Source organism: Pecten maximus, chromosome 14, assembly GCF_902652985.1.
Source record: "Pecten maximus chromosome 14, xPecMax1.1, whole genome shotgun sequence".
In the NCBI taxonomy this organism is placed as follows: Eukaryota; Metazoa; Mollusca; class Bivalvia; order Pectinida; family Pectinidae; genus Pecten; species Pecten maximus.
In genome coordinates this window covers 29,727,531-29,871,709 of record NC_047028.1, presented here as the reverse complement: position 1 = coordinate 29,871,709, position 144,179 = coordinate 29,727,531, and the positions used below count along the sequence as shown (strand labels likewise).

Sequence of the window (144,179 nt, the reverse complement as noted above, 5' to 3'; positions counted from 1 at the left end):
TCTGGTCAGTAGCGATTTCGCCCAGTCTTTGGTAATGATAATTTCTCCTATATGTTCACTGAGTAATGAACAGTCAGACTTTGAAACAAGTCCCTGAGCTTGGTTTGGTTTGGTTTATTTTGTTTAACGTCCTATTAACAGCTAAGGTCATTTAAGGACGGCCTCCCGTGCGTGCGACATGCAAGCGTGTGGTGAGTGCGTATGTGTGTTTTGGGAAGCTGCGGTATTTTCGTGTTAAGTCTCCTTGTGATAGGCCGGAACTTTTGCCGATTTATAGTGCTAACTCAATGAAGCATACTGCCGAAGACACCCAGCAGCACACCCCACCCGGTCACATTATACTGACAACGGGCGAACCAGTCGTCCCACTCCAAATATGCTGAGCGCTAAGCAGGAGTAGGAACTACCATTTTTAAAGACTTTGGTATGTCTCGGCTAGGGGACAGAACCCAAAGCCTTTCCTCACAGGGGCGAACGCTCGACTAAAGGCCAAAAGTGAGGCATTGTCAAGGGAGACATTTGGAAGAAGAAAGTTATTCAGAAAGAAGAGAAAAGATAAGATCCCAAATTTAGTCGCCTCTTACGATCATGCAATGGGGGCAGCAGGTACAATTCTTACACCCTACCTGCAGGGCCTAATGCCATTACAATAGTTGTATTAATAGCGCCACCATTTTCTCTAAGAGATTTAACATATCACTGCATCTTCGTGTCAAGTTCGTGTCCGAGCATACAGGGCCTGCCCTTTTTATTTGTCTCAATTGCTTTCACCTCAATAAAAAATTTTCGTTTCCTTGACGATACCGATGCAAGATATTTCGTTTTCATGCCGCGCACAGTTCTCACATTTAAAGCAGGGAACTCAACTTTTAATTTTTTTTTACAGTGGACGACGGTCCGTTCATAGCACAATATTTCCCTATATCCGCCCTCTCTTTTGGCGAATATATTGCATTGGCGCTCCTCTTTTTCCCAGATGGTGGAGATTCAGTTTTATCTTTTTCAATTCCTTCAAAGTTTCTTTCCCTTATAAATCGGTTAGATCACCGTCAGTATCAGACAGCACGGGGTCTGCCTTGGTCAAATAACACAGATTACTCATATTTCTTCTATGTTCAAGACAATTAACACTAGGAAACTCTATGTTCAAGACAATTAACACTAAAAAACTAGTTTCAAACCAAAATGACAAGTTACCGTATACAATATATCAGGTGAGTCAATTTAGATGTACATTTAGATAATACAGGGTAAGTCAGGGAATTATTACAACAGGTAAGGTATAGAATTATATACGCATGACTGATTGGATAGGTGGACAAACCTATAATAAATGAAATCGCCCTTGTCTACTTATATTTGCTCGTGAAATCCATTGCATTATGTGTCATACTTTTATGGCTATACATGTATTGCGAGAAGTTGTTGATTAGCTATTCGTATTTGCCTATTTGGGCCGACAGTTGCCAGGCAGTAAAGAATAATACGCACCACTCGTTACTCTCGGGAGTTATCAGAGCAACAGGAGATATCAAAAGATGGTCTGAACGGAAACTTGCTGAAAGTGAAATCTTCGCGTGTTTTAATCGGCGGTGTTAACATTTGACGGGTTAAATTTTGGCGATCCATATACGGACCCGGTCCGCCAAATCGCCAAGTAAAACCCCGCCAAAATGTTCCGCTCTACGGCTTTTAACAGGTCCGAGCACCGAGACAAGTTAAATAAAAATAATTCAAGAGGATCAGTCATATTTTTCTGTTGCGTGGTTGTTTTTCTCTGATTGTGTCTTGCCTGTCTGGTATTATGTCTGTCCATTTGAAAGTAATAAGTAAAATTATTATAATAAACAAAATCTGATTTATTAACCCTTTTTTAGACCAAACATCTTCATGTCCATGGTAAAATCCAAACATTTGAAGTTAAACTGAAACGGATGCTGAATCACTTTAAGGTGACTGAGAACGGGAAAAAGATCATTTTGTATGTTGGATCAATTGATCTGTGTTATCGAATATATCTATGGCTAACAACATAACTTATTGATGTAAATGAAGAATTAGTAAAACGAATCCAAATGTTTCATGCCAACACAGATTCCGAAACAAAAAAATAAAATCATACAGCAATTTGTCACCAATGACATTATCTACAGTGGCCTTTGGGATAGGCGTCAATATCATAGACATTGATATAGTCGTTCATTGAGGTCTGCCTTCAACAGCTCTCGATTATTGGCAAGAAATTGGGAGGTGTGCACCAGATGAACAAAATTATTTCAATACTTTTCATTCTCAATTGATAACGTGTGGAAGTAAGAAGTACATGAAGAATGTAAAGAAGAACTTTCTTAGAAATACTGATATCGGATTTCAACATCCAATATCAAAGATGGTTGTCTGTTGCCATTAACATGTATCGAAATTCAAACAATCTCCTACCGATGCTTTTCCATTTTGACCATCACATTCCGATTTTTTTTTTAATTGTTAATCTTGCATCAAGTTAAATCTACATTTTCACTTCGCGGTTTTGTTTTTTTCTGCATCAGAGGCAGGAGCAGTGTGTGTTATCCTTTAATCAAACCATATTTCATGCAAATCATATCAATAAAAAAGGATTTGGTTTGGTTTGGTTTATTTTGTTTAACGTCCTAAATAAATCAAAGGGCCAAAGGCCCTGAGAAACGTCAGGGTCTGAGGTCATATTATAAGAAATTAAAATTGGCATTTTATAGTCAGACAGTTACATTTGTATCGGATGAAATGTCTTCATCTGGCCCTGGTATTCCTATTCTATATATATTCAAGAAAACATGTATAACATATATATCAGCTGACAACTTTACAATAGCCGAGTATAGTTGTTTCCCCATTTATTTAATGCTTGTGGAATATTATTGATATACTCCTGAATCAGTAAAGCTGCTTGTAAACTTTGAAAAAAGAATCAACTGAACGACAAATCGGTCTATTAACAGAACATGTTGTTCAAGTAACTACAACTAAAGATAAAATCCAAGATGTACACAGCCGAAGTTTTTTTAAATTTTATTTATACTATAAGTTATTAATAAGGCCTATCAAGCATCTATTTCATGACCTGTAGTAACACTCCGATAGAAAACTGCGGTCGCGTTGTCCGACGAGACATATCTAGTTTTGACACCGACGCCAGTACATCATGTATTCATGATCAGTCACGGATCATAATCATTAGATTCTTTTCAAACAACAAATAATAACCTTATTTAGAATCAAATAAAATCCTCACGAAAAACGGCAATGTAGTTTTTTACAACTTGCCCTCAATTCCTGGTCATACCTCACATACAAATGAATATGAAATTGCGAACGGTCGTTGGTTTAGTTACAGTAGACATAACCGCCTTTTTGGCTGACTAGTGATGAGTCACGTGACAGCTGATGTTATCTCGTGGAATGCTCGGGTGCATTTGACTACGTAAATAGGATTGGTTTTAAGCTATGTTCCTGCATATGAACTCAGGATGAACAGATTTGGATAGTTTCTCTGTGAATGCATGTAAACAAATTTCCACGACGATCAAACTGATTTTTCTACTTTCGTTTTCAAAGCAGTTTCGAGACAGAACTACGTAATCCTACGCCAAAAAAATTGCATATACTGACGAGGAAAAAGGTTGATATTTATCCTCTAAAATAGTCTAGAACACCAAACATTCACATTTCATTTTAAATAATTGCAGTAAACACGGTTTACATCACTTAAATTGAGTCAATAATTGCTATCAAAATAGGATCTATATTAGGCTGCGGATATATATCATTTGTATGACAGAAAAGAAGAATAGTTAGCCGGAACAGATCTGTCAGTAACAACATTTTCCCACCACGCCTATAACGGCAGGTGCCAAAGGCTTTGGTTTGGTTTGGTTTATTTTGATTTACGTCCTATTAACAGCTAAGGTCATTTAAGGACGGCCTCCCGTGCGTGCGACATGCATGCGTGTGGTGAGTGTGTATGTGTGTTTTGGGAAGCTGCGGTATGTTCGTGTTAAGTCTCCTTGTGATAGGCCGGAACTTTTGCCGAATTAAAGTGCTACATCATGACAAAAGGTATGAATAATCCAATTATCATGATATGAATGTTTTAAAATCAGCGCAGAGGATTTGATAACAGCCTCCTTTATAATCATCATAAATTTGCCAACAGAAGTTTTTGTATTTTAGTTTACGTATGGTGTTCAAATATATTTATATAATTTATTTGTGAATATATCTTTATTCAGTGTTAATACGTCTTCTGTGGGAAGTTATTGGGGAAAATCTCGCTAAAATGCTTGGGTACCGTTCACCGAAAGCCTTGCTTGCCTGCCTTAATGCAAACGATCATCACAAGTCATGGCAAATGGTGGAAATAATATTGCAAGGAACAGGTACATATTTGTGAAATTGCTCAATTACCGTGTTTTCTAATGAATATATTATTTAAAAAATAAAAATTAAAAAAAAAATAAAAATTAAATTAAATTAAATTTAAATCATGAATGCCAAATGAATTTATTACAGCTATGTAGTGCCATGTAATGGTCAATAGTTGTATAATACAGGTGATGAATTACTGATTCCTTATGTGAGGAAAGCCATAGAAGATGACGAAGTACCGACACCTGCTGGGTTCTACAAGTGGTGTGAAGACGTTACAGACCCAAATTACAGGTATTTTAAAATTTAAATCTTAAGTTCATTTATAACGGGAATGTTGTCGTTTCCTTTAACATATCAAAGTATACTCAGTCTTACTATGTTTTTGTTTCCCCGCAGATTTCTTCTTGAAGCCATATTGACATATGCACTGGCATTATTTCTGTTTCGTGTTGGCACCAGAAGGAACAATGCGGAACTCATGTTGGCATCAAGAGTGAAGTTCTCGCCTTTGTATTTCGGTCTTGGCAAAACAAATTACCAACAGATTGAGGTAAATAGCATAGTGGACCATAGCAATGTGTATAATGATATTGAGTAATTATATTAGCATCTTTAACTGTATATTAATTGTGTTGAAAAATATAACAATATATATAATATATTTTACAATGCAGATTTTGGATTTGATAATGAGGCTGCGGGCACCACAGGAGGTATCTCAATTCATTGAGGACCACGAGTCCTTATCAATGTCTGGGCACCCAAGCAAGGGCGAATCCTATGACTTCGTGCTGGAAGCGCAAAACAAGCGCGCAAAGATGTGGATGCCACCAGGTGCCCCTAAGCTGAAATACTGGAACCGAAGTTGCAGAAATTTAGATAAATTTGAAAAGGTATATAAAGAAAACAAAAAACAAGTATTTAGTGAAGTTTTATAATCGTTTGGTTGAATGAATGTTACCGGTGGTATGGGCACTTACACACACATTTTTTCAACAGTACTTTAGTTTTAAAATAAAAACCTGCACAATGGTCGTGCATCCAATAGCCGCATCTTTTATGGTCGCACCCAACCCAAAAGCCATTGTCGTCCTTCGAGAGGCAGATGTTACACTGCTCCGGAAGGGGCGTTTCTGCTGCTGCCGTCTGTGTCGCATTGGCATTACTCATCCGCATCTTTTTGGCGGGAGAACGGTTGTGTGTCGTTACCTGCGATCGCTTGCGTCGCGGGGTAAATTTGTTTTGGGTTTCCTCCTCGTCTGTTGTATTATTATCATCGACAGGGCGTTGGGAAGGAAAACTGGAAATAATGCCAGATAAACTGGAATTTGATGGTGGTTCAGGGGGTGGGGTAACTGGTGCCTCTACTTTCTCATTTGCGGCACCTTCACATGGTGAGAGTTCCCCGTTGATTTTGTCGACTATCTGAATAATAGCAAACAGTTTTGTGAAGAACATAGAAAGTGCGTTCAATCCCTATATACACATATATTACATATAAAATATAGTATATAAATATTGGTTTAGTACCAATAATTAACTGTAGTAATCTGGGAGTTTGACATCGAAGCATCCTCCATGCTTTCCGGAGCGAAGCGACAACACTATTATTAACATTCATCTGTGACGTCATATGTTAAGATCGTATTACGTCACGAGAGAATTCGCATTTATATGTATGTAATGAACTGTATTTCGTTAACAAAGGTATATATGAAAAGCTGACATAATGCAACTTTACATTCCGATCGATTATCAGTACGAAAGTATGAAAATGTTAATGTACCTCATTGAAAGAAGGCGTGTGCCACTCATATGTTCTGCCATGTTCCGTTTTCAGAATTATTAGCACCTCGCATGACGTTGTTTGATTTAACTCTTGTGCCTGAAATAAATTTCGTTTATTAAAGATTCGCAACAACCTGACTTCGATGCTTGGTTTGAAAGATGAATCTAATGACCCATCGATCATCTTTCACACCAATCTCCACACAAAAGTGCAACAGTGGCGGGCAAAGATACGGGAATCGGAGTACCTTCTTTGTCCAACCAGTTCATTGTTGCACACCAGCATTTGCGATAAGGCCCTAGACAAAGACCTCATCAACTTATCATCGAAGTGTAAACAAAATAGGCAACACTTTGTAGATGAAGTTGTAAAGGATAAGGATGTACACATAGTCAAATCACTGGAGCCTGTATTTGTGTTGCCAAATGATAGAAAGACCTTTGACGCCATTGAAAATAAGACGAAGTCGGAAATACAGCAAATGATCCAAATCGAACTTCGCAATGTTCAAGATCTAGATAGTGGATCAGGTAAAAAGAAGATTTGGTTTGATTTGGATATTTTTGTGTACCTTCCATTTATTTACAGCCAATGTAATTTAAGGACGTACCAACTTTTGGGAGGTTATAAGAAAATTAATACTTATATATATATATCACATCCAACATGATACACGTTACAGTTTTCAACTTCATCATCCTGTTGTTCGTAAAATTCAACGAAAATACGATCCCGTTATTTGGTATCGTTACAATAATATATAAAGTTACATCAATGTGTACATGTACCCATGTGAAGAACAACAACGGATATGGCAAAAAGATATCCGGACCGGCACAAAACCCTTACTGGTGAAATTTTTTAAGGACTTGGTTCTCCTGAAAGAGCATTTGGCAAGCGAAAATGAAGATAACAGCGACGATGGTGTGTGTATAAGAAAATAAAACAAGAGGCCCAATGGGCCTGTATCGCTCACCTGGCTCTACACCAACTTTGACGTTGAGCGAGGTCATTTCTACACATACTATGCTGATTACCTCATTTTTCAAATATCAGTGTATGCTTGCTTTTTCATATCAATACATTTTCTAGTCCTTCATTCCAGCATAATATATGTCTAATATCAGGTTTCAGAGACTCTTGGCTATCGCAAAATTATTGTTAACAGATTTAAGCCGATTTCACCCCTGTGACCATGAATGAAGGTCAAGGTCATTTATTCGCGACAAGAATGACGCGCCTGCCCCCCTGCCTCTCTTGTGCGTATTCCACGGCCCTTAGGGTCATCGCAGCAATGGCCCCAGATCTTTGTGCGTTGGCTGCAATCAGATGGAACATCAGGTAATTCCGGCACCTCGCATACTGATTTCGCGTCACTGCAGCTTCACAACTGGCGGCCATATTTAGGTAACGTTCCGCTTCCCTTGCTTCATTTGAGGCTATGGCTTTCGCCACATCTACAGGGTCGATTTTTTTCGTTCAGATCGTTGACCGACCTCTCTACAGCTCTTTTTCTCGATAATTTACCAAGGGTGTTGCACCACCTGGTAATTGCATCCACCAGGTCGTTTACAGTATCGGCCTTGTAGCTCGGAGGCTTGGTGGCCTTCAGGAAGGAACATAATTCCTTCAACGAGCCTAGGTGTGATTTAACAGTACCTGGCTGCATTGTATCTCTGACTCCCTGAAGCCAGTACTTCGATACGTTAGATTCGGTTAATGAACCTAGAGCCAGAATAGGGCTGTTATCCGTAGATTGCCATATGGCAAGGGCTTGTTTTACATGCTGTATGGCAGTTGCAGCGTTCTTGCCCCTTTCTAGGCTTGTGAGCCGTTCCCGGAATGTTACAAGCAGTGGGACGTCCTGATAGTTTACTTGATTGGTGGATGGTTTCGGCACATTCGAATTGAGGGCGTTTTCAAATTCCTCCCTAAGTTTGATCTCCTCCGTCGATGGTTCTTGCCTTGAGCTGGAGGGCTCTGGCACTACAACTTCAGGAGTCTCCCCCGCCCTGTCCTTGAAACGTTTTGCCAATTCGGATACTTTTCCCAAAAATGCTTGCCCAATCTCCGGATGCACTCTTTTTAAGTGCATATCCATCCGGGTCACTATGGCAGGACAGTCGTGAACAGGACATTACTTGTAGTGCCCAGATTTCGTTTGCCCCGTCTTTTTGTGCCTCCTCGTCGCCGTCGCCCCCTTCCTTATCTACTTCCGACTCGGAATCGGATGGCTCGCCATCTTTCTTAGGATCATAATCTTGGTCCCTGTCGTCATCGTAATCACTTGCATCCGATTGGGCGTCCACCAGCACCCTATGCCACTCCTTATGCCTTTTAATAAACCCGCTTATTTTTGCTCTGATGGCATGGTCTAAGCCACGCCTTTGTGCATGCCCAGGCTCTAAAACACTTGGTGCCTCCGCCCCAACTTTCTCAGAGAGCGGTGTAATGTGCACAATAACATTATCGAATTGCCTTGGATTAACCTCTGGAGAGGAAGGTGGGACTATGTCCTCGGACTCCACGTGGTCCTGTACCCGTTCTGACACACTTGGAACCTGGGCCTTTTCTTCCTCATGACTTAAGTCTGGGGATACATGACCCCTTAATCTCCTCATTGGCCTTGCCCTTTTCTGTATAGGAGAGGACTTCACTGCCTTTCCCTTCCCCTTTTTAGAAGGCCCTTTGCACTTTCCCCTTTTTAGAAGGCCCTTTGCACTTTCCCATCACTGCACAATACCAGTGGATGAGATTATCACTCACAAATGTACTACTTGAATAACTATTTTTCCCAATCAATATTAATAATAATTATAATAGAGGGAGGACGTATTTCCGTTAGCAAACGCAAAAACACGAATGAGTTATGAACTTAATCAGACCATACCACGTGGAAGTGTTCGTTAACAATTTTTTTCTCACTACTTCCGGTTTTTAACAATTTAGTTGGGGCACCAAATTTAACGCCTCATGTGCCCACATTGCAGCGCTGCTCCGAATTCGTTACAAAATTGCGATATCTCGCGGTTAGCTTGAAATGTGGTCAATATTGCCTGATTGTAATAAATAGATGAAGAAAAACATTTTCGTAAATGAAATGATGTCTATTTATAATTCTAAGTAATTGTTTTGACCTAACCACCAATGATTACAATTCTGTAACGAATTTGCAATTGGAAATCAATAGGGCTAGGATTAAATACGTGACATATCATGTTTCTTTTGAAAACAATTTAATGAAAGCATTAAAGGATTTGTTATTCGCTAGTAAAATGCTCATTTTGGAATTTTTTGACCTAACCCTGAACATGTGCAATTATGTAACGAATTGAATTAAATCATTGCACATGCTCAGGGTTAGATTTTTTAACATGAATAACTGTGTTTTTTATGTTTAAAACACGATAGAAGACTCATATTTAATGTCTGCTGTCGTTTTCTATGTAATGTTAACTCGATTTCGCTCAACACTCGTGAGTGTTGCATGGTCGCAAGAGGCGACTAAATTTGGGACCTTTTACAACTCGTGGAAAAGGCCGATTTTCACCTACAAAATACATGCGCTTAGCTAATATGACATAATTTATCATGTTGAAATGTCACACCATGGCAAGATACAATTATTTAACGAATTAGAACCGTTTCATTATGGCATGGTGCTGCGGTTTTTAGAGTAAAATATGATTAACAGGGAAAATGGCTACATATTGCATGAACAACCACGTAAAACATTTCAGTTAAATCATTCAAGATGATTTTCACCCATATTACACAGTTATTGATGTTAAAATATCTAACCCTGAGCATGTGCAATTATGTAACGAATTCGAATTCGTTTTCTTTTAGAGATATTTTCCTTTCAACTTAAAATATCTAAATAACATATTATACAAATGTATATTATGATATCATATAACACCACTACACTGTCTCAGCTTTCCAAAGCACATTTTATTTTTCCGATAGCTCAACGGGAACCCATTTTAATCTCCAAATGAATGTGTGCATATCACTTTTTTGCATGTAGGTATTCCCTTTAGGAGTCTCCTTTTTGCAGGTAGGTATACCCTTCAGAAGTAAAGGGTATTCATTAGTATCAAGATGGCCCATCCAGTAGCAATAGTAATGTATGATTCCAATCTGGATTTCACCAATGCTAGCCATTTCTGCTCTGAAAATGAATTTCACTACCTGGAGGATATTATTATTGGGGGGTATGGAACCCTTCTGATGTACCGTCAGGACGAAGTCCAGCAGCTGATGATGTACAATCTTCAGAATGGTCTTATGTACACCATCTACTCGGCACTCGTTCCGCCTAACATGTAGAATGGTTACTAACTTTCATTTCTGCTTGTAAAACAGTCTTCTCCAGTGCGTGCGGAATGGTTAATAACGTTCATTTTTGATTGTAAAACAGTCTTTAAATAAAAGCACTTTTTATTTATAATTCTGAATGATTGTTTTGACCTAACCTCCAAAAGGGAAATAACTTAAATACTGCAAGGAAAACAACGTGAAATATTGGATAAAGCTTAATTTGTTTCTATTTAAGGACAAATACACAGTATTGCACATTATCAGGGCTAGGCTTTTATTTAATGTTTTATGTTGTTTTCTTTGCAATACAACAATGCGCAAACGTGCAACATAATCATTTAATCTAAATGGCATCGAAAAATAGGGTAAAACTTCTATAGGAAAGTGGAAAGGACGCGAAAATGTTCGAAATTACTTATTGATGATGTGTTGAGAAGAAATTTGCGTGATATTGGTTCTCAAATTTGTAAAACTACTTTTAGGGAAAAGTAAGACAAAAATTCAATTCGTTACATAATTGCATGTCACGGCGGTTAGGAAAAATATTGGATAAATATACATTAAGTCATTATAATATTCAAGATTATATTAAATCATTGTTTTATTTCACATATACGTGTCTATAACACACCACTTTACCCAAACCCTATTGATTTGCAATTATGTAACGAAAGTTTGAATTCGTTACATAATTGCATTTGACCGCGGTTGGGAGTGAAATAGTCTGAATATCGCAATGAAAACAAAATCAAACATTAAATAAAAGTTATCTGTCGTGTTTAAACATAAAAATAAAAATAAACATTTATTTATTATTTATTAACGTTGAAAAATCTAACCCTGACCGTGTGCAATTATGAGCGTGTATATGTATATGTGTCTTGGGAGGCTGCGGTATGTTCGTGTTAAGGTATCACGACTGTTACCACAACAAGAAGTATGTGATGTCTTTGTTTTGAAGCGGTACTATTCAAAACTGCAAAAGGGATAACAAGTACAAGAAGGGAAAGTTGGTTCGAACATGTCCAACCATACGAATGTTCTCTGCAAAGATGTGGTTGAGTACATTGGTACTTACCGTGGGTGCAGCACAATGGGAAACACGAAGCACACTTCGCAGCCATATGTCCGCACTACGTCTGAACAGAGAAGGGCAATTACTGAGGGCACACTCCATAGTAAGAAACCCATCAACATTCTGAGAGATGTTAATAAAGTTGACCCAGAAAACCCTGTTTCATTGAAGGTCGTTCAAAATGGCACCCAATATGAATTGGAAACAGAGACCAGTGCACCATTCTTTACAACAGAATAGTGCTGATATGTGCAAACCCTCATCAATCTTCTGCTGTCAAGCAACTTCATAAGGTCTGTCATTGCCAACACTGATGATAAACCATCAAATGCTGTCCGATATACAAATGACCAAACGGAAATGATGAGAAACTGCATAATGAATGGTAGTGTCATTAGCCTGGATCGGACCATTAACCTTTGGGCATGCTACGTTACAATTTTCAATTTGGAAAGAAAAGGTCGGTAAATATCCTAATGTTTCCCAGTCTCTCCATATATTGTGTGCAAGGCATTTGCAAGAAAATGGCATGAACAATCTTACCAAACATAATGTACCAGAGGATTCAACAAATGCACTGGAACAGATACTGTTTGGTTCAAAAGGTATCTTCAAGAAAAACAACAGAAAATCATCGATGACTAATCCGCTATCGGAGGTAGGGAATTACTTCCAATACTTTATCGAAAAGGTCCCCTAGCCGAGACATACCAGCGTCTTTAAAAATGGTAGTTGCTACTACTGCTTAGCGCTCAGCATATTTGGAGTTGGATTACTGGTTCGCCCGTTGTTCGTATAATGTGACGGGGTAGGGTGTCCTGCTGGGTGTCTTCGGCAGTATGCTTCCGTGAAGTAGCACTATAAATCGGCAAAAGTTCCGGCCTATCACAAGGAGATTTAACACGAACATACCGCAGCCTCCCGAAACACATACGCTTGGTTTATTTTGTTTAACGTCCTATTAACAGCTAAGGTCAACATACGCACACACCACAGGCATATCGCACTGGAGGCCGTCCTTAAATGACCTTACCAATATCCAGCCCTATTACCCAGGCTAGCGACCCTTGTGACATTTCAACCGAAGGTCTGTATAAGTCTGAAATTTTTGTTCGACGAATTATGCCAAAACTTGTCAAGAAAGAGTGGGACTGTCACCAAGAAGATAAAATGAGACGTTCACATCTCTCACGGCCACGATATGTCATCAGCAGAGGGTGCTAGCAAAGCATATGATCCACAATCTCCGGACAGCAGATATCTATTATGACCTTTCGAAACAAAAGGGGGCAAGAATCGGTGTCTGGAGAAAAATAAACGATCTGTATGAGGTATTCATATTTTAAATTACTAACGGTTTGGTTTGGTTTATTTTGTTTAACGTCCTATTAACAGCCAAGGTCATTTAAGGACGGCCTCCCGTGCGTGCGACATGCATGCGTGTGGTGAGTCCGTATGTGTGTTTTGGGAGGCTGCGGTATATTCGTGTTAAGTCTCCTTGTGATAGGCCGGAACTTTTGCCGATTTATAGTGCTACCTCACTGAAGCATACTGCCGAAGTAATTAGTAACGGACAGCTGTGCATGACTAAATTGATCTCGCTTGCGATGATGCCTTGAAACGATTTTGTTTTAACATTATATGTTAAGCGACATTGATCATTGTATATGTATGTAATTATGTGTTTATATAAAATTGGCCTTTTATATTTTGATTCCGATTTTCAAAACGCCATCCATTGTATGTTATGCCTCTTTTGCAAATATTTTCAGGCGACACAGCTGGAATAGAACTACTGGACGTAGACAAAGCATGATAACGGCAGCAGGACAACAGTCTGCGATACGAATGCTGCTCCTGCAAGGCCCAGCCAAGGCTAGTGTCTTCGGACTGAAGGACATTGGGAACGATGGTGGCCTAATTGATAGCCATTTGACCAAGTAGTTATTTTTATTTTTGTCACATATACTTTTAACTTTAATCAAAAACTTCGGGATTCCTATGTTAACTTCATTTTTTCAGAGAAAATCCACATTACTATTATTTTTATTTCTTTTTATAACTTTTAGTCAGAAGCAAGAAAATGTGCGGAGATTTTGTCTGGATCATTCGAGTGGCAACGCAAGCTCCGTATATGGTCCGATACTCTTCAAGCACTGGATTTCTCGATGATATAATAAACATGGTGACAATTTATAGGTAATTATTCGTAAATAAGATCAAATAAAAATAACAGTAATGAGATATTGTACACAATTTTTTACTTCCCGATCCAATATCACAAGACAATCCGATCAGGAAAGGCGTGCCCAATGTTGGTAAAAACGTCCCTCATGATAGACCATAGGGTGTACGTGGCCAGGTGGAGCTTTGGTCGGCAGTCGAAACTGGTTTTCACTACCGATTAAGACAGGAAGCTGCCCGCCAGATGATATGTCATCAGCAGATGGTGCTAGCAAAGCACATGGTCCACAATCCCCGGACAGCAGATATCTATTATGACCTTTCGAAACAGAAGGGGGCAAGAATCGGTGTCTGGAGAAAAATAAACGATCTGTATGAGGTATTGATTATTTAAATTACTAACGGACATCTGTGCATGACTAAATTTATCTTGCTTGCAACGATGTCTCGAAACGAGATTGTTGAAACATTATATTTTCAAGCCTAAATCATTGTTTATGTATGTAATTATGTGTTAATATGAAATTGCCCTTTTATATTTTGATTCCGATTTTCAAGACGCCATCAATTGTATGTTATGCCTCTTTTGCAAATATTTTCAGGCGACACAGCTGGAATAGAACTACTGGACGTAGACAAAGCATAATAACGGCAGCAGGACAACAGTCTGCGATACGAATGCTGCTCCTGCAAGGCCCTGCCAAGCCCACAAATCCTCGGACTAAAAGATAACGGCAACGATGTTTGCCTCATTTAGTCTTTTGACCAAGTTGAGGAAGAGAAGTCGTCATTTTTATTTTTGCCACATATACTTTCAACTTTGATCAACATTTTCGCGATTCCTATGTTAACTTTTGTGTAAAGTTTGTCTGGATCATTCGAGTGACAATGTAAGCTCCTTACATGGACCGATACTTTTCAAATACTGCGAATTTCCATAAATATTTGCAGGCAACACAGCCGGAACAGAATAACCGGACGGAGATAACGCGAAATCACGGCAGCAGGAATTGGAATGTGATAAATCACATGGACCTGATGATTTGTTAAATTGACGTTTAAAAAATCTGGCGACGAATTAGTTCTACCAACTTTATCTACAATGTTTAATCATACACTAGAATCTTGTTATTTTGCTTCTTTTTTGTATTTTGTTTAACGTCCTATTAACAGCTAAGGTCATTTAAGGACGGCCTTCCGTGCGTGCGACATGCATGCGTGTGGTGAGTGCGTATGTGTGTTTTGGGAGGCTGCGGTATGTTCGTGTTACGTCTTCTTGTGAAAGGCCGGAACTTTTGTCGATTTATAGTGCTACCTCACTGAAGCATACTGCCGAAGACACCCAGCAGCACACCCCACCCGGTCACATTATACTGACAACGGGCGAACCAGTCGTCCCACTCCAAATATGCTGAGCGGTAAGCATGAGTAGCAACTACCATTTTTAAAGACTCTGGTATGTCTCGGCTAGAGGACAGAACCCAAAGCCTTCCTCACAGGGGCGAACGCTCAACTAAAGGCCAAAAGTGAGGCGTTGTCAAGGGAGACATTAGGAAGAAGAAAGTTGTTCAGAAAAAAAGAGAAAAGATAAGATCCCAAATTTAGTCGCCTCTTACGATCATACAATGGGGGCAGCAGGTACAATTCTTACGCCCTACATGCAGGGCAGTTGATTAAGACTAGCAGGGATGGGCGTTATGGGGAGAATTTGGGATTGAGGGGAGTGGAGGTAAGGATGTATGGCAGGTCCGGGGGGAGGATATGGGAGGTAGTCGGATTAGCAATGATTGGGGAGGGATTTCGGCCAGGGGTGGTTATTTTACAAATTGGGGGGAACGACAGATTCACGGGGCGAGGGGTGGAAACAGTTTATGGCGGCATTCAGGATGGTTTTGGATAAGTTGGATAGGTGGGGAGTGGGCCGTGTTGCGGTTATGAGGGTATTCCCTCGCACCCGGTTCCGGGCAGTGACTGGGGTGGAATATGGGGCGCGCCGGGCACGTGTCAACTTTGCCATGTCCCTAGAGCTCAGGGTTTGGTTTGGTTTGGTTTGGTTTATTTTGTTTAACGTCCTATTAACAGCTAAGGTCATTCAAGGACGGCCTCCCGTGCGTGCGACATGCATGCGTGTGGTGAGTGCGTATGTGTGTTTTGGGAGGCTGCGGTATGTTCGTGTTAGGTCTCCTTGTGATAGGCTGGAACTTTTGCCGATTTATAGTGCTACCTCACTGAAGCATACTGCCGATGACACCCAACAGCACACCCCACCCGGTCACATTATACTGCAACGGGCGAACCAGTCGTCCCACTCCCAATATGCTGAGCGCTAAGCAGGAGTAGCAACTAGTCTCCTTGTGATAGGCCGGAACTTATGCCGATTTATAGTGCTACCTCACATCAGCATACTGCCGAAGACACCCAGCAGGACACCCCACCCGGTCACATTATACTGACAACGGACGAAACCTACAATTGCACAATGACAATCGATAGATTAGGTACTGCTTCTACTTCTTGCAATTTAATTCAAGCTGCCGCACTTGACTTATTATTTATACTAGCACAATGAGATTTTAACACCACCTAAGTATAAATCAGCCAAATTGTTAAGAGACGGTTCCTGTGGCAGTTAGGGTTGACGGCAACTGTCTGTTTAATACTATGTCAATGGCAATTCAGGGTAACGAGAAGCTGTCGACTGACATCCGTGTAAGAATTTGTCTTGAACTTGTCAAAACCGCTCGTTTTACGAAAACAAACGCGACAGACTTATGTTTCGGCCTACCACAATTGGACTTAACACGAACATACCGCAGCCTCCCAAAACACACATACGCTTTCAACACACGCTTCCATGTCGCACGCACGGGAGGCCGTCCTTAAATGACCTTAGCTGTTAATAAGACGTTAAAACAAAATAAACCAAACCAAACCAAACAAGTCACGAGGTGTCAAAAGAACCAAAGACGCGTTTGCGATAATTTGAACAGGTATCAACCCCTATAGACGTGGTTTCTGGACACCTAATCATGATCACCAAGGTGTTTGTCACCTATCGACGAAACAGCTACCAAAGGTAGGTCCATCCAGTTAGATGTCCATCCACAGGTAAGTTTCTTAGCACTGAACAGATACTTGATCTTCTTTTATATTCCAAAGTAGATGAGTCAGTATCAATTCCACACGGTTTGAAGGAGAATGTATTTTTTGTGATAAGAGACCTGACTCAACGCAAAAGAATCGTACATATGTTGATTATTGTGGTGTGTGGCAAAGATCTTTGAAAACAGTTCTGTACATCTGGCAATCAGGTAAGCTGCAGACAATCGTTGTAAAGAACAACGTATACTTTAAAGATGTGAAAGGACAGTTTGGTTTGGTCTGGTTTAATTAGTTTAACGTCCTATTAACAGCTAAGGTCATTTAATGACGGCCTCCCGTGCGTGCGACATGCATGCGTGTGGTGAGTGCGTATGTGTTTTGGGAGGCTGCGGTATGTTCGTGTTAAGTCTCCTTGTGATAGGCCGGAACTTTTGCCGATTTATAGTGCTACCTCACTGAAGCATACTGCCGAAGACACCCAGCAGGACACCCCACCCGGTCACATTATACTGACAACGGGCGAACCAGTCGTCCCACTCCAAATATGCTGAGCGCTAAGCAGGAGCAGCAACTACCATTTTAAAGACTCTGGTATGTCTCGGCCAGGGGACAGAACCCAAAGCCTTCCTCACAGCGGCGAACGCTCAACTAAAGGGCAAATGTGAGGCATTGTCAAGGGAGACATTAGGAAGAAGAAAGTTGTTCAGAAAGAAGAGAAAAGAACACGGTTTGAAGGAGAATGTATTTTCTTGTGATTGAGAGACCTGACTCAACGCAAAAGAATCGTACATATGTTGATGATTGTGGTGTGTGGCAAAGAGGGGAAAACTCTTTGAAAACAGTTCTGTACATCTGGCAATCAGTAAGCTGCGACGATCGTTCTAAAGAACAACGTATAACGACTGCTACCACAACAAGAATTATGTTATGTCTTTGTTTTGAAGCGGTACTATTCGAAAATGCAAAAGGGATAACAAGTACAAGTTGGTTCGAACATGTCCCCAACCATACGAATGTTCTCTGCAAAGATGTGGTCGAGTACATTGGTACTTACCGTGGGTGCAGCACACAGGGAAACGCGAAGTATATGTCCGCACTACATCTGAACAGAGAAGGGCAATTACTGAGGGCACACTCCATAGTAAGAAACCCATTAACATTCTGAGAGATGTTAATAAAGTTGACCCAGAAAATCCTGTTTCATTTAAGGTCGTTCAAAATGGCATCTAATATAAATGGGAAACAGAGACCAGTGCACCATTCTTTACAACAGAATAGTGCTGATATGTGCAAACCCTCATCAATCTTCTGCTGTCAAGCAACTTCATAAGGTCTGTCATTGCCAACACTGATGATAAACCATCAAATGCTGTCCGATATACAAATGACCAAACGGAAATGATGAGAAACTGCATAATGAATGGTAGTGTCATTAGCCTGGATCGGACCATTAACCTTTGGGCATGCTACGTTACAATTTTCAATTTGGAAAGAAAAGGTCGGTAAATATCCTAATGTTTCCCAGTCTCTCCATATATTGTGTGCAAGGCATTTGCAAGAAAATGGCATGAACAATCTTACCAAACATAATGTACCAGAGGATTCAACAAATGCACTGGAACAGATACTGTTTGGTTCAAAAGGTATCTTCAAGAAAAACAACAGAAAATCATCGATGACTAATCCGCTATCGGAGGTAGGGAATTACTTCCAATACTTTATCGAAAAGGTCCCCTAGCCGAGACATACCAGCGTCTTTAAAAATGGTAGTTGCTACTACTGCTTAGCGCTCAGCATATTTGGAGTTGGATTACTGGTTCGCCCGTTGTTCGTATAATGTGACGGGGTAGGGTGTCCTGCTGGGTGTCTTCGGCAGTATGCTTCCGTGAAGTAGCACTATAAATCGGCAAAAGTTCCGGCCTATCACAAGGAGATTTAACACGAACATACCGCAGCCTCCCGAAACACATACGCTTGGTTTATTTTGTTTAACGTCCTATTAACAGCTAAGGTCAACATACGCACACACCACAGGCATATCGCACTGGAGGCCGTCCTTAAATGACCTTACCAATATCCAGCCCTATTACCCAGGCTAGCGACCCTTGTGACATTTCAACCGAAGGTCTGTATAAGTCTGAAATTTTTGTTCGACGAATTATGCCAAAACTTGTCAAGAAAGAGTGGGACTGTCACCAAGAAGATAAAATGAGACGTTCACATCTCTCACGGCCACGATATGTCATCAGCAGAGGGTGCTAGCAAAGCATATGATCCACAATCTCCGGACAGCAGATATCTATTATGACCTTTCGAAACAAAAGGGGGCAAGAATCGGTGTCTGGAGAAAAATAAACGATCTGTATGAGGTATTCATATTTTAAATTACTAACGGTTTGGTTTGGTTTATTTTGTTTAACGTCCTATTAACAGCCAAGGTCATTTAAGGACGGCCTCCCGTGCGTGCGACATGCATGCGTGTGGTGAGTCCGTATGTGTGTTTTGGGAGGCTGCGGTATATTCGTGTTAAGTCTCCTTGTGATAGGCCGGAACTTTTGCCGATTTATAGTGCTACCTCACTGAAGCATACTGCCGAAGTAATTAGTAACGGACAGCTGTGCATGACTAAATTGATCTCGCTTGCGATGATGCCTTGAAACGATTTTGTTTTAACATTATATGTTAAGCGACATTGATCATTGTATATGTATGTAATTATGTGTTTATATAAAATTGGCCTTTTATATTTTGATTCCGATTTTCAAAACGCCATCCATTGTATGTTATGCCTCTTTTGCAAATATTTTCAGGCGACACAGCTGGAATAGAACTACTGGACGTAGACAAAGCATGATAACGGCAGCAGGACAACAGTCTGCGATACGAATGCTGCTCCTGCAAGGCCCAGCCAAGGCTAGTGTCTTCGGACTGAAGGACATTGGGAACGATGGTGGCCTAATTGATAGCCATTTGACCAAGTAGTTATTTTTATTTTTGTCACATATACTTTTAACTTTAATCAAAAACTTCGGGATTCCTATGTTAACTTCATTTTTTCAGAGAAAATCCACATTACTATTATTTTTATTTCTTTTTATAACTTTTAGTCAGAAGCAAGAAAATGTGCGGAGATTTTGTCTGGATCATTCGAGTGGCAACGCAAGCTCCGTATATGGTCCGATACTCTTCAAGCACTGGATTTCTCGATGATATAATAAACATGGTGACAATTTATAGGTAATTATTCGTAAATAAGATCAAATAAAAATAACAGTAATGAGATATTGTACACAATTTTTTACTTCCCGATCCAATATCACAAGACAATCCGATCAGGAAAGGCGTGCCCAATGTTGGTAAAAACGTCCCTCATGATAGACCATAGGGTGTACGTGGCCAGGTGGAGCTTTGGTCGGCAGTCGAAACTGGTTTTCACTACCGATTAAGACAGGAAGCTGCCCGCCAGATGATATGTCATCAGCAGATGGTGCTAGCAAAGCACATGGTCCACAATCCCCGGACAGCAGATATCTATTATGACCTTTCGAAACAGAAGGGGGCAAGAATCGGTGTCTGGAGAAAAATAAACGATCTGTATGAGGTATTGATTATTTAAATTACTAACGGACATCTGTGCATGACTAAATTTATCTTGCTTGCAACGATGTCTCGAAACGAGATTGTTGAAACATTATATTTTCAAGCCTAAATCATTGTTTATGTATGTAATTATGTGTTAATATGAAATTGCCCTTTTATATTTTGATTCCGATTTTCAAGACGCCATCAATTGTATGTTATGCCTCTTTTGCAAATATTTTCAGGCGACACAGCTGGAATAGAACTACTGGACGTAGACAAAGCATAATAACGGCAGCAGGACAACAGTCTGCGATACGAATGCTGCTCCTGCAAGGCCCTGCCAAGCCCACAAATCCTCGGACTAAAAGATAACGGCAACGATGTTTGCCTCATTTAGTCTTTTGACCAAGTTGAGGAAGAGAAGTCGTCATTTTTATTTTTGCCACATATACTTTCAACTTTGATCAACATTTTCGCGATTCCTATGTTAACTTTTGTGTAAAGTTTGTCTGGATCATTCGAGTGACAATGTAAGCTCCTTACATGGACCGATACTTTTCAAATACTGCGGATTTCCATAAATATTTGCAGGCAACACGGCAGCAGGAATTGGAATGTGATAAATCACATGGACCTGATGATTTGTTAAATTGACGTTTAAAATAATCTGGCGACGAATTAGTTCTACTAACTTTATCTACAATGTTTAATCATACACTAGAATCTTGTTATTTTGCTTCTTTTTTGTTTTTTGTTTAACGTCCTATTAACAGATAAGGTCATTCAAGGACGGCCTCCCGTGCGTGCGACATGCATGCGTGTGGTGAATGCGTATGTGTGTTTTGGGAGGCTGCGGTATGTTCGTGTTAAGTCTCCTTGTGATAGGCTGGAACTTTTGCCGATTTATAGTGCTACCTCACTGAAGCATACTGCCGATGACACCCAGCAGCACACCCCACCCGGTCACATTATACTGACAACGGGCGAACCAGTCGTCCCACTCCCAATATGCTGAGCGCTAAGCAGGAGTAGCAACTAGTCTCCTTGTGATAGGCCGGAACTTATGCCGATTTATAGTGCTACCTCACATCAGCATACTGCCGAAGACACCCAGCAGGACACCCCACCCGGTCATATTATACTGACAACGGACGAAACCTACAATTGCACAATGACAATCGATAGATTAGGTACTGCTTCTACTTCTTGCAACTTAGTTCAAGCTGCCGCACTTGACTTATTATTTATACTAGCACAATGAGATTTTAACGCCACCAAAGTATAAATCAGCCAAATTGTTAAGAGACGGTTCCTGTGGCAGTTAGGGTTGACGGCAACTGTCTGTTTAATACTATGTCAATGGCAATTCAGGGTAACGACAAGTTGTCGACTGACATCCGTGTAAGAATTTGTCTTGAACTTGTCAAAACCGCTCGTTTTACGAAAACAAACGCGACAGACTTATGTTCCGGCCTACCACAATGGGACTTAACACGAACATACTGCAGCCTCCCAAACACACATACGCTTTCAACACACGCTTCCATGTCGCACGCACGGGAGGCCGTCCTTAAATGACCTTAGCTGTTAATAGGACGTTAAAACAAAATAAACCAAACCAAGCCAAACCAGTCACGAGGTGTCAAAAGAACCAAAGACGCGTTTGCGATAATTTGAACTTGTATCAACCCCTATAAACGTGGTTTCTGGACACCTAATCATGATCACCAAGGTGTTTGTCACCTATCGACGAAACACCTACCAAAGGTAGGTCCATCCACAGGTAAGTTTCTTAGCACAGAACAGATACTTGAACTTCTTTTATATTCCAAAGTAGATGAGTCAGTATCAATTCCACACGGTTTGAAGGAGAATGTATTTTCTTGTGATTGAGAGACCTGACTCAACGCAAAAGAATCGTACATATGTTGATGATTGTGGTGTGTGGCAAAGAGGGGAAAACTCTTTGAAAACAGTTCTGTACATCTGGCAATCAGGTAAGCTGCAGACAATCGTTCTAAAGAACAACGTATAATTTAAAGATGTGAAAGGACAGTTTGGTTTGGTTTGGTTTAATTAGTTAAACGTCCTATTAACAGCTAAGGTCATTTAAGGACAGCCTCCCGTGTGTGCAACATGCATGCGTGTAGTGAGTGCGTATGTGTGTTTTGGGAAGTCTCCTTGTGATCATGCAATGGGGGCAGCAGGTACAATTCTTACGCCCTACCTGCAGGGCAGCATCAAATGTCAGATATACAGTTGGCAAAACGGAAATGACGAGAAACTGCTTAATGAATGGCGGTGTCATTAGTCTGGATAGGACCTTTAACCTTTGGGCATGCTACGTTACTAATTTCAATTTGGAAAGAAAAGGTCGGTAAATATCCTAATGTTTCCCAGTCTCTCCCTATATTGTGTGCAAGGCATTTGCAAGAAAATGCCATGAACAATCTTACCAAACATAATGTACCAGAGGATTCAAGAAATGCACTGGAACAGATACTGTTTGGTTCAAAGGGTATCTTCAAGAAAAACAACAGAAAATCATCGATGACTATTCTGCTATCGGAGGTAGGGAATTACTTCCAATACTTTATTGAAAAGGTCCCCTAGCCGAGACATACCAGCGTCTTTAAAAATGGTAGTTGCTACTACTGCTTAGCGCTCAGCATATTTGGAGTTGGATTACTGGTTCGCCCGTTGTTCGTATAATGTGACGGGGTAGGGTGTCCTGCTGGGTGTCCTGCTGGGTGTCTTCGGCAGTATTGTTCAGTGAAGTAGCACTATAAATCGGCAAAAGTTCCGGCCTATCACAAGGAGACTTAACACGAACATACCGCAGCCTCCCGATACACGCATACGCTTGGTTTCGTTTATTTTGTTTAACGTCCTATTAACAGCTAAGGTCAACATACGCACACACCACAGGCATGCATATCGCACGCACTGGAGGCCGTCCTTAAATGACCTTAGCTGTTGACGTTAAGCAAATAAAACCAAACCAAAAGTATTTGAGCGTCGTTCAGACGCCCAATACATATTGTATCGAAAAACATTACCAATATCCAGCCCTATTACTCAGGATAGCGACCCTTGTGACATTTCAACCGAAGGTCTGTATAAGTCTGAAATTTTTGTTCGACGAATTATGCCAAAACTTGTCAAGAAAGAGTGGGACTGTCACCAAGAAGATAAAAAGAGACGTTCACATCTCTCACGGCCACGATATGTCATCAACAGAGGGTGCTAGCAAAGCATATGATCCACAATCTCCGGACAGCAGATATCTATTATGACCTTTCGAAACAGAAGGGGGCAAGAATCGGTGTCTGGAGAAAAATAAACGATCTGTATGAGGTATTCATATTTTAAATTACTAACGGACATCTGTGCATGATTAAATTGATCTCGCTTGCGATGGTGCCTTGAAACGATTTTGTTTTAACATTATATGTTAAGCGACATTGATCATTGTATATGTATGTAATTATGTGTTTATATAAAATTGGCCTTTTATATTTTGATTCCGATTTTCAAGACGCCATCAATTGTATGTTATGGCTCTTTTGCAAATATTTTCAGGCGACACAGCTGGAATAGAACTACTGGACGTAGACAAAGCATAATAACGGCAGCAGGACAACAGTCTGCGATACGAATGCTGCTCCTGCAAGGCCCTGCCAAGGCTAGCATCTTCGGCCTGAAAGACATTGGCAACGACGGTGGGTAGGATTGATAACCATTTGACCAAGTAGTTATTTTTATTTTTGTCACGTATACTTTTAACTTTAATCAAAAACTTCGCGATTCCTATGTTAACTTCATTTTTTTTCAGAAAAAATCCACATTACTATTATTTTTATTTCTTTTTATAACTTTTAGTCTGAAGCAAGGAACTTGTGCGGAAATTTTGTCTGGAACATTCGAGTGGCAACGCAAGCTCCGTATATGGTCGGATACTCTTCAAGCACTGGATTTCTCGATGATATAATACACATGGTGACAATTTATAGGTAATTATTCGTAAATAAGATCAAATAAAAATAACAGTAATGAGATATTGTACACAATTTTTTACTTCCAGATCCAATTGATGTTTATAACAGATCCAATAACACAAGACAATCCGATCAGGAAAGGCGTGCCCAATGTTGGTAAAGACGTCCCTCATGATAGACCATAGGGTGTACGTGGCCAGGTGGAGCTTTGGTCGGCAGTCGAAACTGGTTTTCACTACCGATTAAGACAGGAAGCTGCCCGCCATATGATATGTCATCAGCAGAGGGTGCTAGCCAAGCACATGGTCCACAATCCCCGGACAGCAGATATCTATTATGACCTTTCGAAACAGAAGGGGGCAAGAATCGGTGTTTGGTTTGGTTTGGTTTATTTTGTTTAACGTCCTATTAACAGCTAAGGTCACATAAGGATGGCCTCCCGTGCGTGCGGCATGCATGCGTGTGTTTTTGGAGGCTGCGGTATTTTCGTGTTAAGTCTCCTTGTGAGAGCAAGAATCGGTGTCTGGAGAAAAATAAACGATCTGTATGAGGTATTCATATTTTAAATTACTAACGGACATCTGTGCATGATTAAATTGATCTCGCTTGCGATGATGTTTTGAAACGATTTTGTTTTAACATTATATGTTAAGAGACCTTTATCATTGTATACTATGTAATTGAGACCTTTATCATTGTACATTATGTAATTATGTGTTTATATAAAATTGGCCTTATATATTTTGATTCCGATTTTCAAAACGCCATCCATTGTATGTTATGCCTCTTTTGCAAATATTTCCAGGAGACAAAGCCGGAATAGAGTTACTGGACGTAGACAAAGCATAACAACGGCAGCAGGCCAAGAGTCTGCGATACGAATGCTGCTCATGCAAGGCCCTGCCAAGGCTAGCATCTTCGGCCTGAAAGACATTGGCAACGACGGTGGCCTAATTGATAGCCATTTGACAAAGTAGTTATATTTATTTTTGTCACATATACTTTTAACTTTAATCAAAAATTTCGCGATTCCTATGTCAACTTCATTTTTTTTTTCAGAAAAAAATCCACATTACTATTATCTTCATTTCTTTTTATAACTTTTAGTCTGAAGCAAGGAACTTGTGCGGAGATTTTGTCTGGATCATTCCGTATATGGTCTGATACTCTTCAAACACTGCGGATTTCTCGATGATATAATACACAAGTTGACAATTTATAGGTAATTATTCGTAGATAAGATTTACTAAAAATAACTGTAATGAGATATTGTACACAATTTTTGACTTCCAGATCCAATTGATTTTTAACTGATCTAATATCACAAGACGATCCGATCAGAAAAGGCGTCCCTCATGATAGACCATAGGGTGTACGTGGCCAGGTGGAGCTTTGGTCGGCATCGAAGCTGGTTTTCACTACGATTTTAAGACAAGCTCCCAGCCCGCGAAAAATGGTAAACAAGAAATCATGTTTGTTCTGGAATGTCTGTTCATCATACTATGCCAAAGTTTGTCAAGTAAGAGTCGGACTGTCACCAAGGAGATAAAAGAAACGTTCACATCTTTCACGGCCACGATATGTTATCAGCAGAGGATGCTAACGAAGCATATGGTCGGTCGCCAATCCCCGGACAGCAGATATCTATTATGACCTATCGAACAGAAGGAGGCAAGAATCGGTGTCAGGAGATTGATCAAGGATCTGTATGAGGTATTCATTTTTTTTAAATTACTAACGGACATCTGTGCATGAATACAGTTGTCTCGCTTGCGACGATGTCGGTAAACAAGTTGGTTTGAACATTGTATGTTAAAGACCTATTATTTTAAATGTATGCAATTATGTGATTATATGAAATTGCCCTTTTATACTTTGATTCCACCTTTCAGCTTATTGACTTACAATTTTCTATTAGTCATAGTAGGTCGCATATATTTGTTTTTTTTATCTGAAATAAATTAAGTGTATTGGTTATTGAATACTTAGGACTTAGTTACTTTACTGCATTACACCCTAATGTTACACTTCTCGACTTAACATACAATTTTTGTATTGTATTAAATCATAATTTTAGTGTAATTAGTGCTTTGATTAAGAATTGTTTATTATAAATTATGGCAGCTAGGCATCCCGCGGGGTTTGTGTAGAAAACTGATGGGAGTAAAAAATGAAGTATGTGACAATTGTGATAAATGGTTCCATTATAAGTGTAAACATTCGAAAGAAAATGCCATTCGCAATCTTGCCAAACATGATGTACCAGAGGCTTCGAGGAATGCGCTGGTTCATAGACTGTTTGGTTCAAAAGGTATCTTAGCATCAGAGGATAGTGTCTTTTCAAGAAAAACAACAGGAAATCCTCGATGACTATTCTGATATCGGAGGTAGGTACTTTGTTATCAATATCCAGCCCTAGTACCCAGAATAGCGACCCTTGAGACATTTCCGTTATACTGCAACCTGCATATTGCACATTTCTCACGGCCACGAGGTCATCAGCAGAGGGTGCTAGCGAATCATATGGTCCACAATCCCCGGACAGAAGACATTCATTATGACCTTTCGAAACAGGAGGCAAGAATCGGTGTCTGGAGAAAGATAAACTATCTGTATGAGGTACTCATACTTTAAATTACTAACGGACATCTGTGCGTGAATAAATTTGTCTCGCTTGCGACGATGTCTCGATACGAGTTTGTTGAAACATTATATGTTAAATACCTTAATTATTGTAACGTATGTAATTATGTGTTTATATAAAATTGTCTTTATATTTTGATTCCAATTTTCAAGACCCCATCCATTGTATGTTATGCCTCTTTTGCAAATATTTGCAAGCGACAAAGCCGGAAACGAATCATCGGTCGCAGACAAAGTGAAACACGGCAGCAGGACAACAGTCTGCGATACGAATGCTGCTCCTGCAAAGGCCACAAATCCTCGGACTAAAAGATATCAGCAACGATGTTGGCCTCATTTAGTCTTTTGACCAAGTAATTATTTCTTTACTCAATGAGAGGAAGAGAAGTCGTTACTTCTATTTTTGTCGCATATACTTTCAACTTTGATCAACATTTTCGCGATTCCTATGTTAACTTTCGTGTAGAGTTTGTCTGGATCATTCGAGTGACAATTTAAGCTCCTTATATGGACAGATACTTTTCAAATATTGCGGATTTCCATAAATATTTGCAGGCAACACAGCCGGAACAGAATAACCGGACGGAGATAACGCAAAATCACGGCAGCAGGAACCGAAATGTGATAAATCACATGGACCTGATGATTTGTTAATTTGATGTAAAAAATTTGGCGAGGAATTAGTTTGACCAACTTTATCTATAATGTTTAATCATACACTAGAATCTTGTTATTTTGCTTCTATTTGGTCGCCAGCCATAGATTATTCCTGTCCATAAGAAAGGCGTTTTCATTAACCTACAGATTGTAATATCTTTAGAGGTATTAGTTTAATTTTGGTTTGGTTTGGTTTAATTTGTTTAACGTCCTATTAACAGCTAAGGTCGTTTAAGGACGGCCTCCCGTGCGTGCGACATGCATGCGTGTAGCGAGTGCGTATGTGTGTTTTGGGAGGCTGCGGTATGTTCGTGTTAAGTCTCCTTGTGATAGGCCGGATCTTTTGCCGATTTAGAGTGCTACCTCACTGAAGCATACTGCCGAAGACACCCAGCAGCACACCCCACCCGGCCACATTATACTGACAACGGGCGAACCAGCTTTCCACTCCTTGTATGCTAAGCAGGAGCAGCAACTACCATTTGTAAAGACTCTGGTATGTCTCGGCCAGGGGACAGAACGCAAAGCCTTCCTCACAGGGGCGAACGCTCAACTAAAGGCCAAAAGTGAGGCAGTGTCAAGGGAGACATTAGGAAGAAGAAAGTTGTTAAGAAAGAAGAGAAAAGATAAGATCCCAAATTTAATCGGCTCTTACGATCATGCAATGGGGGCAGCAGGTACAATTCTTACGCCCTACCTGCAGGGCAGTATGTCTCGGCTAGGGGACAGAACCCAAAACCTTCCTCACAGCGGCGAACGCTCAACTAAAGGCCAAAAGTGAGGCATTGTCAAGGGAGACATTAGGAAGAAGAAAGTTGTTAAGAAAGAATAGATAGATAAGATCCAAAATTTTGTCGCCTCTTACGATCATGCAATGGGGGCAGCAGGTACAATTCTTACGACCTACCTGCAGGGCAGTGGAGGTAAGGTTGTATGGCAGGTCCGGGAGGAGGATATGGGATGTAGTCGGATTAGTGGACACAATGATTGGGGAGGGATTTCGGCCAGGGGTGGTTATTTTACAAATTGGGGGGAACGACATAGATTCATGGGGGGAGGGGTGGAAACAGTTTATGGCGGCATTCAGGATGGTTTTGGATAAGTTGGATAGGTGGGTGGTGGGCCGTGTTGCGGTTATGAAGGTATTCCCTCGCACCCGGTTCCGGGCAGTGACTGGGGTGGAATATGGGGCGCGCCGGGCGCGTATCAACTTTGCCATGTCCCTAGAGCCGATTTATAGTGCTACTTCACTAAAGCATGCTGCTGAAGACACCCAGCAGCACAACCCACCCGGTCACATTATACTGACAACGGGCGAACCAGTCGTTCCACTCCAAATATGCTGAGCGCCAAGCAGGAGTAGCAACTACCATTTTAAAAGACTGGTATGTCTCGGCTAGGGGACAGAGCCCAAAGCCTTCCTCACAGCGGCGAACGCTCAACTAAAGGCCAAAAGTGAGGTATTGTCAAGGGAGACATTAGGAAGAAGAAAGTTATCAAGAAAGAAGAGAAAAGATAAGATCCAAAGTTTAGTCGCCTCTTACGATCATCCAATGGGGGCAGCTTGTACAATTCTTACGCCCTACCTGCAGGGCAGCTGCCGAAGACACCCCATCAGGTCACATTATACTGACAACGGACGAAACCTACAATTGCACAAATCAGCCAAATTGTTAAAGAGACGGTTCCTGTGGCGGTTAGGGTTGACGGCAACTGTTTGTTTAATACTTTGTCAATGGCAATTCCGCCATATCAACCCCTATAGACGTGGTTTCTGGACACCTAATCATGATCACCAAGGTGTTTGTCACCTATCGACGAAACACCTACCAAAGGTAGGTCCATCCAGTTAGATGTCCAGTCACAGGTAAGTAAGAATCATTTACCAGGTAAGTTTCTTAGCACAGAACAGATACTTGATCTTCTTTTAGATTCCAAAGTAGATGAGTCAGTATCAATTCCACACGGTTTGAAGGAGAACGTATTTTTTTTTGTGATTGAGAGACCTGACTCAACGCAAAAGAATCGTACATATGTTGATGATTGTGGTGTGTGGCAAAGATCTTTGAAAACAGTTCTGTACATCTGGCAATCAGGTAAGCTGCAGACAATCGTTCTAAAGAACAACGTATAATTTAAAGATGTGAAAGGACTGTTTGGTTTGGTTTGGTTTATTTAGTTCAACGTCCTGCTAACAGCTAAGGTCATTTAAGGACGGCCTCCCGTGCGTGCGACATACATGCGTGTGGTGAGTGTGTATATGTGTTTTGGGAGGCTGCGGTATGTTCTTGTTAAGGTATCACGACTGTAACCACAACAAGAATAATGTGATGTCTTTGTTTTGAAGCGGTACTATTCAAAACTGCAAAAGGGAAAACAAGTACAAGGGAAAGTTGGTTCGAACATGTCCAACCATACGAATGTTCTCTGCAAAGATGTGGTTGAGTACATTGGTACTTACCGTGGGTGCAGCACAATGGGAAACGCGAAGCACACTTCGCAGCCATATGTCCGCACTACGTCTGAACAGAGAAGGGCAATTACTGAGGGCACACTCCATAGTAAGAAACTCATTAACATTCTGAGAGATGTTAATAAAGTTGACCCAGAAAACCCTGTTTCATTGAAGGTTTGGTTTGGTTTATTTTGTTTAACGTCCTATTAACAGCCAAGGTCATTTAAGTACGGCCTCCCGTGCATACGACATATATGCGCGTGGTGAGTGCGTATGTGTGTTTTGGGAGGTTTGGTTTGGTTTATTTTGTTTAACGTCCTATTAACAGCTAAGGTCATTTAAGGACGGCCTCCCGTGCGTTGGACATGCATGCGTGTGGTGAGTGCGTATGTGTGTTTTGGGAGGCTGCGGTATGTTCGTTCATTGAAGGTCGTTCAAAATGGCACCTAATATGAATTGGAAACAGAGACCAGTGCACCATTCTTTACAACAGAATAGTGCTGATATGTGCAAACCCTCATCAATCTTCTGCGGTCAAGCAACTTCATAAGGTCCGCCATTGCCAACAATGAACATAAACCATCAAATGTTGGGTTTGGTTCGGTTTATTTTGTTTAACGTCCTATTAACAGCTCATGTCATTTAAGGACGGCTGCCCTGCAGGTAGGGCGTAAGAATTGTACCTGCTGCCCCCATTGCATGATCACAAGGAGACTTAACACGAACATACCGCAGCCTCCCGAAACACACATACGCTTGGTTTGGTTTACTTTGTTTAACGTCCTATTAACAGCTAAGGTCAGCATACGCACACACCACAGGCATGCATATCGCACGCACTGGATGCCATCCTTAAATGACCTTAGCTGTTGACGTTAACCAAACAAGAGGCCCAGAGGGCCTGTATCGCTCAACTGGATTTCATGAGATATGAAACAAGAATGATGATTAAGTATATTTGTCACTGGTATTGCTGTCAATATATCATAGGCATTTTAAATGGGTACGTGAGGATTTGATGTCAAAAAATGCATTAATCCATGAAATAAAATTAACTTTTGGCACAACCCCATAGGGATGCTACCACACAAATGTGAGTGATATCCATTGCTTAATTTCAGAAAAGAAGTTGTTTAAACCAATTGACCCCGCCTTCTGCACCCAAGGGGGAGTGGGGGTCAGTTCCTTCCTTTATAAAATTTTGAATCCCTACCCAAAAGGATGCTACCAGGCAAATATGAGCGATATATCTTGCTTAGTTTCAGAGAAGAAGTTGTTCATATCAATTCAGCCAAATTGACCCCTCTTGGCCCCGCCCCTCAGGCCCCCGGGGGGTCAGCCTCACCATTTGTACAATTTTGAATGTCCACCCAATAGTTTGATGCTACCAGGCAAATATGAGCAATATCCATTGCTTGGTTTCAGAGAAGAAGTCGCTAATATCAATATAGCCCAATTGACCACATTTGGCCCCACCCCTCAGGCCCCCGGGGGGTCAGCTCCATCATTTGTACAATTTTGAATCCCTACTCCATAGGGATGCTACCAGGTTAATATGAGTGATATCCATTGCTTAGTTTCAGAGCAGAAGCCGTTTATATCAATTCTGTAAAACTGACCCCTTTTGGCCCCGCCCCTCAGACCCCAGGGGGTCAGCCCCGTCATTTGTACAGTTTCAAATTCCTACCCCAAGGTGATGCTACCAGTAAAATATGAGAGATATCCATTGTTTGGTTCCAGAGAAGAAGTCGTTTATATGAATATTGCCCGATTGACCACATTTGGCCCCGCCCCTCAGGCCCCTGGGGGGGTCAGTCCCATCATTTGTACAATTTTAAATCCCAACCCCATAGTGATGCTACCAGGCAAATATGAGTGACAGGCATTGCTCGGTTTCAGAGAAGAAGTCGTTTATATCAATATAGCCAAATTGACCACATTCGGCCCCACCCCTCAGGCCCCTGGGGGGTCAACCCCATCATTTGTACAATTTTGAATCCCCACCCCATAATGATGCTACCAGGTAAATATGAGCGATAGCCATTGCTTGGTTTCAGAGAAGAAGTCGTTTATATCAATATAGCCAGATTGACCACATTTGGCCCCGCCCCTCAGGCCCCTGGGGGGTCAGCCCCATCATTTGTACAATTTTGAATCCCCACCCCATAGTGATGCTACCAGGCAAATATGAGTGATAGCCATTGCTTGGTTTCAGAGAAGTCGTTTATATCAATATCGCAAAAATGACCCCTTTTGGCCCCGCCCCAGAGGCCCCCAGGGGGTCAGTCCCATCATTTGTACAATTCTGAGTCCCCTACCCATAGGGATGCTTCTGACCAAATTTGGTCAAATTCTGATGTGTGGTTATGAAGAAGAAGTCAATTGTTGACGGACGGACGACGGACGCAACGGTATGGCATAAGCTCACCTTGGTCCTTTGGACCAGGTGAGCTAATAAAACCAAACCAAAAGTATTTGAGCGTCGTTTCAGACGCCCAATACATATTGTATCGAAAAACATTACCAATATCCAGCCCTATTACCCAGGCTAGCGACCCTTGTGACATTTCCGTTATATATTGCGAGCAAGCTTTTTATTTTGTCGTCATCGGCCATCTTCCTACACGACAGTCAAAAAGGGGAAATAAAACAATCAACCGAAGGTCTGTATAAGTCTGAAATTTGTGTTATGCCAAAGCTTGTCAAGAAAGAGTGGGACTGTCACCAAGAAGATAAAAAGAGACGTTCACATCTCTCACGGCCACGATATGTCATCAGCAGAGGGTGCTAGCAAAGCATATGATCCACAATCCCCGGACATCAGATATCTATTATGACCTTTCGAAACAGAAGGGGGCAAGAATCGGTGTCTGGAGAAAAATAAACGATCTGTATGAGGTATTCATATTTTAAATTACTAACGGACATCTGTGCATGACTAAATTGATCTCGCTTGCGATGATGTCTTGAAACGATTTTGTTTTAACATTATAATAATGTTAAGAGACCTTTATCATTGTATACTATGTAATTGAGACCTTTATCATTGTACATTATGTAATTATGTGTTTATATAAAATTGGCCTTATATATTTTGATTCCGATTTTCAAAACGCCATCCATTGTATGTTATGCCTCTTTTGCAAATATTTCCAGGAGACAAAGCCGGAATAGAGTTACTGGACGTAGACAAAGCATAACAACGGCAGCAGGCCAAGAGTCTGCGATACGAAAGCTGCTCATGCAAGGCCCTGCCAAGGCTAGCATCTTCGGCCTGAAAGACATTGGCAACGACGGTGGCCTAATTGATAGCCATTTGACAAAGTAGTTATATTTATTTTTGTCACATATACTTTTAACTTTAATCAAAAATTTCGCGATTCCTATGTTAACTTTATTTTTTTTTTCAGAAAAAAATCCACATTACTATTATCTTCATTTCTTTTTATAACTTTTAGTCTGAAGCAAGGAACTTGTGCGGAGATTTTGTCTGGATCATTCCGTATATGGTCTGATACTCTTCAAACACTGCGGATTTCTCGACGATATAATACACATGTTGACAATTTATAGGTAATTATTCGTAAATAAGATTTACTAAAAATAACTGTAATGAGATATTGTACACAATTTTTGACTTCCAGATCCAATTGATTTTTAACTGATCTAATATCACAAGACGATCCGATCAGAAAAGGCGTCCCTCATGATAGACCATAGGGTGTACGTGGCCAGGTGGAGCTTTGGTCGGCATCGAAGCTGGTTTTCACTACGATTTTAAGACAAGCTCCCAGCCCGCGAAAAATGGTAAACAAGAAATCATGTTTGTTCTGGAATGTCTGTTCATCATACTATGCCAAAGTTTGTCAAGTAAGAGTCGGACTGTCACCAAGGAGATAAAAGAAACGTTCACATCTCTCACGGCCACGATATGTTATCAGCAGAGGGTGCTAGCGAAGCATATGATCGCCAATCCCCGGACAGCAGATATCTATTATGACCTATCGAAACAGAAGGAGGCAAGAATCGGTGTCAGGAGATTGATCAAGGATCTGTATGAGGTATTCATTTTTTTTAAATTACTAACGGACTGTGCATGAATAAAGTTGTCTCGCTTGCGACGATGTCGGTAAACAAGTTGGTTTGAACATTGTATGTTAAAGACCTTATTATTTTAAATGTATGCAATTATGTGATTATATGAAATTGCCCTTTTATATTTTGATTCCACCTTTCAACTTATTGACTTACAATTTTGTATTAGTCATAGTAGGTCGCATATATTTGTTTTTTTATCTGAAATAAATTAAGTGTATTGGTTATTGAATACTTAGGACTTAGTTACTTTACTGTATTACACCCTAATGTTACACTTCTCGACTTAACATACAATTTTTGTATTGTATTAAATCATAATTTTAGTGTAATTAGTGCTTTGATTAAGAATTGTTTATTATAAATTATGGCAGCTAGGCATCCCGCGGGGTTTGTGTAGAAAACTGATGGGAGTAAAAAATGAAGTATGTGACAATTGTGATAAATGGTTCCATTATAAGTGTAAACATTCGAAAGAAAATGCCATTCGCAATCTTGCCAAACATGATGTACCAGAGGCTTCGAGGAATGCGCTGGTTCATAGACTGTTTGGTTCAAAAGGTATCTTAGCATCAAAGGATAGTGTCGTTTCAAGAAAAACAACAGGAAATCCTCGATGACTATTCTGATATCGGAGGTAGGTACTTTTTTTTATCAATATCCAGCCCTAGTACCCAGAATAGCGACCCTTGTGACATTTCCGTTATACTGCAACCTGCATATTGCACATTTCTCACGGCCACGAGGTCATCAGCAGGGGGTTTGGTTTGGTTTGGTTTATTTTGTTTAACGTCCTATTAACAGCTAAGGTCATTTAAGGACGGCTCTCGTGCGTGCGACATGCATGCGTGTGGTGAGTGCGTATGTGTTTTTGGGAGGCTGCGGTATGTTCGTGTTAAGTCTCCTTGTGATAGGCCGGAACTTTTGCCGATTTATAGTGCTACCTCACTGGAACATACTGCCGTAGACACCCAGCAGCACAACCCACCCGGTCACATTATACTGACAACGGGCGAACCAGTCGTTCCACTCCAAATATGCTGAGCGCTAAGCAGGAGTAGCAACTACCATTTTTAAGACTCTGGTCTGTCTCGGCTAGGGGACAGAACCCAAAGCCTTCCTCACAGCGGCGAACGCTCAACTAAAGGCCAAAAGAGAGGCATTGTCAAGGGAGACATTAGGAAGTAGAAAGTTGTTTAGAAAGAAGATTAAAGATAATATCCCAAATTTAGTCGCCTCTTACGATCATGCCAAAGGGGGCAGCAGGTACAATTCTTACGCACTACCTGCAGGACAGGGACGACGACGAGCGAAGCACGATGGCAATAGGTCATCATGACCCCTGACAAAAATATGAATATCCAATAACAAGCATTCTGCGAGTATTGCTTAATATATAACCAATGCATGTCTCCTACCGGTGCCCTCAAGTTAAAACTTTAGCCAAATTTGAGTATAAAAGTTCAGCCAAAACTGAAACAATTATTTTATGAAAATAAGATCATTCCAAACAATGTGTACATTCAACTCTATTGGGTTGAATAAACAATGTTTCCGGCCCCTACAAGATATTCAGATATTCTTTTGGTACAATTTGTATGTCTACTGTACAGAGTAAAAGAATCTAAAGTGAATTCAAAGTTAAATGTGTAATAACAGCCTTGGATTGAAATATAAACATGATTCTGCATAGCACAGCATAGTATTAATATCATTATTAAGTCAATGGAGAGCCATTACAAAACTTTAACCTCAAGAATACAGAGAAAACAATTAAGTCCATAATATTGCAAAAAAATCTTTTTTAATTTTTTAACTGTACAAAAGTAATGCCACACACCCAAAGAATCTTTATGCGAAGAATCAGCATCCTAATATCATTATGAACCGGACGGACGGAGGACGCAGGCAAAACCTATAGTCCCAAATATAGTTTGATATAAATAAAAGTTGCTGACGTGACAAGAATGAAATATCTACACCAGTCAAACTTTTCATTACGTAGAATGGCAAAAGCTACTGGTGGTTCTGTCGCATGGATTAACGTTGTATGTTTAATGTAGAATACATACGTATACCCAGGACAACCAATGAATGGTTCTACATGTACGTGACGTTTTGATGACTACGGCGATATGCACACGGTCGCCTTCGTCAAACAACTGGCCAGGGCTGCACGTGCACACAAAAATCTCAATCGTGTGCGGGTTGTCTTCGAAACACGTTCGATCGATTTCGGCATTGCGGCAGTGTATCTACTATACATGAAATGTAATTGGACCGAAATGACTTATACCAGGTCATATACGTGTGTTTTGAAGACAACTCGTCCACGTTTTACACGCTTGCTAACCAATCGCAACATCTCGGGGAAATTTCCGGCAACACGCGGGTATTATATACACCCATCGTGGAGATTAAGTCAGGGATGAGGTTTAGCCCTATAGTTATTAATATAACTGTGGGTACGACAGACATAGTTGAGCCTGTGTTCCACTATTAAGGGATACTATACGGTGCCTATATATATAGTCCGATATATAAATCAAGGCCAAAGATTATGCACGGAAATCTCATAATGTAAGAGGCACGTCGACCAAGATTGTTTCCATGTTTTAATTGATTGGTTTAATGAAGGTTAATATTATATACACTGTACCAGCAATGTTTCGCCTTTGTTTACACGTTTGTATATTATTTATGTAATAGTGGTGATATTATTGCAAAAATACAACAAATCCACGGGGTTGTGGTCGAGGTTTTATTCCAGTATTCATCGTAAAATACGGACACTGTAACAAATAATGAAACAATAATAAATACACTATCAAGCTAACCATACATTCACAACTCGCATACACAAAGGGAAATAACTCTTATACTGACAAAATGACTGAAACAATACGTTACGCTATTACAATTACAAAACTACACTTCTACAAAGATCCATAATTAAAAGACAAGTAAAGAATATATCTATCCTTACATTTTAAATAGATATATTATACAATAGTAATATTAATAATAATAATACCTGAGTATGGCTCAAAGCTCCAAATATCCAGGTACGGAGAACACCCGTGAATTACACGTATCTCTACTGGTATTATTAACAAAAGCGAATAGATCAGGTCACAGACAAGTTGGTAAAATTCCTGTCCAGTCAGAAGGAAAATGTATGTCTGACTCTAACAAAGAATATATTCCCGCCAATAAAACAACCAATGAAATAACAGAGACACTATTTGACGTTACATCACACAGACTGACCACTCGGACACTACAATTACGGAGTACAACACAAACAAAACGAACGCACACAAAACGTATACATAACTACAATAATACGGACGATACTATAACGGACGAATTAAGTTACGGACGCGTTACATATTACGTTGACGGACGGGAAACTCCTATAAAATAAAACTATCAAACACACTAAAATATGTCCCTGCTACATCCTCCCCTGCTTTGTGAAAAGTCGTCCTCGACACTGATTGCAGAAGAAAGATGCTGAAACAAATGAAAACTATGTTAGAATAAAAATAGATCAAATTAAAACACATTTATTGTCCAGAAATGATGTTCAGTAGGGTTGAAGCGACATCATCTTCTTTTCCCTTCAAGACACTGGACCTTGCGACAGACTCCAGATATTGAGCTCGCACCTTCCAATCAGGCTGAGGCTGCTGTCTGAACTGATATGCATCACTCCTCATCCAAGATGGTTTTCTTCTGTCTCTCTGAGACCTTCGTGGAACAGATGGAACGTCCTCTTGGATTTCACTGTCACTGTCCAGGTCTTCTCCAGTACCTCCCGTCGCAGTAGATGAGTCATCTTGAAGAGCGTCCTCTTCTCCCTCCTCATCAACCTGCTCAGACTCATCTTGATGGTCAATTCTGGGTCCGGATGTGACGTCATCAACTTCACATTCCAAAACTACCATCATCTCGTCTGTTGCTGATGTCTCAGCTACACTCTCGCTGTCCTCGTCTTGCACAACAGGTGTAGTCTGAGGTTTCCTTGTTTTGCGGGGTCTTGGTACTGGTATAGGTTTTTCTGGTCGTCCAGGTAGAAAGCTAATGGGCAGAAGTAAATTACGATGAAGCGTCTTCGACCTTCCCTCTCCATCTTCCCTCTTAACTTCATACACTTGCACATCTGGGTTAGGCTGAGAAGTGACTACATATGGATATTCCTCCCACTTGTCAGAGAGTTTGTTTGTGCTCTGTGTCCCATTACCAAGAATAGACTCACTCCCTTCTTAAAACTTGTTTCTAATTTAACTGACAAGATGTACTTCCAAGCTGAGAGCTCTGTTTGCTTTATACAGAAAACAATGACACCAATGTTTGGCAAAATATTTGGGCTCACCCCTGTGGGTCGCCTTAATATTATTTATTAAAATTAACATAAAAACTTATCAATACATCTATGAAAAGCAAAGGTGAGCGGCAAAAATACGCTTATTTATTAAAATTAACATAAAAACGTATCAATACATCTATGAAAAGCAAAGGTGAGCGGCAAAAATACGCCTGCCACTATAACATCAAACATGTATTGAACATATATAGTCTTTAACATATTTACATACATCATTTAAGTTGAAAAATTGCATACATATATATGAAAGTTAACAACAAAATTATAAACTCTTTGTAACTGATAACATGATATTCATAAAGCTTTAATTGTTGAAGGGAGGGGGGGAGGTTTTCGCTTCCAAATCAGTATTTTTTTTATCAATTTTCCATAAATGTCTTCAATGTTTTCTAAAGATGGCGTCAGTGAAATTTTTTTGTGATGAAGATGTTGGCCTAATGACCAATCAGATTTGACCTCTGACCACTGACCCTATGTAGTGCCCTTATAAGGGAAAGTGGGCGGAGCCCAAGTTATGCACCCGAAAAGATTATTAATTGGTGACGTGAGCAAAAATGTGTTTGTAAACAAACTTTAATGTTTTCCTTCATAAGCGACAATCTTCACGAGTACTCGATCACCAACTGTAAGAATAGCACCTCTAACTTTGGAGTCATACACATCCTTTTGTCTCGTCTTCTTCCGTTTCGAGAACGCTGAGGCAAGTTCATACGCTTTGGAAAGTCTATCCTTCAGAGAGTCAACATACGTGGTAAAAGACCGTGATGAATATGTGGTGTTGTCAACTCCAAAGGCTAGATCTACAGGCAATCTCGGATTTCGTCCGAACATAAGGAAGTACGGTGTATAGCCAGTCGACTCCTGCCGAGTACAGTTGTATGCATGCACTACGGGATTGACGTGGGACTTCCAGTTGGTTTTCTTATCTTCAGACAAAGTACCTAACATGCCCAGAAGCGTACGATTAAACCTTTCACAGAGCCCGTTTCCCATAGGATGGTACGGTGTGGTGTTTGACTTCTCCATTCCAGTAATGGTACAAAGTTCTCTCATAAGTCTACTCATGAAGTTTGGGCCTTGATCTGAATGGATTCTTTTGGGAAGTCCATAATGAACAACAAAGTTGTTAAAGAATACTTCCGCTGTTGTCTTTGCTGTCATGTTCTTGGTGGGAATAGCAATAGCATATCTCGTGAAATGGTCTGTAATGACGAGTATGTACTGTTGTCCTCCTTTTGACGTTTCCAAACCAAGAAAATCCATGCAGACAAGTTCAAGAGGCTGAGATGTATGGATGCTGACCAAAGCCCCTATTTGGTTTGCTGGTGTCTTAAGTAAACATCTTTCACATCTCTTGATATAGTCTTCAACATCTCGGGTCATGCCGATCCAAAAGAACCTGTCCTGGATGAAAGATAATGTCCTATCACGACCCTGATGTCCCATATCATCATGTACCATGGCAAGTATAGTGGAAACCTTGGTCTGAGGTACAACCAGCTGGTATGTCGGTTTCCCCTCTCTCATGGTCTCTCTACACAGGATGTCATCTCGAAGGCACAATTTCTCAAAGTTCTTCAAAAAAATAGAATATGCAGCTGATGGTAGTAACTCATCTCGTTTTGGCTTCTGTCCTGATTGTACCCGAGAAATCCAAAATCCTATGGTAGAGTCACTCTTTTGCGCTTCTCTAATATCCGGCATCTTGGATAGTGATGGAACTTCTGGTATATCATCCAACACCTGTGTTGACATGGAAAGACTATCAAGCAATGGTGAAGCAATGGCTCCTTGACTAATGGCTTTGATGACATCATTCGTGATGACTCCTGTCTCCTCCCCCTCACGAAGAGATGGGTGTCGCGACAAGCTGTCAGCATCAGCGTTGCTACTCCCTGGTCTATACTGGATGTCGAAATGATATTCTCCAAGAGCAGCAACCCATCGCTGAGAAGTGGCATCAAGCTTGGCTGAAGTCAACACGTAGGTCAAGGGGTTTTTGTCGGTGATTGCTGTGAACTGACGTCGGCTAAGGTAATCGCTGAACTTTTCAGTCACTGCCCACTTCAACGCCAGAAATTCAAGCTTATGTGCAGGATATCTCTTCTCTGACTTTGATAAGCCCCGACTTGCATAGGCGATGACCCTCTTAGCTCCATTCTGCTCCTGGTATAAAACAGCACCAAGTCCTAACAAGGAGGCATCTGTATGGATTTCAAAAGATTGGTCAAAGTCAGGATATCCTACAATGGGTGGTCCAGTTAAGCAGTTCCTTAGTTTCTGGAAAGCATCTTCCTGCTCAGATTCCCACACCCATGGCTGAACAGCTTTATCTTTCTTCCTGAATCCTTTTGGTTTAACTGGAGTGGGCATTAACATACTCAAAGGTTTGGCGACACGGCTGAAATTCTGGATGAACCGACGGTAATATCCAACAAAACCGAGAAATTGACGCACTTCCTCTGGTGTTGTAGGGCGTGGCCAATTCAAAACCTTCTCAATCTTATCTGGATCTGGCTCTATTCCAGCTTCTGAGACGACATGACCAACATATTTCACTTTCCTCTTAAAGAGTGAACATTTGTTTGGTGCTAACTTGAGACCTGCATCCGAAATCTTCTGGAATACTTGATCCAAGTGCTGAATATGTTCCTCATAACTCTTAGAAAATATGATGACATCATCAATATATACAAAGCAAATCTTGCAATGTAAGTCTCCCATCACTTGTTCCATCAGTCGTTGATATGTAGCCGGGGCATTCGCAAGTCCAAAAGGCATCCTGGTATATTCGTAAAAACCCAATGGTCCAACTGTAAAGGCTGTTCTTTCTTTATGCTCTTCCTGGATCTCTACTTGGTGGTACCCAGACTTCATATCAATAACAGAGAATCTGTTTCCAGCTAAAGAGTCTAACATCTCATCAACCTTTGATAGAGCATAGGCGTCTTTGATGGTCTTCTGATTCAACTGACGAAAGTCCACACACATACGAAGAGCACCGTTCTTCTTCCGTACCAACACCACATTCGAAGTCCATGGTGAATGCGAACGTTGAATAATGCCAGCAGCCAACAATTGCTGAAGGTGGTTCCGTACTTCCTCGAACATGGATGGAACTATTCGCCGACACCTCTGCTTGAATGGAGTGTTGTCATCTAAATCTATGCGATGTTTTACCTCATCCGTGCGACCAATGTCAATGTCACTTGTTGCAAATCGTGACCTAAATTTCTCTAACAGCTGTCTCACTCTTCTATTCTGGTCAGGAGTAAGGTTGTCAGAGCAAACATCTACTTGGTCCAGGATATCTTCAGATACATCAGTAGTCTCCTGTTGTACATATTCCACAGTGACTGGGTGTAATTCACATATCAAAGCCTTAGGCTGGATAGTGACAGTCCGAGTAGAAAGGTTACTGATGTGTACTTGCACTGAAGATCTCTGGTCTTGATGGTATGGAATGATGGATGGAGTTATGTCCAAGTCATCAGGTATTGCAGAGCCAGAAGTAGCCTGTAACAATGCACAAACTCTTGGGTAAGGTATACTCTTATCCTGATATCCATCTAGTATTACAGTTGAGTTGGGCATTATAGTCACAGGTCTTCCTTCTGCACATCTCACAATAGAAAGTCTGTTATGGTTCCTCTGGAGTTTCTGTTCCCTGAGTACCATACATCTGAAAGCTAGATATAATGGAGTCACAAGCTTGGCTTTCTGTAGAAAAGAAATACCACATTCCTCCTTAACAGCAGTCATAAGTACATCTAAGATGTTAGTTCCAATGAGTATTGGTACAGTAGTATTGTAGGGGGTAGTAGGGACGACAAGGAATAATCCTTTCAATGCTGAACACTCATCTGTGATCCCAGTACCAAGGAGTGAAATATCAGCCTCTATAATTCCTTTGTAAGGCAATAGCTGTCCATCGGCACACTCAATCTTCAATATCATATCAAGAGGACGTAATTCCAGATGTTGAAGATGCTGTTCATAAAAGTCTTGGCTTACAGTAGAAACAGTAGAGCCAGTGTCGACAAGTGCCTTCACATTGTTACCCTCAATGATGACAGATGGTTCGGTGGCTGTGCCAACTTAACCAGCAGGTTGCCGTGTCCCCCGAGCTTGTCGACCTATCGTCTCCCCCTCCCCCGACGAAGGTCCGTTCCTGTTTAAAGGATCTCTTCTAAGATGATCTAACCTCACTCTGCACCCAATGGCTCTATATGTCCACTCTGCCCACAACGATAGCACACAGGTTCATCAACAACATCCTGTCCAGGGCTGGGCTGCCATTGTTTCTGGTTAGGGTTGACATTCTGTCTGAATGGTTGCTGGTATGACTGTTGTGGATTCTGTTGCTGTTTAGAATGCTGCTGTTGCTTGGGTTGCTGATGATGTTGTTTCTGCTTGCTACCTTTCTCTGAATACCAACTCTTGATATTGTTGACATCTGTGGCCAGCTGTTGAATCATTCCATTTAGTTCCTCTATCTCAGATCCAACAGATGGAGTAACAGCCATAGCAGACTTGGCCGACATCTGTTTCTTTGAAGTATGGTCTTCTGGTGATGACTTCCTATCAGCATGGTCCCTCTCAACTCTTCTGATGGCTACACGTAGTTCATCAAAACCATCAATCTGCTCGTATAGGTATCCAGTTGTATCCTTCAACTTTGCTTTCAAGCCATTCCAAAATACAGTCCGTAACATTGAATCTTTCTTGCTGTCCTCTAGCTGGATGCATTCAAAAGCTTTGATAAGCATGTCTTCTACACGGCAACTCCAGGTTGACACATCCTCATCGGTTCCTTGTCTGGCACTGTAAAATTTCGCTAACAACATCTCTGACTGTTCAACAACACCATACACACTGTCTATCTTCGCCAAAATCTGTGTAACTGTAGCATCAGCTGGCATATGGGATCTAACTCGTAAAGCTTCCCCTTTTAGTGAACTCCTTACAGCCTGGGAAACCGTCTGTGATGAATGACCTTCTTTGATGATACATTCCACTTCACTTCACCAAACATCATAAGGCACATCCTTGGTCTGGTTACCAGAGAAAGTGGTGATCTTTGGAAAGTAAGCATGTGACACAGCAGTGACATGTCCTAGGGAAGTACCTAACATCACATTCTCCTTAATATCCTCAGTACCATCTTCTTGAGCTGCTGCATGATCCTTCATCCAACTCTGAAAATCCTGAAGTGTGTCCAGCTTAGGCTTCACCTTCATCGCACTAAAATGACTAACCAAAAGTTCAATCTCCTCATTTGTCATGTCCTCCGCCATGGTGTAAGTCCAAGAATTCACAATTACGGAGTACAACACAAACGAAACGAACGCACACAAAACGTATACAGTGGACCCTCGATAATCCGAACACCTTCGTTCCCAGTCCAAACCGTCCGGATTACGAGTTTTCCGGACTACTGAATTTCGTCTACCAGGTCTAAAAATTGTCGTGAAAGAGTTATCTCCCTTGATTATATACAATCCGGGACATTTCATAAACACGTCTAATTGTCAGACTTTTTAACAATAAATATACTTATGTTTCTGATATGATTCTTGTTTTGTTTTGTAGAAAGTAAAAAATAAACTATGTTTTTAAAAGAACATGTAAAGTGAAAGTTGTTTTATTTATAGCGCGCATATGTGACCTACAAACAACACACATGTGTCACTTCCTGGAGGTTCACAAACAAGTAGAAATTACAAACGTTAAATACCTTAAATAAAAGACCCGGATTTTACAACTTACCGCCAGTCCATGTTTTTTTATGATTTGTACGTACCAGAAACCCCAAGCTATCTATTTCAAAGTACGGGACACGTATACATAACTACAATAATACGGACGAATTAAGTTACGGACGCGTAACATATTACGTTGACGGACGGGTAACTCCTATAAAATAAAACTATCAAACACACTAAAATATGTCCCTGCTACATCTATGAGTGCATCTAACGAGCTTTACAGTGTAATTGAAGACTTTGGCCAAATTTCTCAATAAACCTTTACTGCTTGTTAACAAAATATCATGTGCGACTAAGAGCTTCTCAATAAACTAACTAAGCTTATATTAATAACATTTACTTACACTCATTCGTAACAGAATTGGACTAATGCTCATGCAAAGGGGAGGTAACTTTTTTTTGTCACCTTACCTTATACCTAAAGCGTCATTCTCAAGCGCCTTTTTATAGCGTTAAATTAGCACATGAAAGCGTATACCTTTCAAACATTCGATTGACCGATGATACAGATATGATATTGAGACTATGTTAATGTTAATGAGAAAAATCTTAGAGAAAATGGCGGTAAGATGAGGTCCAAAATTGAAAATGCCAGTGCCTTTTTATCAATGCTGGTATTATGAGGTCTTGGTGTTGAGGTAGCATGGTGTTGACTGCTTTGTGCAGGCGTTCTGGAGTTACTGTTTGACCTTGACCTTGATCTCCTGACTGACACTGACCTAGATCTAGGCCTATAACTTGATCTCGATCCTGACCTTACTTGTGACACACATGATTTGTGCACAGAAGCATGGACTCTCTTACTTGTCAAATGTTTAAATGCGGAAAGGGCTTTTCTTGCCACAGTTGGGAGTCTCGATCTGGCAGGTGACCGTGACTTCGACCTGCTGTATGACCTTGACCTTGACCTAATACTTGATCGTGATCTTGACCTAACAAAACTAGAACGATCTGAAGATCTGTTGTTCTGTGACATGTAATACTTTTGTGAGGTATCATGCACTCTCCTGCTTGTCAAGGTTGAGAACCTTGACCTGTCAGGTGACCGCGACATTGACATGCTGTATGACCTAGACGTGTGGGTTGATTTTGATCTAGACCTCACGCCTGATCTTGATCTTGACCGTGACCTTGACCTAATGTAAGAAATGGACTGATATCTTGATCCTGACGTTTGCGACTTTGCTTTAAATGGTGATCTGGGTTCAGATCTTGATCCACTGCGTGATCCTGGACTCGGAGTTTCTCTAAATTTCCCTGGGGCATTTGGTAATGGTGCAGCATCTAGAAAAATAATATGTATTAACGTGTCATATAACAAAAATGTAATCAACCTATTGCAAAGTTTCAATTAGGGAAAATAGGTCATTTCTGTATTCATAGTCCTAGTAAACACTTACAAATTTAATTGTGTTAATAGCGTTGGATATACAACAAGGCATCACAAACGATACAAATCCCCTCGCGTGCTAACACATAAACTCTGACGCAAAATGGGAGGGGGGGGGGGGGGGGGGGGTTATTGCAGGACATTGAAATAACATCAGTTGTCATTTGCACTGAACTGCAATAGACATGGATTGGCTTATAATCAGGCATGGGCCCATTTCCAGATAAATATTGTATATATTGTTATGCATTAATTAGTATCTGGTTACGCATGCTGGACCAATATATGAAGTTTGGTCAGAATCCGTTCAAAAATGAAGTCGCAAGAGCGCTGACAAAAAGTGAACATACGTACGTACTTAGGTACTTACGTACGAACGGAACGCTATATCCCCTCCCCGATTTTCGTCGCGAGGGGATAATAAACAGCAACATGTTAAAAAGATGGCTTATCAGGCTTTTGGTGTTATTTTTAAATAATGTGATACAACTGGTTTGTAGAGTGTTTGATGAATTATATAACTATGTGTTCTTACTTGATTTACATGCTTGACTTGTATCTCCTGTTCTTTGTTCTTTACTGGTCTTTTCCGTCGTCACAGTCTTTTCCGTCGTCATAGTCTTTTCCGTATCACATTTATCTTGAGTAAAACAAGAAGCTACGATATATCACCATGTTGAGAAAAGTTGAACTGTTGTTTAAATTTACTGTGTATAACAGTACTTTGTATAGGGCAGAGGCAATCTGTCTATCAATCAACAAGTTTGAAAACATCACTTGTCCTGTAAAGCTTTGAATACATTTTGATTGTAACATCCTTCAGGCTGAAAAATTGCATCAATTTATGTAACTTGAATATACATTTAGCCATGTACATTGCTTCTGCATTTCACCTACTAACCTGTTATAAAATCATCAAACGTTTTCTTTTTTCTTTGACGTTTTATTTCCATTTCATCCTCTGATGATTCGATTGTCGTTGTTATGGAGTAATCCTCACAGTCCTGGCGACAATCTGATATATCATCAAAATCAAAATAATGGTATGAGTGATATATGAATGGTTCAATAAAATCATTATCAATCACCTTGCTAACCTAACCACCATGATCAACAAATTGAATATATGTTGTCACATTACACATTTTCATTTATTTATTGACTTCAAATTTCACAGGACCTGAAGTGCTGATTAAACTTATTTTCCAAAAATAATATTGATAGGTTTAATAACATTGTTAATAACATTACTGAAAGGACAGTGAACCGCTTCCCAAAATACTGAACAAATTGTTATAGCTCAACATAAACGTAAATCATCTAATTATTAATATTAAATATGACCCAACTTCTCAATTTTCAAAAGCTAAAACATGGTCACAAGGAGGTTAATATCTGAAAATAATGACCAGATGTTTCTATTTTTAGAACATTGAGTTATTATTGTGTTAATCTTTTTGACATCATAATGTCCAGATTCAAATTTGTAACAAATTCCCTTTCTAATATAAAAATTAAAGACCTTTGATCCAGTCAATATGGTGCCTTGTACCGACCTGGTAGAAACTAAATAATTTATCTCGGGCTTCGCCCTCTGGTAATATTTGATTCTACCTGGATGTTGATATAACAATATATTTACCTCACCAAAGACCAATATTTGATAATGGTCCTGGTCACATTATTTCTACTTTTTATTGACATGTAACACATAATAATACTAGGTTAAACATTCTTTTTTATTACCTGATGCAAATTTTGTTTTGATGATTTCAAAGTTGCGCCAGCTGTCTGCCGGCTGCCTTCTTTCTCTCATCGCCTTGGCCGCATTGGCACAGTGGCCACCGAAGATTGTTTCCGGATATCCATTGAGATGGAACACCACCTTCTTCTTCTTGGTCACCTTCCATCCATACCGCTCTTACCCAAGCTGCCATTCTAAAATGGAAAAACAAAACAATCTGCACAACAATGATCAGATGTACATAGATGCTATAATTTAAGGTAATCAATAAAATTTAATTGAACAATTCATAAAAATGAACAAAGTATGATTTTAGACAGAACAGCTGTGTGTTAACCTGCATGCGTAATATCTGTCGCACATTCAACATCTATGACTGATTTTCATTAGTTCTACAATACATGCATTGTAGAGTTTTGAGGAACTTATAAATGTATGTTATTAATGATTGGTATAGTTTTGCATTGTGCATTGTATATCGTATATTTTCCAGTGCTAGGCAAAACAAACAGATGCATGCAATATTGATAGATATTGGAAATGATTAATAACTAATTATATGATATTACCAGTGACGTCTTTCCATGCCATGCAACAAAGGCAACAAAATATATCCGTGTCGGTATGGTAGACAGACAACTTTTCTGCTGATTTCTCTGCGTTCTACAAGTCTCCTCCGTTTGTTAACATTCCGAAAGTCTTTGATATATGCAATGTTTATGAGCTTTGAATTACAAGGCTCTGAAAAAAAGTTCTCAGTGTGTCTATTTGGGACAATGTCACACACAAACTGTTCATTACTGACATCTCTCACAAAAGCAGAGTCTTCATTTTTTAAAAGCAGACAGCCATTTCTTTCTGCAGCAGAAATGCATAGGCTATCTACCTTTTTTTCATTGTGTACTCCTGTGTACTCCAACACTACTTGTATGATGGGATTATTGGCATTCCTAACTAACCGTTTAATTACCTGCAGATGGTTTTCATAGGGAAATGCTGAAATGGCATTTAAAGAACATCCAAAATGTTGCACGTCATCTACCAAGTGTAGCAAACTGTGCACATTATATACAATGAAAAACTCAGAATAAACGTCTTTGCTATTCTGTACGAAATATTTCATAAGTTCCTTTGCGTAATCGGTGTAGGCCTTCCTCTTATCATCATTGGAATCCAAAAGAATTGACACGGCTACAGTCAATGACAGAAAGTGGATGTATGAAGAGTTGGAAAGAACTTTGCGGAGGACAATAGGTCCTGTATATAACAAAAACTGTCGAAATTCTGTTGCTTTCCACCTCTCAAGTTGTGCTAATGATCTTGGCTGTCTGGCAAATTCTGAGGGCATTTTCCCAGAAAATGACAAAAGTTGTGTTGAGATTTCCTGCATCTGTCTTTGCGATAACTTGCAAACAGTTGGACCTTGTTTAAAAAACCACAAAATTCTTTTAACCACTCCAAGACACACTAAGTGCGTATAGTCCAAAGCAAATCCTATAACACACTTTATTCCAGAAGCTAGCAGAGGTGATATACCAATCTGATGATCCTTATATACCCGATTTGAAAATTCTTCGTTTGAACGTTGAGGGGAACTTTCAACTTCGTGAAAAGTTATTCTATTATTTTCCATGCACCTCTAATTGTACATCTTTCACAAGCATAATAGCCAGTATGACCCTTTATGCATTTGAGAAATGCTCTAGCCGGTGCATCACACACAAATGCTTTGATGTCAACTTTGAAAAGTGTCTGTTCATAATCAATTCCATTTCTTTTAATGTCATCATATTCCTGCAAAAAATCCTCCAGGTACTGCTCAAGTGAATTAGGTTTAGTATCGCCGTAAAATAGTGCTACCAAAAAAGGACTGTTATCATCAAAAGTACAAATGATTGGCCAAAATTGAGTTCCTGATGATTTAAATAAAGAGATACAATCTATGTTTACTAGCAAGTCTAATTTGGTGCAATCTGTATTGCCAGATACTTGAGACAGCACCTTCACCACACCATTTGTTATACCAAGATAAATGTACTTCCCACCACATTTATTCTCTACGTGAATATCATGGGGCGTCTGTAACAAAGTTCTTGCATCTTTTGGAAGAGCATGACCCTCATTTCTAAATATTTCAAGGAGTTCATTCAAGGCAGTTCTTGTGCATTTATTCCGTGTCGCCCATGTAGCTATCTTTTCACCTAAACCCCTTCCATCAGCACGAAACGAAATGAAACGAGGAAACAAGCTCAAGGTAATGAAAAGTCCATTCAGGCAATCCAACACGAGCTTAGGAAGCAACACATGGAAAATGTTGATTTTGGCAAGTGATTTCATTATGGCAAAGAAAGATTGTGAAGAGCTCCTCGGCAAAGTAGAAGATCTTCAGTGTCGCTCAATGAAAAACAACTTGGTGTTTACCGGGCTTAGAGAGCAATATAACGAAGATACTGAAGAGAAGCTGAGAAACTTCATATCGACTGAACTAGGGCTAAAACCTAACATAGAGTTTGGAAATGTTCATCGATTCAAAAAGAGGATAAAGGGGCGCACTCGCCCGATTGTGGCAAGGTTTATATACTATGCCGACAGGCAAGCTGTAAAAGAAAGGGGTTATCTTCTGCGTGGAACTCGTTATGGCATAAGCGAGCAGTTTCCTGCTGCTGTAGAGGAGCGACGAAAATTTCTGTACCCCATCTTGAAGCACTACAAGTCAAAAAATTGTAATGCCAAGTTAGTCCGTGATAGACTCTATATCAACAGGGAATTATATACTGGATCAGGGGAGGAACTAGTAACAGGCGACAGAAAAAATGTTCCTAGATGGACCCGTGGGTCCTACAGTGACGCTGTGATGACTGCACCACCCAGCGTACCCGACAACACCCCACGTAGGAATCCATTGAAACGAGCCCGCATCTCATCCTCGCCTATGGAAGCCATTCTTGGACCACGGAACGTTGGTAGTGATATCAAAACTGTTAACCAACTACCAAACCAACTACCAAACCAACTACCAAAGTATGTTAAGGGAGTATGTTAAGGGAGTTAGCAATGGACATGTTATCCAGGTGACGGCGGACGTTCATAGTTCAGAAACTTACGAAAGGCGATTCGCGAATGCAAAACAAGAACAGTGTGGTAGGAACGATTTCGCGAATCAGAGAACCCGTCCAATCCATGATGATGGAATAGTGACAATCTCGGAAACCAGACCAGGGTATAAACGGCGGAATCTACATGATATCAGCTATTAGGATTGTGTGGAGGGAATCTCCATAATATCATGGAAGTTAGTGATCTAAATAATTATCGGCCTATTGCAGTTACATCTATCTTTATTAAAATGTTAGAAAAGATTATTTTTAAATACACATATAATTATATTTCAAGTCATCATATGCTAAGTGAACATCAGTCAGGTTTCCGACCCACTGACTCAACAGTAAATCAACTAACGGATATATACAATACTATAAGTAGTAATTTAGACCAAGGTAAGGATTTACGCTTTGTTTTCTGTGACATAAGTAAAGCTTTTGATCGAGTATGGCATTTAGGTCTGTTACAAAAATTAAAAACTTATGGAATTAAAGGTAGACTATATGATTGGTTCAAGGCTTACTTATCTGACAGAAAACAAAGGGTTGTCATTGAAGGATATAAATCTAGCACTAAACCTATATCAGCAGGAGTCCCTCAGGGATCTGTCCTTGGTCCCTTTCTATTTCTTCTTTTCATTAATGACATCACCAATAATATAACCTCTAATATAAAACTCTTTGCTGACGACACCTCCCTCTATGTTATAGTACACAATAATAATGACCTAGATACACCTACTAAAATGCTTAATGATGATTTAGTTTCAATATCTGAATGGGCTGATAAATGGCAAATTCTCTTCAATCCTAATAAAACAATATCTATTAATTTCAGTCGTAGGTTGAACATTGACCACCCTCATCTTTTTTTTAACAATAACCCAATTGTACAAAATGATAACCACAACCACTTAGGTCTAACCTTTAATAGTAAAGGTACGTGGGCGGATCATATTTCTAATATCTATCATAAAGCTAACTCTAGGCTAAGTATACTTCGTGTTCTAAAAAATTTAGTTGATAGGAAAACTTTAAAAACTTTATATACTTCATATATACGACCAGTTTTAGAATACTCTGATGTTGTGTGGGACAATTGTTCTCAAACTGAATCTGACCTTCTTGAATCTGTCCAACTTGAAGCTATGCGCATTATAACGGGTCTCAGAAGAGGTACTTCTCATCACATTCTATACAATGAAACACAACTCGAGTCTTTAAGTACAAGAAGACGAAACCATAAACTAATGCTTATGTTTAAAATTATTAATAATTACACTCCATCATATCTTTTCAATATAATACAACCATTTCTAAATGTAAACAATATATATACCTTCAGAAATAACAGAATCTTTAATGTACCTCAAGCACGAACTAATAGCTATATGAAAAGCTTCTTTCCAGCAACTATGACTATGTGGAATGCACTTGATAGTTCCCTAAGGGACTCTGTCTCAATTTCTTCCTTTAAACGTAAACTAAAAACAACTATTGATATTACTGTATCTGATTTTTTTATTAATTCTGTTCCGAGAAAACTTAATATAATCTTATGCCAGCTTAGAAATTTTAAAAGTGATCTTAATTATGATAGGTTCCAAGATCACCTGATTGATAATGCTTCCTGTCCATGTGGTGCTCCTAAAGAGGATACAGTGCATTTTTTCTTTCAATGTTCTTTATATTCCAATTCAAGACATCATATTACATCCATTTATAATTTGTTAGGTTATGTAAATCTTCACTGTTTAGTATCTGGTATCATCAATGCACCTGATCATTTGAATAATTCTATTCTTTATTATGTTAATCTATATATTAAATCTTCAAAGCGGTTTTCTATGTATACATAATAAACTACATGTAGTAAAAATTCTGTCATTATGCATATAAAATTTGCAGCAAGTTTCTTATCCTTATATTTTAATACTGTAACATTAAACCATTCTAGTACAAATGTGTGAATGAATGTGTGAGTGAGTTCTTAGTGTGTACAAATATGTATCTGTATTACATACTAGTTTTCATTTTTGGGTCTGGCATTGATATGTTATGGTTCCACTTAACTATTGACCAATTCTATTTTGGAGAATTATTCCATTAATTGTAATTATTTCTATTTTGATATAACTAATAATACTATACTACCGTCTATTCAGTAACCAATAGTGCTTTTTCTAGCAATATATCATTAATTTTAGTATCTAAATATGGAACATAACATCTTTCTGCCAGGTCCAACCGGAATATCTTCAGAAGAAGACTTATATAGGCCTAGCCTGTTGTCTTATTCTTTTGACAATACTGTATTTTATATGTGTATTGTTAATAAAATATTTTGAAATGAAAAATATCATGGAACATTTGTAGAGGTATTGCTGGTAAACTCGAGTCGCAAGACTTTGTTAATATTATAACTAAACATGATATTATTTGTTTATATGAATGTTGGGTGGAAGAAAATGAGGTGATAGAACTGGAAGGGTATGAATGTTTTGCTTTCCCTCGTATGCATGGTAAAGGTGGTGGGATTGTTATATTTATTAGATCTTCTATTTCCAATAACTGTAGTATTGTTGATAATACTTATGACAATATAGTGCTAATCAAACTAGCACGTGCGGTAACTAATGATGACACTGATGTGTATATATTTTCTTGCTATTTCCCTCCAATCAATAGCACTTTTTATGAAAAATGTGATAATGACCTGTTCGTGACTTTGGAAGAAATGGTTGCTTTGTATAAAGGTATTGGTAAAATATTTGTTTTCGGTGATTTTAATAGTAGGACTTCCTGTAGGGATGATTTTATCCGAGATGACACTATAGGGCATGATCCGGTGAATGTTATGTCAAATATATCGTGTTACGCTCCAGATGTAAATAATTTCAACCGCGACAGTTCGGACAAAGTACTTAATCAGTTTGGCAGACAGCTTTTATCTTTATGTAAATCGACTAGCTTACGAATAGAAAACGGAAGGCATAAAGACGATCCCAATGGAAGTATTACATTTTATAATCATATAGGATCAAGTCTGATTGACTATGTAATGACGTTTGATGATAGCTATGATAACATTGTCTGTTTTGAGAGTGGAGTTTTTAATGGGTTTTTTTCTGATCATGCACCAGTATGTATTTCTTTACGAACTCAGGAGGTCAGCACTGAGTCAGAGAACAAAAACTTAGAACATAAGTATGAATATTTCCTTAAAGGTAAGGAAGTACTTATACCGTGTTTAGTCGAATTATTTAATAATAGTTTTAAGTCTGGAAAGTATCCGAAATCTTGGTCTGTTGGCAATATAGTTCCGGTCTTTAAAAAAGGCGACAGAAATGATACAAATAACTATCGAGGCATCACATTAATTAGTTGCTTAGGTAAACTTTTTACATCAATTTTAAATAAACGCCTTATAGATTTTGATATGATATATTCGATGATTAGTGACGCTCAGTTTGGCTTTAAGAGAAATATGTCAACAGTTGATGCTATATTTGCTCTTCAGACGGTAATCAGTAAGACGCTTGGAAACAAAAAGAAATTATATTGTTGTTTTATAGATTATAAAAAAGCATTTGATTTTGTAAACAGGCAAAATTTATGGTTTAAACTCATCAAAGAAGGCGTGACTGGGAAAATGTTGAATATTATACGGTCTTTGTACAATGATGTGAAATGTTGTGTGAAATATAATAACATCACGACAAAATTTTTCAGTTGTAAAAATGGATTATTCCAAGGGGGAAGTTTGTCTCCGATTATGTTTTCCTTATATGTAAATGACTGTGAAATGAATTGTTTAACTAATGAATGCCCCTCTATCGAATTACAAACATTAAACCTATTTTTATTAATGTATGCTGATGATATGGTATTGTTAGCTGAAACACCCGAGGGCTTGCAACAAATGTTAGATGCATTGCTAAATTACACCAATGAATGGGGTTTAACAGTAAATACAGATAAAACCAAAGTGTTAGTTTTTAGAAACGGGGGGAAATTAAGGTCAAATGACAAATGGTTTTGCAATGGTCACGAATTAGATAACGTTGATAACTTTAATTACTTGGGTGTCTTGTTAAATTACAACGGAAAATTCAGAAAAACACAAGAAAAACTAGCCAAACAAGGTAAAAAAAAAAGCACTTTTCGCTGTAGCCAATGTATGTAGGAAAAATTATTTCAATGTTGAAACACAGCTTCACGTCTTCGATACATATGTTGCCAGTATTTTAAACTATGGTTGCGAAGTATGGGGAATGCACAAAGCACCCGATATAGAAAAATTACACTTGAAATTCTGTAAAAATTTATTAGGAGTCAAGAAGTGCACACCAGATTGTATGATATATAATGAATTAGGAAGAATACCAATGAGTAATATTCGCAAGTTGAGAATTATCAAATATTGGTTTAAATTTTAAAAAATCAGACAATTGTATATTACAAGCCTGTTATCAAGAAACGTTATATAATGAGGGTGGGTTATGTAAATATGTCAGAAATGAATTATTCCGAATGGGATTAGGATATATGTGGTATCAGGACAGTATGAGTGATAGAGATTTCGATATTGTTAAATTTAAGATACATGATATATTTCAACAAGAGTGCAGAGAAAAGATTGAATCTTCTTCGAAGTGTGCATTGTATATGCATTCGAGTGATAATTTTTGTTTACAAAAATATTTAGCAATGCCTATAGATTCAAAACATTTAAAAGAAATAATTAAAATAAGGATGTCATCACATAAGTTAAAAGTAGAGGTTGGACGTTATAATAATATATCACGTAACCTTAGAAAATGTAATGTTTGTAATAATGGAGATATAGAAGATGAGTTTCATTTTATAATCAAATGCCAATGCTTTAAAGAGTTGAGAAGTAAGTTCATAAAAAAATATTATTTTACTAGACCAAACATGTATAAATTTATAAAACTATTGTGCACTGATAACATAAAAGATATGGCCAATTTGGCGAAATTCATTTCCTTAAGTAATAAGAAACGAGACCGCCTGTTACAATGTTAGGCTGAATATTGAATAGTGTTGTATGTATTTTCGAAATCACTTAGTATTGAGCAATTTGCTAATATATATGTAATTAATATATAAATGTCTAGAATATATAACTACAACATGTTTGTAATCCCCTATGTACTTCTGTAATTTCCATGGCAGAATTTGTAATTTGTGAAAACAATGTACTTAATTATTGAAGTGTGAGAGATATTCATCTACACTATTCTAGATGTAACCGACCGGTGTTCATGTGTGTGGATCAGTGTGAGTGTGTGGGTATAGGTGTGTATGTGCTGTAGTGTACATGTGTGGATTGGTGTGTGTGTGTGAGTTTGTATGTGGATCAGTGTGAGTGGGTGGGTATGTGTGGATCAGTGTGGGTGTTGTATTTGTGAGGACTGTGAGGACTTGTTGTACATGTAATTTATATACTGATAAACCATGTGGTTTAAAGTAATAAAGAACTTGAATATGATTAAAGCACGTAAAGTAAGAAATACACTGTACAGTCATGCAAGCTAGCAATCATTATAATATATAATAAGTCCTGTCAATTTCAACAGTTTTCGATTCTAAACTCTTTTAAGTGATTTTATGAAGCAATTTTCATGTACTTTCAGGCAATTTTCAGGTATTTTTTTCATGTGTATTTTTCCTTTTAATTTATGCTTCATTACATTTATAGTTATCTCTATAGTCTAATAAAAGTCTACAATGATATAGTTGTCAGAATGAAAAAAAATTGCATCCACAATAAAAAGATGTTATAATTTACTGTACGTATCATCTTCGCTAGCCAAGGCTTCTGATTACGTTACACTCCACGAACCCTTGGCGGATATAGTCGTCAGTTCTGGCCCTCTAGCGGAGATTCGAAATTACCACCCTTTATTCATGAAATTTTCGACCAATCAAAATGAGCGTTACCAATGTACTTCATCGGTGATGTTTACAGACACACATGAAGGCTTGTGTCAATTTCGATGAGATGTGTGATCAATGACTTATATAAATTGATCAAACACTGTGAATGTTTCCCCAATGATTGTACGTCTCTGTATATAGGTAAAATGCAATGACATAGTCGACAATGTACCTCTGTACTGGGTGCCGCAGTTTTTGTTTAATGCGAAACCAAGCCTGAATGTAAAATGCGATTTGATTGGTTGCCCTGGGATTCCAGGGCGCGACGGTTTGAACACGACTATATCCGCCAAGGGTTCGTGGAGTGTAACGTAATCAGAAGCCTTGGCTAGCGAAGATGTGTACGCATAAACTTTGTTTTTTTTTTTAGATTTCCAATGTTCTCAGTAATATTTTAACTAGCGATCATACAAATCTAACTTTTCATAAGTGCTTTTAATCACAAAATATGCAGTTTATCTGTGAAATTTATATCCATAAATTCACTTTATGCCCATAATACAAGTCGATCGTTTGGTACCAAATTAAGGGACGTAATTAATCCTTGTCAATAAATGCAACCCGGTCGGAAACAGCTGACGTACGCGTCATATACAACATGTATGCACTGCATACTGTACAATTAACAAAAGTAAATAACAAGTCATCTTCAAATTGTTGTTGATTTGTTCATCATGTTGAAAATGCCATGCTCAACACATACACGTACATGAATACACGAGTTTTGTTTACGTTGTTACTAGGCCTAGTGCATTCTGGTTATCTGGTCTGTTCGAATAGTTCTAAAATTAGCCAAACAATTTCGGATTTGAACAGTAAGATCAGCATAATAAGGCTTCCTTCAATTGTACTGCATCCTGCTTCTGACTCTGGCAACAAGTTGGACAGTTCGAGATTTGTCTACGCCTATCGACAAAGGCTTATATTATAGCCTAATCACGGATATATGATAGACAACCATGTAGCTAGGAATGGGAACCTCGCGTTAGGCCTACTGCAATGTATACTAGTCATCGACGCTTCACACTTGCAAACTTACAACAAACATCACACTGAAATAATGACACATAAGCTTTACATAATGATAATTCAAAATATTCAAACTTACTTGAACACTTCCGTGATTAAATTGCACCAACTGTTTACGACGTCTTGACCTTTCGTAATGGCCGCTTGCAAATCATAATCCCGCGAAAAGGCACCGGTCAGAGATAAAGAGGTAAAAGCGTGGGTGCGGAGGCCGGAGGATGGAGCAAGTGTTAAGTAACCGGACACTACACAAATTAAGAAAACCAGAGCCACGCGGGCTCTGCGGGCTAGCGACCTCGACCGCCTACCATGGATTTTTCTAACACAATTACAGATTTATATTCGCTCGTTCCTTAAAGTTTCAACTATTTAGTTACGTAATTTCAGACAATATACAATTCGGTTGTGTAAAACTAAGACTAGTCGTGATCGATAGTTTTTTGTCAGATATGATAATCAATTGCTTCAATGCTATTTTTTTTAATAATGTCTGATAGACGTTGGAAAAACGTTGCCGATGTCACGACCAAAAGCTAACGTTTAATCGACATTGATACGACGTCATAACACCGACATTGTTTCAACGTCTTGATTTCCACGTCTGATCGACGTTGAAAAGAGGTTGTCAACGTCGCGACCACAAATCAACCTATAACCAACGTTGATACAACGTCATATGCCCACTGGGTAGCTTTTGTCGTTATTCATGAACAAATAATAGAATTTATTTTGTTGCAGTATCTAATTTTAAATGTGACAGTGTTAATACATGATATGAGTGGTAGTGTAATATTAAATTTACTGAACGAGTTTAAATATTTAAATGGCTATAGTTACATTACATTCTACATAATTTAACAGGTTTGATAAGCTCCATTTCCCAGTGACACGAGTGTTTGATTCTACTTATCATATAAACAGCTTAAGATACTGTTGAACTTAACTAATGCAGGAAACGATTCAATATCATCTATATTATCTACGTAACACCAACCATAGGAAAAACGGTTGACAAATGATTGTAAACCGGGTGTCAAATACGAAATATAGAGGACGATAGGACTTCTTTGGGATGAAATAAGTTTGTATCCACTTTCAAATTTATCAGGTTAAATCAGAAGTTCAAACATATTTAGCTTCTATTAGCATTGTAAAAAAATATTCAAAAGTTTATTCTTTGGATTGTTGGTGAAACTTTTTTGAAATTATATTGCGTAATGATCTAATGTCGAGATCAGGGGTACATACAGATATTATTAAAAATTCAATATAAAAATGACACCATTCGATGTACCATATAAACACCGAGAGCCAGGGGTGCCATCTTTACAGAATGTAGCGTAAATCGCAGACGACGTCCCCTACCCCGATCTTAAACTGTCACACCAAATAGGGAGTAAGGGAGACAACCGTTAGTATATAAGACAGATTATCTCCCCTTGTGTTTGTTGAGTGTGTTGTTGGGAGACTGCTACATCCGCGTTTGTGTCCTTGTAATAGAGTGGAACTTGTGATCTTTTAAAATGATGCTAATTGAAGTAAAAGATGTTTGTATTGTTGCTTTTTATCAAAAGTATATTCTTTCATAACAAAGTTTATCAAAATAATGATTTAGGCTAAGCTTAATCTTCAGCTAAACTTTATCTTGAAGAGAAGTTTTTTTTTTCTTGGACATCTTCTTCACCATCATCGGAGACCCACGCTTACACACAGGGACCCGAGAATTTGTAGTAGTGGCCAATGTGTATTTGTACCTATCTTAGTTTGTATAACACAGGGACCTGAGTGGTCAAGGTGTATGTGTACCTATCTTAGTTTGTAGAACACAGGAACCTGAGTGGCCAATGTGTATTTGTACCTATCTTAGTTTGTATAACACAGGGACCTGAGTGGTGTAGAACACAGGAACCTGAGTGGCCAATGTGTATTTGTACCTATCTTAGTTTGTATAACACAGGGACCTGAGTGGTCAAGGTGTATGTGTACCTATCTTAGTTTGTATAACACAGGGACCTGAGTGGTCAAGGTGTATGTGTACCTATCTTAGTTTGTATAACACAGGGACCTGAGTGGCCAATGTGTATTTGTACCTATCTTAGTTTGTAGAACACAGGGACCTGAGTGGTCAAGGTGTATGTGTACCTATCTTAGTTTGTATAACACAGGGACCTGAGTGATCAAGGTGTATGTGTACCTATCTTAGTTTGTATAACACAGGGACCTGAGTGGTCAAGGTGTATGTGTACCTATCTTAATGTGTAGCACAGGGACCTGAGTGGTCAAGGTGTATGTGTACCTATCTTAATGTGTAGCACAGGGACCTGAGTGGTCAAGGTGTATGTGTACCTATCTTAATGTGTAGCACAGGGACCTGCTAATTTGTTGTCGTCTAGGTGTAAGTGTACATATCCTAGTGTGTATAGCACAGGGACCTGGATATTTGTTGTAGGGGTCAAGGTATGTGTACCTATCCTAGTATGTATATCACAGGGACCTTTCCTAGTTTTTTTTTTTTAGTTTTTTCATATTTTTTGTCGATATTTTCCCCCAAGACATTAAGTGTAACAATCAAATTCCTTGTATGGGATTGGATGTTCAAGGACGAAAAGCTCAACACAAACACTGACAGATGAAACATAACTCCCTTAAAGGCCCGTGATTTTTTTTCCGATTTTTAGCCCACCATCATCAGATGGTGGGCTATTCAAATCGCCTTGCGTCCGTGGTTCGTGGTCCGTCCGTCCGTCCGTCTCTCAGTCCCTCCGTCCGTAAACAATTCTTGTTATCGCTATTTCTGAGAAAGTGCTGAAGAGATCTTTCTTAAATTTCATATGTAGGTTCCCCTTGGTCTGTTGTTATGCATATTGCATTTTGGGACCGATCAGAAAACAAAATGGCCGACAGGCAGCCATCTTGGATTTTGACAATTGAAGTTTGTTATCGCTTTTTCTGAGAAAGTACTGAAGGGATCTTTCTCAAATTTCATATGTAGGTTACCCTTGGTATGTAGTAGTGCATATTGCATTTTGGGACCGATCGGAAAACAACATGGCCGACAGGCAGCCATCTTGGATTTTGACAATTGAAGTTTGTTATCACTATTTCTGAGAAAGTACTGAAGGGATCTTTCTCAAGTTTCATATGTAGGTTGCCCTTGGTCCATAGTTATGAATATGTTATTTACGGACCAGTCGGAAAACAACATGGCCGACAGGCAGCCATCTTGGATTTTGACAATTGAAGTTTGTTATCGCTATTTCTCATAAAGAACTAAAGAGATCTTTCTGAAATTTGATATATAGGTTGCCCTTGGTCCCTTGTCATGCATATTTCATTTTGGGACCAGTCAGATAACAACATGGCCAACAGACAGCCATCTTGGATTTTGACAACTGAAGTTTGTTATCGCTATTTTTCATAAAGAACTGAAGGGATCTTTCTGAAATTTGATATATAGATTGCCCTTGGTCCCTATTTATGCATATTTCATTTTGGGACCAGATTAATAACAACATGGCCAACAGACAGCCATTTCTTATTTTGACAACTGAAGTTTGTTATCGCTATTTTTCAGAAAGAACTGAAGGGATCTTTCTCAAATTCGATATATCGGTTGCCGTTAGTCCCTAGTTATGCATATTTCATTTTGGGACTAGTCGGATAACAACATGGCCAACAGACAGCCATCTTGGATTTTGACAACTGAAGTTTGTTATTGCTATTTTACAAAAGGTACTGAATGGATCTTTCTCAAATTTCATATGTAGGTTCCCCTTGGTCTGTCGTATTGCATTGTTGGACCAATCTGAAAACATTGTCGACAGACAGCCATTATCGCTAAATCTCAAATTTATATATAAGTTCCCCTTGTTTGAAAAGTACTGGAGGGATGTTTCTCAATTTAAACAGATTAGTAAGAGGAAGGGGAAATAGAAAAAAAGATCAATCTGACATGGAACCTATCAAGATCATTCAATGGTGGGCGCCAAGATCCCTCTGGGATCTCTTGTTTTTTCCGGCATAGCCGTATAATATTCTTTTGTCCCCGGAAAAGACGCGACTAGTGGTGTCACTGGTCAAGATGAAGTATGTGATTGGTCAATGTAGCGGTAAATTCAAAATGCAGATATGCAGTTAAAAACGGAACAAAGTTAAGATTGAATGCAAGCTGAATAAGTGGATGCATCTTTTCAAATGACACATTAATAAGATTATATTCCTGATTGTAATGCAGTCGTATTCAGGCGCGTAGCTGCAAATACGCAGTTGCGTACACATCAGTTAAAAAAAAACACAAAAAAACACACACAAAAAACAACAACAAAAAACAAAACAAAGAAAGAAAAAAACTCTGTTATTTATATGAGCTTATCTATACACAAACTATGAATGCTGTCCCTAGGTGATGGTTCTAGTCAAACCCACTAATTGATATAACTAGTCATTACGTGGTAGGGAACGCAATCAATTGGTCGGTTAAATACGTATTTGCTTTTTTGCAGTTAGACGTACATGTAAAACCATTTCAGGTAAAAGTAGATTTCAATTGATTCCACGAGGGAAAGGGGTATCTGAAAGTTCTTTTACACATGTCAGACAATCTAACAGCTATATTCAGATACGTGCTGAATGTAAACTATATAGCATTGTTAGATCTCCTACCCCTTAAAATGTATTATCTTATATAAGATATGTTATCACGATAATATGCCGAAACACAATACAACGTAGAATTATAATTTAACTCATTCCATTATAACAATTATGCACAACGAGAAAAACTTTTTTTTTTTTTTTTTTTTTTCAAATATTTGTGTGTGTGTGTATTTCAAAACAAATTGCATGAAACTTGTAGAAAAAATAATCTGATACTTTCTCAATTAAGAAAAGTAAAATAAGCGCCTATATCATCTATTGTTAAACGTACATGTAGTGAATGAGCGAATAGTGAAAATTGGAGATATCTCATTTACATATTTAAATTGCTCATTTAAATATGATTTGAAATTTGGGCATAGTAACATTTAAAATTTTTCTGGGGTCTGATCTAGCCCACCATCCTCCTTTGGTGCCATTCCTATAAAGGACTACTTACAACCGGGAATTATAAAACATTAACCAAAAGAACAGGTCCGGAGTTATATACATGTATGCGCATAGAGTACAAAGTTCACTATTGGAATTTTCCTCACTACATGACAGTTGGTAAGATGCAGAAATGAATCAATACTTTTAAGGAAATCGTTTGCTTTCAAACGTCAGGTGAACGTTACTATACGTACTGTATGCTTAGGAATGTTATTGAAAATAATGAAACACAGCTCTCTGAACGCAGATAGACACAGAAATCTAATTTTCAAATGTACAGATTTTTATATTATATATGTACCCTTTGTCTGATCTTCAATGAAATTAGTAAATTAATGTATTTTTAAATCATTAGGTTTGCACACCAACGCTGTCACGAATGTTTTGCCTTATATATCAAGGCTGCTAAATAGTGGGATTAACGTCTCCAAACGAGACCAAGCATGGTTTTCCTGGCTTGCCTGGGTGTCACATGAACACAGTTCCCTGGTAGTTAAGCTTCTGAACTCTGACCCCTACATGTATCTAAGAGTGTCCTAGGCTCGGCTATAACCGGGACAAGGACATTAATCCTCGTCAATCAGCCCCTATCTGAGTATAATGATAACTTAACTCTAGAAACACATGTCGTGCTATGTTATGACCACCGGTACAGTTGAAAGATTCATTTATATTAAATTCAATTCGACTTTACTGGAACTTTTATAACTACAACTGTATTTTTATATATAAATGTATTTTACCTACACATACCGTCATGAAAACATCACTCATTATCGCAATGATCATCCCAAAACGTCGTGTTACGGTAACGCGACTTAAATACAAGGTTGATCTCAGGTTTTTGGTCTTGATTTCTTTCTTTTACAGCCCATCCCACAGGAAAGGTATTGTGTGCCCAATGGACTATGGTTATGTACGTATGGTTATTGAACACATATTCGGACATTATGTAAACGTGTTCCAAGCGTGCACAATAAGGTAAAGTCAACACAAATTATCATTCTAAATGCTGTATAATGCTCGTCGTTTCAAGAAAACAGGACAACGTAACTATTCGGACATCGTTAAATGACGGACTCCAATTGTCCAAACACTTAACTGTATATCATAATATGGTACTCATTCACCCCTCATTTCATTTCTCTGCATACACATACAAAATAACTTGGCTACGCGCATGATATTATCACCAAAATGATTCAAACTGATATCCTTTTGTTATCTGTGCTGAAACACATTAGTTCGTTCATTTATTTCACCAGCAGTTTTATATTATAAACACCAGCATTTAAACTATGCCGTTTATCTTTTTTAAAGATATTTCTCGTTTGTCGATATTTTCCCTAGGACATTAAGTGTAACGATCAAATTCTTAATATGGAATTGAATGTTCATGGACGAAAAAAAACCTCAACACAAACACTGACAGATGAAATATAACTCCCTTAAAGGCCCGTGATTTTTTTCCGATTTTTTATTTTTTTTTGCATTGAAGTGTTGATTGTTTACGTTACGATGTGATATTTCTGTAATTCATTATTGTTATAAATCCAATCGGTAGCCTACTGCTGAATGTGTAAATGACAAAAACTATTATGTAATACACATTAAACACGTTTGTACACACACACACACCCACATACATACATGTGTAAACATGTCCAATTACACTTGTGGGTATAGAAGTAGTGGGTAGCCCGCAGGTAAAGATATGATCATGATACTGATAACAGAAAATTGTTAAGTTGCTATGATAGCTGGCTGACCGGGGATGTGCAAACATGGCAGAAGACCTGTTATTTCTCTAACAAAACTTTTTTTGTGTTTTCTTTATGATAAAAATGGTATTTGATTTGTTCCAAATATCATGTGTCTCAAACAATAGCGTGTCGAGTTGCTTCAGTGCATATTCTTTTGTCTGAACATGCCAGTCGGGCGGATCTAGGCTGCGTCATAACACAGTATGAAATACAGGTCCACATGCAACGCCTGTATAGACGGCCATTGTATTCTAGCCTATCTAGATCATGTGACCGATTCTTTTGAACCACAAGTTTAAGCGGCTATTGGATGTAATCAAGCTGAAAGTTACCCCTTACGTTATTACCAACGGCCGTTATAACACATTCGTTCCACGTAAGGATTTCTACTATTGAAACCGCCTAAAACATTTCGGACTAAACAGGTGAGCTAATGATTATCAATTATCAATTATCAAATATACCAGCCGACAAAAAAGCTTGTAACTTATTTCTTTCACGATGACCTGTTGTAAACGATACATGACCCAATGGTATCAGCTTGTCTCGACAAAATTTATTATATATATATTGTGTTTGTATTCTATATTTCAATATTCATATTCTATTCATATTCTACATTTCATATTTGTATTCTATAAATACACATTTGTACTCTATAACCGATATATGTGTATTATGATATATTATTTGTGTTATGAAATTTTACATTCATGTTGTATCCTGGCCGAAATCGCCTTTTCGATATATTATTTTTTTTTATAAAAATAGGAAGTGAAAATAATTTGAAATCATTGCATGTACATGTACTTAGGGTCATAAACAAGTGTAAATGATTTTAATCCAGTTTTTTGTTATGAAATACTATGGGGTCCTCAGTTAAACTGAAGATTGGAGATATGTCTGTGTTCCCAAGTTAAACTACTGTATTTGACTGTCCCGCTTTGCCAGACCGCTGTATAGTGAGCCGTAAACGTTCCCATCATCAATAGACGATTTTTCTACAAATAATGCTTCATTACTCAGAAAACTATTGTATATATTACCACCAGAGCAAGGTTTAGTAATACATGTTAGAGAAGAATTTCCTTCGTTTTAAATGTGACACATATTTTTACAAGCACAGTCATAGTGTATCCGATATGTCGTACACAACACTGCTACAATAGGTTGTTATCACGACATTAGTTGTTAAAGTATAGAGATTAAATTTCCTGTCGTCTTCACGTTGAGTTCAACACAATGACTTTATCGGTTGTATTTACTCCATTCTTACCCTCTTTTAAGATAAAATAGTAATCTGCAACGTAAATCGGTCAATCCGATATGTCACGCTCAGAATGTGGCTTTGAACGTCAAAAGTTAGTGACCCTTAGGTGTAATCGTTTGTGTCCTGGGTTTACCGGCAGGTTAACCTTAGAATCTCCTTAAAGTAAAGCAGTTTCAATTTATTTATTTTTTTATGTTTTTTTTTTATATATATTTTTTCTAATTTTTGAATGCAATTACAGAATATATGTTGATATAAATCACATTTTTATTATTTATAAATATTTATTATTATATATTTGCTTTATTACTTTTATTTTTTTCGATTTTCACACCAAAAGTTTCCTAATGTATACCCGCAGTTAAAGCATATATTATATTGGTCAATGTTGAAATTGTGTAATATATATATAAATGAAATCTTGTCAAAGTTCTTGACACATTCTGGTCCACAATTTTCTGGTGCGTACTGTGGTTAAGATTTTATAAATGGTGTTATCTGAACAGAGTGGGCGTGTTCTATGAACGAGTGGGGCTGTTCTCTGAACGGGGTGGGGGTGTTCTCTGAACGGGGTGGGGTTGTTCTCTGTACGGGGTGGGGGTGTTCTCTGACCGAGTGGGGTGTTCTCTGAACGGGGTGGGGGTGTTCTCTGAACGGGTTGGGGGTGTTCTCTGAACGGGGTGGGGATGTTCTCTGAACGGGGTGGGGATGTTCTCTGAACGGGGTGGGGGTGTTCTCTGAACGAGGTGGGGGTGTTCTCTGAACGGGGCGGGGATGTTCTCTGAACGGGGTGGGGGTGTTCTCTGACCGAGTGGGGTGTTCTCTGAACGGGGCGGGGATGTTCTCTGAACGGGGTGGGGGTGTTCTCTGACCGAGTGGGGTGTTCTCTGAACGGGGCGGGGATGTTCTCTGAACGGGTTGGGGGTGTTCTCTGAACGGGGTGGGGATGTTCTCTGAACGGGGTGGGGGTGTTCTCTGAACGGGGCGGGGATGTTCTCTGAACGGGGTGGGGGTGTTCTCTGAACGGGGTGGGGATGTTCTCTGAACGGGGTGGGGGTGTTCTCTGAACGGGGCGGGGATGTTCTCTGACCGAGTGGGGTGTTCTCTGAACGGGGTGGGGGTGTTCTCTGAACGGGGTGGGGGTGTTCTCTGAACGGGGTAGGGGTGTTCTCTGAACGGAGTGGGGTGTTCTCTGAACGGGGCGGGGATGTTCTCTGAACGGGGTGGGGGTGTTCTCTGACCGAGTGGGGTGTTCTCTGAACGGGGCGGGGATGTTCTCTGAACGGGGTGGGGGTGTTCTCTGAACGGGGTAGGGGTGTTCTCTGAACGGGGTGGGGATGTTCTCTGAACGGGGTGGGGGTGTTCTCTGACCGAGTGGGGTGTTCTTCGAACGGGGTGGGGATGTTCTCTGAACGGGGTGGGGGTGTTCTCTGACCGAGTGGGGTGTTCTCTGAACGGGGTGGGGATTGTTCTCTAAACGGGGTGAAGGTGTTCTCTGAACGGGGTGGGGGTGTTCTCTAACGGGGCTGGAGTGTTCTATGAACGAGTGGGGGTGTTCTCTTAACGGGATGGGATTGTTCTCTAAACGGGGTGGAGATGTTCTCTGAACGGGGTGGGGGTGTTCTCTGAACGGGGTGGGGGTGTTCTCTGAACGGGGTGGGGGTGTTCTCTGGCCGGGTTGGGGGTGTTCTCTGAACGGGTTGGGGTGCTCTCTTAACGGGGTGGGGGTGTTCTCTGACCGTGAGTTCCCAGCGATACGTTAGGGGTATTGGTTACAATAGATAATTGATGATGTAACTATGTAATAATTAACAACCTTCTGATGGTGGTGATATATTCTTAAAAAAAATGTCAGCATCTTGAGGTGGGACGCCGCCAACGCCGGGATGACTCCATATCCCCTCCCCACCCATCCCCATACATGGAATACGATTGTTTAGCAAAAACGCACAAAACTACCTTCCGTTCTTAAGACTTTGGAAGATGTGAAGTTAGATATATATAGCGTTGTCTATCTCCAATCTCAGTTTACAATGGAAAAAACTATTTAATAAATAATAAATATCCCAAAGAAATGTAAGGAGTGACGTCATAAAGCATACACAAGGCATAAGGAAAAAGAGAGTATTTGTAGTAAGCATCTCGGCGGGAAGTATCAAAACACGATCTACCTTGCCTGGGGTAAAAAAAAATAATACAATTTTCCAGCGCTATTAAAAAAATATATAACAACTTATATTAATCAACTAAAAAATATATGCATTACAACCCCTGTCCTTCAAAACGGTACATTTAATAACTCTCTTTGGTCGAATAGAAGCGCGCTAGGGGTCTGATTGTGGGAGAACCCGGATAAATTCTGATTGTGGGAGAACCCGGATAAATTCCACGTTATCGGACAGGTGACCTATATATACAAGTACATACATACTTACTGTCGATCGGAGACAATATTCAGATATGTACATGTATTCAATATGGTCCACTTGGTTATGATAAGGCAGTTTTCGTGTTTATTCCTTTAATAAGCGGAGGTTGGCATGTCATTTCAGTGGTCCGTACAGTGTCCATTTTTAATAAAAACCGCCTTAAATCTGATCTAAAGAAATTTCATCATCTTCTGGAGGTTTTAAACATGTACATGTACGGTGGCATGCCAGTGGAACACACTTGGGTTTCCCTTCGTATGACCTTTTGTTTGCGTTTAAATCCCATACATGTATCCTTGGCGTTACTGAAGTTTTTACACGCAATGTGCATACTTTCACAACTCCGGATCTTGCAACTGCATAAGTAATGCAGCTCACGTAACTCCCATTAACCTAAGTTTAAAAAGACGATTACCTGTGGTTAAAAAAGGCGAGGGACAATAATTACATCAAGGAAGAGCAAAAATTAAATGATTATACAAAACCACAGATGAACTACATATTTGGATACGTAAACATCACGTTAGAGCAAAAATAAAAGGATTATTTGAATATGATTTTAGTAATAGATACAGTATGTGTCAACAACGGATACATACATATGTATGAAATAGTTATTTCTTCCTTTTGGAGTCGTCAGTAATATTAGAATACAGAAATCCGGAAACTATGAAAATCTAAAGTGAACTTTACAAATGTTTAAATTTACATCTCAGACAAAAAGTAATCATGATCGATTGAAAACAAGATAAACTGTTGTATATTTTATACATTGCTTTATGTTACATGCTTTACATTATTTCACCCTCAAAAAGTTCAAACGACCTGCATTTTTATCCTTTCATTCAGGTTGAGCATTCAGTCGTTCTCCGACTCAATCTTTTGTAACTTCCAGTTTTATTAGGGTCCATAAATAAGACGCCGTTACGATGTAAAATGTTTATTAAACAATTATGCAACTTGTTAAGAAGGAAAATTTGGGATACTAGAAAAAGGTGGAAAAGGTATATTATGCTGTTTAATTTTACTGTATATAGAAATTTTGCTAATACCCTGTACTTTACTTATTGCAGTTAGGAGTGATGTCGCTGGAATTCTCTCCCAGATGCTTGAGAATGGACTACAAAAACAATCACCAAAAGCTCTGTGTTTGAAGTCATTAGGAGTTTTCAATGCATCTTTGTGTCGGATGTGTAAATCCAAGTGCCTACTTTCAAGATTAAACATGTAAAAAACCACTGTTTTATATCCAAGAAGGTATTTGGAGTTGTTAAAGGAACTTGCTAGTGTCTACAAGTTATTTTCATGACATACATTAAGAAAATGTTGCGCTCGCTGAGTCGTAGTATTTTGCTTAGAAGATATCCCAAAACGAGGTTAATGCTCTTCTTGATGCTTGGAACGAGTTTTATGATATATGGGTACATAAAATATTTACAAGAACCACTCTATGTGTTCGTTCACAATGACATTCATAGCCAATGTATATTGCCTGACATTGACATCAATGACCCGACCATAAACAGATTTTACAACTGGCATCCTCAACCGCTTGAGTGTGATTCGACATCATCCTTAACCATTGTGGACAAGAACGGGCTCTTAAGATTCAACGAAAGTGTGTACATGCCGTCAAAAAATGGAAAACTGGATTGTGTCTACAGCATAATTAATCTTGTGACCGATTTCAAAGTAAAATTTGAAACCGAAATAATTTTTTCTGGTCCTGTGGACGTTCCAGCAGATGTCTTTATTGTACGATGTCGAAATCCGTCCGGGAAAGTCGTTTATGAAAATCTTCATCAGAAAATTGATAGGAAATCTAAAGAAAAAATAATACAAATGAAAGAAGAAACCGACGAAGATCTCAGTATTTTTATGTTGGGCATTGATTCTGTTTCGCGTTTAGGAGCAACTCGGAAACTTCCAAAAACTGTGAAGTATCTAACGGAAACACTAGGTGGTAATATTCTCAAGGGGTACAATAAGGTTGGGGACAATACCTTCCCCAATTTGATAGCGATGCTTTGTGGGAAACACCATCACGAATTCAAATTTGACTATCATTATGAGTTTGCAGACATGTATCCTTTTATCTGGAAGGAGTTTGAGAAACAAGGCTATGTCACCATGCATAGCGAAGATTGGCCCGAGATAGCTACTTTTGATCATACAGTACCATTAGGATTCTCTAAACCTCCAACCACTCATTACAGCAGACCTTTTTGGCTGGCCATGCGTAAAATTCAGCCAATGCAATATATGATAGACCAGGTCTTCATGTATTTTGAATCTAAGGCGGTGAAAATGAAAACGTCATCTGGTATGTGTTACGGCAATCGACCAAACCATATGCTGGTTGTGGACTTCTTCAAAAAATTCGTGCATGCATACAAAGGAAAACAAAGATTTGCATTTGCTTGGCTGAATGAGTTAGCACACAATTATATAAATTTTCTAGAATATGGCGACAACGACTTCATGGAGCTCCTTAAATGGTTTCATGAAGAAGGGCACTTGAACAAAACTGTTCTGATTTTGTACAGTGACCACGGTTCAAGGCTGGATGAAATAAGGAACACATACGTAGGGCGTATTGAGGACAGAATGCCTTTCATGTCTATAGTGCTACCGGAAGTGTTGAAAAAGAAATATCCAACAATTGTTGAAAACTTACAAGCAAATGAGCATAAACTTACAACGGCGTTCAATATACACGAGACAATTCGTGACATTTTATATAAAAGATATGATGATTTTTCAAGTGGTAAAACAGAAAGTAGTAGGACACCACAACCTTTAAGCATCTTTAAAACCCTCCCTAAAATGCAGTCATGCGCAGATGCAAAAATTCCTGAACATTATTGTGCTTGTTACACCTCGCAGCCTATTAATAAGTCATCACCGGTTGTAACATCTATTGCAAAACACTTATTGCAATATATTAATACATTTTTATTACCGGTACGCGACAAATGTGCCAAGTTGACTTTGGACGCTGTAATAGAAGCCAGAACAGTCCAAAATAGCCTGGAACGACAAGTTGAAAAAGAAACAAAATTTACTTTGCTTAATTGGATATTGTCGCCCGAAGAACAGTACGATCAGAAATACCTTATTGTGATAAGAACCATACCAGGAAACGCGACGTTTGAGAGCACAGTGAAACAGACAGAAAAAGGTGTGTTTAAAATATTAGACGAGATATCTCGTACAAATCGCCACGGCGCGCAGTCCAAGTGTTTGAGTGAGAGACATTTTAAAAACTTTTGTTTTTGTACCGTGCCCTGAAAATACCTCTCATCAAAAATGAATGCTCAACTTTTTGAACAAAACAATATCAATTTCGAAATATATCTTGTTAAAGAGAGCCATACATCCGATATTTGTATGTAAATGTGTGTTTAATGCAGTTACTGCCATGTCTTAGCATTTACTTGACCATTCCGTCCACGGGATCATTTAGTCTACATTTAAGGAAATAAACTCGTGAAATGTTACTGTTTAATTGGTAATTTTCGCGGGACTTATTTCGCTATATTTGCGACCATTTAGTATAGTGCAAATACATACACTAATGAATAAATGTGATTACTGCAGAATGTTTACAAGAGGGTGTTGTGCGAAATTTATTGACCGTTTCTTTGTCGCAACGAAGTAAACCGCGAAAAAAGCAGCCCCGTGAAATTTAAAAACCGACAGTATCGAACTTGAAAGTGACGCATATGCTGATATCGCGAGGAACATGCAACGCAATGTCTAGACAGATGTAATTAGTAAGAACAGTAATTAAACCCCAGTCACAAAGTGTAAAATAAAAGTATATTTATATATACAGCTACATATGTGTATCAAAAAGAATACATCTCAGATTCGGCATGAGAACAGTTTTATGAATTCAAACCACGTTTGTTCTTGTAATCATGTATGTTTCCCCATATTGTTCGAGATTCGATGTCGCAAGCAATGTTACATTATACGCATGTAAAAAATTTCAAAAGAAGTAGTGCTCAGGAACTGAAATTTAACAACCAAATCAAAATTTAATCAAAGACTGTTCATGTGTCAGAGACCATTAGCGGCCGACGGTGTATGTCGGGCATTCGGTGACTGGAACTCTCGGCAGTGCCATGTTAAATAAAATATGACATGAGACAGTTTATTTGAGTTATTACCGTTTAATCTGTCAAAAAAACAATGAGTATTTAATTGAACAATGCATTTCATACCGATGTTAAAAACATTGTAATGTAGTTGAAACTAATATTAGAAACAAAGATATATTTGCCTACGAACAAAAGAAATATTTTATATAAGAGTCCTCGATTTGCGTTCCTTAAAGTTATTTACCAGTACAAAAGTTGTTGACACACATCCATCTATCAGATTGCAAAATCAAATGCGGCTTTCTTAAAATAAGAGTCGGAAAGGTGAAAACAGAACCACTAGCAATATCCCAGTGCACTAAACAAAAAAAAAGAAAGAAAAAAGACGAAAATATCATTTTGAAATCATGATGTGTACTATAGATATTCCCATAGTTTTTAGTGTTTTTAACGGTGGACGTCTATCATGGATATGGTAAACTGGCAAAGTTTTTGATGTCACGTTAACTGTTACCTGTTAACACCGCAGGTAAGGGAACCAAGGGTGATATACCCTACAAGTGGACAACTTATAATGGTGAAAATTGAATAGCCACGACCTTAACATAGCTTAGTGGGAGGATATCCTTGTTTATTACGTTGTAAGCAAAGCTAGAGAAAAGCGGCTGATATTGAAGTGTCGGAAGTATATGCATTCGGTATTGTTAATACATGTAATAGTAAAAGATAACCGATTATTGATATATCTTCAGATAAAATTTAATGATTTGGAAATACCTTGTAACAGTTAATTCTGTGACAGGCATTTTCGATAAAATAACACAACTAGCACATTTAAACATAAATTTAGTTATCGCAACATTATTTGTCAGATAATGAAGGTATACAAATAATTACGTTTTATCTTCCAGGACTAGCCATTAAGATAAAGTAGTCGACAAAGAAAATGGTGGTTACAGTTGATAAGATTTATACATGGGCTTACACTGTAATTCTAGACCAGACTCTTCAATTTCAATCCAATATAGTTGTATCGTTGCCTGGAGCAAAAACTCTTATAATAACATAATTAGGATGTTTCTCATTTTCGACAGTGGGACTGATAATATGCAAAGTTGAAATATCAATGTTCTAACAGAACAACTCTTTAATGTGTGTGTGGTATAGAATAACTTTGCACAATGTATATTCTATCAGTTCCACTTGCACCATACAGATAATCACCATAGCGACAGCAAGCCTTACATGATTGTGATTAGAATGCATGTTCAAAAGATAATTTGAGCCCTGTACTGAACCTAGCAAGGGCTAAGGTATACTACGATGACGTGTTTTTGCTGGTAATTATTCATTGTGATAAATAGGTGAACTAAATACAACAAGGGCGCGCGCGAACAAATGTGTGTATCGTCGGCACAAGTTTCATGCCAGATCATGCTATGCCAATTTCGCATGACATCTCGAGTCAAGGTTGATCGATGGCAAACAGGACGTCATCTGAAAAAAGATGGACATCAGCTGATCAAACATCAAGGTTAAATGGTTTAACAAAATTGATCGGAAACCGACGAGACAAAGCGGGTCTATATATAAAACTCACTGTTCAACAGTCAACTATTCGAAATTATAATGCAAGCTTTTATACCATATTGAATATCGCCATAAAAGGTAAAAGTTTCAATCAATAGTGAATACAAGTAATAAATTACCAGTTCCGTTACTCTCTCCTTCACCAACCATATAAATTAATCTCTGTCTTTAAAATGAACCAGATTGACAAAAAATGCTAAATGTATATACTATCTCTAGCTATTGTTTTGTCTGTTTTGATTTTAATTCTATTTCCCAAAATGTACGCGGTTGCTTTTATATTCTCATAAAGTGACGTCATCAAACTTAATTTTGTAAAATACATCTATTTACGCGTTTCAAATAAAACCTACTGTCGCAAATGACTTTGAAACATAGCAGTCTCATAAAACACAACCACAACAGCAAGCCTAATTATGGCAATGATAAATTCCATTTACACAAATGGAATTCATGGTTAATGTATATATATATACCATGTAACTGAAGGATACACTGCGCGATGGTGGCTGCGATGGCCGAGTGGTTAAGGTGTCCCGACACTTCATCACTAGCCCTCCACCTCTGTGTTGCGAGTTCGAAACCTACGTGGGGCAGTTGCAAGGTACTGACCATAGGCCGGTGGGTTTTTTTCCGGGCACTCCGCCTTTCTCCACCTCCAAAACCAGGCACGTCCTTAAATGACCCTGGCTGTTAATAGGACGTTAAACAGAATAAACCAAACACTGCGCGACAGGTAGTAGTACATGTAGTAGTTTTCTGAAAGAGTCTGTTTAGGGGTCTTCTTTTTCTTTTTTTACGCAGTCCTTAATTAATCATGTTTTGGGGACATTTCATCAGAATTGGCGAAGAAAGTTAAAGGACGCACATGGGACTAAGGAGGGAGTCCTGTGTGAAGTGAAGTACACTTAATATATGATTCCTGGCGAGTTCTGGTCGGTGTATAGAGTGTCCTAGTAAATATATGATCCCTGGCGAGTTCTGGTCGGTGTATAGAGTGTCCTAGTAAATATATGATCCCTGGCGAGTTCTGGTCGGTGTATAGAGTGTCCTAGTAAATATATGATCCCTGGCGAGTTCTGGTCGGTGTATAGAGTGTCCTAGTAAATATATGATCCCTGGCGAGTTCTGGTCGGTGTATTGAGTGTCCTAGTAAATATATGATCCCTGGCGAGTTCTGGTCGGTGTATTGAGTGTCCTAGTAAATATATGATCCCTGGCGAGTTCTGGTCGGTGTATAGAGTGTCCTAGTAAATATATGATCCCTGGCGAGTTCTGGTCGGTGTATTGAGTGTCCTAGTAAATATATGATCCCTGGCGAGTTCTGGTCGGTGTATAGAGTGTCCTAGTAAATATATGATCCCTGGCGAGTTCTGGTCGGTGTATTGAGTGTCCTAGTAAATATATGATCCCTGGCGAGTTCTGGTCGGTGTATTGAGTGTCCTAGTAAATATATGATCCCTGGCGAGTTCTGGTCGGTGTATAGAGTGTCCTAGTAAATACAGTGGACCACCGACAACTGTGAGAAGGAATAAGAAGGGGACATAATTTATGTTCTATAAAGGTTGCAACTGGGATAACAAGTATGATTTGAGTTCTCAAAAGTAGCAAAAGTCCGTCACTTCCACAGGGGCTTCAACATTAGCCGCATCCGAGGAAAACATGCAGTGCCATATTCACTAAATATAACAGTAATACAGCTGACACGATCTCATACACGCTACTATCTCAACGTATTTACTACAGCTAATAAGTTATACGATATCACGTTTGTAATCCCGCCGGGACCTTTTACGGCCAGTCCTTGACGTTATCGACCTAGTTAGATAATTCAACATAGCGTATCTATGAGCGTGTCCTAGTCAATGTTTAATCTCAGATAAACGTTTATATTTCACCAATGGCTTGCTGAACAAAGCATGTGCGTCGCCTGTCCGTTCTTTATAGCCCATATATAAATTCAACATCTTTAGATTTTCTCGGTCGGATACAAACGTATTAAGCCATACATATTGATGTGTCATCGTAACGTTTATGTTTACAGAGTTGTAAATATGCTTCAGCTTGCCTGGTTAGGATCGGAGGTCTAATCCATTAAGGCACAACGATAATTGCACATTGCATTTATATACATTTTAAAAGAGAAAGGTATTGTATAGGCATAACCTTTTGTCGGAATCCCATTGAAACTTATTGATTTAATGAAATACATTGAAATGAAATGAAATATATATATTGTAATTTCCTGTGTGCTAACCATGAGCTATACGATTTAAAATATTAAGAAGAGGCCCAGATGGCCTGAATCGCTCGCATTATAAGTAGGAATTATGGCCAAATTACTATTTCCAATGTTTACCGTATTTATGATAATGGTGCTTTTGCGAATGGTATTTCTAACAGAAATGTACCAGGTATACTGTTTTGTATAAATGCATTGCCCTAGTTAGTTAATGGTACCACAAATTACATTTGTTAGCGTTTTTGCTAAATCAGAAATAGCCAATGCGAAAACCATTATAATACAGCAAAGTGAAACGTGATATGAAGCCTATTGTTGATCCTATATAGTACACATACTGTACCTGGTCACATTTTATATTTCGCAATGATGACCTTCAAAATAGGCCAAGATTACTTGCTTGCTGAATCTTTGTAGCAGTCAAGCCTTGTTACCTGCTGGAAAAAAGATATCTTATAGTTTTCCAGAAGAAGCTTATAGTTGACGAACAGACGACCACTCATGCATGATAAGCTGATTGGCGTATCTTCCATGTGAGGTAAATACATCAATATGTTAATACATGTTTATAACTTAAACCACGTGTCCTCGCATAATATTTAATTAATGACGAGTTAATTTGTTCTCATCAATGACACATTGAATGGTCGTCTGTTTGAGGATAACAGAATATTCGGTCCTGGCCCCTTATCATACCTAAACGTACCAATGAGCAATGAAACCCGACTTTATCGACCACTGACTTTAACGGTACCCTGAACATCCGACCATATCCACCAGTGTTTTGTAGTCGCCCGTCTTGTCGAGTGGACGATAACGGTTTGGTTTGGTTTATTGCAGTTTAACTCCTGTCAACAGCTAAGGTCATTTAAGGACGACCTCCCGTGCGTGCGGCATGCATTCGTAAGGTAGCGTGTGTGTATTTTGGGTGCTGTGGTCTGTTTGTGTTAAGTCTCCTTGTGATAGTTCGGAACTTTTGCCGATTTAAAGTGCTACCTCACTAAAGCATACTGCCGAAGACACCCAGCAGTACACTAATCCAGGTCACATTGTACTGACAATGGCAACCAGTCGTTCAAAATGCTGAGCGATAATCAGGAGAAGCAACTGCCATTATTAAAGACTCTGGTATGTCTCGGCCAGGACCCAAAGCCTTCCTCACAGGCGTAATGTGAGGCATTGTCAAGGGAGACACAAGAAAAAAAGTTGTTAAAAAGAAGAGAAAAGATAAGATCCCAAATTAAATGGCCTCTTACGATCACTTACGCCCTACCTGCAAGGCAAGGAGGATAACGGTGTGCTGTGTGACAAACTGAATGGTTTCCGTTAAGGGAGATTTAAAATTGATCATGTATCATCTTTGACATTCATCTCTGAGAACAGGGGAAATGTAAACTCTCTACTTACACAGCCTTTATATAGATGTCAGAAAGACGTCTGACAATGTGGATAGAGCATTATTATACCAGGGCCCAGTTATTCAAAAGGTGGTTAGCTTAATCACTTGATTAGTGAAAATCTCATTTCTCCTTTACTTCAAAATTTATGTGTGCATATTCCTTGAAATAGACAGGTAGGAAGAGACCGAGGAGTGTTATAGTTTGATGAAATTTTGTCAGGTTAGTTTTACCAGAAATTATTTAATCAGGATTTTACAATTGTTGTTAAACCATGATTAGCCTAATCATACTTTGAACAACTGGGCCCAGGGATATGCAATTACAGTATGTAGTATGTATTTTCTATTTATAAAGATGTTAGATATTATGTTCGGACAGACGGACTACAGTATGTACCGATTGGTTTAATGTTAAGTTTGATTTGAAACAGGGGTGTTTATCGTCACCGCTTTTGTTTGACCTGTGCATCAACTTTTCTTATTAGCTTTAATGTCGGTTTAGACATGGATGGTAATACATTCTTTGCCTTAATATATCAAGATGATCTGGTTAAAACATCTGGAAGTGAGAGAGCTTGAAGTTACTTCTCCATATTCTTCCCACATGGAGTACTACCAATGCGATGAGTATTAACCCCTTCGCACGAAAAAGAACTCGCATGACTGAAATGTCCTTTGTAAGTGGCGAGATAGAAAATCAGTTATGTAAACTGTATCGAAATATATCGATATTTTACATTATCTAACATCTAGATTATAACAAGACGGCTAAATATACGGCTTGTTGAGCTAGAACATCATCAGGTTTACTAATTGTTAAATGTAAGGCTACGGAAAGACTTCCTTATAATATGCTCTAAATTATATAATTCCTCTCTGTGGCCTAGTCGTTTTATTCTGTCAGTATGATAGGGGTCGAGAATGTTTTTAATTGTGGTTCTGCCATTTGGGGTACTAGACAGTTTAGCTGTATCTTGCAATTTGCAGTTCAGATGAAAGCATGTCGGTTTTATTCAGTGGTTTAGTTATAGGTATGCAACCAATGCTGTAGTACAGGGTGACATGGGTTGGACACCAGTTATGATTATACAGTGGTCAACTGTTTTTCGTCAATAGGGTCGATTAGTTAATGACAAACACCATGACGTGTTAAATAAGCACATACTTTCATTGCCTTATAATAGAAACACAAGTGGTTGTAAAAATAGCCAATATGTTGCATGCGAGATATTACGAACTCAAGATTTATTGAGATACTTAAATGGTCCTTTGAACACCAAGGAATGTTTAGTACGGGGTGAACAAAGAGATAAGGAAAAGTTAGTAGAGGCATGGAAACAGGATTATATAGAGTGAATTGTAGACATGTCGGACAGGAAGGTAACAAGCTGAGCGATTTTAAACGTTTAAGGAAGATAATGAGATGGAAATATGTACATATGACGATAATTAGGTATAATGTATAGTAAAATTGGACTTTTCGCTTGCACGCAAATGTATAGTAAATGTATAGTAAATTTGGACTTTTGAGTTTCAAATGATCTTTTATCGTTTTATGTGAATATATGTCGTATCTCATAATTCAAAAAACTGATTGATGGCCATTAGAAGGACATTATTGGGCATGTGTGGGTTTTTTGTACTATATTTTTCAATGAATATATTTTACTATATTTCTTTTAATGAATATATTTCACTATATTTTTTTTAATGAATATATGTTACTATATTTTTTAATGAATATAAATTGTCTCATAATTCAAACTGATGAATGGACATCACATGCGTGCCAGTGGATATGTTTTTAACTATATTTTACAACATGTACGTGTTTACTTGTATTTTGGTAATTGCATTCTAATATGTGACACTTTAATAAACAAATTGAATTTGAATCCGATTGTGAATATCCATCATAGTTCACAAGCCCGACAAAACCTAAACGTACATCATTCCCAGCCACCAAAGTCAGACGGTTCTGATAATGAGTCGGGGTCGAATGGCCCGAGCTGATCACGATCCAGTTTGGCAATCTGTGCTAGGGGTTATTATATTATATATCTTCACTTTTTTCATATTTGAACAAAACAGATCCTAGCTTTATGGAAATGATAAGTCACATTATGAGAGATATAGAGTGTAAATCATTTTGAGTCTCCCATATGCGAGTCCCAAACATCACCGAGTGACGCGTCCGGACAATAAGGTAGCTGTGAGAGGTAAACATGTACATTGACCGATTCGATCCGGGGGTAATGTATCGGGTTTAGACGGTCTTTAATAAATGGAAAAAAAAACACACTATTGTCATGGTTTATTGCTTTTTTATGCACAAGGATAAACACAAAAGAATAAAAGTTGACAACGTAGGTTATAGATCACAAAATACGATCCATCTTGTATTTTGTCTTTCACGGTTATGTAAATCTAAAGTTTGTTCATAGCTGCCCTCGTCAATTTAATATTACTACTACGACTTAATCGTTCGAATACCGATAAGCATTGTTTGCTTATGTTTCGTGAATGACGCTTTAATAAGATTGTATAATGTGTGTTTGTGCTTAAACCACAGACCAAGATATACAATGTACATTTGGTAAGGAAATATAATATACGAATGTAAAATCATATAGTTTAAAAAAAAAATCAAAGATATTACGAGATATTTACACCACTCCCTACCCTATCTCAATAAAGGGCGGGCTAATAATTCTACATTGCGGACAGGTATACACCACACAGCTAGTGTTCATAGGAAACCGCTACAAATGAATTCGGAACTGTCAAGGTCGTCAACGGGTATACTAGATACTTTTTAATTTTATCGCCCGATGCTCGATATGAAATGCACTGCGACAGGTCCCGTTGTCCCGACTACGTCTGTCTGCAAACAAGCTTGTTGGATTTCAATTAAATTCTAAAATTGATCAATAAAGGTAATTCTACGGCGACTATATCTACCAGTGACACGAGAAGCTCCCTTGTTATAAAACTGCGTCACAATTGTATAGATGAAAACGTGCAATATTTACACATGGTACAAACACTACAACACATGATTGGTCCGCACAAGGAAGTTCTTTTTACGTCAATATCTTTTACACCGTAACAATTCGAGATCTGAACCAACACGTTAATATATCCTACTGGACATGACTGCTGTCGTTATTGACAAAGTTAATGTCAATATATATGTCGTCAACTATTTCACTAAATGACAACGAATAGCTCATACTAATTGTGCACGAATTATCAAGTTTTCTGGACCATGGTGAGACTATTTTGGCAATCGATAACTACTGAGGCAAACAGAGAGTGTCATGTCCATGTAGATATCATATATCGACCTGTTACTTCAAGGTTATCCATTGTTGCGATGCTGAAGATATTATTAACGAAAACAAAAAACAAAGAAACAAAAAACTTGCTCCTGCGTACCGATGTTCACCAGCCCGCCTCAAAGTCAAGATATCACCAACGTGCTGGTTTGTCGGCTGTACATTGTATACAGTACCATAGAAGTTCATAGAACCAGGACATTAATTCTGACAGATCTCGTATTCACCGGTTAAAATAAATTCTGCTGTAGGCTTTAATCTGTGCAGGAGGCCACCCCGTCATAAGGATTGCACAAAAGACTCACAATATATTAGCACCTTTCAATTCAAATTCAAAGTTATATAATTTTATACTGTAGAGCCACAATGAATATAACTGCATGGTGCATGTGTTTCGTCCTTGCAGGACTTGTCAGATATGCGAACAGCTTCAGTGGTGATACACAGTGTAAGCATTATTTACCTGTTCAATACTGGATTATCAAGTTAACGTCTAGGACATATGCGTAGTCTGAATAGTGTCACTATTTAAATGAATTAAAATTGAGTGTCTGCCACCTGCACTACGAAAGGACTGTATAACAGCTACCACATACCAACAGAACAGTTTACTAACGATACAATCAGTGGCAACCCGGCCCTGGTAAGCATTATAATTCCGTTTGCAAATTTGCAAATTTAACCTAACAACATACGCAAAATTGAAACTGATAAAATAATTCTAAAATACACGACATAAAAATAACATTGAATCATAAAATAACATTCATTTTCTATGTCATTAAATCAGACAGGAAAGCATTTTCTGGTTCTCCTTATGTCCAACCGTGGCAACGTCAATTGTTTGCTTTACTCGAAGTAAAAATTTCAGTTCTGACGGTAAAAAGATCTACAATAGTTATACTCGATTACTTCAGAATATCTCGAAAATTGTCATGACACCACTGACTTCGAGATAGCGAAACTAGACTGTAGTGGGAGTATGACATTAATACTGAAAGACATTTGCAAAAAATGTTCCCAGAAAAGATGCTTTTTGTTCAAAGTACACTTATCCCTTATTTTTCACTTTCATTATATTTTGTCTTTTCTCTTTCTGTGTATTTGAGGCACATCACTAATCTCTGTTTTGAGGTCATGAAAGAAACATTTTCTATCTATGACTTATTTTTACCTAATGTTTTTTTTATGTATTTTCTTTCTAACAAGCAGTACTAGAGTATACACTATCTACGGTGTAGCATCTTTAATACATATTGTATTTGAAGTTTGTGAATGGTAGAATTGATGTTCATAAATGTACATGGTATGTATTTATTATTTATCAAGACACGTGTTGATCTGCCAGGCATGCAGGGAACCATCCGTGGCTGCCGACAGGACAATATCCTGTTGTCGTGGATGTAGGAGATGGGTGACAGTGGTTAACACTTTGTTATCTACGTCCGTACATGTACCTGCATTCCGTAAATGACCTTCGTGTTGGAAACAGGGTTTGGAAACCACCCGTTCGGTACTGCCTCCCACCTCAGACACCAAAGGTAATTTGAAAATATATACATTACTGTCAAAACCTGGAACAAAGTTGAAATGTGTCGTTACGGAGGTAGATCAAATATGGGATTACATGTAACAGTTATGTCATTATTTGTATACATTCACATTAAATTCTGGTCAATATTTCAAGTATCAAATAGTTTAAAGACTAACATTTATCATAAATATTTTTAAAACGAATTTAGATGATATTGGAGACATGAATAACTCTTGGAGGTCTACAGGTATATGACACAAATCAGTAAACTCTTTGATTCTTTTAGACTTCTCATCAATAGTATTTCAATATCGTTCAAATGCAAACCAATGATCAAGTACAGACACGGATAACAAGTGTCATTAACAAATCTGATCTTGATAATTCTTTACTTTTTACCCTTCACATCTACAGTAGACCAAATAATACGAAAGTGTATGACTCATACTTCTAAAGATGCTTAATCATCCAGAGAACTTCGTCTTATTATTGTACTTTATCAACGACCTCAATACAAATCCATATTTTTGTTCATATTTTGCCCTCGATATATCGATTTAGAGTTATGGTTTCGTTATTATGTCGCGATTCTTTGTCATTTTGAGAGTATTTAATTTTATCAAAATTCATTACCTTAAAGACAATAACCTGAACAAAATATAAGGATGTGTAAACGAAATCATAATTCTTAATCGAAATTGAAAAACGAGGGCATAATGTGAACAAAACATACAGAAGGTGGCGTAATTTACTTTAAAAGACTACATATGTATATGAACCCTCATCCAAATTACAACTAATATAGGTACATGGTAACTACCTTGTCAAATAGGCCCATCATACAAACACACAAGTATAAGATATGACATAAAAGTGATCAAAAATGTGTCTATAGGGTGTAGTTTAATTTCTTTCTGAAGTTCCAGTCTAATATAAGTATACACAGAGGTGTTAACGTAAACGAAACCCAGTACATCTATAGCGTACAAATTCTTACTTGCTTGTACTTAGATTACTTACCAGATATGTAAACTGTGTCGTCTTCATTTCCAGGTAAGGCCTGTAAAACAGAAACCGAAAACACAAATATATGAGATCAAAGAAGAATACAAATACCCATCAATGTTCCGAGTGAAACAAGGTATACATGTATGGCAAAAGCGTTTGTAAAAATACAGAAAATACAGAGTGCATATTCCACATGCAAGGGATGTCAGTAAGATCACAATAAAAATGCGAAAAAAATGAAATAAGTAATAATATATCTAAAGTGCATGAAACAACTACCTAATTTTACTTCCAAACAGAAGGAATTGATGTAGGAGTAAAATGGGTTACATTTGTTGTAAATTGTAGCACTGATGTAGAAATAGAATGTGGTACATTTGTTGTACATTGTAGTATTGATGTAGAAATAGAATGTGTTACATTTGTTGTCTATTGTAGAATTGATGTAGGAATGTGTTACACTTGTACATTGAATATTGATGTAGAAATAGAATGTGTTACATTTTTGTACATTGCAGAAGTAATGTAGAAATAGAATGTGTTACATTTGTTGTACAATGTCTATTGTACAATGTAACATTGATGTTGAAAAAGAATGTGTTAAATTTGTTGTACATTGTAGCATTAATGTAGAAATATAATGTGTAACATTTGTTGTACATTATTTATAGCATTAATGTAGAAATAGAATGTGTAACATTTGTTGTACATTATTTATAGCATTAATGTAGAAATAGAATGTGTAACATTTGTTCACATTTTAGCATTGATGTAGAAATAGAATGTTATATTTGTTGTACATTGTAGAATTGATGTAGAAATAAATGTGTTACATTTGTTGTACATTTCATCATTGATGTAGGAATAGAATGTGTTACATTTGTTGTACATTTCATCATTGATGTAGGAATAGAATGTATTATATTTGTTGTACTCTGTAGAATTGATGTAGAAATAAATGTGTTGCAATTGTTGTACATTATTTTATTAATAGAGAAATAGAAGGTGCTTCATAAGTTGTAGTATTGATACCCTATTTGACCTACATTGTAATACTTTCACTTGCAAAAACACTAAAAGAACATACTTATTAGAATAAAACTTTGCTTCATTTATAATGTTAATGTAGGGAATACAATCCAGATTATTTGTTCAAAAGACTGAAGATGACTTGCTTCAATTAGTGCACTCATCATGTTTTCCTTTCAAAGGAGGGAGTGTGCTTATAGGGGTAGGAGGGCTTATATAAGATCAGATACAATAACTAAGGATTTTCTTTTCATATTTGCAGTATTATTGATAACCACAAGAAACATAAAATTTACACATACCAAATATCAGTACTTTTTTTTTGGAAAAAAAAAATTTGCTAAGATATAGATATGTTTAGCATTGATAAATCATTTTTGCAATGAAATACTGTTTTGAATATATATAAATGCTTTAGATGTGCCACACAAGTGTTTAACCAGATATATTTGATGAACAAAAACTCTTGCCTCCCCTTCTCCCATACTAGGTATTAACTTTTTGCACTCCATTGACCTTGAAAGGTATACAGCAACTTCATTTAAGATATCTTAACTGCTTTTACAGTTATCACTATATAAGAAAGCATAAGAAAAACTTTCACTTTGACTTTTGACCTTGAGAATAAGGTAAAAGTGACCTGACAGCAGTGCATTGCATATAACCTTTAGGTTATTCAACTGTGATGTAAGTTTCATCAAGATATCTTCAACAGTTAAGATGTTATGGCTCAGGCAAATATTACATATATTTGACCTTTGAATGATCAGTGGGCGATAAAGGTATACTGTAGCAATTTTCATTAAGATATCTCAAATATTTTAAAAGTTATTGCCTGGACAAGAATTATTGGACAAAAAATAGCATTTGTTTGACCTTTGACCTTGAGATCAAAGTCACAATGATCCAATGACAGAACACTTCACTTTGTCTGTGGGGGATTAAAATATTTTTTCATTAAGATATCTTTCATGGTTTAAAAGTTATTGCCCAGAGAAGAATTATTGGAATAAATTAACACTGATTTGACCTTTAACCTTGAGGTCAAGGTCACAGTGAATTAAGGGCAATGCAATTCACAACTTATACAGTCATTACAAGAGACATTGCTGGGCTTATTACAGGAAAATACATCACAAAAACAACAGCGACCAACATGTGTGGATAATGAGATACTTACATGTATCTTTAGGTAACTGAAATCTGATGATGGATTTAATTCAGTATACCAACGGCCTACATCATTATTCCAATCGTGTTTTTCCACTTTCCGAACTTCACCTTCAGACGATAACTTGTAAACACCTGATTCAGTCACAGAACTTGTCCAGAAACATTTCTGACCTTCAGAAATAGTATTTGTATGTTCATGTTTGACCTTTGATATGTCTTCCCTGAGGTCAAAGGTGACAAGTTCACCGGTGTCTTGGCAACAGCATATCAGTGTGTTGCTATCTGTGAGCCCCATAGAGCTAATTCTCTCACATCTCTGAAGCCCTGCAACATAAGATAGATATGGGCTGTATGTAAAAAAAAACAACTTTATATTTCACATTTATTAGGTTTATGGAATAAGTCAAGAGAGAAATACTAGTGACTGTTATCAAAAATTACAAGACAACACAAGTGTTACTGTACAACTCCCCTCGAGATTCACTCAGGAAAACACAAATGCACATCATTAAGAAATAAATTTTCTTTTTTTTTTGTCATTTACTGGTGTGTAAACTGCAACAGTTATCAACAACAAAATAAACTGTTATTTTTTACACTTATATTTTGACAGCTTTTTAAATTTATGCCACTCTAAAATAAATTATTAACATCATTGGACATTATAGATTGTACTGCTGATTCCAATTTGGAGGAAAAGGTTGTTAACAGAATATACAAGTGTAGTTCCACAATAACATTATGTTCTTATTCTATTTCTGTGAGATTAACAGAATATAGTTCCACAATAACATTATGTTCTTATTCTATTTCTGTGAGATATTTTAAACCTTTACACCTTCAATTCACATATTGTTTTGATTTGCATCACAATTATATAACAGATTCACAAAATGTGAAAATTAGAACAAAGCGTGTACGTGCCAAATCAGAGTTGGGCCACCCTGACCTCAACAATGTACATATGCATAATCTTATGTGTCAGACAAAAGTTTACAAAAGTGTTACCATCAATTTTGTTGGCATGGCCAAATAGAGAATACACATCAGCAATACATATATAAATTATTAAGCCTATACATGTGCTAATTAAAATTTTCAAAGCGACAATGACCTTGACTGTTGGTAGCACTTTTGTTTGTTTGCTAGGGTCATTTTAAGGAGAAATCTCCTTGTAGTAGTTGGTGACTACCTCACGGAACAACATACTGGAGGCCTGTCACATGCCATCCAGAACAATTAGGGTAAAGTGTCTTGCACAAGGACATTTACCACAACAGTACTGGCAGGCCGCTTCTCAGCTTCTCGAGGAACACAAACCGATACGAGAAGTGTGAGTTGAACCAGGCACCTCTGATCTTCATCTGAGGTTATATGACCAGCACTCGAACCAACTGAGCTATCGCAGCCCCCTTGGTAGCAAGTCCTACTGTATATTATATCCTTACCTTTACTGGTAGTCTGCCCTGTGATACTGTCCACAATACACAGGTTATCCAGGTGAGAGCCAAACACTACGTTGTTTGTACCAGTGACAGGTGTAATGTGAGCTGGACTCCTGTCAGACAGGTGAAAAAAACATACATTTTGTAATTACAAATTTCATTTATGTGGCAACCATTTGAAAACAATTAAGTGTATATCAACTTTCCATGTACAAATAAATCTTGTTCCCCCAGATACAAATGAGAAAATGATTTTGCAATAACAGAAGGAACATGGAGTACCTGGGGAAACAACATGGTCTGGCAGATGACTGGCATACCTTTTAAAATCTGACTAGGAAATTGTTCCCTCGCTACCTCAATTGGCAAAAGACAGATCTACTATCCACTGATCGAGCCATTTACATGTAACAACCCATTGAACAAAAGACAGAATTATTCAATAATCTTCAGGGGCGTAGCTGCATGGGCCCTTGATTAAGTGGATTTATGAACGCTGGTGTGAGTCCGAAATTTTTGAAGTTTTGAAAATATTAAAATGGAGTTCAAACAAAGTCGACGGTCCGGTTTTTCCCCAGTAAACATTTATTTTTTTTAATTTCTTTTCCTGATGTATCAGTGTCACTATATGGTTCTACTATGTATACAAGGTGCATTTGACTTCATATTGATACAATTTTTTTATGGAAAATTAAGTGGATTCACCTGTGTACCTGCATACAGGCAGCTACGCACCTGATCTTTAATCATCAGTAAAACGAAATATAAGAAGACAAATAGCAATTCATGTGTCAAACTCACAATCCCCTAGTCTGCAGCTACATGTACTGGGTATATTGATCCAGAAAAAAGGGAAATAACTCTTGCAATAAGTGAGAAGAAACTTATTTCAATACAAGTCCTGTGTGTGGTGTCTTCATAAGTTTACAACAACATTGACAGAGTTACCTACCCTTTACTCTTATTGTTCTCAACTGTTGAGATATTTCTGATCACATCTGAAAAAAAAATGTCAAAATTTCAATTTTCAGTACAAACTAGATAGGTAATATAAACAGTGAGTATTTTTAGATATATGTATTGATCAAAACAAATACAAAATGTAGTTTTGAAAGCAGAAATTTCTAAAATTTCAACACAAACAATCTATAATGTGTTAATAATATGATTTTTGTTAAAGATGATATGTGTTCACCCCTGACACACCTCAATCCAGGTTCTATCTATCACGAAGCGTCTCAATCTCATACATTGTATACACATTTAGCTTGCACTTTGATTATATGGTCAATGGCTGCAAATGTAACAGCAAAGAGAGTAGTGTGTATCAAGGGGGACCTAAACCCCAACCCTCGACCAATCAAGCTGAAGGGAATATGCCCTTAGCAGGACTGTATCACAATGTCCACTTTTTACAATCAAAACCAGTCACACTTTAAAACCACATTGCTCTGATAACAGGCAATCATATTTTAGAAACTAAAATGTCATAATATTTGATAACCATCCTAAAACTACTTAACAATAATCTAAACTTATAACCAGTTTAAATAAAAAAATAAACAAAAGAGAATACTGAATTAAAAATAACCAGAACTTTAATTCTAACTCAAAATTGAAAAAAGAGGCAAAATATGACCAAAAATTTGCATGGAGACCTTGGAAAACTAGAGTTGTCAGAGGACAACATAATACATTAAAGTAGATCAAAGGTCACGTTTAAGGTCAACAGGTCTGAAAATATTGTATCAATGGAAATTTTTTGTCACAAAAAACATGTCAAATATGAAAGCCCTATTCGTATAGTTCTGTGGCCAAGGTAAAACAAAAAACTTAAAAATAGGTCAAAGGTCACTGTCAAGGTCAGCAGGTCTGCAAATACAGTTCAGATAAAAAGGTCTTGCCACAGGGAGCACACATGTAAAATACCAATGCTGTGTCACCATTAGTCATTATTGTCACCAACGCCCGAGTATAGCAATTAGCTCCCCTGCTGAAAAGTACAAGGAGAATAAGAACAGGTGTTCGGTAAGGATACGAGTCTTTTAGGAATAGAATATGATGTTGATTTGCATAAAATAGTAAAATTGAATTTTGACAAGAAACTTATTAAACTGAAATCCCTCATTAACTCGTGGAGCCGAAGAAATCTTACTCCAATAGGGAAAATAACTATTATAAAAACACCACTTATTTCACAATTCAATCATCTCTTTATAGCTCTCCCGAACCCAAACGAATCGTATATAAAAAAAAGTCAACAATATATTATATGAATTTCTTTGGTGTGGTAAAACAGACAAAATTAAACGTGATGTTATAATTAAGTCATATATTGAAGGTGGTTTAAAGATGATTAATTTAAAATCTTTTATAACAGGTCTTAAGACAACATGGGTAAGGCGGATTTATAAAGATGATGCTAGTTGGATGTATATTACAGATAAATATATGGATACATTTGCTTTGGCAAATTGTGGACTTCAAAAACTCAAAATTGCTTTGGAAGAATGTACAAATTTGTTTTGGAAAGATGTTCTGAAAGCTTGGTATATAACAATAGATGGGTCCAATACTTACAATGAAAAAATTTGGGAAAATCCTTTGTGGTATAATTATAACATCAAAATAAACAACAAACCTGCTTTCTGCAAAGAATGGTTCAGGAAAGGGGTAATGTATATATATGATATTGTTAAAAAAGATGGCTCATTTTATAATTTTGAAGAATTTCAACAAAAATATGGTATAAGATCCAACTTTTTAACATTTCATGGTATTATTAGAGCTGTAAAACATTTTATAAATAGTAAACAGGAAACTTTCTCTTCAGCAATTTGTTTACCAAACATACCTTTAAATTTGAAAGTTATACTAAGAAATAAAAAAGGGACACATGACATCTATAGAATCTTGTGCCATAATCACACAAAGCCTACATCACAAAGAAAATGGAGCTTAATTTTTAATATCCAGGAAAACCAATGGAAAGAAGTTTATACAAATGTTTTTAAAACCACTAATAGTACAAAACTAAGATGGCTTCAATACAGAATCAATCACAGAATTTTAACTACAAATACAATTCTACATAAAATGGGTATAAAACAAGATAATTTATGTACATTCTGTAGAAATTTTCCAGAAACCATTGAACACTTTTTTTGGGATTGTGATAAGGTTAGTGTTCTTTTACGTGAATTTAAACAATTACTTGCTGCTAACAACATTTTTGTCGATTTTATTAAACAGGAATTTATACTTGGAAAATTTAGTTTCAGTGATGCAGATTTGGTATTAGATAACCTTATTTTACTATTGATTAAACAATATTTGTTTAAAATGAAATGTTTAGAAAAAGATATCAATTTAATAAGTTTAAAGAACCATATACTGTTTGAACTGAAAGCTCATAAGCTGATGATAGTTAAGCATAAGGCATACCGAAACAATGTTGAGTTACAAAATAATCTTGAAAACTGGCTTAACATATGATTTTAATGATTTTAATATATCTATGATGTGGTTTTATTTAATGTAACAGTTTTGTGCTGACAATTTAAAGTTCAGGTATATACTTTTACGTGTACATTGTATACACTATTTACCATCTGTGTAATCAAACAATTAGTCTGAGGCTGCAAAAGAAAATCCCCCCCCAGTATGTTTGTAATGTGTAAGTTTGATTTGGTGTCTTTATGTGTGCGAGTGAGTGAGTATGAATATATATAACATTATATCTAAATGAATATGATGTATGCTTGTAAGTTTGAATGGACATGTATTGTATTTGTAATGTGTTGTTGATAAAATTAAAATTGAATAAAAAATTTGTTAAAAAAAAAAAAAAAAGGATACAAGTCTTCTGCTACATTGGCAACATCTGCTATGCCAAATGTACAGCAAAAAGAGAGCTTTAAAATTAGGAAAGCAAAATTTCTTACCACTTTCATCACTGCCATTAAGTTTCCAGAACTGAATCTTACATATTTCAGTGTTGGGACTGGTTGCTACCACTCTGTGTTGGAGTAAAACAAAAAAACAAATTGGTTTCTGTCATGCAAAGGGTGTGCAAAGAGATAGTTAAGTTTAGGGAAGGAATATTTGCGAATTACTTTTAGCTTGTAATTCTAAAATTATTGGGAGTTGGCAGGTCCTTTAATTTATATAAGGAGATAAATACAATTATAAGAAATGTATTTTATGTTCATCAGCCATGATCAATTCACTTATCATTTCAATCTATCAATTGAAAGTTACGCTGTATATATAAATTACCTTGAGTTAGGGACATGTCTGAGACAGGCTATTTGATCAGGACAGTAACATCCAGCATTCATATGGAAATCGCGGTTCTTTATTAAACCCTGAAAAACAAGTGGTCTAATACATGTACAAGCTACAAAGGTAAAATTTCTTCAGGTCAATTCAGGTCAAATTCAGGTCAATTTCAGGTCAATTTCAGGTCAATATAATATCAGGTCAAATTTACCTGAAGACATTCTTCCTGTGGAGTTAAAAAAATTGTTGTTATAGTTGTCAGTCTTTTGTAAATTTCCTGTATGAAAGCTGACATATAGGGTCGTTAAGTATCATAGAAGGAAATGCAAATAAATAAGGAAAATTTCTGTGGTTGGGCAGGTGACTCAAGTAATCGTTCACATTTAATGGCGATTCAATATCAACTATACAACCTATCGCCCAATAAACAGGAAACAAAATATTGTATTCGACCTGATAAGCATGTACAATTTGTGCTTACAAAACACAAACAGGGTGTGCTTATTAAAACCATATACAAATGTACAGAGAAGTATGTCTGTGTGATACCTGGTCAGAAAAAAAACTCTTTTTTTTCATTTACCAGAGGTATATATCTTTATATGAAGTGAAAGCAATCAAGTCTTTGATTAAACGGCTGAAGATTATATTGGCAGATCAAAGTGATCATGATATAAGCAACCTTTTATGCATGTACATGTATGTGTCGATTAACACACGTCCCATCCTCTTTTCTTGAAGAAGGTGGGTGAGTACTCAGGGGCAGGTGTGTTTTTTAGGTCGAATACAGTATTACGTAGAGACAGTAGCTAGGGTAAATTTTATGTAACAGGAAAAACATTTTTTTTGCCTTAATAAAAATCATCCGTGTATATCATGCTGTTTTCATCAGGTAACATTTTTCATTAACTGGATACTAAGACATGTCGATTGAGTTAAACACACAAACTGCACTATATACATGTATATGCAGAACTATTTCAGATCAGCCTTACAGGAAGAATTTTATCAAAGTTATTTGTTATCGGTGCATGCCCTGATTCCGAACGGCATTTATCAGTGTTTTTCCTGCCAGTGTGGATCTTGGGAAAATTCAATTGACCAAATTGTGAAAAGTTTACACGTAAATTATGCTAAAAGTTTATTTACTAATCAGGTTATCCAGCATTATAAGTGCTCTTTTGAAATCACTCAAATTTTTAATCAAAATTAAGATTTTGAGTGATTTCAGAAGTTCTCTGAAATGTGAATGGTACAACACATGTCCCGCTATAATCTTAAGATTCAAACGTCGTTTTGGGGAATCAAACACATACTCTCAAGGTTCTTCTGGCTGCCCTAGCTGCTGATAATTCTTTTATGACTGTCATGCATTTATCTTACTAGTTCATATATATATACAATGTATAATGCAGTATAAATTCTAGCTTTACATGATGGCACACACCAATTTTGACCCTTGATCAACTGACCTTTTTTCTTATGCGTTCTGTATAATATTTGCTGTTTATTTTTTTTCTGTGTTTTCTGGATTTTTAGCACATGTATTTGGACACAATTTGGAATTTTTAATTTCCTTTTGGGAAAAATAAAGCTAAAATGCATTCAGAATTCGGTTGTTTTGCAAACCCAGTTACATAGTATGTAGGCAGGAAAACAGTGTTTATCTACCTAATTATAATTCCTTAATGTCTAACATTACTTAAGTCGTAATAATTGTTATATACAAGTATAATATTAGTGAAATAAGTACAACTGGTGTTTGAAATAAATTGGAAAAACATCATCAATCATACATATTATGTTATTGGTTAGTCAATGCATATGGCACATTGTAACATTTTAAGGAAGGTTGCATATAGTTTCTTCAATGTCTTCAAACATGTCGATCCACATGTGTATCTGCATCAACCAAGTCTACTGGACCATATAGGTAATAAAGAGCCAAACCCCAACTCCACCTATTTAAATACTATATGCTTATTTGCTTATTTTAACCTGGCAAATAAGCTGTTGTAAATTAATAAGCAGATTCGAGTGCAGTCAGTTACTGGCCCCTTATAACCATATAGAAGGTTAATAATTAAGATTTACAGGGGGTGATGGCAGAGACCAAGTCTCCACTACATCTTAATGACTCTCTATGGCGAGGGGCCTGGTCAGTAACTGACTGTAAGTTCTCCTATCCCCATTAATACAGGAGAAATAAAATCTGAATAATTTATTATGGACTTCACATTCGAATTTCTTTTTATCTATCAAAATACTTGAGAATTGAAAACACTTGATACGACCATAACAATTGGACTTACTGCTTCTTCTTGACTGGTTTTCAGAAGTTTCTCAGGAAGGTGCAGTTCCGCCAGCTCATGTTTCTTGCCATTGGATGTGGCAATGCACACATCTGTAATGTTCATATAATAGTTACCATCATGACATCCACCTCTAAATCATTTTTCATTTTCCTGTTGTTTTTTTAATATCCATCTTTCTTTCTTTCTTTCAATAGGTAATATCTTTCTATAAGTTTTTAAAGTTATTGGACAAAAAAAACACATGGCCGACAGGTAACCATCTTGGATTCTGAGAACTGAAGTTTGTTTTTGCTATTAATTGTATTTTTCATTTCTTTATGATATCAATTTTTCTCCTTTCTATATTTTGATTCCATCTTTTATCTATCTTTTCCTTTTTTCTATCCATGAAATTATTGTTTTACCTCACTTTTAAAATATCACATCTCTGGATTTAAATCATTTGTTTTTCTCTTCGTTTCAATGCTGATTTAATATATTACCTCTCTTTTCTTATTTCTCCCATCTCTACATTTAAATCCTTCCTTTTTCTGTCATTTAATTCAAACTCCCTCGTTTCATATACTTCTTATCACCCCATTTCTATCCCTTTATTAAAAAAAGGATTGAGAAACGTTTCAAATTGCAAACAACTGCAGGTGATTTAACTGGTGACAATTAAGATCCCCAAATTAGTTTAACTAATTATTTAAGTTTCAGGAGGTTAAATTAATTGCCAAATCCTGCTCTGGCTTGATAATTAATCCACTAGTGTACTTTGTAAAATATACCACCCCTGAATAATGAGAACACTAGCTGAATTTTCCCTAATATGTTTATATAGAACATATAAATGCATGTATTATAATGATCGAATTGATATATTTGAAAGTCGTTTTCACATCACCTAAACATACAAATTTAAATTACACAGTATAATTTGTATGTTTAGGTGATGTGAAAATGTCTTAATAATACTTGTATATTTAAAATCATTATTTCCATTATCATTAAATACATACACATACATGTATACACACTTAATTAGTACTCACTATTCCCATCAGTCCAATCCATGTCTGTAATTCCATGTTGAAGATCATACATAAATAAATTCTGATATCTGGAAATTAAATCAAAATTTCTATCTTATAGAAAATTGGTTTATTCTTCTTGATAATTCTAAAAATCAAAGATCGTGTTTTGAGTTGTTTCAGAATTGGAGCTGCATATATTGTACCTGTATGTGTGGATTAAAAGAGAGAAAGAGAATATAACTACCCAATATCAGCTACATTGTACAAGTACATGTATTTAGACTCGAACCTGTGCATCAAAACCTATAGACTAATTAAAAGTTCATCTATAAACTCTGAGCTGCAATGTACATGTAAATGCAATGTACATGTACAATATATACTTGGCTGGTGTTTGATACACAGCTCCTTCAACAAATAAATTAATGAACCTAAAAAATATACAGACAAGAACTTGAACTCAAAGATGGATGTTATAACCATTTGAAGTACCTGGTTACTGGCGTTTAGTCCACTTCAGTAAAAATGTGTGTATAGTTTGAAGTTAATATAACTTACTTATTTGAATGTAAAATTTATATATAGTGACCACATGAAATAATTCGACAACAAAAGTTAGAAATATCCAAATGGTAATTACATCTGTTTTTACATGCTCTTCAGTAGATATTCTTGTTCACATACAAGTTCTTTAGAGCTTAGGTAACATGTAAAGCACGCCCTGTAAACATTCTCGGCTTTTAAATAAAGATTTTGTATCTGTATCTAATAACGTTATGTAGACCACAGGTGCCTGACTCGTTTTATAAAATAATAACATATAGAGTACATATAAATGACATTATGTTATTATTTTATAAAACGAGTCAGGCACCTGTGTGTAGACTACATTTGTTCGTTTGAAATCAATACTGTAATTGTTTGTTTTGTATTCATTCATTTTACCAGCCTCCCACAAGAAATACTCATCACATTCCCAACGTGACCTCATGGAATATTTACAATGCTATAGAATCAAACAACCAGTCATCATCGTCAACCATTGTCGCCGCCTGTCAACATCAAACACGTGCAAAATGTTTATGGTAATCATGGTCATAATAACGCTTCAAATGCAGATTAAAAACTCGCGAAGAGAACTTTGAATAAAACATAGGTTGTCATGGTTTTTGCAGGGCATTGAAAATATTTGAGTTTGGAAGTTTATATATATGTATTTCCTAGCAACACACATGAGAACGGAACGAAAAACAATATTAAATTGCAAATATAGTTTAAGCGTCTAAGAGACCCCGTTTGTAATCGTTTCCGGGTTTATCTGAGATCTAGAGCAGACAGACGAAAATCTTCGCACATATTTTGGAATACACAGAGGAGTTTGACAAGGTAATCTTATATTCTTTGTGTATATTTAAGTATTTTGATGTTCACGTAACATGATGCAGCACTGCCTTTAGTTAAATGTCAAAGTCAAAGAAGGTCATACTCGTACTGTACGTATTTATAAAAATCTTTCTGGACACTGCCTAACACTCCAATGTTTGTAGGCTACGTGATGAAATATTTAGTGTCGCTTGATAAAAACAACAGCATAACGGAGCTGTTCAGCAAACTCTTCTTCAATAACAGATATAATGGTCGTTGATGGAATAAAAACAAACACTATCCACCCCTATTTACCATCGTCATCATCATCATCATCATCGTCGTCTTCGTCGTCCTTATACATACGATATATGCAAAAAATGTATATATACTTATATATCTATTTGTTTTTGTGTGATTTGTAATTGATGATACATTTAGTTGAAATATTTATAATTAAAACACACAAAAATTATGAAGGGAAAAAATTAAACCAAATTAAGAAACCACTAATGAGCTACATGTATATTATTTAAATATATTATAGCTGTCATAACTTATTCTTGGAATACAGTGTACTTAACTATTATACACAAAATATATTTCTTCTTCTTGGAATCAGATTTTTTCACAGAAGTAAAACTTTAAGGCTATCTACAGTGTATTTATAGGTCTACAGCTGTGAATAAAATAACTTAAGTGTTTAGCAGGGAAGCATTAATTATAAAAATATCTTGCACAGTGATCAAAGAGCAAATGATACACATTATATATGTACCACGGTGATTCCTGTTCCAAATCATATAAGATAAGTTCTTTTATTGTGAAATGTACAGTAAGAAGATATTGAGTAAACTGAATTTGAATATAGAATTCTTCCTAGAAAAAATAAAGTTAAAAACGTGTAGCATAGTATCATGTAACTCATTACAGCCCCAAAAAGGACAGGAACCAGCAGGTCTGTAGAGAAATGTTTGACCTATATTTAATATCTGTAGACAGAGGAATTTAAAGTTATTTAATATTGATCAGAATAGTAGTAAATGTATATAGCTGGTATCTTATCTCTGTGCAAATAAATTCTCTCGCTTATCTTCACTCTCCAGCTTTATATAAAGTTATATCAAAAATATTATATCATCATTTTAAGTTCATCATAAAGAAACACTTCTGTTTTCAATTTGAGTTTTTGATTTCACACAACATAGACTTGAACTCATTTTAAACATTTTTGACACATAAATTGTCATATAATTCTTTTAAAATGATAATAAAACTGGATTCAAGCCCAAAATTGTTGTCGTTCATACAGTGAATATTGTAATTTTTAAAATTAAGTAAAAAAAATATTTTATTTCATTGATAAGAATTTTAGACTTGAGGGTACAAAATTTAGCTTTTTCATTTATATTCATTTATCAAATTATAAAATACATATGTATAGCATAAAAACTTGATTTTCATATATATATTATTCATTATTCCAACTCCATTCAGGATAACAATGCATGTGAACTTATTAATTTACTGTGCTGTATGTTGAGCCTATATATAAGTGGCTTATTTTTCCATTTCTGTTCATGATTACAATTATGTAGGATCATCAAGCCATTTTACAATCTGTCATTCTAGTTCACTTCATGGTTATCAAGATTAGTTTATAGAAAATGTTTTTCTGTGTCTGAAATTGTTCCACTTAATTATTTAGAATTTCCATAAAAGTTGGGGAGAATGCACACTTCATTTAAACACTTGCAGACCTCAATTTTTTGACAAAGAAATATTAAGAAATAATCATATTTATAAAGATATATTTATTTGTTAGCTTTTTATAAGCTAATAAAGCTGTTGGCTTTCAGGTGGACTAAATAGATTTCTGATATGATGAATATATTATATATATATCAATTTTAAAATTATTTATAATGATGCACTAAAAATATGGTAAAAAGACAAAGTGTACATTCAAAACGGGAAGGTTATACGTATACATTGCTGTATACCCAAGTGCAATAGGGAAATTGTTTTTATCATGACTCATACGCTCAAAAGATGAAGCTATAAAAGTGTGTCACACTTCACAGAAACATGACTCACATATCGACTGTTGGACTTCTAAGTATATATACTTAGAAAGTGTTAATTACATTGAGTAATGTTATCGGGAGGAGACACACATCGCATCCTTGATGCAAGTCTGTAATATGTGTTAGATACCTGCATGATACTATTACGCTCCGTCTATTGTTCTCAAGTTGAACAGGAGCCACTGGTGAATGGCTGGCCATCCCATACTTAGTTTTTATCTTCTGTAGCTGTTAGAATCAATTATTTCGTTGAGGTTATCTGTAATCAACAAACCATTCATCAAAAGTTGTCAACCCAGATCGTTTTAACTAGCAATTTTATAAACTTGCTAGCATTATCTGTTTATTTTTCACCCAGAGAAGGGCCAATTCAATCGATAATCAATTGGTTTATTGAACCACAGACTTTATATATAGATGGATATTTAAGTCTCTGAAGGAATATAGGACTTTTAGTTTTAGAAATAGCTATTGAATTGGATGTAAAAGTCCATTGATGCATTATTTTGAATACAATGTATATTGATTTCATTTGATGTAGCAAGAAAAGCAACAGAAAATCTAACTTAAGACTTGTATAATCAATAAGAAGCAATTCAAGTTCATTTGAAAGTTAATTGCTAATTGCATATACATGTATAGGTAAAATGAAAGTACAAAAAAGCTTTGGCCGATTCTGTGAGAGAGAATCGACCTAACAAATGAAAAGTTTAAAAGTAACATCCAATTGAATTACAATGTATAGGAAAATTTAATGTGTGACATTGGTCAGCTGATAAATGAATCAATGAATGAATAATAAATTAATAAGTACACTTATTAGTTTGACTGATATTTGATTTCAAATACTGTTGTCATCAAATATGGCTGCAAACAGAATGTTGCTTCAGGATGTAAAATTGAATAATTTACAGATGTTGAAGAAAGAAAGATTTGTGTCAGTGATTATGTTATGCATGAATATAATATTTATTTATTCATTAATTAATGTTTGAAATATAAGGGAAAAATATTTCAAAGTCAAAATATTATGATACTGTACAATGGTCTATTAAATGATATAATTTTTATCCCCCGCAAAACACGTTTGTAGGGGATATTAAATTGGGCTCCATCCGTCCGTCTGTGTGTCCATCCGAGATTCTTTTCCGGGCTATAACTCCATAACAGTTCAACGCAGCTCCTTGAAACTTTCTGTATATATCAGACTAGTGCCCTAGTTGTGCCTTTTGCTATTGCGGACCTTCCATTTTCGGTATTTTTTCTGTCACCATGGAAACTTAATCAAAAATAACAAATTACTGTTTCCTTTTGTTTCCGGGCTATAACTCCAAAACTGTTCAACGCAGCTCCTTGAAACTTTCTGAATATATCAGACTAGTTGTGCCTTTTGCTATTGTGGACCTTCCATTTTCGGTATTTTTTCTGTCACCATGGAAACTTAGTCAAAAATACCAAATTACTGTTTCCTTTTGTTTCCGGGCTATAACTCCAAAACTGTTCAACGCAGCTCCTTGAAAATTTCTGTATAATATATCAGACTAGTGCCCTAGTTGTGCCTTTTGCTATTGCGGACCTTTCATTTTCGGTATTTTTTCTGTCACCATGGAAACTTAATCAAAAATACCAAATTACTGTTTCCTTTTGTTTCCGGGCTATAACTCCAAAACTGTTCAATGCAGCTCCTTGAAACTTTCTGAATATATCAGACTAGTTGTGCCTTTTGCTATTGCGGACCTTCCATTTTCGGTATTTTTTCTGTCACCATGGAGACTTTATCAAAAATACCAAATTACTGTTTCCTTAATAACTCTTACTTTGAGCTATATATATACTTGTATTTGGGTTTTCATACCAACTGCGGGGCGCGGGGGATAATGCCAAGCTTTGCGGCTCCTTGTTTAGATATACTTGTTAATGAAATAATGTACGACCTACGTATACTATGTAGTATTGATATCGAGTGATATTTTTTTAAGTAAAGGTCATGCATCAACGTTTGTGCACTTACATTTTGCAGCCGGATGTGCCTTTCTTAATCTTTATTAATTAGCTCAGGACGTCACTTGAGTCATGGATTTAAGGGGAAGGAAGTTATAATGCTGTCTTCTGGTGTAGATATCATATACATCAGATTATAAAATTAACACAACTGATGTAGCTTGCTAATTAACCTGGTCTGTTCCCGGGAGAGGGGTTGATTTGATAGACCAACATTTTACAATTGATAGTACTTGTACATGTGCTGTATATTTATTCATGCTTGACTGACCAGTACCAGCCTGTAGTGGAGCTAGCTTGTTTCTGTTACTCAGCGTCTCAGGTAAAGGAAAAAAGAAAAAGAAATTATTAAGGTGACAGTTTTTAAGTAAATTCTGCTCACAGGTTGACAGTATATACTACATACTTGTCACATAAATACATATAATGACTATGTTACACAGAGAAAAGAAATAATCTTTCATACACTTAAAAAATTTAAAAATAAAATTTAAAAAAAAACATATCTATTTCCAAAACATTATTGATTCTGAAGACTGAAAGTTACGAAATATAGTGGTGGGGCATTATATCATTTCTTTTGGATACAATAAATACTAATTATTTACTCTAGATTCTAAAGAAAAGCTCACATTTTAGGATGGTGGTAATAGTAAATCAACTTAATAGAAAGTGTGAAGTACATATGTATATGAATGCATATAACTTTTGTTGTTGTATAAACATGTACCACAGCCTATTCATATTTCCTTTTAATCATAACTACTCTTTTTTAAAGACACGTAGCATCTTTAACGTATTATCATTTATACATATACATTGCATTCAATTGCCATGTGAGGTGGCGGTGGCCGTATGGTTAAGGTGTCCTGACACTTTATAACTAGCCCTCCACCTCTGGGTAACGAGTTCGAAACCTATGTGGGGCAGTTGCCTGGTACTGACTGTAGGTTGGTGGTTTTTCTCTTGGTACTCCGGCTTTCCTCCACCTCCAAAACCTGGCACGTCCTTAAATGACCCTGGCTGTTAATAGGACGTTACACAAAATAAACCAATCAATTGGTCTTGTAATAAATATAACAATACAGACAAGTAAATTGTTGAATTTTCAAGGCAATCCGTCCCTTTATCAAGACACAGGTAAGATACAAACATATATTGAGTAATTGTACATGTATGTGCATTGTCATTTGATGATCAAAATTGTTCAAGAGTGAAAATAATACAATTTTATATTTCATATTTCAGCAACTGCATGTGCTAGGTTACCAGAGAAACCAAGATGGCCGATGTCTGGGTATCTGCCCTTGTGGGTGTTCTCAATGTGGTGGCGCTCATGTACAACATCATTACATTTGTGCCCTATTACATCGTCAATCGTCCTGACATGAAAAGGAAACATTCCAGAAGAGTCAAAGTAAGTTAGACATCTCTATATCACATCTCAAAGCTACGTTGTACAGCTCAGTTGTAACAGGAACCAGATGTTTCCTCAATTGCAATATCTCAAGGACAGTCAAGTAATTTGATGTCAAAATTCATGTTCCGGTGTCAAATTGTTTTATTTCCTTATAGGTATGGAAGGATTATCAAATTTATCAGTTTGGTATTATAAGGCTATTAGTACGGAATAAATTTGAATCTATTTTCTTACCTTCTCATCAGAATTTCCGCATATACATAACTTATCCCACTGTTCATGTGTTATCAGCTTGTAACATCACAAAACAGTATGTACTAAATGGATAAAAAAAGTTATTTTATGTCAGCTGTATTTTTCATTAGATAGCTGGTTAGACAATTCAGTATTTTTCTCTTTTTTTTTCAACTTTGATCCTCGTACTAACTATTTAGTTGTAACTGATTAGTGCAATGATGAATTGGAGTAACCACTATACTGGTCATTGAAAACCATATTAGTTCAGTGGAATTAATGCTTTTAGTGCAAAACTGCTAAGATTATAGATTACTGATAATTTGCTTAATATCCATTTACAGTATATACAATGTATATTACTAATTCTAACACGATTCGTTTGCAACGCGTGTTTTGATTGGTTGCGGACCGACTTCTAATCTGCGATAGAACCATGACCTATCGTGTTAAGCCACGCCCCGTTTCTAATCAAAACAATATGGCGTCAAGTTCGACTCGTAGCGAAATTCAACACTGATCTGCACCATTTATGATTGATGACCCGTGATATTGGAATCGAAAGTGAAGAAATCGATTAGAATGAATTAACGAAATAAATTTAACAAAAATCGTTAACATCATTCTTACCGTCATTTATTGATTGAAACGTTCATTTCGTCCGTGTGTAAGCATCTAAGGTCAAGTAAAATCCGAAATGAAATGGAACAAGTGCACACAACTTCACATAACGGTTGAGCCTGTAGAAACACATCAACTCTGACTTTGTTAAAATGCACATGTCGTTAAGCATACTGCAGAGTAAATCCAAATATGTCTTTAAATCTTCGGAAACAGGACTTTCACAACAATCAAAATACCCCGCTTCATTAACATACAGACCGAGCTCTCGCCAGTATGGGCGTGGCCAATTGACCGACTTTGATAGCTTCTCTCTGATTGGTCAATCCGCCACAGTATGACACGTCACTAACGGAGGTCACAGCGTACTTGTAGCGCTGTAAAACAATGTTTCTAAATATATGCGATAGTAAACGTGTTAGAAAGGGGATAGTACGTTGTTTTTCGTGGCTATACTGGCGATTAGAACATGAAATTTGGTTTAAACTCTCGACCTATCGGTCTCGAGTTCAAACCAAATTTCATGTTCTAATTGCCAGTATAGTCACTCAAAACAACTTACTATCCCCTAATTAACATCTAGAAAGCAGTGTTATTCACCTAGTTGTCTTCCATACAAACCTATTTATGATGATCATTTTTGTGATTTTAGGCCAGATCTGTAAGCGGTTTACCTGGTGGACCATATAGAGCAGTTGACCTTCCAAGTGGTCAGTTGGTTACTTCCTGGTTTCAAGAATCTGATACTGTAGATGACCTATTTTTACGTGCCGTCCATTTATATGCTGCCAAACCTTGCTTAGGTACACGTGAACTTCTAAGTGAGGAAGATGAAAAACAGCCCAATGGACGAGTCTTTAAGAAGGTAATTTCTCTCTCCAACCGAAAATAGATTTTTCCAAAATTGTTTGTTTTATTTACTGTAATTGTGTGAGGAAAATTTGATTACCCCTTTGACACATTCTGATATATATATATGCCAGAGGGAAACGTCCAGCAAATTATCAAGGATGGAAATAGTGTATCAAGGATGATAATAATGAGTCAAGAAAGGCAAAAATTTTTCTGGGGAGATAATAATGTTCCAAGGGAGGTAATTAGGTGTCAAGGGAGGTAATAAATTGTCAGGGAAGATAATAATGTGTTAAGGAAAGTAGTTAGGTGTCAAGACACCGCTATAATTTGCCGAGGGAAATTATAATACCTCTTGAATTTTCAGAAGTTTGGAGAAACCATCTGAAACAATAATACAAATGTTCATTGATTTCATGGCAGCTTCTTAGTAAAGTTCCACAGAAATGAATTATCAATCAATGTAGATGTATATGCTGTGTATATTTTTGCCGCTTAAAGGGTCAATATATTTGCTTGAATGGTTGAATTGAGAGGATTTTTTAATATTGAAGAATTCATGACTCTACCTGAGTTAAGTGTACCACATCCAGTTGTCATTCCTCTAATCTTAGAAAGAAAGTCTTCCAGGAAAAGCAAATAATCAGCATACTCCATAACAAATATAGTAACAAATACAATAGATCTGCAGGACTAATCTAATCAGAATTATATCCTACATTTAATGCTGATTGCAATGGTAGTCCTATCAGGTACACAGTATGGTTTTAATGAGATTCCATGTTTGTACTGCCTCAGTTGTGGACTTAGTTGAGTATTCATCCTGCTAGGAAGGGCTTAGGCTATATATTATTGCCTCCTGGCCGTTCATCCCTGTGAAGAAGGGTTTAGGCTCTGTCTCCTAGACGTTGTCCTCTGTGAGGAAGGATTTGGGTTAATTCTGTCTCCTGGACGTTCTCCTCTGTGAGGAAGGATTTGGGTTAATTCTGTCTCCTGGAGAAGACATATACATAATGTACTTGAGGATTTTGAGTACTAAAAATCTGAGCCACTCCTTCTTAATGTTCAGCATTATTGGAAATGGAAAGACTGGTTCACTTGTCAGTATAATGAGACCTGGTGGGGGGGTGTTCTTCGGTGTCTTCTCTTGAAGGTATGTTAAACAATACAAAACCTAACCAACCCAACTACCTGAGGTTTACAATTTACATGTATAAATCAGTCGAAATATAGCAGTGTAACTGAAATAGAGATGTTGCAGGTTCTGATGGGCGACTACCACTGGATTACATACGAAGAAGCTTTCGGAAGGGCCACTAATTTTGGGAGTGGATTACTTGCCCTTGGACAGAAACCTCGCAAAAACACTCTGATATTCTCGGAGACGAGGGCGGAGTGGATGATTGCAGCACAAGCCTGCCTGAAGTACAACTTCCCAGGTAAATATTTATTGGTTTACTGTCCATTAATTGAGAAAGAAAAAAAATTAAGAAAATTGAGAATAGTTGTTATGGTATAGCTACAACAACATTGTATGTATGTACATTATAGGTGGAAGATTTTTCAGAAATATAATTTTTTAGAAAGTCTGTAATTATAGGTGTTAATACCATTGTTTTTGAGATTAGTTTTAAGCATTTTGTAATACATATATATCCATATCAATGTTAAAAAAAGCTTGATTTTTTATTTTTTTTTTTTTTATATTTCCAGCAGAAGCTTATTTGCCCTCCGTTTAAGTCAGAGTCTATGTACTAACTGTCCCCCCTTGGGCTTATCACAGGATAAATATGAGTAACTGTGTCTGTTTTTCTTTGGTCCGTTTATATATGTACATGGATCTGTTTGATGATTGTAGTTGTGACACTCTATGCTACGCTGGGATTGGATGCCATTGTCCATGGTGTCAACCAATCAGAGGTGTCCTATGTCATCACCAGCTCCGCTCTTCTACCAAAATTTAAAGTACGACAGGAATTAATAAGATATTGTTCATGAAGAACACGAATATTTCCTCGTTTAAATAAAAGCTATTGATTTTACATCATCTGGACTTCAAAAAATATTTTCTGATGTTTATTCTTATGAAGAGATTTTAGGATAAGTTTAATTTTGTTACATGTACATGTCTGGATATCTGTATTTAACATGGTGATGGGAGGAGGGTTGAATATAATAAATAAATTTATTTTTTAATATCAAATAATTGATTGCTATTTCATTAGCAGTGTATATAATATTTCCCAGTGATTTAGATAAACATTTCATAGCCTAAATATAATTTACATGATAGAGATTTCATTTTTTATCACATATTTCAGTTATATGCGAATTCTAGGAGAGTTGGGTATTTTCAAGTTAAAATTTACCCAAAAAATACAATTATAAGTCTTTAACAATATAGAATCAATTTATTCATTTGAAAGGAATTTGAAAACTGTCAATTATACAAAAAAAAAGCTTATGCCATAGTGCGGCGTCCGTCGTCCGGCCGTCCGGCCGTCCGTCAGTCCGGCGTCAACTTTTTCATTTAAACAACTTCTTCTCAATAACCAAGAGGCCCAGGAACTTCATATTGGGCCTGTAGCATACTGGGGTGAAAGGCTACCAAGTTTGTTCAAATAAATGACCTTGACCTTCATTCAAGGTCACATGGGTCAAATAGGCTATAATCTTCAAACGACTTCTTCTCAATAACCAAGAGGCCCAGGGACTTTATATTGGGCCTGTAGCATGCTGGGGTGAACGGCAACAAAGTTTGTTCAAATAAATGACCTTGACCTTCATTCAAGGTCACATGGGTCAAATAGGCTATAATCTTCAAACGACTTCTTCTCAATAACCAAGAGGCCCAGGGACTTGATATTGGGCCTGTAGCATGCTGGGATAAAGGGCTACAAAGTTTGTTCAAATAAATGACCTTGACCTTCATTCAAGGTCACATGGGTCAAATAGGCTATAATCTTCAAACGACTTCTTCTCAATAACCAAGAGGCCCAGGGACTTGATATTGGGCCTGTAGCATGCTGCGGTAAAGGGCTACAAAGTTTGTTCAAATAAATGACCTTGACCTTCCTTCAAGGTTACATTTGTCAAATAGGCTATAATCTTCAAACGACTTCTTCTCAATAACCAAGAGGCCCAGGGACTTGATATTGGGCCTGTAGCATGCTGGGGTGAAGGGCTACAAAGTTTGTTCAAATAAATGACCTTGACCTTCATTCAAGGTCACATTGGTCCAATAGGCTATAATCTTCAAACGACTTCTTCTCAATAACCAAGAGGCCCAGGGACTTGACTATTGGGCCTGTAGCATGCTTGCGTGAAGGGCTACAAAGTTTGTTCAAATAAATGACCTTGACCTGAAGTCAAGGTCACATGGGTCAATAGGCTATAATCTTCAAACGACTTCTTCTCAATAACCAAGAGGCCCAGGGACTTGATATTGGACCTGTAGCATGCTTGCGGTAAGGGCTACAAAGTTTGTTCAAATAAATGACCTTGACATGAAGGTCAAGGTCACATTGGTCAAATAGGCTATAATCTTCAAACTGACTTCTTCTCAATAACCAAGAGGCCCAGGGACTTGATATTGGGCTTGTAGCATGTTGGGGTGAAGGGCTACAAAGTTTGTTCAAATAAATGACCTTGACCTTCATTCAAGGTCACATGGGTCAAATAGGCTATAATCTTCAAACGACTTCTCCTCAATAACCAGGAGGCCCAGGGACTTGCTATTGGTCCTGTAGCATGCTTGGGTGAAGGGCTACAAAGTTTGTTCAAATAAATGACCTTGACCTTCATTCAAGGTCACATGGGTCAAATAGGCTATAATCTTCAAACGACTTCTTCTCAATAACCAAGAGGCCCAGGGACTTGATATTGGTCCTGTAGCATGCTAGGATGAAGGGCTACAAAGTTTGTTCAAATAAATGACCTTGACCTTCCTTCAAGGTTACATTTGTCAAATAGGCTATAATCTTCAAACGACTTCTTCTCAATAACCAAGAGGCCCAGGGACTTGATATTGGTCCTGTAGCATGCTTGGGTGAAGGGCTACAAAGTTTGTTCAAATAAATGACCTTGACCTTCATTCAAGGTCACACTGGTCAAATAGGCTATAATCTTCAAACGACTACTTCTCAGTAACCAAGAGGCCTAGGGACTTGATATTGGGCCTGTAGCATGCTGGGGTGAAGGGCTACAAATTGTGTTCAAATAAATGACCTTGACCTTCATTCAAGGTCACATGGGTCATATAGGCTATAATCTTCAAACGACTTCTTCTCAATAACCAAGAGGCCCAGGGACTTGATATTAGACCTGTAGCATGCTTGCGTGAAGGGCTACAAAGTTTGTTCAAATAAATAACCTTGAATGAAGGTCAAGGTCACATGGGTCATATAGGCTATAATCTTCAAACGACTTCTTCTCAATAACCAAGAGGCCCAGGGACTTGATATTAGACCTGTAGCATGCTTGCATGAAGGGCTACAAAGTTTGTTCAAATAAATGACCTTGAATGAAGGTCAAGGTCACATGGGTCAAATAGGCTATAATCTTCAAACTGTTTCTTCTCAATAACCAAGAGGCCCAGGGACTTGATATTGGGCCTGTAGCATGCTGGGGTGAAGGGCAACAAAGTTTGTTCAAATAAATGACCTTGACCTTCATTCAAGGTCACATGGGTCATATAGGCTATAATCTTCAAACGACTTCTTCTCAATAACCAAGAGGCCCAGGGACTTGATATTAGACCTGTAGCATGCTTGCGTGAAGGGCTACAAAGTTTGTTCAAATAAATAACCTTGAATGAAGGTCAAGGTCACATGGGTCATATGACTATAATCTTCAAACGACTTCTTCTCAATAACCAAGAGGCCCAGGGACTTGATATTAGACCTGTAGCATGCTTGCATGAAGGGCTACAAAGTTTGTTCAAATAAATGACCTTGAATGAAGGTCAAGGTCACATGGGTCAAATAGGCTATAATCTTCAAACGGTTTCTTCTCAATAACCAAGAGGCCCAGGGACTTGATATTGGGCCTGAAGCATGCTGGGGTGAAGGGCAACAAAGTTTGTTCAAATAAATGACCTTGACCTTCATTCAAGGTCACATGGGTCAAATAGGCTATATTCTTCAAACAACTTTCTCTCAATAACCAAGAGGCCCAGGGACTTGATATTGGGTCTGTAGCATGCTTGGGTGAAGGGCTACGAAGTTTGTTCAAATGAATGACCCTCGACCTACATTTAAGGTCACAGGGGTGAAATCGGCTTAAATCTGTAAACAATAATTTTGCGATAGCCAAGAGCCTCCTAGACCAGATATTAGGCCAATATAATGCTGGAATGAATGACTAGAAAATTTATTAGTATGAATAAACCTAGCTTACTATGATAAGCAGCATAGTATTTGTAGAAATGACCTCAATCAACTTCAAAGTTGCTGTAGAGCCAGGTGAGCGATACAGGCCCATTGGGCCTCTTGTATTAGAAAGCCTTTTATATTTTAACCAATAATCAGTTATGGATTTGCAGCCAATATCTTACCAATAAGTTTTTGGTTGTTTCTAAAAATAAAAAAATTCAAATAACAAATTCCTAAAATATATGCATGCTTTAGTTCACAGCTATAAAAAGTTTTCATAATCTGCAGGGTATCATCCACAAGATGCCGAAGCTAAGTCATCTGATCTACATTGGTTGTGACAGAATTCCTCAGATTAGTGATTTCCCGAGCCACGTCAAGGTGCTGTCAATGGCGGAAGTTGAGATGATGGGTGCCATGCCAGAAAACAGTAAGTTATACTCAACTGTACAAGAATATAATGTATAGATGGATGTCATGTCAGAAAACAGTAAGTTATACCCAACTGTACAAGAATATAATGTATAGATGGATGTCATGTCAGAAAACAGTAAGTTATACCCAACTGTACAAGAATATAATGTATAGATGGATGTCATGTCAGAAAACAGTAAGTTATACTAAACTGTACAAGAATATAATGTATAGATGGATGTCATGTCAGAAAACAGTAAGTTATACCCAACTGTACAAGAATATAATGTATAGATGGATGTCATGTCAGAAAACAGTAAGTGATACCAAACTGTACAAGAATATAGTGTATAGATGGGTGTCATGTCAGAAAACAGTAATTTATACCAAACTGTACAAGAATATAATGTATTATACATTATATTCTTGTACAGTTTGGTATAAATTACTGTTTTCTGACATGACACCCATCTATACATTATATTTTTGTACAGTTTGGTATAACTTACTGTTTTCTGACATGACATCCATCTATACACTATATTCTTGTACAGTTTGGTATAAATTACTGTTTTCTGACATGACATCCATCTATATATTATATTCTTGTACAGTTTGGTATCACTTACTGTTTTCTGACATGACATCCATCTATACATTATATTCTTGTACAGTTTGGTATAAATTACTGTTTTCTGACATGACACCCATCTATACACTATATTCTTGTACAGTTTGGTATAACTTACTGTTTTCTGACATGACATCCATCTATACTATAGATGGATGTCATGTCAGAAAACAGTAAGTTATACCAAACTGTACAAGAATATAATGTATAGATGGATGTCATGTCAGAAAACAGTAAGTGATACCAAACTGTACAAGAATATAATATATAGATGGATGTCATGTCAGAAAACAGTAATTTATACCAAAATGTACAAGAATATAGTGTATAGATGGATGTCATGTCAGAAAACAGTAAGTTATACCAAACTGTACAAAAATATAATGTATAGATGGATGTCATGTCAGAAAACAGTAAGTGATACCCAACTGTACAAAAATATAATGTATAGATGGATGTCATGTCAGAAAACAGTAAGTTATACCCAACTGTACAAGAATATAATGTATAGATGGATGTCATGTCAGAAAACAGTAAGTGATACCAAACTGTACAAGAATATAATGTATAGATGGATGTCATGTCAGAAAACAGTAATTTATACCAAACTGTACAAGAATATAATGTATAGATGGATGTCATGTCAGAAAACAGTAAGTTATACCAAACTGTACAAGAATATAATGTATAGATGGATGTCATGTCAGAAAACAGTAAGTGATACCAAACTGTACAAGAATATAATATATAGATGGATGTCATGTCAGAAAACAGTAATTTATACCAAACTGTACAAAAATATAATGTATAGATGGGTGTCATGTCAGAAAACAGTAAGTTATACTCAACTGTACAAGAATATAATGTATAGATGGGTGTTATGTCAGAAAACAGTTAGTTATACCAAACTGTACAAGAATATAATGTATAGATGGATGTCATGTCAGAAAACAGTAATTTATACCAAACTGTACAAGAATATAGTGTATAGATGGATGTCATGTCAGAAAACAGTAAGAAACATGTATAGTCACTGACAGTGGAAATGGAAGGAGTGGGGAGTTTCTAATTAAGAAATAATTAACGATGCAACAATACACGAGTCAAAGTTGATTATTTCTATTCTACCATGTACTGTTTAGTTATGAGATCGACCTCTTTCTAATAGAAAAAAAGCAAAGAAACCCCGAGAAAACCTTGTAATTTATTTCTGGAGTATTGCATTATTTGTTGATGAAATATACAGGCAGTACATTACTACGATCAAGAGCATCTATCATATGGCATTGATTTTGAAAAAAAAAGGATAAGGTCATCTGGCAATGAAGTGGTCGTGCAGTTATCTATGCTCAGGTCATCTGGCAATGAAGTGGTCAGTTATCTATGCTGAGGTCATCTGGCAATGAAGTGGTCAGTTATCTATGCTGAGGTCATCTGGCAATGAAGTGGCCAGTTATCTATGCTGAGGTCATCTGGCAATGAAGTGGTCAGTTATCTATGTTGAGGTCATCTGGCAATGAAGTGGTCAGTTATCTATGTTGAGGTCATCTGGCAATGGAGTGGTCAGTTATCTATGTTGAGGTCATCTGGCAATGAAGTGGTCAGTTATCTATGCTGAGGTCTTCTGGCAATGAAGTGGTCAGTTATCTATGCTGAGGTCATCTGGCAATGAAGTGGTCAGTCATAGTCTTTCGGATTGACAATCTGCTACTGTGAACAAAATTATTATTGTGTGTGATTAAATTTCGTGTATTTCGCAAGCAATTAAAATTTGTGAAAGTTAATCACAAGGAAAGAGTTCCAATCACAGGAACTGTAATTAAGGCCTTTTATGACTGTAAATTGTGAAATTAAATCACTGTGGATTAGTTGTTAGGAATGAAAACACAAAATTTATAAAGTCACTGCGAAAATAAGGTTTACATGTCCATAGGCATATGCTCAAAAATTGAAGTACGTACACCAAAATTATGTTGTGTAGGTAATGTACAATGCTTTAATTCCTAAGGTGTTGACATTTAATTTAGTAGATATAAGTACATGTATAACAAAAATAATAAAATACAAACTTTTCCCACATTGAACTTTTGATATATTTCAGTCCGGACACCAGTTACAAAACCTAAGCGAGATGATATTGCAGTGATTATGTATACAAGCGGCTCCACAGGGGTACCAAAAGGTAACGTATCAACATCATGTACTGCTGCTGCCGTTGTAACATATCCGTCTGGAATAGGCACTCATAGTCGACCATGATGTCATATTTTCATATGGAATAATTCCATATGGAAATATGGTTGACTATGCTTACAGAATCTATGTTTTCAAACTTTTCTGATCAACACAGAATGCAAGTTAAGCGCTTGAAGTTGAATTACCAAATTTTTCTCCCGTTTTCATAAGTAGCTTAACTCCTGTAAGCTTTTTGTCTGCTATGGTGTTGCTACAAGAAACATGGGACCTCACAGGAGTCCCAAAGGGTCAATTTTGATTGCCCTTATATTCTGGATTAAGAGATATGCTTCTGTATTAGAAAAACAAAGTTTCCTCCGATGTTCATCGGTCATAATATTATATATGTTAACTAATTATAAATTAGACCGACCGACCACAAAATAATCCGGTCTCAGAAGGTAAAGTTGTAACCAAACCAGATCTGTAGTGTCTTGCATTTTAAGACATATTTTTCTTTCTTTATGTATACTGTAACTGTATTTTGATTTAATTTTGATTAAAATTAAGTCTTTAAATAAGCTGAATAATATCTTATGTAATTTGATGTGCATATAGTTTGCATTTAGGCATTGTGTTAACCGTTTAAACTTTTACCATTTTTGATATGTGTAAATAAACAATTTCATGCATTCAATTATTGAATTTGCTGAAGAAAATATCTTATTGGTTTTTACAGGCGTTCTTATCTCCCATGGCAACCTGATGTGTGGAATGGCAGGACAGATACAGAAGATAGCTGGTCTCGGGTAGGACAATTATCACTGTAATAACAAAGATAAAAAGATAAAAAATGTCTACAGAAATAGAGTTGCAACATATTCAAAAGAGTTTGTCAGTAGTGAATGATGTTCTCAACACCTCCTCCCCCCCCCTCCAAAACGTCAGTTCAGTTTTGTTATGCTTCATATAATTTTCTTTTGCTTATTCCTTCTTTTTTTTTTTGATAATTGATCACTTCCTATAAAGATACTTAAATCATTTTTTTTTCAAAGCAAAACATATATAGTATTGATTAAACTATGAGTAACTTCCTTCTGATTTCCTGAAGATCTAATCTGATTTATTTCAGCCTCAACGACACGTATGTGGGTTATCTTCCTTTAGCTCATGTCCTGGAGCTGGGTGCAGGTATAGCATTGTCATAGTTATCTTTTTCAGTTATATCCTACATGTTTTATATGCACCAGAATATACTTAATACTGAAAGTTATCTTCCCTTTATTCATGTCCTAGGCATCGGAATAATTAAAACTAAGTTATATGCCCTTGATGCTTACCTTAGGCACTAGAATATTTAAACGAAGTTATCTCCCCTTGATCTATATCCTAGACACTAGAATAGTTAAACGAAGTTATCTCCCCTTGATCTATATCCTAGACACTAGAGTAGTTAAACGAAGTTATCTCCCCTTGATCTATATCCTAGACACTAGAATAGTTAAAACCAAGTTATCTCCCCTTGATTTATATCCTAGACACTAGAATAGTTAAAACGAAGTTATCGCCCCTTGATTCATGTTCTAGGCACTAGAATAGTTTAAATTAGGTTGTCTTCCCTTGATTCATGTCTAATGTGCCTGAATGCGGTTATTTCCCCCTGATTCATACCCTAGGCCTTGTAATAGTTAAAAGTATAAGTTATCTCCTCTTGATTCATGTCCAAGATGCCTTAGACTCGTTCCCTCTTCAGTTACCTCCCTTGCTCATGCTACACAGAGAACTGGTAGCGACTAACCATCTTGAGTAGGAATTTCTACTCTAGCTTGTGCGTATCTTCATTACACATGTTACATAATTATGGAGATGGTTACTTCCTCTGAAGGCTGTAGCAGTCAGAGGTCAATGTCATAAGAGCATTGGACATATTGTTTGCACGAAGTCATTTTCAAAAATGAAAGTTAAGATCCTATTTATTTGTTTATCAACCAATTAAACAGTTATATATTTATTCTTGACACTGAAATCCATCAATGAGTGTGTATTGGGGTTTTCAGCATCTTTAATTAGCAATGCATACATCACAGGATATAAAGATGAACCAATGAAAAAATCAACATGTTTACCCACTATGAGTCATGTGTGAGTGAAGCTCTGCCCCAGTGGAGAATAGGGAACTAAGGGAGGGAACCCTTCTGTAGAGTTATCTCCCCTAGATTAATGTCCTAGGTTTAGTACAGGTATAAAATGGGCTAACTTCATAATCTGCCATCTAAACAGTTAGACTAGAGTTGTTGTTGGGTTTATGAATTGAACTTTTTGTAGGTTCTGACAAGATTTTCAATGCCTATATTTAAAGAATCTGCAGGACCATTTAATTTTTGCCTGAAATGTCACATTATGTTACAGTACCAGTTTGTAAAAATAAACACAGTACCAAAAATAGTATACATTACATTCATTAAAATAGTAGATATTCAGATTTTGTGGTTGTACCATCCTTGCTGTCATTATTTATTAATATATGTTTTTCATTTTGACAGAGTTGTCCTGTGTAGCATGTGGATCCTGTATAGGCTATTCCTCACCACTCACACTGACAGATCAGGTAATTCCTTATATTTACTTGTCCTAATGAGATCCCCCTTTCATGATTATTGACCATACTCCGTTTTCCCATGCAGTCCATGTCATTTTTTTTTTGCATTTCAATAATATTCTCATGTGTAGGATAAGTGAAAAATGAATCTATTGAAGAAAAAAAATCTTGAAAGAATTGTGAAATGAATTCTTTACATTCATTACATAGCCAGCTTTTTTCATGCAGGTTGATATCTTCAATTGACCTTCTGAAAAAATGCTGTCAAAGCAATTGCATTATGATAGCTACTATTACCTAATAGATTTCACCCTTAGGTAACAGAGAGTTTTGCCTATAAATCGTACATACTTTTCTGGGTTAAAACATAGTTCACTTCAATTGTTGCTTGTTAACATGAACATACTTGAATCGGTCATTGTCCTTCATGTAATGAGGTCGCTACTTCCATAAAAAAATACCGAAGATATGACAAAGACCCAAGTGGTTTTCCAATTGGGTTACAATTGGTAATATATGAGCTACATGTAGATCAAGACTGCCCTGCTTTTTATTTACTTGGACATCAACCAAGGATTGTTGCATTCACTTTTAATTTTACTTATAGATGGAAGTTTTTGCAGAACTGGGGCTTCCACTGTTCAGTGAATTGATGAGTGCCTTGTTCTATTTTCTCTGATTTTTTTTAACAGTCCAGTAAGATAAAGAAAGGCAGTAAAGGAGACCTGTCAGTCCTGAAGCCATCGTTGATGGCCGCCGTTCCTGTAAGTTCTCTCCCTTTACATGTATCGGCCTGGTAATTATAAATAACTGGGACACTTACTGTACTGCTATATAATGTATACTGGGGCCGTCATTGATGGTGGCCGTGCCTGTAAGTTATCTCCCTTTACATGTATCTGCCTGGTAATGTTGAGTAACGGGGACAAGTTACTGTACTACTGTATAATGTATACTGGGTCCGTCATTGATTGCTGCTGTGTCTATAATTTATCTCCCTTTATATGCCTGATAATGATGAGAAACGTAGACAAGTTTCTTTACTACTGTTTAATATATACTTGGTAAACTACTTGTTTATTATTATTTTGAATAGGATTGAAATAAGGTAAACACTTATTTTTGCATCACTTACAAAAATGTCTGAATATTTAGGGTATTAAAATTTTGGTTTCAGGTTATAATGGACCGGTTGTACAAGGGTGTGGAGGAAAAAGTTCAATCCAGGGGACCTGTTTTTAAAGCTGTGTTTAAGTTTGCCTATGATTACAAGCTCAAGAATCTTTTAAGAGGCTATGACACACCTATCTTGAATAAGTAGGTTACTAAAAACAGATCTCATACAATGTATATATAGTCCGACCAGAATGACTCCGTCGTGTTGAACTTTGATTAGCATATTGATTACAGACGAGTCTATAGTCATTAAGGGGAAATAGATGCTTTGTATATATACATGTATATCTGTTAGTTGTTTATAATGTAACAAACCTTATCATCAGCTGCATCATTTGTATTTATACTGGTCTAGATTTAGTGACAAAACTGTTAACATATGAACAATTGATCACATAGTTACTTGAATATGTGTAAACCATGCATCAAAAATAAATGATACAATCCCTGTGTTGTCAATATGAAATTGTAACAAAAACGAATGGTCCAAAACAGCACCCTGCTGGACACAGTAGTATTCCTAATCAATATATTTGTTAACACACCTGTGCACAAATGGAACTACCCACTTTGAATATTCCACGAAAAGGTCAATACGACAGGTCATTCTGGTTTGACTATACACAGCAGATACAACCAATGTTCATTGTCAGAAAATATGTACTGTACACTCTACTATTTCTGCAACAATACGCTTCCCTTACAATACGATATATATAATGATACTTGTCTCATGATATGATACGTATCACGAATCATTTATTTCGCAATTACATGTAACTGTAAGCAATAAAATAAATTTTTGCATTCACGGGACCCAAAATGATTCCAAACATGACATTTAAATGAAGCAGAGGGTTCTTTCAATTCTAAACAGTCACTTAACAAAAAACGCTTCTGTCACCATGCTGATTTTGGGGGATACTAATTATCGCGCTGAAAACTGATTCGGAAAAAACATTGCCATACAGTGATGCGAGATAAAAAATACTGTGAACCAAATCATGCCATTCACACTGCGATATATCATCCCATGGTTTACCATTGCAGCACGAATATGTACATCATAATTTTACTTATCAGAAATTCAGTGACTTCTCATAGTAGATTCTGAGAATGATCGGGAGATCAAAAGCTAATATTTTACCTTATTATGCATAACTTTCTTATAGTTATTTAGCTGAAAACAAGGCTCTCATTGAAAGAACAATTTAAACATCATGAAATTAATTTTGAACATGTAATAAATAATTCATGAGTATTTACAAGTAATATTTAGAATACTGGAGATTTTGTCTAACTATTAATCTGAAAAGACAATCTAACGAGTTTCAGATTTACTCGACTACCAAGTACTCATACTTTAGATTGGAATTTTGATCTGTGCTTCAGACTGATATTCCAGAAGATCCGCGAGCTGTTGGGCGGAAACATTCGGATGATGCTGAGTGGTGGGGCCCCCCTATCTGAACAGACTCAGCGATTCATGAACGTCTGTTTTTGTTGCCCTGTACTCCAAGGCTACGGCCTGACAGAAACTTGTGGTGCTGGGACCATTACAGAAGGTAGGCTTAAATCAGTGAGAGTTTCTGAGCAAAACTTAGATAAATTTCATTCATTTGAAGTGTAATATGTTTATTGTTGTTGCAAATTTTGTATTGTTCACTTATTGATGGATTTAATGGTATACAGTGATGTGGCAAAAGTCTTTCAAGTTTTTTTCATTTTGCTATATATTCTTTAATTTTCACGACTTTGTTGATAGATGGATTTTGACAATTTTTTTTTTAATTGGTACAAAATCTTTTGAGGGTTCTTCTAATGCTATTTATTTAACTTTCATTGTGCATATCTGGAGTAATTTTCTACACTGCTAATTTCTGTGCGACGTCATTTTTCTACATAACGCTACCAAAATGATGTTCGAAAAGTTGGATGTTGAAAATAAATTATGATTTTTCTTATCATTCACAACAGAAAATGTTGGAAATATTATGAGATGAGACAGGAAACAACTCTCTATAAGTACACAGAATTTCATTTAAAATTATCAATGAACAAAGTCGTGAAAATTTGGAAACACAAAGAAAATATAGAAAAATGATAAAAATGTGGAAAACTTTTTTGCTTTATCATTATCAAAACTGTTCAAGTATTTAAACTAGATTGGTTGGTTTGTAAAATTGAAGGACAGATGGTATTTTGCTTTTATTTGAGTGTCAACAAAGATTTTCTTATGTATTGTGATCTTTAGGTTTGTCAAGATTTATACCTGAAGTTAAAAAAAAATCCAGTTTACTTGCTTAGTTTTAAAGTCAATGAGGTGAATTAAGGGGAGGCAACTTTTAGAGGAAGATTTTGGTATTCTGTATTTGCAAAGCTATGGAAAATACTTATATTTTAAACTGTTCTTTGTAGTAAATCATTGAAATGTTTTTCATTATTTATAATTTCTGTTTAGTAGAATGTTGGGAAACTGGATACCTTAATGTTGTTAACAACTTTTGTTGATTTGGTGATTTCTGTTCCAGTTGGAGACTTGGGTACAGGGAAAGTTGGAGCTCCGCTGTTCTGTGGTGAAATTAGGCTAAGGGATTGGCCAGAAGGTTTGTATAATAAATCTGTATAACCCTCCTACCATCATCAATACAAGAATATTCTTCTGACATCGTTGTTTCGGGTGATCCCCTTAACAGATTTAGTCCATATTCGCACCATAATATCACTCCATCTACACCCGATTAGATTCAGTGGTCAACAGTAAAGGTCAAAGCTCACAAAGGACCACTTTCTAAATAAAAAGCTGTGTACAAGATATAGCAGATTTATCTTATTGTTGATGGGGACATATCTACATGTATGTGAGCACATGCTGAATTTACTTCTGACTCACCATTAATTCCATAGGAGCTTGACATTTTCTATTACCCAGAATGAAATCCCAGTGACCCCAGATCACTACAATGGCTAAATATTTCATTCCAGGGCATAGGCATGTGTTTAGAATAAAAGATTGGGAATTAAACACAAGAAATATATATTTTGTTATGGATTATATGAATATACAATGTATCAAGCCCCTGTTACATATCCAAACATCTTCTATCATGTCTGAACAAATGAAGTATCCCCGGAGCTGTTGATAATGTGGCGTTCTACATTATTATTACTGGTATGTTGTAGGCTGTAACTCTGTACATTGTCAAATATTACAGGAAACTATACGGACCAAGACAAGCCCTACCCCCGGGGCGAGATATTGTTGGGTGGGGGCAATATTGTACAGGGGTACTACAAGATGGAGGAGAAGACTCTGGAGGACTTCACCGAGATAGAGGGTATCCGGTACTTCTTTACTGGAGATATCGGACAATTCGAGGATGATGGATGTCTCCGAATCATTGGTAAATACTGACAGTGATTTCTTAATCCTTGGATTCCCTTATACAGTACACATGCTATCCAGGGCCTAACATGCAAATGTATACATAGTATTGATATGGGTTTTGCCAGACACACGTACATTTTTTGCCTAATGTACATAATAATTATAGAGGTGGGTTTTGCCTTATTTATATACATATTTGGATGGGTTTTGCCCAACACAGGTGGGCTTTGCTTTATAAACACATATACTTTCAATGTTTTTGGATGGGTTTTGCCTAAAACATGTTCATGTTCAAATGGGTTTTGCTTAAATCATGTAATTATTGGGTTGGTTTTGCCTAACTCATGATGATGATGATCTACATATTGGGGTTGGTTTTGCCTAACAAATGTTTATATTTGGATGGGTTTTGCCTAACTCATGTACATATTAAGTTGATTTTTGCCTAACTCATGTACATATTAGGATGGGTTTTGCCTAACTCATGTACATATTAGGTTGAGTTTTGCCTAACAAATGTTTATATTTGGATGAATTTTGCCGAACTCTTGTACACTTTATGGAGGTGGGCAGTGACGACTGATATTCTTACATTTTTTCTGTCTTTTTCAGATAGGAAAAAGGATCTGGTAAAACTACAAGCTGGAGAATATGTAGCTCTGAGTCAGGTTGAGACGAGTCTCAAAATGTCTCCACTAGTTGAACAAATTTGTGTAGTCGGTGACAGTCGCCATAGCTTCACTGTGACCCTGGTTGTACCGAACCAAAAGAATCTGAAATGTTTAGCAAAAGAAGTGAAAATTGAAGAAGAGGACATCGATAAATTATGTCGCAATGAAAAACTTGCAAAAGAATTCCTGAAAAAGCTCAATGAATATGGTTTAAAAGGTAAATGATTTAGTTTCAAATTTATTGTTCATGTTTTCCAGAAAACAAAAAATAAGAAATAATGAATAAAAGATGGTTATTTCAACCTGTAAATTTCAGGTAAATGACACTATAAAAGAATCCTTAAGTTGCACCCATTGAAATGACCTTGATGTGTTTGTTGAATAGTATATTAAATAACTAGTTATTGAAGAAGTTGTTATAATTATTAGAAAATTGTTTTTATAATTAAATCATCATGTGTCTTTATATATTTCCAGCAAATGTTGAGAAATACTGTTTACCACAAGGGATCACCTTGGTCCCGGAACCTTGGATGCCCGACTCCGGTCTTGTCACAGATTCATTCAAACTGAAGCGGAAAGCGATGGAACAGCACTACAAATCGGACATAGCAAGGATGTACCGGCGGTAGGAATCTTCCAGGAGTGATGATGTACGACAGTGTATCTTCACCCAGTAATTCAACTCATCTGCTTTTGACAGGTTTTACATCAAAACTGACTCAAACCATGAAAATGTTGAAATCCCCTGATAAATATCTATCAGAATTTAAATTTCAAAATATTTTTTTTGTTCAAAATATTAAACATAGCATGGAATATCTTGTGTAGCTATGATATCATGTCCGATTTGGTTCAAGAAAAAATTGAAATATACTACATGTATGTAGACTTTAGAACAACAGTTTACATACATGTATAGTGAGGAGAGGGGCTTATAAGGTATTCCGAAGTGCAGAAACAGATATGAAAAGAAAATATTTTCATTTTACTGAAAGAATTATCCAAAGAAAAGTTTTCCGTTCTCAATAGCGTTTGTAAAATGTTTTAGTCACCTTCACATTGGAAAAAGACAATCCCTCTATGTATAATGAAAGTAGAGTGAATTTCTCAAGAAAATGACTGTAGAATTTGAATACTGATATCTGTTAATAATTCAAGTAACTATTTGTGAATATTTCCCCATGTTTGTGGAGAAAATTTATCTAGTTTGGGGAGAAAATGGTTGATTCAAGTAAACACTTTTTTAATTTCACTATTATAATGCAACAACTTCACAAAAGACCTATTTTTATTTTTAAGAAATGAAAGAAGGAAGGGAGATAACTGTGATTTCTTCAACCTTGGTGTATTTTAAACTCTCATTGTTCAGATTTTGGATCATTTTCCTTTTTAGGCATTGTGGATTCTGTGCTGTTATGATTTATAGGTATATGTATCAATGCTTTAACTGTAATTTGATGTATTGACATAGGACTTGCAAATTGTACCAATATGTGCTGTCAAACGCTATTATAGGTAGCCGTGGTCCAAGCTGAAATCTTGTTAATGCTTGTCATCTTCCTATAGGAAGGATTCATTATCTAAAACGTTATTTAAAGTATCGATCCTCATGTCGGACAAGTGTCAGATTCAAAATGATTTGTGTATAGGCAATTACCTGTATTTAAAAACTCTGGTCTACAACCTCTCCTGAAACAAAAATCTATAAAAAAAATCTTTTAAACAATCTATTTCATTCATAAAATTTGTACACGCATTTGTAAATTTAAATTTGTACATGTAATTGTCAAATTTATATCTGTACAGGCAATTGTTCAATCGAATCGAATATTAATTATTATGAAGGACTTTGACACATTTAATGATTTCATTAATTCAATGATTTTATTATGATTTAGCTAGGGTTCATATGTTACCATATTGTTTTAAAGACCTTGTGAATAACCAAAATAATAAGATTCAGCATAATTAGAATTTGATTCAAGCATCATTCAACCATCTTAATTCTGAGAACAATTTAAACTGAAATATATGTCTACTTTTCACATTACAATGTATATTGTATATTGAGGCACGGTGGTTAAGTGGTAGGACACAGGGCTTCATGACCGAAGGGTCGCTAGTTTGAGTCCCAGCAAGGGCGCTGTGTTGTATCCTTGAACAAGATACTATATAATTACTCTGTTGTGTTCCAGTCGACTCTGCTGTAAATGCGTACATGGTAGGGCAGTGTAAGAAATGTCATGTGTAAGCTGTTAGTACCGGAATGGCAGCTCCGGCTTAATGGTCACCAGGGAGTTGAGAAAAACATTGGCTTGTTGCTAAAGGCCTGACGACCATGGATAATAATTCGTGAATGGCTTTGAGACGCTATGTAGCTGTGATATAGTGGTATGTCAAACTCCAAATGATTACTATATTATCTCTATTGCACAAGAGAAAAATGTATTCATTTCATCAACACTTTGAAGTCATTAGGTTGTGTCTCAACCTTGAATCTTAAATATTTTACAGTTTCAAATATGGCTGTTTATATAGATATGATTTTGAATTTGACAATCGTGAAGTTTTCTGATTCCGCAGCCTGAGCTTTGAACAAAATCTGTTTTTATGATGTATCTAGATAAAGCGATGTTGTTGTCATTGTTGTCGGAAAGTTGTTCTTAAAGTTACAGTTGTACTTACTTGTATATCGCCTTATCATTTAGAATAATATTATACATTTTGTATGTGTGATTTTCATTAATATTGATTATCTACATGTATACTAATTTCTATATATAATTAATGCCATGGCTCCGAAGTTGATCAAATCTGAAACGAAAATCCTTGTATTGTGATTTTAAAAATAAGATTTAAAAAAAAATAAAAAGAAGATTTTTAAAAACCAATAAAACTGTATAAGGTTGCCGGCTGTAGATAAATTATTACCCATATGTCAAATTTTAATTTTCTAATAATATTGGTTAATGGCAGTTCAGTCAACAGTTTTAAAATGCATTTGAAGTTTTATGATGCAGGATTTTCAAAAATGTATGTTGCATGAATTAGCACAGTATGTGTCATTTGTCAAATTTGAATTCCATGAATTATCCCAATTGGATGGAAGTTGATATGAATGTATATCTGAAAATCAGGGCAAGATTCGTCCATATTAATTTACCTCTAGCTTTGATCTCCACTTTTCTGTACAATGCTGTTGTAAAGTTTTAGCCCCCATCATCAGATGGTAGGTTTTCAAATCGCCTTCGTCTATGCTCTGCCTGTTAATTGATTTTTCTTACTTTTCAAAAAACATTTGATGGAATAATCTTGAAATTTATGTATATGTTCCTTTAATATGACTTCTTGTTATGCGTATTTAATCAATATTTTATTTAAGGATTTTGGCTGAATTAAAAACAAACCACAAAAATAAATAAACAAAAATGAAACAAAACAAAAAAATATGAAATCATGTTTCATGATAGTAATAATTATCTCTTTATGTGAATTATTATTGTGATGATATAATTTGGGCGCCAAGGTCCCTTATGGATTTTCGTACTGTATGCTTCTACCTGCCTATAAAATGGTGTATATTTATATATATGTATATGTAGCCACAATATTCAATGTATATGTTAACACAGGTGTCGGTAGTATGTATAATGTACCTTGTATAAATGTTTATTATGGCTATCCATGATGCATATTGTATAAGATAAATGTTGTTATTTCAATGCATTTAAGTTTCAACGCATTTGAAAAAAACATCAGCTATGTCATAGAAAGGAATTTTAAAACAGTCGTAATTAGCAGAATGGCTGTGGAAAAAACTGAAATAAGATATATGCTAAAATCTGTAAATTTACAAGCACTCAGTCTGATCTTCCATGCTTATGTTGCATTGTGAATGTGTTCATTGTTTCGTTATATAGAGTGACTTTGTAAACGTTATTTAGGAAATTTGATCAACTTCAAGCCCTAAAGAACTTTAAATATCATTTTATATGTTTGGATCAGGATAAATTTATTGGACTCAATGTCAAATTCATTGAGCAAAGATGTTTAGATACTGAATATATATTAAAACAAAATCTGTATGGTTCTAGTAATCCCACATGGGGCAGTTGCCTGGTACTGACCGTAGGTCGGTGGTTTTTCTCTGTGAACTCTAGCTTTCCTCCACCTCCAAAACCTGGCATGAACTTAAATGACCCTGGTGGTTAATAGGACATTAAACAAACTAAACCATACCAAACTAGTAATAAACCTATAAAAGACATTTGTTTAAAAATATCTGATGGGGGGTGGGGGTGGGTTTGAGTGGGGGTGGGGGTGGGGTTCTAGACAAAAGAAAAGAAATTGGGGGGGGGCGGGGGGGGGGGGGGGGGTGTTACATTGAGAATGATGATAAGTAATATTTGTTGTTCCTGATTTGGCCGACAAGAATGTAAAAGAAAACATTTTTTTTACGATATATGGAATACAGAATATATTTCACTACCAGATGTAGATACTGACAAGTGTAATATCAATGTGATACATTTATATATATAGCTTTAGGTATAGTGTCCTTGTTTGTATTTTGCCTGGATAATGACTATCCACCTTTTCTAGTTGTTGCTTGTCCTTATAAAGAGTTCGCTCATCTGTTAAGTTTTCCAAATATTAAATATTTACGTTACTAGTTTAACCGAACTATATTTTTATACTTGAAAGTGAAAATATCGAAATAAAACCTGTTTTAGTTGTTGATGTTGCTTGTTACATTTCAGTCTAGTTTGATCCGCTTTTATTATAGATCTACTTTTGTATCCAATATTTCTTTATATTTTGTCTTTATACAATATTATGTTTGAATATGGTTAAACTACATGGTTCTGTAGTCTTTACTAGACTCTTCCTCTGTGTGTGACGTAGACCAATATATCTCAACCAGAAGAATACTAGTAACAAAAAATACTTTTATGCAAACGGTACCATAATTCTAACTAAAGATACATTTGCAGTCAAACTTTTCAAAGTACCATTAAGTGGCCAGATGTTTTGGATGAGTAAGCGTCATCTTAAAGTGCTTAACTATTAAAATTGTATACCATGAGTTGAGATGTTTAGTCTACGTAACACAGGGGTGATCAGTTGTAGGTACGTACAGATATAATGTTTTCCTACCACAGATAGCAATAGAACTATGAAGTGTGGGAGAGATGATTATTTATTACTGTGCCATCATGAGATGTAGGAATTGTGTGTCTCTGATTCTTTGTTGGTATGCCAATACACCGGAGTCCAAGGGTCATCTGTATAGGAAAATAATGTGATCTTTTAAAAAAGAACAGTGTTGGTATGCCAATACCCCTTAGTGCAAGGGTCATATGTACAGGAAAATAATGTGGAATTTTAAAACAGAACAGTGTTGGTATGCCAATACCCCTTAGAGCAAGGGTCATATGTACAGGAAAATAATGTGGAATTTTAAAAAAGAACAGTGTTGGTATGCCAATACCCCTTAGTGCAAGGGTCATTTGTACAGGAAAATAATGTGGAATTTTAAAACAGAACAGATATCCACAAATTCACACAAAAATAGTCATGTCATATACCATAATGTTTGTCTGGATTTCTCAAAACAATCAATAATTTGCTGCAGTTGCTGACGGTTTCCTCAAAAGAGTTACTTTGTAGTAAGATGCGGCAGCAAACAGTTATTAGTCACACAGATAATCAATCATGAAAAATAACAATGTCGTATGCTCTCAGTGTAACAGGGACATCTTGACATGATTTTACCTTAATCATGAAAGGCATAAACATTTCTCTTTTTGTCCTTGAGATGCAAATGTCGTTTGTGATTTGTATTGCACAGATATGGCATAAATGGGGTATTTCAATCAATAAAAAGGTCCTAATGGCTACTATCAAGGCATCTGATCATAGTATGATGCATGTTTTCTATTAATTTTACCTCAAACTCAGCGGTTTAACCATCTTTTCTAAAAACTGTCTTCTCATCATGTTCAGATTAACAATTGATCAAGGTACTTAGGTTAAATTGCACCATAGCTTGGATTTATAGCTAAATATCACTGGATTTGCTATTCAGATGACCACTGACTTGATTAAAATCAAACCAAGCCATATTTGCGGTATTATTAATTCTCAATTATTTGTAAGTGTCATATATTTTTACGATGAATACTTAGCTTTGTGATGAAGATCCCTGTTCATTTTATGATAACCTTGTTAAGTGATGTTTTATCCTTTGTTCTACAAACGTTTCACAGTTTTTATACAAATGTTCTATTTTGTTGTTAGAGCTAATTCTCTTCTCTGATTTCTTTATTTTATGTTTCTAGTCTTTTGTCCCTGAGCACATGATAATCACATGCATACTTCAATGAAAAACAAATCAAATAAGATAGTTGAGGAAACGAATTCAAATCTTTGCAGTTTCTGACTCTAGCTTACTTGTGAAACGTTTTTCTATCTTCTACAATATGACTGTAAGTGTAGATAGCAGGTTTATTTCTGGTGTATTTTCAGAAAATATTTCGATGATAATCCTGTTATATATACATATATACTGTATGACTAGCTATAGCTTGTGATGCATATTGCGCACATTGTTCCGAAATCAGGAAGTTAAACAAAACATTGTGTGAAGATTCATGTTCATTTTGTTGAGACACCATAAACTTTAATAAAGTTTAGTTCTGAACTATAATGAAAATATAACGGTATTTACTGAATACTGGGTCATGCGTTTGTATTTGGATGGATTTCTAAATCGAACTCATTATACAGGTCATTTAGTATATGCGTACATTTCGAAATTTCTGGGTCTTGAATGGTGTGGGGAAATGGATGTTATCAAATAATCAAGACTTCACACACAAGTAAGCCGGTATGTAACATAAACAGATTGAAGTGGAATATTTGTTTTCCGTCATTTTTTCTGTTTATAGGAAATGTTAACGTAACATAGGTTAACTTACCACAGAGGAGAATGTTGTGATGTTACCAGTCAAACAATAGTTGAACCTTGTAAATCATTACCCAATCCATTTGTTTTCCTGTGTGTCTAATTGACTTGAAATCATGCACAGTTTCCATTTCACAGAACAAGGAACTTGTGAGACTCGCAAGCTTGTTTTTGATTCGGAGTATTATGTACTTTGCTTTGTGTGCGCTTATGAAAGCACATTTTCTCGAAGATGAAAATTGTTGTATCCAAACGCTTTGCGTGTGAAGCTTAGCAATAAAAGCAGAGTCATGTATTTAGCAATAAGGTGTGTTTTTGTAAGTTGTATATTTACAGGACATTCCAAGGCTTAGTACATTGTAATAAATCGTTGGTGCTTTCATTTAGCGAAATAAATGTATTCTTTGAAGTTTTGTGATTTGCGTTATATGTTTCAACTAAATGAACCTTAAAGGGTATGCTGTATATGGTTTCTTGATAAAACCATACAGAAATAAATGCATTATATGTTTGTAATGGGAAGGAAAAATGCAACGACCAGAACGGGACTGCAACCCGGGACCTCCGAACTGTAAACGGACCCTCTAACCATTTGAGCTACCTGGCCACTGGCGTTCAGCTCAATCCAACTACTTTCCTCCCTCCGTCAACAAAGTCTTCGACCCTGAAGACACACGATACCACATACCACCCCCCTGTGTATTTAGATGGGCGCCAAATGTAACGGAAGAGTAAAAATGCAACAACCAGAATGGGATTTGAACCATGATCTCTGAACTCGAGACGGAGGCCATAATCGTTTGAGTCACCTGACCGGCGGCGTTCAGCCCAGTCCAGTTCCGCTACGTTACCGACATCAGCATACTTGGCTATACATATTTAGAACATTAGAAAAGACAAAGATCCTGAATTGAATCGCCTGATAGGATAAGGAACATTTAATGACAACAGCAGGTGACATTCTGACGTCCTCCGTCCAGGGCTGGGAGATTATGGTATCGTCAACGGCCATTCAAATATTGTAATATAAAGGTCATGTTTTTGTTGTACATTTGTACGCTACAACGATACCTGGTAGATATAAACGTCATTATATTCAGATTCCGGGTATGAAATATAGATTACCGATTTTTGCTAAATGTATTTTGTTGCAGACTTGTAAAGCAATGATGTAAAAATCGATGAAAACTGGATAATGTTCGGAATTTAAAAGCCATTGATGTTTTGTTGACATTCGATCATGAATGAAACATTCACGGACAGAGTAACATCAAAGACAGGCAGGATGGCAAATGTTCTCACCACATGCTCACGTAAATACCGACGTGTATACTCTCGTTTGTGTCTAGTTTTACAGAAGAATTCAAATCTTTGAGATTGTCTGTAGCAAATATCAGTCACGCATTATGACATGTTCTATTAATGACTGTGTGGCTTTGTTGATCTGATATGAAGTCAGACATGGTTGAGTTTTGTTATATGCCTATTGATTCCGTTGTCATCACTCCAGTTCTTATTTTGAGACTGTGACGTAACTATAGATCTGTATGGCGGGTGTCGTTGATGAAACAGAAGACGTTTACTCTTCCGGAATACCTGGTCGTATTCTCCTTGTACCCTTTTAAGGGTCTCCATACAAATCTATATTTCGTTCATATTTTACTATTGTTTTATTTATACATTTTTTGTATTGAGTGTGAATCATGGTTCCGTCATTATGTCCGTATTCTCTGTCGCTTGATTTTGAAGCAGATGAAGCTCTCTCTTTGGGGGATGGGGGATGGTGGTGCGGTGTCCCGACACTTTATCACTAGCCCTCCACCTCTGGGTTGTGAGTTCGAAACATACGCGGGGCAGTTGCCAGGTATTGACTGTAGGCCGGTGGTTTTTCTCCGGGTACTCCGGCTTTCCTCCACCTGTCACGTCCTTAAATGACCCTGGCTGTTAATAAGACGTTAATCAAAACCAACCAAACCAAGCTCTCTCTTGGCGAACTCTTGGTCTCCTTTTACGTTTTCAAAGATATCCATGTTAATCTATATTTTGTTCATATTTAGCTCTCGTTCTATCAATTACGGCTTTCCGTATATAAATTATGCTAGTATTAGATAGCACCACTAATATGATTCCCGTGGGAGTACAGAAGTAATTAATTACAATGTAACACAGATTTTGTCGCCCAGTTTTAATTATCATGTTTCATTTCATTGTGATTCAAGTTTCCTAAATTCACGTATTACATTTAACTTATTCCATGGCGGAACGTCGTCGTTCGTCAACATTATTGGGCAAATAATATATAACATTACATAATCGGAAGGTGTAGCTCCCTTGGGGCCGGAGGGGCCGGAGGGGCCGGGCCCAATATAGGAAATTGAGGCACATCTTTCCAATCGCTACTAGTCATGATTGCCTGAGTGGATTTTGGTGATATTTCGACTGGAGCATTATTTTGCAAATGATATTTAACGTTGTTTATACGTAGGATATGACTCCTTTGGTAGCGGAGGGGCGGGGTCAAAAGGGAAATTAAGATAAAACCTTAAAATCGCTACTTATTCTGAACAGCTGAATGTATTTTGATGAAATTTGGTCTGGATCATTATTGGTCAAACGTTGTATAAATGGAGGATGTCACACCCTTTGGCCGGAGAGAAGGAACCGAATTGGGGAAATATTGAGAAAAAGGAAGAAAACACTAAAATCATTCTTCTTGTTAAAAACTAACAGATATTTGGTCTGAACTATTGTTGGGAGAGGCAACAAAAAAGTGGGGAAAATAATTGTTATATAAGGTAAAGTATTTTGCCATGATTACTGAAATATCTAGGTGAGTGATACAGGCCCTCTGGGCCTTTTGTGTATATCCTTTTGCGATATGACGTTAACCGTGTTCGATGCTTGTTACCTCGTGGCCTCTATGTAATCACCCTAGTTCTCATTTTGAAGCTTTGACCTCCCACATTTGACCTATATTTACACGGTGTGTACTGTTGATGAAGCAGAAGACGCTTACTCTTTCGGAACGTGTGGTCTTTTTAGCTATGTACATGCAAATCTTTATTTTGTTTCATATTTTGTCATCATTTTATGGATTTTGAATAAAAAATAATGTTTCATTTTAATTTCGGTTGTCTCTGTTGTTGTTTTTTTTCTTCATTGTAATTGTTAATTTGATATGTCCACCATATACTAAGATATATATACAATTGTTATTTTATCTGCCTAATCAGGGAATACCGTATTGTGTACATAAATACCTGTTTGACACGTGTGACATGGCCGTTGTGGTCACGTGACGTTATGGAGTGTAACTCACTGGGATACATTGACGCTGTCCTGCAGCTGTCCTTTAGGAACCTGTCCTTACACGTAACTGTAGCAACTATGAGATACCGATATCTATGGTAAGTGCATTTTCTAAACTATTAACATTTATGTCAACGAAACATCAGTCGCATTCCATTACAAATTTATACTAGTTATCCCGTTCGTGTTTTCATAATATTTCTTTTATGTACATTTACATGTGTAATAGTACACCATTTGATGAAAATCAATTTTTATTTCATATCTGTGCGTGGCATGTGCATTCTCTGCATGTGTATTGAATGGACAGCTTGTGATGTCATAATACAACAAAAGAAAAATGATGCAAGATCGAGACTACAAACTGTTCTAAAAACCTCAGCCGAGTCTGGGGTATTTACCATACTTTGTGACCACAAGGGTGGAATACGTGTTAAAATGATGAGGCCGTAGGTGTCTGGAGTAAATAGTCACAGCTTGACTCTCTACAGTAAATAGTCACACTCTGCGCTTCCCAAATATTTGTAAATGCAATTAACATAATCCCTGTTTACTGTAAAACTTCCGATCCGAAAACTGCTAAAATATTATCATTGCTAAAATGTTGATATCGCTGTATTATTTTGATTACCTGAACACGTCCTATTCCAAATAGTGTGGACTTACATGTACTTGTTTTGGCACAATCGTTTGAGAGTATTATACCCTAGTAGGCTGCAAAATGGTGAACCGGCGCAACCACAAAACTTAAAAAAACACGTGTACAATATATATACATACCGCAATTAACACAATCTAAATGTAGTTGAATGGTGTTTCTGAAGAAAACAAAAAACAAAACAAAAAACAAAAACAAAAGAAAAAACAAAAACAAAAAACAAAAAAACAACAACACTAGAATGAAATAAGTTTTCCGTTGAAATCTGTACGTTAAATGTACCTAGAAGGAACTAGATGTGTCGAAAAGACACGAAATTCGAATTTCATTTCAGGTTAATTTCGATATATATGTTTTTATTATGATTTTTTTTCTGTGTTCCTACTGGAGGCAGAAAAGGATCTCCATTGCGGGTACCACTGTTTTTGAGAAAATGTTGATGATAATTATTTTACCAAACCCAAACCATAACTTTAGTTTCTTTGATGCAATCTTAAAAGAAGTCGAGATCGAATTCGATTTCGAATGTAAAACGTAAGCAGAATGGTTGTCCCGATCATGGTTCGAAGCTTGGGTCGAATCCCTCAAGTTTGAAGTATGAATTTAACGGCGCGTTTTTCGGCTGACAAAATTATGCGAACGCAATGACAATTATCAGTTTTCGACCGATAATTTTTACGTGTGTACCTGAGTCCTAAATATTTATAATGTCATATTACATAGTTGAATATTTTTCCAACATGGTTTTTACTTAAAATGTTATTTTATGCAGCTCTAGTAATATTATCTCAACGACCCACGTGCAATTTCTTTTAACACAAACAGTACAAGGAGAGTAAGACCAGGCGTTCTAGAGAAGTAGCGTCTTTTGCTTCATCAAATACTTCTGTAAAATACAAGAGTATAAGTGAAACTGTAACTCAAACTCTGAAACCCGATGAAACCCTTAATATGATATGGAAAGGAATAATTTATATAGATACATTGTACTTTAAAAAGAGGCCAGGTGTTTCGGGGGTATAAGTCTTTTTCTATTTCATCGACGCCACCCTGGATATAAAGCAAAGTAAAATTGATGAAGTTAATATCATGTTCTCTATATGAGGACCGGGGTGGTTGCAACGGACAATAACTAGAATCAAATCATAAAATACTATCCAAACTACCCAAATATTTTCTGTATTTTTTCAGGAGGGTGGTGATGGGAGTTTGCTGTCTTCAATCAATGGTGATTTATTTCAATTTACTAATACACGCTAACTTAAAAACCGAAATACCGGAAATGACCTTGAAAGGTAAAAAAGAAACAACTAATCAGATTCGATACAGCATAAAAGGCGCTCCCGTCCAACACATAGCATTTCTAAAGGTGCACAAAGCAGCAAGTACCTCCATCCAGAACATCTTTCTACGTTACGGACACGAACATAATCTGGTGTTTGCTCTTCCGAAGGGTAAAGATCCCGCTGGTGTGCAGTCATTAACACCACATGCCATCTTCCCTATACCTACAAATAGGACTATTGACATTTTCTGTGCACATGTACGATTTAATAGAAATGACTTCATAAGAATGCTTCCGAAAGATACTGTGTATATTGGAATAGTAAGAGAGCCGTTCAGCCAATTCAAATCAAATATACAGTTTCTACGTGAAAAACAATGGATTCAAATACCAAATAAAAAAATCTCAGTTTCTGAATATTTATCTCGTAACGAAAAATACGTAAAATCTAGAGGGCGGGTCCGAAGGCCTGTGACGTACAATGCCATGGCGCATGATTTTGGCTTTCCTTTTGATTTGTTCTGGAAGACGGATTACAACGCCATACAGGACCATTTACTTCGTCTGAATGAGGAATTTGATATCGTCCTAGTGCTGGAATACCTGGACGAATCTATAGTGTTAATGCGACGGCTCCTAAACTGGGATCTTAAGTACGTTTTATATGGTAAACTTAATGTCTTGAAAAACCCAGATAAGGACTTGAATTTTGGACCAAATGAAGAAAAACTGTATCAGAATTGGGCAAAACTAGACTACGCTCTTTATTACTTTTTCCTTCAAAAATATAAAGAACGTCTAAGAGCCCAATCTCCCGATTTTTTCGAAGAGGTGGCTTATTTCAGAGAAACTCGGTTTAGGTATGACCACTTCTGTACCAATTTAATAGCGAGTAAAAATGACGAAAATGTTATGTTATTTGAAGGGAGTCGTTGGAATAGACCATTTGTTGTTACCAAAGAAGACTGTGGAAAATTGTATATTCATGACGTTGACTTTCTGGAAATACTGAAAAGAAAACACTTGAAATTAGCAAATATTTAGATTGACAGACATTTGGCTTGTTAATATCATCATCACCTGTTAACGAAATCTCGACATAAATCAACACACATCTCACAGAACTGTTGTTTAGATGTATAAACACATTTGTCATTGTGTAAACAGGAGATATACACTTCCCCCTGTCCAAACCTCTCACCTTGATGGCGCTGGGTGTCTTCGGCAGTATGCTTCAGTGAGGTAGCACTATAAATCGGCAAAAGTTCCAGCCCCATATCATCGCGCGTCTATTTTCTCATTCTGAGAAAGAGATAATGGCGGGATTTTACATGGCGGTAGTCGTCGATAAAGCCGAAGACGTTTACTCTTCTGGAACACTTGGTTTTATCATTCTTGCCCTTGTTTAATGGATCAGGTACACATCGTCCTTCCCCTGTTGTTAAGGTTAGGTATCGTACTGTAAAGAGAAAAGGGGGAACTATTAGAAGAGCCATGCAATAAAAATAATATCTTAGTTATAGATAATATTTCTTTATACAAGGGGCCGCGGTGGCCAAGTGGTTAATTTGTCCCGACACCTCTGTGTCACGAATTTTATACCCATGTGGGTCTTTCTTCCGCCTCCAAAACCGGACACGTCCTTAAATGACCCTGGCTGTTAATAGGACGTTAAACAAAATAAAACAAATAAACGAAATCTTCATACAAAATACGAAAACAGAATAAAATGATAATTTCCATCTACTAAAAAAAATAGTCAACCAGGTTCAATTCTTTTAAAAATCCATTAGAATGTCTTTATATTTTTATCTTGTATATTTTAATATGGTGGAATAAAGTGTGTGCGTGTGTGTGTTTTTTCGGTTATGAAGAATGGTTTCTTGTTCCGTAAGAAGATTCAATCAACGCTCTCAATTGTGTACCGCATTGATACGAAAAAACACAATCGCTCTAAAACCAACAAATATCCGCGAGTGATTTATTTTTGCCATCTTCGCGTATTAGGACAATCGCAGAAATCTATTCTTACAAGCATAGTAAGTGTGTAATTTCATAACTTCGTCATTTCGCAAAAATGTGAAGCACGGAATTATTCTTTGAAATTAGATTCGCGAAGATATTTCGTCACGAAATTTTTTTGAATATTTTCAGTCACTCTCTTAAGGTAATGTCCAAGCTCAAAATTGTTTTTATCTATGATAAAGTTACTATCTTAAGGTTACAAATAACTTTGTCAAACTTATAATTTGACTTAAACTTAAACGCGTGTTATCCATGTCCACGTTATTACGCGAGGTTAGTCAATCGCGAAATGAAAGTTTTCGCGGTTATTTGTACGATATTGACCAAGCTATCTGTTACCGATATATGAGTCTCGCTGAGTCCATGACCAATATCTCATCATTAGCGAATTAAAGTCGTGCCTAGATCAGTGATCGCAAAATCATGTATTCGCGAATATATCTTTAATTTAAACATATTTATTGTCAAAACATAGACACGGGATTAGGCACAAATTACAACAACTTATCAACGCCTTCTCCCAACATATATACAGTGTATTACAAGGCATAGTTACATTTACATGGATAATGACAAAAATGATATAGTAAACGGTTTACTAAATAAACTGATCAAATATATCTGATGCGATAAGTTCTCGAAATAAAGTATTCGCGAAATAAAGTATTAGCGAAATCTAAGTGATTTACAGTACAAGCTACAAGTTGCTGCGAACTTGATATAAAATGTTTAACGGTCACTTTTGGTAATCTAAGTGTAGCTTAGTAAGGTTACGTCCTACTTCGACGACATGACAACCTATTAGTGCATGAACTCTCTTATGTTGTAAACCAACCAGCTGTTATTCGGGTGAGGGAAACACCTATATGAACATTTAAAAGTCGGTTAAGAAAGCAAAACAAACTGGAAAAAATAAGCGCTACAATTGGCAATGCTCAAGAAACTTGTAACAAACAAACATATTGTTTTTACATATTGAATACCTATATCAAGACTAGCAGTAATAATGTTTATATGAAATATATGCAAATAATTTTGCAATAAAATATAAATTAATGATTTTTCTTTATGTTCTTTGTCGTAAACATGAACGTTACAATTAATTTGCGTTCGACAAAATCGATATTGTATTTGTATTTTCCTGACATTTTATGTTTTAGTAGCTTTTGATTTTTGATTAAATGTTCAGTCACTTTACTTCAAAGGCTAACACTACAAAAGGTATGGATATTAATAACAATACCTTCACCATATGGTCACGGTCCAATCGGTGTTCATTTCTCTACTCTAATAGTATGAAACAAGATCAATCGCCAAGGAGCTAGGGTAATACATTCATCCATGGCATTTTCATTGGTTATAATGGTAAAATCACAAGTACTACACTTTCCATTTTAGCTTAGAAATACACGACAACTAGACTCTATATCAACTAGCATGGCGCCGTATCAGGCGTCGAATGCACGGTCTTTGCTGTTTTTGTGGTTTTTTTCCACAAAGCTGACATTATCGAAACAAAATTTGATCTGCTGTTCAGATATCTACACGTTGTCGTAACGTCTCTTTTCACTCCAAACTTACTAATTTTTCATTCTAATAACGATCTCATTGAGCATTCGGTCCGACGTGACGTGAAGATATTTAACACTTTTTGTTGTTACCTGTATTGTCTAAGTTATGAGTTTGGCAGCAATACCATATTTGTAAAGTAACTCGCACTAATATAAAGAAAAGACGTTATCTCGGATTTGATAGATACCCGCTAACAAACGCCTACTTGGGGTGTCGTGTCGTGAAAACATTTCATTTGGAGGTCAACAGACCATCATATGACAAACTTATTCCTCATAATGCGTAAGACATTTCCCCAATCCAAGAAATCACACAAATGAATTATAGACACCGTTATCATGTACCTGTGGATTCATTACAATGTTTGGGACCAAAACAAGTTTTTATTTATATACGTATATAAATCTGCCTCCGAAAGACATCTTAAACAATGGCAAAATCTAGTATAATGGCATTTCCTTTCTTAAGGAAATTAGAGCCCAATTTAGTTGTGAACTTATTTTTAAAAATACCCTTTATACATTTTACTTTGATTGCCAATACTACTTAGCAAACTTGTTTAGTACGTGTATGTTTCTTATTTACAGATTTGGTATATTAACGCAAAGCCCATAACTTTGACAACCCAGAAAAATACAAAATATGGATACTTTACGGGGAACTAAATAAAATTGAGTGCACAAACACATGACACATCTTAAACAACAATACCTAACTTTATCACCAGGAACAGTTTGACCTAAATTTCAGTTTGAATGTCGCGTTGTTTCTTTTTCGTTAGTCTCCAAGTTTTGTTCTAAGTATGCATTTTATTGCAATAATATATAACATCTGCGTTCTTCATCTTTACACCTGGACTAAAATATTACAATTTTTAGAAATCTGCATTATTTCATTAAAACCAGCAACCGATTTTGATATTTTTACTTTAATGAAATGTAAAATATTGTTAATATCAGTATCTATTGACATTTCTTTTGCCAGATTTTGTAATTTGTTCTTGTTTTGGGAGAAGGAGTTGATAATATTGTAATAACTTGTGCGCAATAAATTATGTTAAATAAAAAAAATGACACATGTTCAGCTTCGTTAGTAGGCTGAGAAAACGTTTCACCTGAAACTCCAAATCTAAGCTTGCTTCGTTTGTTTACTTGCAAAACATAAGCCGTAAATAAGTTACCAGAATTCACTGTGTTTGGTACAAAAAATATATATGAACATAATTAAATGTCAATTAAGGAAAGTATTGTTTGAAGAGGTTAAAGTAAACAAAATATTGGTTTAGAGTTTGGGTACTTATTTTTCAACCTAGCAATATGCATTTATGTATCACAAAATTACTATAAGCATGAAGGATGAATGAAAGATATTTTATAGTATCTAAGTATCATGCTAGAAAGAATTCGGTCATGTAAAAATATAGATTTTTGGCTTTATAATGCACCATCCCTAATATTGAAATACGTCTTGCCTATGTCAGCATGACACGTGTGACGTTTGTAGTTTGGTCACGTGACTTAACACTAACATAGTTAAAATGCGAAAAGAGCACACAGAATCTTAGATACCGGGCACATCCTCTTGCAACTTAATCAAGCTCTTCGTTGGAAACAGGAGACAAAAGTAGTCGTTATGCGTAACCAATGTCTATGGTAAGTATATCTGATAGGTAAACATACTTTGACAATATATTTTGTCTCTCATTGTCTCCATTTACTAGTATTACGAACTAGTATCAGTTTAAATATATGTGTATTTATTGTATAATACACTTCGCAAAGGTTAACGTCTTAAATAGCATATAACTTCCGTAACTAAAACGTTTTCAAATCCTAATGCAAGTTCATCATTTCTATTTGTATCATTTCCATGCCATATAGTGAAATCATATCGGGCGTTTTGTCCGATCTATAATAATATGAAGAACAGGATAGGTGAAACAATAGGTAATGCCATCTAATGATAAGGGACTGTTTTGTATCAGACTTTAACAATTCCTTTGTCGATATATCTATAATCTTTGCCATAATCATGGCAAGAATAACCGGATACATCGGCTCAACCACTACATTATGTATGACTATGAAAACCATGTACAACAATGTTTACTTAATTTCATGAAGCATCGCATTTTTAAAGCATACAATGAAACTTTCTTCAAAAATCGCCTGAGTGCCAAATTTTCGAACGTATTGAAATAGAAATCATGACTATAGGGGTAGAATTTTTCAATAAACGTTCATTTTCAATGTTTGTTTTTTGTTTTGTGTTGTTGTTTTGGAGTTGGGGGTTGGGTTGTTTTTTTTTTTTTTTGGGGGGGGGGGGGGGGGGGGGGGTTGCTTTGTTTTCTGTTTTTTTTTTTTTTTTTTTTTGCTTTTGTTTTTCTTGTTACCATTATTTTATCTTTTTTTTTAAATGCGTCAAAATCACGACGTCCTGCCCATTATGCCATCCTAATGTAAAATATTTTGTACATTTCACTGTAATATACATTGTGTGTTTCAGGGTTGCGGTCATTGGATTGTGCTGTCTGACAACTTGGGAATTATATTGTAATTTGCTAGCCTACGTTAACACAATAAACTCAGAATCACCAAAAATAACTAGGAAACGGACAGTCTATGGACAAAGAGAACCGACCAATCAGCTTCGAGACCGCATTAAAGGCGTTCCTGCTCAACACATTGCATTTATAAAGGTTCACAAAGCAGCCAGCACAACTGTTGAGAACATATTTCTACGTTACGGATACGAACATAACCTTGTTTTTGCTCTTCCAAGAAAAAAAGATCGCGGCGGTATTAAACGTTTGATAAAACAAAATATTCTTCCGACACCAAAAAATCAACATATTGATATTTTCTGCACACATGTTAGATATATTAAAGAGGATTTTAATAGTATGATGCCGGCAGATACGGTGTACATTGGAATCGTGAGGGAGCCCTTCAGCCAATTCGAATCAAGCGTACGATTTTTACGTCAGAAAGCTTTGATTGACATACCAGGGAAAAATCCGGTTTACGAATATTTGGCACATAACGAAAAGTATATGAAGTATGGGGGAGATCGAATTGCAACAACTTACAACTTTATGTCGTATGATTTCGGCTTCCCTTTTGATTTGTTTTGGAAGACTGATTTGAATGCAGTACAGGATTATTTACTTAAGCTGAATGAGGAATTCGATCTTGTTTTAGTGATGGAGTACCTTGATGAATCTATAGTATTAATGCGTCGACTTTTAAACTGGGATCTTCGGCACGTTTTATATGGTAAACTAAATGGAAAGAAAGATATAGATCTGCGGTTGAAGTTTGGACCAAATGAAGAAAAACTGTATCAGAATTGGGCAAAACTTGATTATGCTCTTTATTACTTTTTCCTTCAGAAATATAAAGAACTTATACATAAACAACCCCCTGATTTTTTCGAGGAGCTTGCATACTTCAGAGAAACCAGAGTTAGGTATGATCATTTCTGTTCAACTTTGATAGCAGGTAACTCCAGTAAAAGTAGGCTTTCATTTGAAGGAAGTGCATGGAATAAGCCTTTTGTCATTACAAAAGAGCATTGTGAAAAGTTATACATTCATGACGTAACATTTATAAATACAATAAAGAGAAAACATATGCAATTATACATAAGCTAATGCGTTCGACAAAAAGCGGGCATCATTTTCGATTGAGAGATTGGAGGATTTGGAAATATCAGAACTATACATGACGATGATGGACGGATGAAGTATCAACTGTTTGATAAAGAATAACATGATTTATGAAATTACGTTCAGGACACACAAGATACATTAACAGCGTTCAGTACAACTTGGGAGTTAGTTTCATACAGCTGGTTTGTCCTTCTAGAGCTAGTCAGTAATGTTAATGTCATAAATTGTTATTAGCTAGAGGGTGACAGACAGAACTCAGGATAAACAGAAAGAAATTATAAAATCTGAACGAGGAGGTACAGAACTTCTACCTGTATAATCAACATGTTTCGTAATTTACATTGTTGGTTTTAAAATTGACGTCATGTATATACGTATGTATGCTCTGAGCTGTGTAACAATTCATATGAATTAAAAATGGCAAAATTATATTTCACAGGAATCAGAAAAGGTACATCTATATCTATTTTAGACATTGTCTATATTGAAAATACCGGTAACATATCATTCGATTCACAGTTCGTAGTTAAATATCACAAGTCTTCCTGTTTCTCATTCAGAATTCTACACAGAGAAAAATGACAAACTGAGCATATTTTAAGAAATTGTTAAATAAAAGAACATTGCTGATAATTATTACTCTGTGCATTGCATTTGTTTTCGACAGTGGATATCTAATTAGTTAATAAGCATGAATACATTGGCAACGTGTATATGGTTTAATAACTACAAATGGAACACGCATCAAAAGCTTTATTACTCAAATTAATTACTAACAATATAACGTGCTAATATATATTATGTAAAGAAGTTTGATTCACAAATGTTCATTATCTATTTTTCTGATCCTCGAATTTAGATAAAAATAATAAAGAATACCGACATAATAACGAAACCATAACTCGGACTCAAATAAATTAAACGGGGGTAAGATGTAAACAAAAATATAAATTTACTTTGAGACTCCTGGAAAAGTACAATACAGTAAGACAATGTGTTCAGGAAAGATAGGCGTCTTCTGCTTCATCGACGACACTCGTTATACAAATCTAGGTCACGATGACTCCCATCATACAAATCTAGGTCACGACGACACCCGTCATAAAAATCTAGGTCACCACGACACCCGTCATATAAATATAGGTCACGACGACACCCGTCATAAAAATCTAGGTCACCACGACACCCGTCATATAAATATAGGTCACAACGACACCCGCCATACAAATCTAGGTCACGACGACACCCGCCATACAAATCTAGGTCACGACGACACCCGTCATACAAATCTAGGTCACGACGACACCCGCCATACAAATCCAGGTCGCGGCGACACCCATCATACAAATCTAGATCAAATCCGAGTCGGTCACAATCTCAAATGAGAGTTAGGATGATGACAACGGAACCACTGGGTGTATCAACAAGTATCAACACGTCTGTTCATATTGCATGAGGATTAGAATATTTCTAAATAAGATCATGATGTCGATCATAAATCGTTCCTTTGGTTCTCCTCAATCTGCATCTCTTGAATCGAAATCTTTTGTTGTTAATTTCTCGTCAGTAATCGATATATGTCACTGGAATTGTGATAAAAGGGACAAGCTCTTGAACATAGAATCACCTGGGACATGTAAAATCGTATGTACATGTAGGGGATGCAGGGATGCTGCTATCAAGAAATGGAAAATTAACAATTAGAAAATTGAAATCATCTGTTTCCGATGGTAAGGAAAGCAAAGATTTAGGAAAGTGGATAATGTTGAAGAGTCGGTAGTGTACCTGATTCCAAGTTCTACATGGCATATGCAATCGACATGGTCAATAATGTATTTTAGTTTGGTAAGCGTCGCCTGAAAACAAAAACAAGTCGGAAAACAGAGAATCACAATTTATTCAAATGGGTAGTCCCATGCCAATAGTTTGTTGGAAGATAAGATGATTAAACTCGATAAAGATGCTGTCGACCAGAATTTCAATCATTATACAATGTATATCCTGATTAAATCATCGTTGTATTTTCTATTAACTCTGATGGTATGTTTTACTAAATACAAACGTTTTATGTTTGAGGCAAGATTTTACTCATTACTGCGCTTTCGCTCGAAATGCTTACTTAGGAATTACGTACAATGACGGTTTCATCCTGTTATGGCAGTTTTGAAAAGAACAAAAGTGGTTGGAAGACCCTATCTCGGAGACTATCCCAAGTATGTTATATCTTTCTATGTCACTTAAAAAAATCATCGAAAATATATAGGGCAAACAATATTTCCGGGATCATCTCAAAAATGAATAAATGAATTGTTTACAAACTGTATGATAACAGACTTGTTATTTCTATATGTATATTGTACGGTACAATTTTCGGGAGTAAACGGAGCTATGCATGGCGTACTTGTATTTATTCCACTTGACAGACTTTCCGAAAGTGTCACGTTCTCCACTGCTCTCAGACTCAAGGACATGGTATTTGATACACCTCTTGAGGGCATCATTTGTTTTACATTCCTCGGAGTCAAGTGAGGATGTGTGTTAAATGTGATATAATTAAAACATATGTAATTTTAGACACACTTCTGACACCAACTATTTCTATCGCGACATCAATTTGAAATCTTCATCGTCCTACATCTATATTAAAGTTAAATTTTATTGATATAAATATCCATGCAGAAAAGCCTACCCACATCCATTACCATTAACGGTGTTGATATTCGTGTCGCATTGATTCAAGGTGGGCCTACCTGTGCTTGATTAGCTCATGTAGCGTATAAATAAAACAAAGTGCTATACTGTAATGTAATTCGATATTTAATGAAGATTGTATACTCCCAAGACTACTAGATGTCTTCATCAGCATATAATAAAACAGTGAAATATTTACGCTGACAAATATGACACCGATCTATATAAAAACATATTCATAAAAGTTAAGTCACACGCCCACACAATACCACTAGACAGGAAGGGGCGGAGAAAAGAAGATATATAAATATATATTTGAAAATAGTGACGTCTTTTTAGGCTATTTAGTGATTATCAGAAATCTATGAAATTTAGAAAAGAAATATTAATAATATCAGTTGTATATTTTTGTCGTTGAATCCTGTACTCGCGCAACACAACAGGAGTGTTAAAATGTGAGCCATGACATAAAGAGTTACCTCCCTTGCACTTGAACATCTATGACTGCTTCAAGCTTTCAGCAGTCTTATCAAAATAAAGATCTTTTTAACGTAGTGTATAATGATGGTCTGTATTTCAATCAGACTGAGCTTTCAGTTTCAGTTTCCTAAACTTATTTTTATATGGATGTATTTTTAAACCAAATTACGAATCATATCCGGGAAAACCATAATCAGTACTGCATTTGATTAAACTAGGTTGTAAATTATCACAGAAATATAATAAAATCACTCTCGTGTTAAATTCCAAGCCTTCCTCTGGTAATATAATACTTTATGTTGGTTTATTTCCAACTTTATTATCATTAATATAATTATACTTTATATATCAGGTTTGAATACCAACAGAACATACAATCACAATAAATTTCATCTTAGAATCTTTCAATCTCTATATTAAATCTAGATTATGATAGCATATGGCCTTGAGATACGTAATAATGCCACTATTATTGGACCATTAAAGACAACATATTTTAGTGATCATGAGTGAAACACAAATATCTTAATACTTAGAAAAATAGGCAGATCTCAATATGTCAATGTCTACCTTTGTAGAAACATTTTTCTTTTGTTTGCAGGATAACGCAGTTATTTCCGATAGCTTCCATTTTTATGTATTTATTTAGTAGGACAACAGGCTATATTGTTGGTCTTTTCTAATTAAGTCTTGTTTTTTACATATTGTACAAAACATAATTGAATAGCGCCTTCAAATATGAATTTAGTAATAGATACATGATTATCTCGAATAAAAATTATAAATATGCATCATATAGTTGTTTCATCCGTCTAGGGCTCGTCAGTGATGTTAAGGATATCATACAGCTGTTTGATATGTCAGGGTTTTAGATTAAAAAAAGGTATCACCAACTGAGAAATTTGAACGAATATTGATATTTTTTTTTTGTAATATATTTTTTCTCATCTTGTGTAATTCACAAAAATGTTGAAATACATGTATTTTGATTTTTTTGTTATTAAAGGTACAATATGTGATACAAAGACGTAATTTTAAATGAAGTGTAAATGATATTGTAAATTGTAGCATATATAAGTAGTATATATTGTAATGCAGTGTGAAAATGTCAATCGACAATAAAATAAAACATACATTTTAGCATCGGCCATGTATAGTAAGTTTATCACGCAGTGTTCATTTCACAGTTTTCACAAATTAATATAGAAACAATTAGAACATGTTTTATTAGTAAGATTTCATTTTGATTGTGAAAAATGTATTTAGTTTGAAAAATCCACATACATTTAACTGCAGTACAATTATTGTTTGATATGACAAATTGTTCGAAACAATAGCCATTATAATATATTTATGCCGAGAGTTTTGTGAATCAATGATAATGTATTTACCTGGTTTTAACAAAAAAATATTTAACTGCAATTGATCTTTACAATATACAATGTAAGTAATTTATGAGATATGATTTATTCCAATTTCTTATCAGATTATATATTTATGGTGATATTTTTTTTGTAACAATGATAATGTATAAATAAAATTACCGGATTTCAATAAAAAATATTTAACTCCAATAAGTTAAACCTGATTTATTATTGTTATTGTTTACATAAATACCAAGTACTTGTTTCTGAATCCTTCATGTTGTATCATGTAACTCCAACTGATCTTTGCCATAAACAATGTAATTAGTGATTGATTTGAAATTATTTATTCCAAGTACCTTTCAGAGGATTCCGCCATTAAGGAGCATCCTTTTCTATATTATTTTCTGAAATTAATATGTCTATC

At 36.7% G+C, this 144,179-nt stretch overlaps 5 protein-coding genes across 6 annotated transcripts; 4 read left to right on the top strand and 1 right to left on the bottom strand.

Moving 5' to 3' along the window:
- Positions 1 to 64,549: 64,549 nt before the first annotated feature.
- LOC117342490 lies at positions 64,550 to 72,401 on the top strand. Its single transcript, XM_033904665.1, has 2 exons — positions 64,550 to 64,972; positions 69,320 to 72,401. The coding sequence occupies exon 2, from the start codon at positions 69,552 to 69,554 to the stop codon at positions 71,535 to 71,537; it is 1,986 nt and encodes a 661-aa protein (XP_033760556.1). The 5' UTR covers positions 64,550 to 64,972; positions 69,320 to 69,551; the 3' UTR covers positions 71,538 to 72,401.
- Positions 72,402 to 79,883: 7,482 nt separating this feature from the next.
- LOC117342534 (WD repeat-containing protein 73-like) lies at positions 79,884 to 95,817 on the bottom strand. The gene is made up of 10 exons (XM_033904714.1): positions 95,725 to 95,817; positions 94,741 to 94,808; positions 93,704 to 93,795; positions 91,389 to 91,477; positions 91,055 to 91,128; positions 88,063 to 88,108; positions 87,114 to 87,223; positions 85,673 to 85,989; positions 83,476 to 83,515; positions 79,884 to 82,495 (listed from the first exon to the last, which is right to left on the bottom strand). The coding sequence occupies exons 1-10, from the start codon at positions 95,763 to 95,765 to the stop codon at positions 82,239 to 82,241; spliced, it is 1,134 nt and encodes a 377-aa protein (XP_033760605.1). The 5' UTR covers positions 95,766 to 95,817; the 3' UTR covers positions 79,884 to 82,238.
- A 179-nt stretch (positions 95,818 to 95,996) lies between these two features.
- On the top strand, positions 95,997 to 127,107 carry LOC117341976 (long-chain-fatty-acid--CoA ligase 4-like). Of its 2 annotated transcripts, none has more exons than XM_033903883.1 (17): positions 95,997 to 96,108; positions 101,424 to 101,592; positions 103,103 to 103,315; positions 104,564 to 104,741; positions 105,161 to 105,267; positions 108,963 to 109,104; positions 111,821 to 111,901; positions 112,634 to 112,703; positions 113,027 to 113,085; positions 114,438 to 114,502; positions 115,186 to 115,257; positions 115,671 to 115,810; positions 117,062 to 117,234; positions 118,201 to 118,275; positions 118,885 to 119,073; positions 119,670 to 119,945; positions 120,206 to 127,107. In XM_033903883.1, exons 2-17 carry the CDS (start codon positions 101,458 to 101,460, stop codon positions 120,358 to 120,360), a joined length of 2,130 nt encoding a protein of 709 aa, XP_033759774.1. In that variant the 5' UTR covers positions 95,997 to 96,108; positions 101,424 to 101,457; the 3' UTR covers positions 120,361 to 127,107. The 2 variants fall into 2 exon arrangements, with proteins under 2 accessions (XP_033759774.1, XP_033759775.1); XM_033903884.1 differs by lacking the exon at positions 95,997 to 96,108 and adding an exon at positions 97,026 to 97,045.
- Positions 127,108 to 131,947: 4,840 nt separating this feature from the next.
- Positions 131,948 to 132,994, top strand: LOC117341856 (galactose-3-O-sulfotransferase 2-like). Its single transcript, XM_033903716.1, has one exon. It carries the CDS (start codon positions 131,948 to 131,950, stop codon positions 132,992 to 132,994), a length of 1,047 nt encoding a protein of 348 aa, XP_033759607.1.
- Positions 132,995 to 138,011: 5,017 nt separating this feature from the next.
- On the top strand, positions 138,012 to 141,746 carry LOC117341855 (galactose-3-O-sulfotransferase 2-like; the record flags this gene model as incomplete). The annotated part of the gene is made up of 2 exons (XM_033903714.1): positions 138,012 to 139,015; positions 141,641 to 141,746. Coding segments are annotated over 2 exons (1,110 nt in total), but the record flags the coding sequence as incomplete, so codon positions are not given.
- Positions 141,747 to 144,179: the final 2,433 nt, after the last annotated feature.

Bases quoted from the DNA above. Each gene is read 5' to 3' on its own strand.
- LOC117342490 (XM_033904665.1), top strand. From the start codon at position 69,552: ATGACATACATTAAGAAAATGTTGCGCTCGCTGAGTCGTAGTATTTTG.
- LOC117342534 (XM_033904714.1), bottom strand. From the start codon at position 95,765: ATGGTTGACGATGATGACTGGTTGTTTGATTCTATAGCATT. The intron at 93,796-94,740 runs GTGAGTACTAAT...TGAACATTACAG, and splicing joins GGATTGGACTGATGGGAATA to ATGTGTGCATTGCCACATCC. The intron at 85,990-87,113 runs GTAAGGATATAA...CTTATGTTGCAG, and splicing joins AGGGCAGACTACCAGTAAAG to GGCTTCAGAGATGTGAGAGA.
- LOC117341976 (XM_033903883.1), top strand. From the start codon at position 101,458: ATGGCCGATGTCTGGGTATCTGCCCTTGTGGGTGTTCTCAATGTGGTG. The intron at 112,704-113,026 runs GTAGGACAATTA...GATTTATTTCAG, and splicing joins CAGAAGATAGCTGGTCTCGG to CCTCAACGACACGTATGTGG. The intron at 115,258-115,670 runs GTAAGTTCTCTC...TTTTGGTTTCAG, and splicing joins CGTTGATGGCCGCCGTTCCT to GTTATAATGGACCGGTTGTA.
- LOC117341856 (XM_033903716.1), top strand. From the start codon at position 131,948: ATGACCTTGAAAGGTAAAAAAGAAACAACTAATCAGATTCGATACAGC.